Here is a 144179-nt window from a genome sequence, read left to right as displayed (position 1 = left end):
CTTCTTGTCGACATCAGCTCATTATCCAAGAAGTTGATCTAGGAATACCCCATTCAGTACTTTGAAGCTTGCATGCCTCAATGGCAAGTTTCTCACTTCTGGCGATAGGTTTACATCAATGGCCTTCGACCGAAAGATTTTGCGTGGTGTTCGACACCAAGTCCTTTATTCACACCACGTGAATTGTACTGCAGTACCTTGAGGGTCATTATCATTATCGGTGATTCCTCCCGCGCTTGTTAACAGTTTACATCATTGACTGGTAATTAAGCGATGTCTTTCCATGTTCGACTTCAGAACATTTCTCACATGGATCGACTTGTACTTCGAGTGAAGATCGGATGAGATTGAAGACACCGGATCTAGTTTCATCCATCCGGGCTGCGATATATATTCAGGGAAATAAAGACATTAAATGTACATCATTGCTACACAGATAATCATCCACTCAAAAGGATGATGGCTCTATCAGAATCATCAGTCTACACTGAGACGATTGTTTGTCCTATGTACATGAAAATGAATTTATAAAGCTGAGTATGGGAATGCCCGCCTCAGCTAGATCATGAAAATAGTATGAAGATAATGTATTGTATTGTATCTTATTACAGGTCTCCTCCCAGCATTGAAAGAACTTCGGATCCTCATAATAAAGCATTTCACCCGACACCAAAAGATTAACGACCTCATACTTTAGGGGGCAACTGTTATAGACATTTTTGGGCCCTACAAGACCAAGCATGAAATGTCCATAAACCAAGGGCTCCTAAGTCCCGAAAAGTGTTGTTATAACCCCAAAAGGAACAAGGTCAACAAATTACAGCTTCTCCCAGAAGTTCTCCATGAGAAACTGCTCAGAATTGGTCAAAACAGGATCATTGCAGCTGCTCCACTGGCTAAGTGCATTGCATCTCACCCAAATACACGGTAAGGGTGTGTTGCATTTCAAAAGTCCCTTCTATGGGGTGCGATGGGCGAGAAATGACAAATGGCGGTGTCATTTCGCGAGGTGGAGAGCCAATGGAAGCTTCCAGAATCTTCTCCTGTGACACTTGCCTCACTGGATTCGACCAAGGATGTGTAAGAGGCCATCAGTCTCCAAGTGGAAGCAAGAACTATCAGAGAGAAGACACTAATCAAATCACAAGATGACTCATCCCCCTTACAGATATCTATATATGGATCCCTCATCCCAGAGATCCAGAGGCTGGAATTTTGCATATTGTAAGGAATTGTTGTTGGTTTCGTGAGACAAACATCAGATTGTTGGGTGATCTAAGCTTTGTTTGAGGTGAAGAGGGGCTTCTTTGCTGGGAGGTTGATGCTGAGTCAGAACAACTGGTTGTAACTCCTCCTCGCTCTTTTCTTGTTTATCAATAGAAGCTATTTGAGTTTTCCTCCATGCTTTTGTGTCATTGATGCTTGTTACATTTGTATGGTTAATTTACATCTGATCCTAGATTGTTTATGATTATAGATCCATGTCTTTGTATAGTGCTATGCTTCTGTGATCTTACAGGTACTTTGTGAAGCTAGGCGTGCAAGGGAGCAGGTAGCTGAGGACTATCAAAGAAGAGAGGGATCAAATCAGGAGATTGGCACAAGACAGAGGTTGGTCTTTCTGTTCCTCTCTATCTATAATTCATAAAGGAAAAACAAAAGTAGCTTTTCTCTGTTTGTTTCTAAGGCAGTTGTCACACCTTAGTGGGATAGAGCAGTTCTAAATAGACACTTTTCCTTGTAACACTATGTAAACTACTTTAGTTATGGTCAATATACATTATGAAATGAATTCTTTAGTACCTTGATTTAGTTCATTGGAAATGTATCAACCCTTTGTAAGTTATTATTTCATTATAATATATATGGTTGATCTTTTACTTTTAAATTTTATTCAAATTGCTTTCAGGATTGATACAATGATTGTTATGGTCAACATCCTTTTTAACATAAGGATGTTTATTCACATTGTGGCATTTGTTTTCCCGTTGGGTTATTTTATTGCGAATAGTTATATATTTATGTTGGATAAAGGTTCCCTTTTGTGTATAAGGGATTATATTTTTATTAATGCTCAGTTGAAATTTTGGCTATAGCCATGGGTTCCATTGTTTATATTTTCCCCTCCATACAGGTCGCACCTATCCACCACCAAAACTTCTGGAATACACACTTGTCAACCCTACCGCACTCCTTATTTGAAACTTTATCAAACTTCCTTACTCCCGATGGATGGTCATGGATGCTTAGGGTTGATCTGATAGTGGGAATTGGAAGAGGGTGGTTACAGGGATAACCGCTTGCCTCACGATGCTCTTCCAACATCATTCGAGGCTCTGTAAAGATGGTCTGCAACTGGTTGAATCCTAAACTTTCCTTCGCCAAATCTTCACCCTCTCGCATTCTCCCTCCTTCTCTAATTGATTATTCACTATGTGAATTGTTCTAGATTCAAGTTCCGCGGTGATTCTGATTTTTCCTCTGCCCTAGATAACTAGCTGAATGCTTGGTCAACGACAATTTTTGTATGCTGAGGTAATTTTTCCTCATTTGCTTTTAGTCTTCAATATGGTTATTGTGATCATGAATTTTTAAAACCTAATTACAATTTTGAAGTATTTTCTAGCAAGGTTGGGTTGTGGCATGTGGTTATGGCCTTATCACTCACAGATGAAAATAATGGTTGTTTGTCTTCCCAATATAGGCCCTATTTCACCTCTCCCTCATAACCATCATGCATAGGGTTTCCTCTAAGGTCAAGGCATTGGTCTAGCTTCAAATTTCTTAGTGTGGCCAGACCCCAGTACAAGTAAGTGACCATTTATGTGTTATTTTTCTTTCACACTTTCATAATTGATGGTTACCAATACATTTCATAATTTTCCTTGATTTTTATTGTGATAGGATGGTTGGCGGGTTGATTTCTTGCCACAATGTTATTTAGGTAAAACACTTATTCCACTGTGAGTTTGAACCCTTCTCTAAAAAAATTTCTACTACTTATATTAACCGGTTGTTTAATTTTTCTTCTTCCTACACAAGTGAGGCCTCGCTTTCGACTGCAAAGGAGCTAGGGTTGTATGTACCAATAATTAAATCAAGTTTTAACTTCCCAATTCTCATTCCCTCCAGGTAGCTGCAATACTAATTTTTTCAACCTTCAACCTAAGGTTTCAACAATTGTGGTTTTGTACCTTTTAGAGTTGAGAACTGGATAATTTTATTGTTAAGGCCCCTCAGCTTATTTATTGTAGAAATTTCTTCGAATTTTTTCAACTAATTTTTATGTTATAAAGAGGTTTAAATGTTACAGCCTCTTCGACTCTAAGACTTTGACCATTCTATTTGTTGCCATAATTTATAATAACGTTAGATGGCTTTCAATCAGAATATTTTCCCTCTTTATTCTTTACTGTAACTATACCTTTATTAAAGGAGTTTGCAGATGAAGAAAAGCATTCTACCATCCATAACCATGTTATTATTTATGGGTCTATGGTTAATACAAATCTTTTTTGTGTTTATAATATTGTTTCCATGGAAGAGTAGGGTTTCAAGAAAACCCTTTTCGTTGTGTTCGAAAGATTTTGTACAGAGTGCGTGTGAAAATTTAAAATAATTTATGATTATTAACACTGTAGAAGTACTTTACACGCAATGTTCCTTTCGATTACTTGCCTTGCAAATATTTACTACTATTTAAATTTCAGTTTTGGATATTTGTTATTTTGCTTGCAACTGCACTCTTGTAGTGATAATTAGATGTTACAATTATTTTCTTTCTGTCTATGTAATTCTTAGTAATACATTGGAATTTTCTTGATGGGGCCTACTCTTAGGACCTTCCCTAACTAATTTCATTAGAAATAACCTACTTCACTAGTTATTTTATACAATAAATTATTTGACAAAAAATAAGTAACCATAGGTACCAGGTCAAATACAAAAAATAATTAATCATAGGTACAAGGTCAAATACTTATATTTTTTCAACTTCCTTATCTAGTAATTACACAATGATATGCATAGAGTTCAAACTCTACTAATTTTGAAAGAGTTCAATCAATCTCTTGTAAAAATATTCTACTTGTATCTAGAACAAGGTTTTGTAAGAATATTTCATTCATTATTCTTGTATACCTTAATTATTAAATGCATCAACTTCTTATGTTCTGAAGAAAATATAACAATACAAAGCACTTATCTCTTAGTTGAGTCTATTAGAAAAATATCACTCCTCCCAACCAAAGAGAATGGAAAATCCCCCCACCCCTGGAGCTAGTTTTCATTTCTGGAAAAGTTGATGGAAAATGACCTAGAAAAGTTTGTTTTCACCCATCAAGACTACACAAGTCCATCTAGGAACTTATAGACTTCCAAGTCTATATTAGGGTTTCCACTAGCCTACAATCCCACTCAAGAATATTGTGACTTGCACTATATTTCCCTTCCTCAAGAGGGCCATGTTTGATGAACCAAATATTTTCTCATCTCCCCTCTATATGCTTCAAGTATTTTCCTCTCATCCCCTCTTGGATGTTGTTCTCCAACTTAGATGATTTATCTCTAGGGGTGGGAAAAACTTTCCTCTAAACGCCACTTAAATTAAACTTTCACTTAATGACTTTTCCTCGTAATTTCCATGGCTTACTTAACCAACTTGTTAATAAAAATTATAAAATAAACTTTAAACATTACATTTCTCACTAGGCCTTCCACATACCTCTTATTCTGCCAAGTCACTACAGTAAAAGTAAACTAGATATCTACTTTTCACTAAGGAGTATTACAACTTCCCGCGAGCGAAACCATCATCCTCGACGTTTGCCTCTAGAGATTTAAACATGCTTGGATATGCTTCATGAGTGGTATTTTTCGTCTTCCGAGGTTTCCTTTCCTAGGCTAGGCTAAAGTGCCCGGGTGATAGCTTGTTTCTGCAACATAATTTCTTTACCATTGAGAATACAACCCTTGTTTGATTCTACCTACATCCATAGTCATTATGGTTGTCATTTGCTTTCAACAATCATTACTTAAGAGTAAGTATATATATATAATCATTTCATATTTTATTATAATGATTTTATTATAAACATCATTACTTATTATTTATGTACCCAGCAAGGGTTATTAGCATACCTCAAAATCCAACAAGGGTGACCAACCTAAACTCAATAAAACTTGACAACATCCTAGTAAGCTTATCAACCACAAAATTAAATTATTTTTACTTGCTCAATAACTATGTCAATTGGCGAAAACCCCACTATGTGGTTCTACTATAATTTGAGTCCATAGAAGTATCAACTCCATTTTCCCTATTTACATAAAGATAATAATATTTCAGAACCCACTTATTGTTCTTATCTTTATGGTAGATGGAAACTATAGTGTTGTTGTACATGGTAGCATTACTATGCCTTTTATTTTATTATTTAATTTCAAATGTTACATACGTATTATTCATGCATGACTAAAGTTTATGATTACTTCCCTTTTTTCCATGTTTAAGCTCACTATATTGTTGCGTACCTTGTCTAGGTGTACTTAGTTATGCCTAGCGTAGGCTACCTTTCTATTTTCCTTTAGCACAAACCGAGGAATTCACTTTGCCACTTTCCTTCAATTTTGGCCCTTTGTCATCCTACATTACAGGTGGTTGATGCAACTTGTACACAAATTTTATTTCATGTACAGCCATGGGGAGTTATTTTTTTTGCGTTCACAAACAAATTTAACTGTCTCACACTCACCATGTTAACATAGTATAGTTCCTTTTTTATACATCAATTTTTCAACATGTCATTCACTACATTCAATCAACAGTTTACTTCAATACATTTTACACATAAGATCTTATGGAATGTAATGTATATCAATCTTATCTCAATAGTGATAATGACTATTAGTTTTATAGTAATCATACTTGTTATCTCTTTTGTTTATTTGTTATTTTAAAGTTCAAGGAATACTTTCCTTTTCCTCCTGATGGCAAAAAAACAATGACTTGTCCTTAAGAACCATCTCAATTTCATGATATTGAGTATGTCAAAATATCTTACCACTTTGAGGGAAGATATTATCTTTTTCCTTGCCTATGTGAACCTAGTCATGTCCACTTTAGTTTTTTGTAGAAGTCTTAGTCAATATTTTATAATTCAATTCATTTCCTTGGTCCCATTCTTTTCCAATGCCATCAAGGCTAAAAACACAAGGTAATATTAAAAAGGATTAGTATGAAAACTCAAGATAACAAATTGGAGTAGCATATGCATACTTAAAATCGATGAAATATAACAAGAACTTCACATCACCAAATATTACAATAGTACTTTATGTGATTTGCTTCACCCGGGATTTTCTCTCAACTCTCTTCCTGGGTTTGTTCTGCAAACCACTCATTAAGATATTTAGGGAAATTTCATTTCTTGCATCACTCATGCATAACTGTAACACCCTCCTCCCACATTTACCTAAGTTAATCGTCCAATGGGGTAAGCATAGGATGAGAGGCCAATATGATGTGATTCAACTCATCATGTATAATGAAGGAAGTGGAACCCACAAAAAAAAACATTATGACCTTGCACACATGATACATAACCCTCAGGAGTGTTATGGGCAAATTTAGTGTCTTTTCAAATGACTAACCCCTAGACCTAGTAGCAAGTCTAGAACAATAGTTAAAGTAATTCCATTGCTTTTCCTATAGCTAATAGATAAAAGAAAGAGGAGCAAAAGTACCAACCTGTATCTCTCGCTCGATCCCTCTTCCCTTTGATCGCTTTCGCCACTCCCTTCCGTACTTAACTCGGTTGAAAGGTACTTGCACACAAGCCGAGACAGAAAACCATCAAAGCATACATATCGATCTATTAACTAAACAAATTGTAGAATAAAAAATACAATGTACATTTCATAACACATGAATGGCAAAAAGCATAGAAATATTTATTCATTAAAAGGAAGATTACAACCCATGTAGATGCATGTTCGATTCAGCATCATTCTCTAAGCTTCAAACCCTTCTCTGCTCATGGAAACAAAAATTTGACACGATAACATTACTCTCTCTACTAATCTCATCCAAGTATCATTTCCTTAGCTTAAGAAGTCTTAACCCTAGACCAGCCTTGAATGCCTCATCCTTTTATAACTGAAAAGAGGAGGTTAGGCCATTGATGGCTCTCATGAATGCTTTGCCATATTTGGGAAGTGGTTCCATGGAGGAAGGGATAATGGATTAAGGTTCATTCATCTCCTTCCTCATCCAAAAGCGAGTCCAATCCTCCTAGAAACCCCTAGAAGAATCCATTGGATGAGGAATCCAATGGATTCATTTGAAAAATTCATTTGATCTCACCCATCGCACGTGATACAAATGCCAGGCGTTAAGCATAGCACCTTGATAATGTAGTGCTTTCCATTCGTTGCAGTTAGATAGAAGGCCACCTGCGATGATCTCCTTAGGGACACTTTTTGGATGAATGGTGTCATGAAACTCTTGGGAAGCAAGAATGATGCAGGTTAACTTCATTGGGGAATGAAAACAACTAAAGTAGGGGTTGATGGACCCTAATAATACAAATTTGGAAGTTGGGGTTGATGTGCCAAAATTTTCCTGTAACAAGGAGCCAACCAACCTTTCCAGGTGACTAACCCCAGAGACAACTTCACATTTCACTCATCTAGACCCTCAGCCTCTCAAGCAATGCATGCAAAGGAGGCCTTCCATTCACTCCCACATCAAGGCATGTGAGTGACTGTGGATGTTTTTAGCTAATTCTGAGCTAGCGACCCCAAATTTTGTGCCACGTTTTCAGGGCCATGACTTAGGCCACTACCTAGAACTTCGCGTAAATAGAATAAACATAAATGGAATAAGGCTACTAATGCAATCATTGGTACAATTACTTGATCTTACCGCTACTAGCCATGATAGGAATTTCTTCAAAAATGTCTCCAATATGTAATCTACGGGTCATAACAACATATCTAAGCATAAGGGTCTCATGCCTATTTAAGATTCATAAAGAAGCATTGTTTCCATATCACAATAGTTGCATTATCATGTATTAGGTCATTTATTCATTATACATTCATTTCCAAATCAAAACATGATGAGAGCCATACATCAACTCTATCATTAAACATACTCATAACGAGTATATAAAAAACAAAAATAACAAGGATATAACAACCATAAGAATGACCTATGAACCAATATATTTGCACATGAAATACCAAGGAGAAGAATCTATTATTAATGAATGAGAAAGCCAACTAGGTATAGGACTTCCATGAACCACTCGACCATAGATTGGCTGAACCAAATCTTTCTTTCATCCAATCATCCTTGTGCCATATTCCAAGCATGAATGTGGGACTCAAAACCAAAACAAGCCAGGTTTCCTCAGGCTTTACCACAATCCCCATATCATGACTTGGCCCTAAAAAAGCATGGATTCCACAGGATTTTAACACCTGCATTGTGAGGAATTTCATGTCTCCTAGTCTCTAGGCTCTATTGGATATCCCACCATACAAGGTTGAGGATTCCTTGGCCTAATCAAGACTCCACCCTTGAGGTTTTACCAAAGAAAATTTTAGAGGCTAATATTCGTAGGTGGGCTAATATTTCATGCTTTTTCAAAAAAACATATTCACCAATTTCCATTTTTCTAAAAATGAATTCACCTACATTTTATAGTATAAAATTATTTTACCTTAAAAATTGCTAATATTATATATTATTTGATATAAAATAATTAGAAATATAAATGTTTTTACAAAATTATCATCAAAATTTTCAAAATTTGGATATTAGGGACTAGTAAGATTTGCCAAGGTTCTTAAACTTCAAGATAAACATCCATCCTTAAAATTTTCCCTGGGCTTTACCATATATTCTGTCATTCATCACTCGAGGATTGCTAGGCTTCATCGAGGGCACACACCTCTAGGATTTACTGTATATATATATCTATCTATATATATATATATATATATATATATCACCATTCACCGATCGAGGATTCCTAGGCCCACTGAGGCACACAAAATCTAGCTTTGCTGCAATCCCACCTTCTCTCATCTAGGGATTCATAGGCCTTATGTTATTTCTTTTAGATACTACCTCACTCAAATTCAAAACAATCCGGTAATCAAGCTCAACCGAATAAAATAGAACCCATCACACCATGCCTATTTGGAAACAACAAGGCCAGCTCAAGAATGTTGTCACCCCTGGCAAGACCCATGCCAATGACAACAAGAAAACCAAATACACGCATGGATGTACCATGCATGCAAAATCTAGTAAGGATATCACACATGAAAATCGATACCTACGAATAATCTCATTGTGGTTGCTAGATGTTTCTCTTCCTTTCCTGATTTTTCCTTTCCTTTTCCTTGTTGGTCCTTCCCTTGGTTTCCTTGATCCAATTCTAGAGTTCTCCCAAAAAACTCTAAGTGTCCAAGAGTGTTATAGAGAGAGCTCCCAAACTAAACTGACAAAAGGTACCAACTGATCCTCATAAACCTTTTTTATTAGTGAGGCCTCTATTTTCTTCAATTTTCCATTATTTTCCTCGTGACATGCAATTATCCAGGAGGATCTTATGTTCAGTTCAGTCGACAAGGAAGTCCAGCTCATCGTTAGCTTCTTCAACTTCACCAGTGTTCTTCAATGTTCGGTGTTGTTTACTTCTTCATGGTGGAAATGTGGTAAAAATTACGTCAAGGTGTGACAAAAGTTGTTTGTAATGGTTTTAAGGATAAGTTTAAAACACTAGCACTAAGTCTAAGTCCTAACTTAAGACCTAGCACTAAAGCTAAATTCCTAAGGCACAATATAAAATCATGGTGAAAAACCTATGTCATAAACGTAATGCAAAACCCACCTATCGGACTTTATATTAAAAATCAAATGCAAATGTTTTAATACAGGGAACTAACTGCGAGGAGGTCCTAACCGTGTCAGGTTCTTATGAAAACAGTCTTCACTATAGAATTGGGTGGTAACCATGTATTTTTGAGGCCATGTAACCAGTAGCAGTCAACATTAACCGCATCGAAACGACAGCCCTGAGTTGTCACATGCAGTAAGGTTTATGCAACTATTTGTTAGAACTATCAGAGATGACCGTGCAAGTGGCAACCAGTGGTTAGATCGCAGGTGGTTACATGCCATTGGTTTAGTTAGTTCCAAACCATCAGTAAACAGTCAACAAGATTGTTTATCCTAAGTTTATATTTGGATTTTTGTTATGTTTTTATTTTATTTTTAATTTAACCACCATGTAACCTATCCTAAGGTGTCCTCTTGTAACAAGATCGAGGAATTTCGCACCTAATGAAGCACATTCATGCATAAGTTTGGCATCAGGGGCTGGAATGAACCAAAAACACTATAAATTCAACCTTTTGTTCATGGAGAAAGGCATTGGAGAGATTTTGAGACTTGTATGCAGATGCCGAGCTAGAGAGGTAATTCTTGTTTTGAGTGTATCTTGGTCGTCTGGAAGTGGAATTGGGAACTGAGATAGGTGTTGGAGAGATAGGAGAGAGAGATTTATTTTGACATAGATCAAAGGTGCCTGCGAGCACATTCATTCTCGTATTTTTTCTGTGTAAATACTTCCTTGAAGTAATCCTTAATAAATCGGATTCCCATCTTCAAAGTGGACCCGGAGGCGCGGTCCATCAGGGATGAACTCCGTAGTCAATGTTTGTTGTCTTATATATCTATTTTTGCTGCAAATTCATGTTTAATTATGCTTATTAATTTATTTATTAACTCTTAAATAAACAAATTTCCTTCAGTCTTCCACATTCAATACTTAAAGTTAATGATCAATTCACTGTTGGCAAATAATCAATTATAGTTCAATCTAGTTTATGACCAATATCAGATCATATAATTTGGTATTAGAGTAGGTTCCGTCAGTAGAATGATTTCCAATGATCTGATGGAGGTGAAACTCTTGAAGTGAAGATGAGCAAGGAACAAGTGCAACAAATGTTTTTGAGCATGTAGTAGATGTTGCGAGAACTCTACAAGGATAAGAAGGCAAGCGATGCAGCCTCTTCTTCGAAGGCATTGAAAAATGACAAGGGAAAAGGAAAGGCTGATAAACCTCCTTATCCTCCATCATCTCCATCATCGACTTCTTCTTCTTATTCTTATTCTAGTTCTGATTCTGAAAGAGAAAAGAAACTTACAAAATCATCTCTTTTGAAGCATGATGTCAAATTTGAACTACCTATTTATGATGGCGAAATGAATCGTGAAAAGCTAGATAAATGGATTAAGCATTTTGAAGTGTATTGTCGCATTCAAAACATTTCTGATGAAAAAACGAAAATTGAGTTAGCTACATTTAGAATGGGCGGAACAACTTTAATCTGGTGGGATGGTAAAACTCAGGTAGATATGAAGCATAAAGGTAAAGTCATCTCTTCATGGTCTAAGTTTTTCAAAGCACTCGGAAAAGAATTCTATCCTTTAAGATACAGGAAGCAAGTTGTTGTTGATTGGAAGCATTTGAGGCAAGGCAAAGGGAAGGGTGTTTAGGAGTTTACTGAGGAGTTCAAAAAGAAAGCGTTGGTTCTTAGTATTTCATTGGATACATGTGAAACTTTATTAAATTACATTGCTAGTTTACATTCATATTTACAGCATACATTATTGATATTTAATCTTGATGACTTTGATGAAGTGTGTGTTCAAGCCATACATATTGAATTGGGTGGTAGACCATTCAAGTTTTCACCAAAAGCATCCAAGAAGTTGGAAATCAAGGATTCCAAAGACAATAAGAGCAAGAGCAATTCATATGGAATGAAATCAGCGAGAGCTCAGAAAGAAAGTGAAAGACCTACTTCTACTCATTGCCAATGGGTCAGACATGATGAAGCCAGACGTTGGAAACTTCACCCAGAACTCAGACCAAAGAAGTTCCAGTAGAAGAAAGGTGAAAATAAAGCTAACACAGCAATCCAACAAGATTTGGGCTCTAACTTAGGTGATGAAGGGAGAATAACTACAATGGTTTCGATAGGTAAAACGTCTTATACTAGTTCAAGTTCTAGTACTACTGCAGCTTCTTCAAACATAAATCATCTAAATGAGGATAAAAGGGTTGAACTATTTCACATAAGGATAACTTCTAAGCACAAAAAGATATATACATAATTTGACAGTGGATCAAAGGCAAATTTAATATCAGCATATTTAGTTAAGAAAATGGTTTTGAGGCACATGATCATCCAACACCATACCCATTATGTTGGCTAAAGAAATATACTCAGCTTAAAGTCACAAAGCAATGCCATTTAACATTTTCCACCACAACTAATTACATAGATGAAGTGGATTTAGATGTGATTCCAACCAACATATGTGGACTAGTGTTAGGGAGTCCTTATCTCTATGATCATGACGCAGTGTTTCATAGGAAAGAGCATAAATAACACATTAAGAAAGATGGGGTTGAATATATTGCTAGGGCACATAAAATCAAAACAAACTTGGATTTAGTTATACCTAGTCAAATTAAGCGATTAATAAGTTCAAGAAATAAATATGTACTCATGGTTGTAAAATAACAAAATAAGGATTTATAGGGTGATTTTTCATGTTGTGAGTCTCAGTTTAAAAATATTTGGTTAAAGTGGTAGAATCTTTTCCGAGTCTATTTAAAGAACCAAAACATCTTCCTCCTAAATAGGATATGCAATATGAGATATAGTTGATGTATGATTCCCCTCTTCCTAATGTCAGAATGTATACAATGTCAGTTATAGACAACGATGAAATCAAGAAACAAATCCAAGAGTTGATTGAGAAATGTATCATCTGACCTAGTTCATCTCCATGTGGTTCACCCATAATTTTGGTTCCTAAGAAAGATAGGACATGGAGAATGGTGTTGACTTTAGGACCTTAAATAAAATCACAATCAAGAACATGTATCCTCTTCCCAAGATAGATTATTTACTCGACCAATTGAAAAATGATGTCTATTTCACTAAGCTAGATTTATAAGTGGGTATCATCAAATTCACATTGCAGAAAAAGACATCTGGAAAACTGCATTCAAAACTAGGCAGGGACTATTTGAATGGTTAGTAATTCCTTTCGGTTTGTGTAACGCCCTAGCAACATTCATGCATGTTATGAGTGATGTATTATACCCATACATTGATGAATTTTTCATAATCTACTTATATGATATTCTGATTTTCAGTTTAAGTATGGAAGAGCAAGTTAAACATGTTAAACAGGTTTTTGAAATGTTGCACAGGGAAAAAGTGTACCTTAAACTTTCCAAATGTGAGTTTGGGAAAAAATAATTGAATCATCTTGGTTACATAGTTGGAGGTGGAAATTTGAAAATAGATCCAGCTAAAATCAATGCGATTGTTAAGTGGCTAAGACCACAGAATGTGACTGAAGTTATAAGTTTTATAGGTGAAATTCAGTATTGGAGGAAATTTATTGCTCAATTTTCTTTGATTGCATCACCATTACATGCTTTAACAGGTTCTAAAGTTTCCTTTCAGTGGGGAGGGAAACAACAAAAATATTTTGATACACTTAAGCGTAAACTTGTCACAACGCCAATTCTAGCATTACCTGATCTTCAACAACCATTCAAATCAGAAACAAATGCTAGTGGTCATGCAAATTATGGGTGCAGTTTTACTTCAAAAAGGGAAACCAATTTGTTTTCATTCTGAAACTTTTTCTATGGTAGTTTTAAATTATCAGACATGTGATAAATAATTGTTTCCTTTTGTTGAAAGTGTAAAGAAATGGAAATGTTACTTAATGAGTAAGGAAACATTGATTCACATAGATCATCAGTTGATTCAATACCTTCGATCTGAGACTAAGTTGCAACAATCTCTCCATTACAGATGAATTGGATTTCTTCACAATTTCACTTAGTAATTAAGTACAAGAAAGGTGTAACAAACAAAGTAGTTGATATGTTATCTAGACCATCTTTGAGTGTTTCAGTAGTGCTACAAAATAGTTCTTTAAAACATGAAAGTTATTTATAACAATATAGTACAGATGTTGATTTCAAATGTATATATGAATCACTAACTCATGGTACTCACGTGGAAGAAGTCAATTTTCATGTTCATGACAGGTTGTTATATCATCTAGGTAAGTTGTGCATACCAGAAACAGAAAGGGTGCATGTTATTCGTGAAGCACATTCTTCTCGCATTTTAGGACATTTTGGAGGAAGCAAGATAATGGCACAAATTCAAAGGTATTTTTATTGGCCTCACATGTATGAAATAGTTGTTAAGTACATTAAAGGATGTGTCATGTGTTCGACCAGCAAGCCAAGAAATCGAAAGATCAGTTTGTACATGCCACTTCTAGTTCCTTTGTGAACATGGGACAACATTTCCATGGATTTTGTTGGAGGACTTCCTATGTCCACGAGAGGTCATGATTACATGTATGCTGTGGTTGATAGATTCAACAAGACGTGCATTCTTGTTCTGCACAAAAAGCAAGTGACAACTGAACAAACTGCAAAGATGTTCTTCAAACATGTATGGGCTCATTTTGGGTTACCTAGTTCCATTATTTCTGATCGAGACACTCATTTTGAAGAGATTTTTGGTCCACTTTGTGGGGACTCATGGTCACAGAGATGAAGAAGGGCACATATTTTCATCCACAGACTAACATATAGATAGAAGTGGTGAACAAGACAGTCATACATATTCTCTGAGGTTAATGCAGTAAACAACGTAAGTTGTGGGATGAATCATTACCTTATGTACAACATGTTTATAATCGAGTTCCATTTAAAAAGTGTTTTGGGTATATACCAAAGTCACTGATGGATTTCATGTTTGGTGAAGAGGATAAAGTGGGTTAACATGATGATGCAAACAAGGTAGCTAATTTTATTCAACAGATATCGCAGATACATGAAGCAGTGAAGGATTACTTAGACAAGATTCAAGCCAAGTGAAAAATGCGCCATGACAAGCATCGAGTAGATCATCATTTCCAGTTTGGGGATCAGGTATGGTTGTATATCAATAAAGATGGGTTGAAAGGTGAAGGTAAGAAAATGAAACCCATCAGGTATGGACCTTTCAAGATTGTTGAAAAGATTGGAAATAATGCATTCCTATTAGATTTACCTCCTTACATGCATATTTATTCAGTTTTAAATGTGGAAAATATGAAGTTGTATGAACCTTTAATGATCATGGATCCAGAGGAAGATACACAAATTCCTACTATTTATGATTTGGCACCTGAATATATGAATGAGTTGTAGGAAGATACCATATTGGATAGGAATATTCATTCTTCAAGGCATCAATATGTTGAATATCTTTGGGTGGCACTCAAGGGCATGAATCCAACCATGGCAAGGTGGATGGAGATCAGAAGAGTAAGGGAGTTGTACCCTCACCTGATATCCACTTAAAATCAAACTTTTGTGCTCCCAAAGCTTTCAAGTGGAGAGGATTGATCCAGGAGGATCTTATGTTCAGTTCAGTCGACAAGGAAGTTTAGTTCATCGTTAGCTTCATCAACTTCACCAGTGTTCTTTAGTGTCCGGTGTTGGTTACTTATTCATGGTCAAAATGTGGTAAAAATTGTGTCATGGTGTGAAAAAAGTTGTTTGTAATGGTTTTAAGGCTAAGGTTAAAACCGTAGAACTAATCATGAGTCTAAATCCTAACCTAAGACCTAGCACTAAAGTTAAAATCATAAGGCACAACGTAAAATCATGGCGAAAAACCTATGTCATAAACCTAATGCAAAACCCGCCTATGAGACTTTATATTAAAAATCAAATGCAAATGTTGTAATATAGGGGACAAACGTTGCGGAGGTCCTAACCGCATCAGGTTCTTATGAACACAGTCTTCATCATAGCATCGGATGGTAACCGCGTAGTTTGGAGGCCACGTAACCAGCAACATTTAGCATTAACCACATTAGAACCATAGCACAGAGCTATCACATGCAGTAAGGTTTACGCAACTATTTTCCAGAATTGCCAGAGATGACTGCGCAGGTGGAAGCCAGCAGTTCGACCGCAGGTGGTCAAATGCCATTGAGTTAGTCAGTCCTAAACCGTCAGTAAACTATTAGTGGGATTGTTTATCCTAATTTTATATTTTGGTTTTTGTTATTTTTGTACTATTTTTAATTGAACTACCATGTAACTTACCCTCAAGTGTCCTCTTGTGACCAAACCAAAGTATTTCACACTTAATGAAGCACATTCATGCCTAAGTTTGGTATTAGGGTCTCAAATTAACCAAAAACACTATAAATTCAACCTTTTCTTCATGGAGAAAGGAATTGGAGAGATTTTGAGACTTGTATGCATATGTTTTCCTAAAGAGTCACTTCTTGTTTTGAGTATATCGTGGCCGTATGGAGGTGGAATTGGGAACCGAGATAGGCATTGAAAATCTAGGAGGGAGAGAATTTTGTTGACAGAGACTAGAGGTGCCTTTGAGTGCATTCAGTCTATTATTTTTTTGTGTAAATACTTCCTTGGATCAATCCTTAATAAATTTTGCGTCCGTCTTGAAAGTGGACCCGATGACATAGTCCATCATGGACAAACTCTATAATCAATGTTTGATGTATTCTATATCTGTTTTTGCTGAAAAGTCATGTTTAATTATGCTTCTTATGTTCTTTATTAAGTCTTAAATCAACCACTCTCCTTCAGTCTTCCACATTCAACACTTAAAGTTAACAATCAATTCACTATTGGAAAACTATCAATTCTACTTCAATTTCCTTTATGATCAATATAATATCATATAATTTGTTATCATAGGAGGTCGTGTTAGTAGAATTTTTGTCAGTGAATGTTAATCAAGTCAAGGTCATGAAGTGGAGAAGGAATGCTTGAACAGATCAATCCAGAAATTGGAAAGCAGAAAGTCGCTCATAAATCAACAATGACAGGATCTGATGTAGGTGAAACTCCCGATGTGAAGATGAGCAAGGAACAAGTGCAGCAAATGTTTTTGAGCATGCAGCATATGTTGGGAGAAATCTACAAAGATAATAGGGTGAGAGATGCAGCTTCTTCTCCAAAGGCATCGAAGAAGGACAAGGGAAAAGGCAAGGTTGATAAACCTCCTTCTCGTCCATCATCTCCATCGTCATCATCATCTTCTTCCTCTTCTTATTCTTCTTCTTCTTCTTCTTCTTCTTCTTCTTCTTCTTCTGCCAATTCTGATTCTGAAACAGAAAGAAACCGAAGAAATCATCTCTTTTGAAACTTGATGTCAAATTTTAACTACCTATTTATGATGGCGAAATGAATCCTGAAAATCTAGATAATTGAATTAAGAAGTTAGAAGTGTATTGTTGTATTCACAACATTTCTGATGAAAAAATGAAAATTCAGTTAGCTACACTTAGAATGGGGGGAATAGATTTAATCTTGTGGGAAAGTAAAACTCAAGTCAATTTGAAGCATAAAGGTAAAGTCATCTCTTCATGGTCTAAGTTTTTAAAATCTCTCAGAAAAATATTATATCCTTTAGGATACATGCAACAAGCTGTTAGTGATTGGCAACATTTGAGGCAAGGTAAAGGGAAGAGTGTTCAGGAGTTTACTCAGAAGTTCAGAAAGAAAGTGTTGGTGCTTGGTATTTCATTGGATAAACATGAAACTTTATCGCAGTACATCGGAAGTTTACATTCATATTTATAGTTTTATGTTTATTCCTAATGAGTTTGATGAAGTGTGTGTTCAAGCCATACATATTGAATCAGGTGATAGACTATTTAGTGAATTTAGTGTCCTAAATTTCTTGCATAAATTATCAACCAACGTTTGTAAGATGATGAAGTGTAGTGCATTATATGTGCTTAGTTAACCCTTCTTACTTTGTTGTTTTGTATTTTTATATTGTTTTGGGGGTTTCTGTTCTTTGATTCCTAATGATGTACAATCTGAACTATGAGAAACTGAATCTAAACTTCCTAAAGGTGAACCAAGAGCTGAAACTAGTCAAAATCTAATTTAAAGAAAGGAAAAATAGAGCATATGTCCTATCTCATCATTAATCCTAAGTCATGAATCTAATTCTTAAAATTAAGAGTTAAGTTGTAATGCATGTTGAAATAAATACAGAGAATGAAATAAACTGAAGTACTTCTAGTTACTCTAACCTTCAATTTTAAAAATAACCTTCTTGAGATGGGATACCAGCAACTTTCTGTACTTTATGATCTAGAGAACTAAATGAAACATGCAAAAGGTAACTGATTGATTTCAACCATTGTGTGAAGTGAATGTTTAACCATTTAGTTTAGGATGAGTATCAACTTGAAATGGTGATCAAAAACATTCATTAACGCAGTGGATTGACAAATCTGTCCTAGAAAATAAATAACAAAATAGTGAGTAAGCTAGACAACAGTGCATTCTCATTACTTCAACCTTACTCTGTTTAGAAACAAAATCGTTTCCTTTCATGAAATGTGTTGGAAGAACAAGACTGCACAATTGAGTTTTAACATTATGCTATTGATCAAAACTAAAATAAATCAACCTAAGTTAGAAATATTGCTAAAAGAAAATAATGAAATTAAAACTAAATAGAAAATGAATGGAAAGAAAACCTCCTTCAGTGCAGGGGCCCTCTGCAACTAACTGGGTTGAGATGTTAACTAATTGAAAATGCTCTCTTAAATGATCATTGGTCAACACATGACTTATATTATAGAAAAGAATGAAGTTCCAAAATACAGAGCTGGAGGTTTGAAATTGATACATAAAATTTTTTGAACCCCCTCTCGGTTCTGTACAACCAGTATTTAAAAAGAAATAATCATAAATGCCTTTGAGGAAAACTAGTTACAGGTGGCTCATACGTATTACAATAGAACTGTGTAAATGTCTCATCAGCTATAGGTGACTTGAATTCGAGCGAGATGTTTGCAATAGAAATGTTAACACAGGTACTTGATTTGAATTAATGCTTGCAATAGAACTATTAGATTTATTGATTAACCACGAAAGAGCAAACAAAGAATCCTATTGCTTCCAGATATCATATTTTTGACTCCACCTTTGACTACGATCTTGAGCTTGATTTCTTGTCGATCTAGGCTGAGTGAATAGGATAGAATCCATGTGGATATGATTCTAGAGTTGCCTATGTGGTCAGATTCTTCATTTGACACCTTGAACCTGCCAGACCATGGAAGTAGCTATGAAATACACAGTTAGCTGTAGAATAGGCTGCGTTTTGTAGCTAATTTGGAAAAATTTATTCAAATAGAAAAAACATAAAAATATAACATTTCAATCATTTAATGACTTCCTTAAGACAAAACTTATCATTTATCATCGATTGGGATCTGTAATCTTATGGAAAAGCAATGGAAAGAGGTGAGAAAAGTTGTCAAGGAGAGGGTAATTATGAGGTTCAACATACCCCCACTGTAAAATCATTGCATGTCCTCATGCAATTTGCCAAAAATGTGAATTCTTCTTTCCTATTGCATTTTCTCAGACACTTCTACTAGTACATCCAATTTTCTTCTTTTTCTCTTCTTTGAAGTGACTGCCATTCTGGGTTTCTTCATAAGAATCCTGTATTTATGGTTGATGATTGTTCAATTCGAGCTTCTATTCTTCCTCTTCAACTTCTTATTCTTCTTATACCATAGCCCTAGATGCATAATTGTATTATCATGAATAGCCTTGTCCAATTTACTTTGTTCCCTCAAAGTTTCATTTTCTTTCTTGATATGTCTGTTCAATATCTCTAACACATAGATTTCCTATTTGAGAGAGTTAATTAGAGGTTTTTGTGGATTGACAGAGGGTTCTGGATTGATAGAGGATTCTGGATCCATTGAGGCACTTTTCTTTTCCAGTGATTCTATATAGTCATATATTTGTTGCTGCACTGGGTCTATGTCTGAAGATCTTCTACTAGGGCTACCTTTGAAATACTGTTCACGATAATTTTGAGGATTGTGTGCAGATGGAACATTATTAAGAGATGGTACTGGGGTTTCTTCTTCTAAATTTATGAACTCTGTCCCCTTTTATGATATCTTCTTTACCATACCTCGGAGCCTAGAGCTCCTTCTAAGTTGTAAAGGACATATGTTCTCCTCCTTTGTACCCTTTTTCTCCTTTCTTATTTTTTCTTTTCTCTTGATTTGTTTCCTAATCTCTGTCAATTCTTCAGAGATTAATTTTTCATAATCTTTTTGTAATCAAGATTCAGATTTGTTTCTAGTAGTTTCACTAGCTTTCTTTTTCATCTTCCCTTTTTGCTTTATTTTTATCCTCATCTCTATCAATTTTTCAGAGACTAGCTCTTCATCATTTTTCTGCATTGAGGACACATGTTTGCTTTGAATGGTTATACCTGTCTTCTTTCTCTTACTCCTTTTGACATTTCCTTCTTCAGGTGACTTTGGTGCCTCTTGGAAATAGTTTATTATCAGGAAATTTTCCCAAGTATCTCCTATTCTTTTCAAATGAAACTCAACCAACATCTTTACCAACCCATGATGGTACACGGTTGTGTCTATGAATTCTATTTTCTTCTGTACATTTGAAGCCATCCTACTTAAAATTTTTAGCAGAAAGAAAGGAAGATTGATTTCTCCATTTTCTAGAAAGTTCATTAATAAATGTATATGCTAGACATACATGCACCCAAATCTCCCCTCACAGGTAATGAATTTATGTAATATCAAAAGCATGCTTCTCCATTTACTTTTAGGTGCTGAAATAGGAATTCCTCTTATAAACACAGAGACATCCATACCTGGGTTCCTGAGGATTACTTTCCATGATTCACTATGGAATTCTTTGTTTTTGAACCATATTTCACCATGTCTTTGAAGTTCTATAGCCTCTGTTATGAAGGATTTGTTACTGCAAACTTAAGGTCTCCAATTTCTACTTCTATACCATCAAATGATCTAGCAAAAGATTTTGTGATCTCTTTGTGAAAACCATCAAATTTTTCAATGAAGTTGAGCCATCTAGCGTTCTGCAGCATTTCCTTGAGTTGTCGGTATCCTTTCATATATTTTTCTCCTATTGGCTCTATCCTAACAATGAGTCCCATGGATTTTGTTTCGCAAAATTTCTTAACCTTCAAAATTACTCTCCTTGTCTATGAAATGGACTCACGACAAGTATGGCGAAAAAGAACTATGGGTTTGTGTGGAATACGTAGATGGTGAGGGTTTGGAGAGACGTGGATAAGTTGGTCACATCGTAGCCATGACCATTAACAGACATAATTATTAGGGACCATTTAGGTACAGAGTATGGAGATTGTAGCAGAGATGTGGTGTGATGAAGTTATTATGGACCGTTTAGGTACAAAGTATTGAGAGTGTATCGAAGATGTGGTATGATGAAGTTATTATGGACCGTTTGGTACCGAGTATGGAAGATGTGGCAGAGATGTGGTATGGTGAAGTGGCAATCAAATCAAATGATGACTCATTAAGGAGACATACGATTATCCATATTATAGATGCCTTATGTTTTTAACTTGCTATTTGAAATAAATTTTTCATTTTACCTCTAGAACTTAACCTTTCTTCTTAATAACTCTTTTGGTGTTGATCCGTAGGTACCTTTTAGCATGTTTGGTCTCCGAAATTGAATTCTTCAATTTCTTGCATTCATGATTTATTTGTGAGCTGTACAATTGTGCCAGAGCTGATAAGTAAGTTGTAGTTGTAGAATCATATTAGCTGCAGAATGGAATTAGCTAGAGAATGTGAAAAGAAGGAAAAGTGAAGTATGGCTATGGAATATGAGTGTAAAAATGAAATGGAAATGGGTTATGATAGTGAGATGGAATGAAATGCAAAATAAAATGGGAAATAGGGTGAGATGGAGTAAAACTGTAAAAATAATATACAAAAGAAATATGACAGTGAGATGAAATGGAATTGTAAAATAAAATGAAAATAGAATGAGATGGAATGAGACTATGAATTTGCAGATTATGAACTGCAAATGCATGTAGCTTTTTGTCACTACTTATTACAAAAAGGAAATGGAAAATATAGGATTTCAGAAATCTCTCATTTTCACCCTGTATTTTCTGTATATGTCAATCAATGATTGGTTTTCAAACTCATACAATTTATTTATTTTTATTATATATATATATATATATATATATATATATATATATATATATATATATATATATATATATATATTAGGAAAAATAAAGGCTAAGTTAGTGGAGAAGAAGAATTCTTCTTCACTAGCATCATTTGAGAGTTATTCTGGAAAATCTTAATGAACTCCTCCCTTGAAATTAGCTTCTGATATATCTTCAATTGATGAACATTAACAAGAAGAGGTATTTTTCTTTCATCTATTGTCCTTATCCTTACTACTCCATTATTAAAGACTTATTCAATCTTATATGGCCCAAGCCAATGAGTATAAAACTTCCCTTGAAAATCTTCGAATTTTGAATCGAACAAAAGTGCCCAATATCCTACTTGAAACTTCTTCTCCTTGATATATTTATCATGCCATTTAGCCCTTTGTTGTTGGATTATAGTGGTTCTTTAACCTGTATATTGCCTAATTTCATCAAGCTCATTGAGTTGCTCCAATCTATGTTTTTGTGCCTCTAATAAATCCAGCCCCAATTGGACTAGCATCTTGAAGGTTTTGATTTGAAAGTCTATAGGGAACAGGACTTGTTTCCCAGAAACAAGTTCATAGGGTGTATGTCCGTTTGTGTTCCTCCATGTATTTCTATAGGCCCATAAGGCTTCAGGAAGCCTTTCTGCCCAATCTCTTCTACGTAGATGCACAGTCTTAGTGAGAATTCCTTCAATCACCTTATTTGTAGATTCAACATGACCATTTGTGTGTGGATGATAGGGGGTAGATTTCCTGTGTTTGATCTTGTAATATTCCATGAGACTCTTCACCATTTTAGATGTAAATTGAGATCCCCGATCTGTCACAATTTCTCTTGAAACACCATAACGAGTGAAGATGTCCTCAAAAAGGAAATTAACTATAGATTTTTCATTAGCAAAAGGTAATGCTTTAGCCTCTACCCATTTAGTGACATAATCAGTGCACACCAATATATACATCTTTTGCTTAGATTGAGGATTAATTGGTCCAACAAAATCCAAGGCCCATTTTTCAAAAGGTTCAATGAGTACCTGAATTTGTCGTGGCATTTCATTTGAAGAAGTAGGTTTTCCTACCCTTTGTGAGTTGTCACACCTCTTGACATATTATTTGGCATCTTTGAAGATGGATGGCCAATAATATCCTAAATAAAGGATTTTATAGGCTATCCTCTTGTAGGTAAAGTGTCCACCACACAGTTCATCATGACATGCCTTAAGAATCTTAGGCATTTCATCTTCCCTAACATATCTTCGTATCATAAGATCTGGACCTGTTTTATACAATTCATTAGTGATCCATGAGTATATTGCACTTATTTCAATGATTTTTTATTTTCTCTCTAGAAAATAAATGTGAAGGCAATTTCCCTGTGACTAAGTAATTAGCAATATTTGCAAACCAAGGGGTCTGAGTAGTCACTGTGAAAAGATATTCATCGGGAAAATTATCTTCAACCGGAGTGTCATCTTTGATATTTTGAATTTTGGATAAGGAATCAGCAACTATGTTTTGTTTTCTAGGCCTATCTAGCACAATAATATTGAATTCTTACAAGATTAATAGCCATCTTGTAACTCTGCCATTAGTAATGGGTTTATTCATTAAGTATACAATTGCAGAGTGCTCTGTATGAACAAAGGTTTCATAGCCCGTTATATAATGTCTAAACTTATTGAAAGCATGAAAGAGCTAAAGATTCCTTTTTAGTTACAGTATAATTTAACTCGGTGTGAGTCAAATTCTTACTTGTATAGTAGATGACATAGGGAATCAAACCTTTTTGTCCTAATACAGCTCCCAGAGTTGTATTTGAAGCATCTATTGAAATGTGAAAAGGTAGTTTCCAATTTGGACCTCTCAAGATGGGTGCTTCAGAATTTTTTTCTTTTAAAGTCTCAAATGCTAACTAGAAATCAGGATTCCAATTGAATTCACAATCCTTGGCGAGTAATTTGAAGAGTTGGGATACTATTTTAGTGAAATTTTCTATAAATCTTCTACAGTATCCTATAGATCCTAGAAAATTTCTAACATCCTTTTGACAATTTAGAATTGATAATTTAGAGATGACTTCAACTTTAGATTTATCAACTTTAATTCCATCTGCTAAAATGTGATGTCCTAAAACAATCCCTTCTGTAAACATCATAAAACATTTTTTGTGGCTTAGTGAAAGGTTTGCTTCCTTACATATTTTAAGAAATTTTTCCAAATTTTCTAAAGCTTCTTCAAATGTATTCACATAGACTGTAAAGTCATCCATATATACCTCTACACAATCATGTATTAGATCAGAAAAAATTCCTAGTACTGCTCTTTGCAATGTTGCAGGTGCATTACATAATCCAAAAGGAAGTACTCGGTAGGCATAGGTTCCCCATGGACAAGTAAATGTGGTTTTATCTTGATCTTCAGGTGACACCTGAATTTGATTATAACCACTAAAACCATCCAAGAATGAGAAATACTTCTTGCCTGCTAATGTATCTAACACTTGATCAATAAAGGGCAAAGGAAAATGATCTTTAAGGGTAGCTTTATTCAAATCATGATAATCAATGCATACCCTCCATTTACCATTCTTTTTAGGCACAATCACTAAAAGGGAATCCCATTGGCTATGTGAAATTGGGTAAATGAAGTTTACATTCAATAGTTTTTGTAGCTCTTCTTTCATAATTTCCATAAGATTTGGATTCATCCTTCTTTGAGGTTATCTAATAGGTTTACAATTTTACTCATTGTAGATGAGATGCATACAAGTCTTAGGACTAATTCCTTTCATTTCAATATATCCCCATGCATATGCAGTAGAATGTTGTTGTAATGTTTTGATTAGCTTTTCCCATTTTAATTTCTCCAAGTTATTGTTTATGTTCAATGTTCTATATAGAATGATTTCAATTGTAGAGCTAACAAACTCTTCCATAGAATAAAGAGAAATCTTCCTAGATGACAAATATTCAATATTAGATTTTTATTGGAATTGATCATGTTCATATTATCAAGATGATTCAAAAATTTCCATTGTATTCAAGTGCTGACTATCTTCACTAATGTCTGAAACAGTAAAGAGAGGCTGAATGTCATTTTCATCATCAATCCATTATTTGTCATCTATTTCTATGATTGTTATTGTTGGAGGATATAGAATGAATTTCTTAGTTGAATTCCCATCAGAAATATACATGTCACTAGATCTACATCTAATTAAAGATTCAACTACGGCCAACCAAGGTCTTCTTAATATAAGTGGATGTCCTCCTAGATTGTTCTTAGGGGTTAAGATCATAAAATCAACAGGGTATTCCCAAGAATCTAAGGACACTGAAATATCTTCTAACACCCCATTTGGTTTGATTACAGATCTATCTTCTAATTGCAATAATGTAGGTGTGTAAAGAAGATTAGGAAGCTTGAGCTGCTCCATGGTTTGTTTGCTTATGATGTTTATTGTTGCTCCTAAATCAACCAATGTATTTGGAATTTTATCTCCATTGATATGTGTTTTCACAATTGGACTTCCTGGATCTACATATTTTTGTATGGAAATTTTTCCCATCATTATGTCTACTATTTTTCCTACGAGGTGAATTCTTTTTGTTTCTTTTTTTTTTCTTCCTGGTTTCCTTATGCTCAACTCCTTTATTGTTTTAGCTAGAATTGGAATCTCCTTAATAGATTGTAACAAAGGGATTTTGATACAACCATTTTTCAATTCATCTAGAAAATCATTTAGGCAACATAATTTGCTTTTCTACTCCTCTATCAACTTGTAATCTTTAAGGAAAACGAGGTGCAGAAGTAGATACTGGTTGCTCAATGATAAGAGTTGAGTTCATTGGCTCTTTCTATTTTTCATTTTCAGTATTTTGGTTTTGGAAAGATGTTCTTTAAAAACTTTTATTGGGCTATAGAGAATCTTCCTTAGAATGGTCTTCTTCCTAAATAGCAACAAAAAGCTTTTCCTTTTCTAATACCCTATCGGATATTTGTTGAACATCATTAAGATCTAGAGAAGTGATCATGTAAGTTGGAAATTGTTGTCCTTCCACCATGTAAGTATTCTGAGGATTTTTATTGTTGGGATTTGGTAATGGTTGGGCAGATAGCTGATTTGGTCTCTGCTGAAATGGTAGTAAGATTTGAGGATTTTGATTTTGAAGTTGAGATTGCTAGTTTTTTTGTGGAATTTTTTGTGGGAATCGTAGTGAAAGTTGAGGATTCTTATTTTGAAGTTGTGGCTACTTATTTTGTTGTGGAATTTGTGGGGGAGGATAATTTTGATATGATGGAGGATATTGATAGTATTGAGAAAATCTTCCATAAGGATTTTGTATTCCTTGAGCCCAAGGTTGAGATTGAGATTGAAATCAAGGTTTGGGTTGAGGCCAAGGTTGCTACCAAGAATCCCAATTTGGTGGTGGCTGAAGAAACATTTGATTGTTAAATCCCTGATTTTGTTGCCCCTGCCAAGGTCTTCTAGAGACAAATCAAAGAGATTATACTGAATTTGGAATTGTTTCTTCTTGAAAAATAACCTTAAGACCTAGAATTGAAGGACAACCCTTGGTCTCATGGTTTTCTGAGAAAATCACACAAGTCTCTATGATTTTTGCATCCAAAGGGAATTATATTAAAGCATGTTTTTTTTCTACATTTGGGACAGAAAATATCTAAAGAATCAGACTCAGTTTTCTACTTTTTTTGTAACTTAAGATTGTATATTTGCTCACTAAGGCTCCCTAGAATATCTGTTTTGAATTCATCAAACATATTCCAAATTTCTTCCCTACTCATTGGTCCAGTTGTATATTTATTCACTCTAACAAGAGAAGGATCTCTTGGACCTTTCCCAGTTTTGGATTTTCCTCTTAAGAGATGAACACATAATTCTCTTATGTCACATAGGGAGTTGAGAGATATCTCCCTTCCCCATCATGTTAAGGATATTTGTCCACTCATATCTAATGGATTTTAATAGAAGATCTTTTAAGGTATCTTCATCTAAGTTATCCATCTTTACTCTTTCCATGTTATAGTTGAATCTCTCAATTAAATCCTGTAAATTTTCATCCTCTCTTTGCATCATTTTGAACACTTCATCCTTGTGATTGGTAGGCATTCAATAATCCAAATGCATGTAAAAAAACACTTTCTTCATGTCATTCCATGTTCTAATGGATTGAGTGACCAACCCCATGAACCACTTCAAAGAAGATCCTTTCAATGTTGAAGGAAACAACTTAAGTTTTTGAGAGTCTTCTAAATAATCATAGGTTCTGCACAAGACTTCAAATTCAAATAAAAATGTTTCAGGATCTTCACTTTTTAACCCATGGAAATTTGGGAGGACATAAGGTGAGATATTTTTAATTGTGGCAATTGTTTCTTGATCAACTATAGGTAATCCAAAAGAATTATCAATTTCGCTATTTCCTATACCTCCTCCATTATTTCCTCTAACTTCTCCATTATTTCCTCTACCTTCTCCATTATTTCCTCTACCTCTTCCTACTCGAAACAGTGTGAATTCTCCATCATATCCTTCTTCTTCCATTATAGTTTCTTCGGAGTCAGTATAAGATTCCACCTACAAGGTTAATTTCTCTTCCTCTAGTTCCTCTGTTAATGGTATGTGGGAGAGAGGTTATACTGCTTCTTCCACACTAGGTATACTTAATTCTTCAACTAAAATATGCTCCTCTGTGGAGTTGAAAAAGGCTACTCCTTCTGTTGTAGATCCAAGATTTTCCTCCTCTAGACTCCCTCAGTAGATGAAGTAGGAGATCCTCTTGATTGAATTTCTGACCTTAGAACTTCAGGAGTTCTATGGCTAGGAGTATGAGCTTGAGATGGAGGTGTATCTCTTCTTAGTCTTGGTGGAGTAGGTGGTCTTGTAGGAATGGAACTCGTGCCTCTAACTATAAGTCAACCCCTAGAGTCTCTTTCTCTATGCATATCATTTTTTTTTTAATGTAAGAGATAAGGTTACCTAATTTACACTTCCCCGAAAATGACGCCAAAATGTTTAGACAATTTAGTGTCCTAAATTGCTTGCATAAATTATCAACTGAGGTTTGTAAGCTCATTAAGTGTAGTGCACTATATGTGCTTAGCTGACCCTTCTTACATTGTTGTTTTGTATTTTTATATTGTTTTGGGGGTTTCTGTTCTTTGATTCCTAATGATGTACAATCTGAACTATGAGAAACTAAATCTAAACTTCGTAAAGGTGAACCAAGATCTGAAACTAGTCAAAATTAATTTAAAGAAAGGAAAAACAAAGCATATATCCTATCTCGTCTTTAACCGTAAGTCATGAATCTAATTCTTAAAATTAAGGGTTAAGTTGTAATACATGTTGAAATAAATACAGAGAATGAAATCAACTAAAGTACTTATAGTTACTCTAACCTTCAATTTTGAAAGATAACCTTCTTGAGATGGGATACAAGCAACTTTCTGTACTTTATGATCTAGAGAACTAAAAGAAACATGCAAAAGGTAACCGTTTGATTTCAACCATTGTGTGAAGTGAATGTTTAACCATTTAGTTTAGGATGAGTATCAACTTGAAATGGTTATCAAAAACATTCATTAACGCAATGGATTGACAAATCTGTCCTAGAAAATAAATAACAAAACAGTGAGTAAGCTAGACAACAGTTCATTCTCATTACTTCAACCTTACTCTGTTTAGAAACAAAATCGTTTCCTTTCATGAAATGTGTTGGAAGAATAAGATTTCACAATTGAGTTTTAACATTATGCTATTGATCAAAACTAAAATAAATCAACCTAAGTTAGAAATATCACTAAAAGAAAATAATGAAACTAAAACTAAACAGAAAACGAATGGAAAGAAAACCTCCTTCAGTGCAGGGGCCATTTGCAACTGATTGGGTTGAGCTTCTAACTAATAAAATGTTTCCTTAGATGCTCATTGGTCAATGCACGAATTATATTATAGAAAAGAGTGAAGTCCCAAAATACAGAGCTGGAATTATGAACTTAATACATTAAATTCTCTGAACCCCCTCTCAGTTCTGTACAACCAGTATTTAAAAGGAAATAATCATAACTATCTTTGAGGAAAACTAGCTACAGGTGGCTCATATGTATTACAATAGAACTGTGTAAATGTCTCATCAGCTACAGGTGACTTAAATTCGAGCAAGATGCTTGCAACAGAACCGTTAACACAGGTGGATGATTTGAGTTAATGCTTGCAACATAACTATTAGATTTATTGATTAACCACGAAAGAGCAGACGAAGAGTCATATTGCGTCCAAGTATCATATGTTTGAATCCACCTTTGACTATGATCCTGAGCTTGCTTTCCTGTTGATCTGAGCTAAGTGAATATGATAGAATCCATGTGGAGATGATTCTAGAGATTCCCATGTGGTCGGATTTTTCATTTGACACCTAGAACCTGCCAAACCATTGAAGTAGCTATGGAATACACAGTTAGTTGCATAATAGGCTGTGTTCTGTATCTAATTTGAAAAAAAAAAATTAAAATAGCAAGAACGTAAAAAAGCTCCAGAACTCAGAGCAAAGAAGCTCCAGAAGAAGAAAGGTGAAAAAAAATATAACACAAAAATCCAACAAGATTTGGGATTTGACTCAGGAGATGAAGGGAAAATAACCGTAATGGTTTCAACAGGTAAAACTCCTAACACTGGTTGAAGTTCTAGTACTACTGCAACTTCTTCAAACATAAATCATCTAAATGAGGATAAAATGTTTGAATTATTTCACATAAGGATAACTTCTAAGCACAAAAATATAGATACATCATTTGACAGTGGATCATAGGCAAATTTAATATCATCAGATTTAGTTAAGAAAATGGGTTTGGAGACACATGATCATCCAACACCGTACCCATTAGGTTGGCTAAATAAATATACTTATCATAAAGTCACAAAGTAGTGTCATTTAAAATTTTCCATGAAAACTAATTACATAGATGAAGTGGATTTAGATGTCATTCCAATAGATATATGTGGACTAGTGCTAGGGATTCCTTCTCTATGATCATGACGCAATGTTTCATAGGAAAGAGCATAAATATCACCTTAAGAAAGATGGGGTTGAATATATTGTCATGGCATATAAAATCAAAACACACTTGGATTTAGTTACAGTTAATCATATGAAGCAATCAATAAGTTCAAGTAAGAAGTATGTACTCATGGTTGTAAAAGAACAACATAAGGATTTGCAGGATGCTTTTTCAGGTTGTGGGTCTTAGTTTAGAGATAGTTTGGTTAAAGTGGTAGAATGTTTTCCAAGTCTATTAAAAGAAGCAAAACATCTTCCTCATAAATAGGATATACAACATGAGATACAGTTGATGTCTGATGCCCCTCTTCCTAATATCAGAATGTATCAAATTTCAGTTATAGAGAACATGGAAATAGAGAAACAAATCCAAGAGTTGATTGAGAAACATTTCACCTGACCGAGTTCACCTCCATGTGGTTCACCCATAATTTTGGTTCCTAAGAAAGACAAGACATGGAGAATGTGTGTCGACTTTAGGGTCTTAAATAAAATCACAATCAGGAACAAGTATCCTCTATCCAGCATAGATGATTTACTCGACCAATTGAAAAATGTTCTCTATCTCACTATGTTAGATTTACAAAGTGGGTATCATCAAATTCGCATTGCAGAAAATGACATCTGGAAAACAACATTCAAAACTAGGCAGGGTCTATTTGAATGGTTAGTAATGTCTTTCGGTTTTTTTAATGATCCAACAACATTCATGCAGGTTATGAGTGATGTATTACACCCATACATTGATAAATTTTCCATAATCTACTTAGATGATATTCTGATTTTCAGTTCAAGTATGGAAGAGCATGTTAAACATGTTAAATAGGTTTTTGAAGTGTTGCACAGCAAAATATTGTACCTTAAACTTTCCAAATATGAGTTTGGGAAAACTTCATTGAATTATCTTAATTACATAGTTGGAGGTGGAATTTTGAAAATAGATCTGTAGAGCCTTGAACCTATACCTCCTTACACACCCTCTCAGCCTTCTTTTCCCATTCATTTCCTCCTTTTTCCCACTCATTTCATCCACCAAGTTGATTAAATCATTGTATTTTAGGACTTTTTACATGGTTTTCTAACTACGCTGATGACTGTTGTTTGGTTTAGAATTTTGGTTCAGAATGCTGCGTTTCCACAGCCAACACAGGTTTTCGCAGCTGATCCAGGTTTCTGCAGCTAGCACAGGATTCCGCAGCGGTTTTATTAAATGATATGTTACAGATGTCCTCCGAGAAGATGAGCCACATGGGCAAGTTCCAGGAGTCAAGGACATGGGACGTGTCCCTCCAGATCACCCAGAACAGCCATAAAAGCCTGCCGTCAACGAGGAGGCAAATACCGGTCAACAGAAGTGTTCAGCGGTGGCATGGCTCTGTGTTGCTCTGTTTTTGGGCACGTGAAGCTAGGTGGCATCATCCTCAGCCACAGAGACAATCTAGAAGCACGAATCCAACAACCATACTCTCCAGATTGAATGAACACGATGACAGTTACCTAGATCTGGGGACGCAGAGGATTCACGTGTTTTTAAACAGCTGGTTGAATAGCATAGATCTCGTTAAATTAGTTTGCTTTCTCCTTATAAATAAAGTGTCATTGAACGTTGTAGAGTTAATCGTTTTGTAATCGTTTTTAATGTAATTTTGAGCTCCCCACTGTACTTTTACATTTGCTGTCAATACATGAGAAGACTGTTTTGCATTTAAGCGTATAACTGCTCCTTGAACCGGCTGAAGTAGGCAGAGGGCCCCTGTTTGCTGAAGTCGTGTACAGTAACCTTTAATTTCTTGCATTTCTTTTTCTTGTTTCATGTATATTATCTGTACAGATGCCTTTTAAATTGCTGCGTTTTTATTTCTTTTCAACATGTATATTAGCTGTACATAAACTTTGATTTCTGTTGATTTACATTTCTGCACTTTTATGTTCATGACTGATCAGTGCGTTATGCAGGTTTCTTAGCCAAGCCCGGGACAGTTTTCCTTATTTTCTTTTCATAACTAGTGGCATGCGTGATCATCTTGTCTATGTTGCTGACCTTCATTGTTTTGTAGTTTTAATTTTCCTTACTGTTGATGAGCCCCAATTTTGGTACAATTTGGGCTCATTTTGGCCTATTCTACTTGCTCAAACCATTCATTTTTATTGCTTATGCATGCATTTCTTAGTTTATTCATGTTGTTTGTAGGAAGAAGGGTAGGCACTCTCTCTACGTGACTAATGCATTTTGATTCCAGGTTTTGGCATTAAAAGGGAGCAAAAGACAACGAAAAAGGAGTTAAGGAGACAACGAGGTGGCACTGCGGGTTTTGGGAGAGGATGTCCACGGTTCTAGGGACATCCCTCGTGATTCCCATCAAGAACTCCGAGCTCTAATCCATCTCCCCTCCGAGCTTAAAAAACGGCCAGCTGTTCTATAGGAACAGCAGTTATAAACTGCTCTACAGGAACAACAATTATGACCATCCTACAGGATCAGCAGTTAAACTCTAGTTGGACAGCCGAGCTCCTAAAATGTAGGACACTTGTTGGATCATCGTTTTTGTATAAGTATGAAGGCCTTAGCCTTAGATAGGTTGTTTAAACTCTCGTATTTCTATTGTAATTTTGGAGCACAGTTCAGTTTTCGTTCCTTTTTGTAAGCCAATTTGGCATGATATCAGTTATGAATAAAGAAGGCAGTTTGTGATCTAGTTCTGAGTTTTTCTTAAGGAGACTATAGCTCTCAGGTTAGGGCCCAACTTGAGAGCCATAGGTCCCCTCTACTGTAGTGTTGTTTCCATTTCATTTCAGCACTTTGAGCTTTTCATTTACACATGCAATTCGAATTACAGGTTGTTAAGTTGGTGTTTTTCATGAGTTAGATAGGAGTTGCTTATGTTGAATTTGCTTCCACTTGCTTAGTGTAGCAGAGGATAGATATAATCGATTGGAGCTCCAACAAAAAGGTTTTTAAGGCTCACTGCCGTCTCATCTGGGATTGGAGTGAAGTCCATGACTAACCACCAAAAACACGCATTTCTTTACTTGATGATTACTGCAATATAGTCACAGTCACGTTAGATGCTTCCTTGCCATTCACACCTGCACCACACACCTTCATCACAACTTCATGCACATTCTCCTTCGCGTTTAGATTGCTGTTCATTGAATTCACAAGCATAGGTAGTTTAGGTTGATGCATTTTTGGTTGAGTGACAATCATAAGCATTTGTTTCACTTACACTGCTCTCCCTCGTTCCATCACTTCGTCCTCCATCTTGATCATGCATGCAACCATATCTTTGACCCCTGCTCCGCTCTGTTATCTCCCAAAGTCTTTCACTCCTCACGTACTCCCATTCTCTAGCCCTTTCATTGACCTAGCCCTCTATCCTCCAACCTACTCCCTACATTCACTCCCTATCCTATTCCTCCACTTCTATAGCCATCACCAGCCTCATTCCTACCTTACACATCTCCCCCTACCATTCCATCACTCCTCCATCACTCCAAACACTCACGGTAGGTCATCCTGTAGCCATTTGTAGACATCCTGTAGAAAACAGAGTATCCTGTAGGATCCTCCACAGCCATCCTGTAGAAGGCCACTCTCTCGGTTGCTGAGCATCTGAATGCGAGGAACCTCTGTGGATGGATGCTAAGGATCCCTAGGGACCTCTCCTAGCCTTCCCAACCTGTCCCACGCTTTCCTTCCTTCTTCATCCCATCTGCACAACCAAACCCTAGTTAGCACAAGATCACCATCATTTCACACACTTAAAGGAAAAATACAAAAGCATATCTTTCATGATGCAAGTAGTTTAGATCCATGCATTTGCACCTATTAGAGGTAACAGCAGCATTGGTAGAAGTTTCATTCACATTTCTTGCATTGTAGAGGTTAGACTAGTTAAAATTAGGGTTTCCTAGGTTTACATGCTTTGATTTGATTTCAGTTCATTTTTGTCAAGTAGAGTAGCTTTCCTTTGAGATTAGCTTTCGTCCATCAATTAGCAAGCTTATTCTGAGAGCCTATAGAAGTTGGCTTGAGCCCTAACGGACTTGTGCCAGTTGACCAAGTGACAGCTGCGACAAGAGCTAGTACTTGTGCATATAGCACCGTCGCTTCCAAGTTTGTACGAACTACCAGGTTGATAAAATGAGAGACAGGAAGCCCCAGGAGTTGTAGCATTATTGCTACAATACTGGAGCTCACCATATTTTTGGCGCCGTTGCCGGGGAAGCGTCAGAGTATTAGTAATTGTTGCTTTTCTTCTACTTCCATACTCTTACTTCTGCTCAGTAGTTTACTTCATTTCCCTTTTTGCAAAAGTAGCTTAGCATTTCTTGCTTTCCTAGATTAGCATTTCCTGCTTTCCTAGATTAATATTTCCTACTTTCCTAGATTAATATTTCTTGCTTTCCTAGATTAGCTTTCCAATTTTGCAATTTCATTTGAGCAATATAGTTAGTTGTAGATCACTTTGTTTCAGTTTTGCAGGTACCAAAGAAAAAACAAAAGCACTCAAAACAAAAGAAAGAAAAGTCCTTTCCATTTCATGCCTCGTAGGAACCGTGATAGATCAGGCAAATTCCTACCAAACACCCCCACCACATCACTGAGTCACCCTTCTATCTTCTTTGGTGACCGTGACCCAGAGGAACCTATAGGTGAACATCCGAAGATATACCAAGACCCTATAGAAGAAGAAGAGTTAGAGACCACTCCATCTGTAGCCATGGCTGATAATAGGAGAGAATATGAGAGAATAGAAGGAGCTTTCCCCATCCGAGAGACCAATGGAGAGATGAAAATGAAAAACATTAGCCCCTCTGCTTTGCCTCACTTCCATGGACTGACTACTGAGGATCCTGATACCTTCTTGTTTGAGTTTGCTGTCCTTTGTAGAACCTATGACTATACTGAAGATGAGCAAAAGCTGAAGCTTTTCCCTTCCACCCTTAAGGATGCAGCCCTACGCTGGTTCATGGGATTACCTGGGAATAGCATAGCTACTTGGGCTCAGATGCAGCAAGCCTTCAATACCAAGTATAGGGATTATTGTAGGTCTAAGGAAACTAAGGGAGAGATCTTTCGAATGACCATGGGGAATGATGAGTCTTTAGAGGATTATGAGGAGAGGTTCCAACTTAGCTATAAACGGGCCAGGTGCACACTTGACCCTGAATCCCTCAAGTTGGTTCTACTCCGAGGAGTCCCTGAAGATCTCTTAGACACCCTTCACATGTTAGCTGGGGGGGACATTTACCAACTGCCTTATGAGGACATCAAGACTGTGTTCCGAAATCATTCTAGGGCAGCTAGGAAAAGAGGTAGAGGAAATCTCCTCTCCACTGGTGTCCCTTTCTCCAAACATGAGTTTTCAAACCAATTAGAAGATCTTAAGAGTGAGGTGAGACAGACCATTGCCATGCAGCTGGACACATTCAGGATCCAGCAGAAGAAAGAATAAGCTGAGAGAGCCTTGGCTATCTTCTGTCCTAGGTGCACTAGAAGACACCCTAAGAACGAATGTCCATTGCATTCGGTTGAAGTGTGTTTCGTTTGTGAGGAGGACCACCCAACAAATCAGTGTCCAACCTTACCTGGATTTAAAGCCATGTACCAAGGGACTGAAGCCCCCACTGAACCTCTCTACTTCATCAACCAACGGAGGCCTCAAGGATCTAGACCTTATCAGCAGGGGATGCAAGGGGCATCTCAAGCTTATTACAACCCCAACCAATCGACTCCTATGCCTTCCTGGGGTCCCCCTGCTCATCCTTCTTGGTCCATGCCTCCTCCATGGTCTTATCCACCTCAGTATCCTACTCAACCTCCCTCTCATCCATATCACTCACATACCCAGTCGCAGCCTCAATGGAGTGCTCCTCAGTCGGGGTGGAGGCCCCAATACAACACTCCTCCTGCCATTTTGCCTCCACCACCAGTTCAACCTCATCCTTTACCTCCTGCTCCTCCTAGGCAACCTCAGATGCCTGCTCAACCGAACCCGAACCCCAACAATAGACAGGCTTAGCAGGTATATACTGGGGAGACCGCATGCCCTACCTATGCTGTGGAGATCTAGGAGATCAATCTTAGATCTGGAAAGACTCTTCCCGATCGCCAACCTCCTCCCCCAGAGGATGAGGAAAACCATCAGGAGAGTGAACCAAAGCCTATTCCACCCTTTCCTGAGAGACTAACAGCCACCACACAACCTAACCCCGAAGAAGATGAGCTTGTGGGTGAGCTCAAGCAGTTGTGTGTAAAAATCCCACTTCTCCAAGCCATCAAGGATGTGCCTATATATAACAAGCTGGTTAAGGAGAAGTGTTTCAAACACCCAGGCAGACGGAAGAAAGATGCCTCAACTATCAATGTCATAGGACAACTGTCTGACCTTATGCTAGGACAAGTCATCTGCCCAAAGTACCTAGATCCTGGAAGCCCTGTAGTAGATGTTCACATCAATGGCACCATTATCCCCCACACCTTGATTGATCTGGGGGCAGCCATCAATGTGATGACCAGAGATACCATGCTTAAACTCAATCTTCAGGGTTCCTTGAGGAAGACCTCGACAGTACTGCAATTAGCAGATCGCTCCATCGTGACTCGCGAAGGGATTGTGGAGGATGTCTTGGTCTCTATTAATTCTTGGGAATACCCTGCAGACTTCCTGGTTCTGCAACCAAAGGCCAAGCTTACTGGATATCCTCTCATCTTGGGAAGGCCTTGGTTAGCTACTGCAGATGCTTACATAAGTTGTCGGGCAGGAAACATGACCATCAAGAATGGTCCCATGTCCAAGCAGCTAGTCCTATACCCTCCTTCCCAACCTTCTTTAGAGCATGATTTACCACTCTGGTTGGAGGAAGGAGAGGAAGACGAGGTGTACTCTGCACCTCTGTGCACCCTAGATACCAATAGAAGAGACCCTCCTACCGAGGATGATCTGATTGAGACCCTGATCCAGAATCCACCTTCCAGTGCACTATCTTTAGAGAAGTTGGTGGAGGATGCCCAAGCTAGCACCTCAGTGGACCTTTGTACAACCGGCCCTGTCACTCCCAGAGTCAAAAGTGTGGAGTTTGGCCCTGAGAGAGCATTAAAGATCAGCTCCTCCCTATCTCCTTCCCAGGAGAAGGAGTTGTGTAGCCTATTGGCCAGCCACTTAGATGCCTTTGCTTGGAGCTATAAGGAAATGAAAGGAGTCCATCCCTCGGTCTGTACCCATCATATATACATCAAAGAGGATTGTAAACCAGTTAGGCAACCCCAGAGGAGAATGAATCCAGCCCTTAAAGACATTGTCAAGGAAGAATTGCAAAAACTGTTGGATGCTGGATTCATCTACCCCATCTCAGATAGTGAATGGGTGTCCCCTCTAGTGTTGGTTCCCAAGAAGAATGGGAAGTGGAGGATCTGTGTAGATTACCGTGAGCTGAACAAAGCTACCAAGAAAGACCATTTCCCCCTACCTTTCATAGATCAAGTGTTGGATGGACTGGCAGGAAAGGAGTTCTTCTCTTTCCTGGATGGGTTTAGTGGGTACAATCAAATCCAAATCAGCCCGGAAGACCAAGATAAGACCACCTTCACCTGTCCTTGGGGTACCTTTGCCTACAGAGTCCTTCCCTTTGGGCTATGCAATGCTCCTGCTACTTTTCAGAGAGCTGTCTTGAGCATCTTCTTGTTGTTGGTCCATGATGCAGTGGAAATATACATGGATGACTTTACCCCTTATGGGACCAACTTCCAGGAAGCATTGTCCAACTTGGGAAAGGTCCTAACCAAGTGCACTGAGATGAACTTGTCCATTAGTCCTAAAAAATGTGAATTCCTAATGACTGAGGGGACCATGCTAGGCCATACTATTTCTTCCCAAGGATTGTAGGTGGATCCCAACAAAATTGCTCTCATCAAGAGGGTTCCACCTCCTCAAAAAGTAAGGGATGTCCGGAGTTTCTTGGGATTAGCAGGATACTACCGGAGATTCATTAAGGACTTCAGCAAGTTAGCCTCACCATTGTTTGGTCTCTTGGCAAAAGATGTGGAGTTTAAGTGGACTGACGATTGTCAGAGGAGTTTGAATGAGATAAAGGACAAGTTGGTGTCAGCACCAATCTTGAGAGGTCCAAACTGGGCCCTACCTTTCCACATCCACACTGATGCCTCAAACAAATCCATAGGTGCAGCCTTAGGACAAGTTGAGGAAAAACTTCCATATGCCATTTACTTCGTTAGCAAAAACTTGTCCAAAGCCGAGCTGAACTACACTGTAACCGAGAAGGAATTCTTAGCTGTGGTCCACGCACTGAACAAGTTCCGACATTATATTACCGGTTACCAGACTTTTGTACATACTGACCATGCTGCTATTAGATATTTGATGAATAAACCAGATGTGAATGCTCGTATTATTAGATGGTTACTTTTATTGCAGCAGTTTGATCTAACCATTGTTGATAAACCAGGGAGAGAAAATGTTGTTGCTGACTTCTTGTCTAGATTGGATTTGCCTGCAGGTGAAGATGGGACGGTGGATGACCAGATGCCTGATGAGCATCTGTTTGCTATCTCAGTACTCTCTCCATGGTTTGCTGATATAGCAAACTACCTTGTCTCAGCTCAGTTTCCTCCGCACCTCTCTTCAAAAGAGAAGAGCAAAATCATCAGAAAGAGTGCCTCATTTACTTGGATCGGGGGCAACCTGTTCAAGCTTGGCCCCGATCAGATCTTAAGGCGTTGTGTAAGGGAAGAGGAAGTCTTTGACATCCTCCTCACCTGTCACGATGGGCCTTGTGGAGGACATTTTGCAGCAAAGAGAACTGCCTTCAAGATTCTGCAGGCAGGCTACTATTGGCCCACACTGCATCAAGATGTCAGAAGATATGTCAGCCAGTGTGACCAATGCCAAAGAATGGGGAAACCGACCCAAAAGGATGAGATGCCTCTCCAACCTCAAGTGACTCTTGAGCCATTTGAGAAGTGGGGCATGGAATTTGTGGGTCCAATCAATCCCTCTTCGAGGCAAAGATCCTACATCATTGTGTGCACTGACTACCTGACGAAGTGGGCAGAGACCAAAGCCATGAAAGCAGCAATAGAAGAAAAAGTGGCCGAGTTCTTGAGAGAGAACATCTTCTATAAGTTTGGCTATCCAAGAGAGCTGGTCACCGATCAAGGGAGCCAGTTCACCTCCCACTTGGTTGAAGATCTCCTAGCTCATCACAAGATCAAGCACAGAACCTCCACTCCCTATCATCCTCAAGCAAATGGGCAGGTGGAGGTCACCAATAGAGCATTAGAGGGGATCTTGACCAAAGTGGTGAGCAGCAGCAGAAAGGACTGGGCAGCTCACCTGGTTGAAGCCACCTGGGCTTACAACACCACTTGGAAGACCACCACCGGCTTCACACCTTATGAGTTGGTCTATGGGAAGAAGGCTTTGCTGTCCATTGAGTTTGAGTATAACACTTTGAGGATGGCAGCTCAGCTGGACCTAGATCTCAGCCATGCACAGCAAGAAAGGTTATTGCAGCTGAATGGGCTGGATGAGCACCGCATGCAGGCCCTCCTTCACTCAGAAGTGGTTCAACTTCAGAGGAAGGTGTGGCATGACCAACATCTCCATGACAAGAAATTTCATCCGGGAGATTGGACTTTGTTGTATGACTCCAGATTCAAAGATTTCAAGGGGAAGTTGAGAACCAGATGGCTAGGACCATATGTAGTGGAGCAGTGCCATGACAATGGATCTGTCCTCATTCGAACCATTGATGAGGAAGCCATTCCCATGCTTGTCAATGGGCACCGATTGAAGATCTACAGGAAGCCTCCCTCAAGACAAGAGTTTATCAGCACTATGGAGAAATCTGTTTTGGTCATAGAGAAGGGTTCTGCCTCCACTTTGGGCATACCCTGAAGAGAAAAAAAAAAAAAAAGAGAGAAAAATAAAGATCCTTGGGTGAAAACCTCTCTGAGGTGCCCAAGGCAGGCAGTAGGGGTGAAAACCTCATTGAGGCGCTCCTATTGTCTTTCAAAAAAAAAAAAAAAAAAAAAAAAAAAGTTTAAAAAAGATCCTTGAGTGAAAACCTCTTTGAGGCGCTCAGGGCAGGTAGCAAGGGTGAAAACCTCTTTGGGGTGCCCCTGCTATCTTTTCAAAAAAAAAAAAGAAAAAAAGAGAGAAAAAAAAAAGAAAAAACAATAAGCACAATAAAAGTTTTGCATGCAGATGTTCTATGGAGGAGAAGAAGCCTCTCCACTCCAAGCCAGGGGCCTTCATCATGCTATCAAAGGATGTCATCAACACCACCTCCAAGAATAACAATGTTTTTCAAGGTATGTGCAATTTTTATGATTTGGATCTTCTACAGGAAGATACAGTTTTCTACAGGAACAGACAGTCTTCCTACAGGAAGACGCGGATCTTCTACAGGAAAGTGCAAAATTTCTACAGGAAGCTCTGTGTTCTACAGGAAACTTCCTGTAGAAGGTTGCGACGGCCGAAATGTGTTTCAAATGAAGATCTAGCGACTGAGGAGTGGATTGAATGCATGCATGCCATTGATGGCACCCCTGAACATTGCTATTATCTTGCTCCACCATCCTCGTCGCCATGCAACCAAGATCCCTGCAGCAGCACAACAAAGCAATGAGTTCTCGTGAAAAAACATCTCTCAAAGAAAAACCAAGCACCGAGAGCCATACCACATCCACGTTATGCATCAGAAGCGCTGGGATCGGGATCGAGAAGCCAGAACCGCCAGCATGCAGCATGCACCCAAGGAGGTGAGACTGTTGCAAGGCTCCCGCGGGAATCCTGTAGCAGTCAAACCTGCAGGAGTGGATGCCATTCATCGGCCAGCCATCTGCAAGCAAAACGCGGGCGCATGCAACCAGAACGTCCACCACAGCGCCAGCATCCCGTGACCACGAGCCTCCGGACTGTGTAAGCCACATGCAGCAGGTAGATCCGTCGTCCAAAAACCTGAAAATCATATGCAGACGCGCGCAGGTAAGTGTTCTAATCCTTCTCTCCATCAAATCGCATGGATATTACTTTGATTTGTTTTGCATGGCATAAAGGTGAATGGTTGAGCGGCCGTAAGGCCAGTTGACTGGCCACATCGGCTAGTGAAGGGATAGTAGGATGATGAGGTGGCAGCCACAACAAAGGACACACGCAGAACACACGTGAAGATTAGTCCCGTCAACCATGAAACGAGTTTAACCGAAAAGGGCGGCGGCAGATCTGTGGGAATGAATGCGGCAGCAAGCGAATGTGCAGGCGGATGATGGGTGACGTTACCCAACAGTCCGGCGGGGACAACTCACCCCCCGCGCCACGAGCTGCGCCGATTCAAAATCTAATCGGCTCGATTAATCACGTATATCCATCAACCTCACTTCAAGACTCGAGTAGCTCCTCTGATTACCTCTGCATGTTGATACGCCAAGCTCTCGGCTACCTGAACGCTGGTAAGGCACCTCTCGACCGCTGTCCAACTATAGCTCCCCCCGAAGTCTGCGCACTGCTCCTACAGGAACAGTTTCTACAGGAATGCAGTCCTACAGGAAAGCAGTATCTTCAGGAAGGTGAAGTCTTCACGTAAAAAAGGTGGCGGAAAAGAGGTAACCCTGAAACTCCTTCCGCAATTGGTTTTCAAAGGTGGCAAGGTCATTATTCATAGTCTGGTCATAAAAGATATTGGATTGCCGTGCCTATACTATCGCTTCTACAGGATAGCAGTATAATTAGACTATGGTCTGTGAATTCATTGCATGCTCTGTCTCTAAGACCAAATTTCCTTTGTATCTACCGCCTTTGGTCAAAACCACTGTGTTCGTCATGCCTGGTGGGTTTATCACGCGAGAGCCCACTGATTCAAATACATTAAGGAGAAACCCGGCAGTGGTTGAGCTCTTCACTAGAGCACAATGGATGCCTTTTTGTGATAAGCTACAGGGCTACGATGATGAAGTAGCCGAGGAATTCTTACAGGCCTTGAAGCCTAAATCCCTGACACTGGCCACGGTAAGCTTCAGAGGTCTCAGCCTCCAACTCACCCCAGAGCATATAAATCGAATCACAGAACTGCCCATGGGTCTGCCGTGGGATAAAGAAGAGCGGAAGCAGAGCCAGCAAGAAAAGAAGGAATTCTTCCCGCCTGAAGAATCATTCACAGAGGACAAAAATGGGGTGAAAAGGACAAGCCTGTTGCCACCGTTGAACGAAGTCAGTTTGCAGATTATGAAATATATCACCTGTGAGGGTCGTTACAGCATCATATATGCGTATCACTTCAGGCTGCTCAATGAACTAAGACACCAGATTGACCTCCCTGCAGCACAGAGGCTGAGCATTCCTTACTTTTTACTGCAGTCCTTGATGGAATGCTCTACAAAGCTCAAGGACGGAATCCCTGATCAGATAGCCCATCATGGGTTGATAAAATTGCTTGTGGAGGATGCTCTCCACTCATATAAAGTCCCCCTCACATGGGAATCATTTAGGAACTTAACAAGAGAAGGGGACATAAAGATGTTGCTTGAAGAAACGGGGTCCTCTAGCGGTGAAGAAGAAGAGCCCGTAGCCAAGAGTAAGAAAGGGAAAAGCAAAAAGGTCCCGACTCCAACACAGAAGAAAGAACGAAAGGAGAAGGAGAAGGGAAAGGATGACAGAGCAAAAGAGGACACCCCCATCCTGTCAGCAAGGGAACAGAGGTTGAAAAGCAGGTCAGTCAAGACTGAGGTGGTCCCTGCCAGCCCAAGCACTTCGTCAGCTCCTGCAGTCAAAGCCAGAAGCAAAATCCATGCAGCCAAGCAAGAAAAGGTGGCGAGAGTTGCATCTGTAGGAACACAAGCACAGGCTTCTACAGGAGGCCCGAAAACACAAAAACAGGCTTCTACAGGAAGCCCGGAAACAAAGACAAAGGCTTCTACAGGAAGCCCGAAGATCAGTAAGGAGCAGGCTTCTACAGGAAGCCCAAGAGCAACAACCAAGGCTTCTACAGGAAGCCCGAAAATCATTGGAGGACAGGCTTCTACAGGAGGCCCAAAAACGGAGAAAGAGGCTTCTACAGGAAGCCCGAAAGTGCAACCATAGGCTTCTACAGGAAGCCCGAAGACAGAGACAGGGGCTTCTACAAGAAGCCCGAGATTGGAAAGAGGGGCTTCTACAAGAGGCACGAAGGTCATTGAGAAACAGCCTCCTATAGAGAGTCCGAAGACAAAGAAAGAATCTTCTATAGGAAGCCCGAAATCTAAAAAGGAGAGGCCCTCTACAAGGAGCTCCGAGAGAGAAAAACGCAAGAAAGAGAAGGCTGACATTCTTGAGAAGGAGGTAGCAGTGGCACTGGCTGCCCTCAGCACACCTCCAAAACCGAAAGAGAAAAGGGACAGGGAGACCCCTCTACCACCTGAAGCCAGGAGAAGCAAGAGGATGACCACGGGCAAGCCACAGCCTCCACCCAGTAGCCAAACCACTTCAGGGGATGTCCCTACTTCACCCAGTACAAGGACCCCCTCTAAAACATCAGCCACCCCTGAAAAGGGGAGCCCAAAAATAACTTCCTGGACACGAAAGATAGGCCAGTCGCCTTCCGAAGCCCGACTCAAGGAAATAGAAAAGGGGAAGGAAACATCACCCTCATCACCACCAGGGGCAGAGAAGGCAGGGGCAGAGAAGGCAGGGCCATCAAAAGCAGAAAAGAAAGAGCCTGTTCCGGTCCCGAGTCCTCGGCCAAGGACAAGGAGCAGGAGCAAGGTTGCTCAAGGATGAGCAAATGGTTCAGCTGGGGGGTGATGATGAGCCCCAATTTTGGTACAATTTGGGCTCATTTTGGCCTATTCTACTTGCTCAAACCATTCATTTTTATTGCTTATGCATGCATTTCTTAGTTTATTCATGTTGTTTGTAGGAAGAAGGGTAGGCACTCTCTCTACGTGACTAATGCATTTTGATTCCAGGTTTTGGCATTAAAAGGGAGCAAAAGACAACGAAAAAGGAGTTAAGGAGACAATGAGGTGGCACTGCGGGTTTTGGGAGAGGATGTCCACGGTTCTAGGGACATCCCTCGTGATTCCCATCAAGAACTCCGAGCTCTAATCCATCTCCCCTCCGAGCTTAAAAAACGGCCAGCTGTTCTACAGGAACAACAGTTATAAACTGCTCTACAGGAACAGCAATTATGACCATCCTACAGGATCAGCAGTTAAACTCTAGTTGGACAGCCGAGCTCCTAAAATGTAGGACACTTGTTGGATCATCGTTTTTGTATAAGTATGAAGGCCTTAGCCTTAGATAGGTTGTTGAAACTCTCGTATTGCTATTGTAATTTTGGAGCACAGTTCAGTTTTCGTTCCTTTTTGTAAGCCAATTTGGCATGATATCAGTTATGAATAAAGAAGGCAGTTTGTGATCTAGTTCTGAGTTTTTCTTAAGGAGACTATAGCTCTCAGGTTAGGGCCCAACTTGAGAGCCATAGGTCCCCTCTGCTGTAGTGTTGTTTCCATTTCATTTCAGCACTTTGAGCTTTTCATTTACACATGCAATTCGAATTACAGGTTGTTAAGTTGGTCTTTTTCATGAGTTAGATAGGAGTTGCTTATGTTGAATTTGTTTCCACTTGCTTAGTGTAGCAGAGGATAGATATAATCGATTGGAGCTCCAACAAAAAGGTTGTTAAGGCTCACTGCCGTCTCATCTGGGATTGGAGTGAAGTCCATGACTAACCACCAAAAACATGCATTTCTTTACTTGATGATTGCTGCAATATAGTCACAGTCACGTTATATTCTTCCTTGCCATTCACACCTGCACCACACACCTTCATCACAACTTCATAAACATTCTCCTTTGCGTTTAGATTGCTGTTCATTGAATTCACAAGCATAGGTAGTTTAGGTTGATGCATTTTTGGTTGAGTGACAGTCATAAGAATTTGTTTCACTTACACTGCTCTCCCTCGTTCCATCACTTCGTCCTCCATCTTGATCACGCATGCAACCATATCTTTGACCCCTGCTCCGCTCTGTTATCTCCCAAAGTCTTTCACTCCTCACGTACTCCCATTCTCTAGCCCTTTCATTGACCTAGCCCTCTATCCTCCAACCTACTCCCTACATTCACTCCCTATCCTATTCCTCCACTTCTACAGCCATCACCAGCCTCATTCCTACCTTACACATCTCCCCCTACCATTCCATCACTCCTCCATCACTCCAAACACTCACGGTAGGTCATCCTGTAGCCATTTGTAGACATCCTGTAGAAAACAGAGTATCCTGTAGGATCCTCCACAGCCATCCTGTAGAAGGCCACTCTCTCGGTTGCTGAGCATCTGAATGCAAGGAACCTCTGTGGATGGATGCTAAGGATCCCTAGGGACCTCTCCTAGCCTTCCCAACCTGTCCCACGCTTTCCTTCCTTCTTCATCCCATCTGCACAACCAAACCCTAGTTAGCACAAGATCACCATCATTCCACACACTTAAAGGAAAAATAAAAAAGCATATCTTTCATGATGCAAGTAGTTTAGATCCATGCATTTGCACCTATTAGAGGTAACAGCAGCATTGGTAGAAGTTTCATTCACATTTCTTGCATTGTAGAGGTTAGACTAGTTAAAATTAGGGTTTCCTAGGTTTACATGCTTTGATTTGCTTTCAGTTCATTTTTGTCAAGTAGAGTAGCTTTCCTTTGAGATTAGCTTTCGTCCATCAATTAGCAAGCTTCTTCTGAGAGCCTATAGAAGTTGGCTTGAGCCCTAGCGGACTTGTGCCAGTTGACCAAGTGACAGCTGCGACAAGAGCTAGTACTTGTGCATATAGCACCGTCGCTTCCAAGTTTGTACGAACTACCGGGTTGATAAAATGAGAGACAGGAAGCCCCAGGAGTTGTAGCATTATTGCTACAATACTGGAGCTCACAAACTGTCATTTCTTTAACTTGCATATTTACTTTCTACTCTTAGATATCAAGTTGTTCATCTATTTATGGTTCCTTTTCCATAATCAAATAACTTTATTGGGAGCCAAAATATCACTTAGTATAGCTTGATTTAGTTGCTTTAGAACTCACATTACTTGACTTATTCATAACTGTTTCTTACATGATAAATTCAGCTTAAAGGCAAAAGGTTAAGAGAAAGTTAAAGTATTGTGACTAGTCTCTTTTATGTAGTTTCACTTAGATTTCACATTGCTTAACATTTCATGATATCTTTTCATAGAGAAGATTAAGTTGAAGAGTTGAAATAGTGTGAGATAGTTGTTCTTAATTTTAGTTGGATTTAATATAGATTTCATTTTCATTTTCATTCAGCAGCAGAGATACTGGGCCGATGTCATTAGTCCTTTATTTGATGTCTTTATTTTCCTTTAAGAGTTGATTTTATTGCAGTTGTTGTTCAAGCTTTCTTGTAGAATACTTTTTAAGTTTTGAGAAATCACTTAGAGATCACCACAATCATCCACATTTCACTTGCTTTATTACATTTCCATCACATCACAGTAGGAAAGATACATTCGAAAACAAACTTAAAAAAGCTAAAAACGACAAAAGACTAAGAAAACGATTACCTAAGTACATATAGTACACCTCACTTCATCAGCTTACGAGCCCCGGGTTGACATTTAAAAGTTGCAATTTAGACATCACTAAATTGACCAAACATTTTGGCGCCGTTGCCGGGGAAGTGAAATTAGGTAGCCAATTTCTAAAAAAAAAATTAAGAAAATTTCAAGGAAGGAAAATTGATAACCTCTCAAAGTATGCTCTCCTCTTGCACCTAGAGTGATCTGGAGGATCAGAAAAGAGAAAGTTATTGGTTTAATAGTTTCTTGAGTATGCTCTCTTCTTGCACCTAGAGTGACCTGGAAGATTAGAAAGAGAATTATTAGCCCAACTTGAAGAAAGAAAAAAAAAATGACATGCATAGAGCAAGAGATTCTAGGGGAAGGTTTTTAGCTAGAGCCAAGAGTTCGATTTTTACAAGTCCATCTACTTCAAGGAATAGACAAGAGACACCTCCATCATCTCCAACTTTCACTCCTAGCCCTAGGATTCCTGGAATTCAAGAGGCAGGAGTCGACTCTCCCACACCTTCCATCGAATCTGAATTAGGAAGAGATCCTTTCCTTCCTTCTATAGAGAGACAAATTGTAATTGAAGAAGTAGAGTCATCTGAAGAAGAAGAGGGAGAAATTCCTTCTCGTTCACCCTTAGTAGAAGAACCATAAGACTCTGAAATCTCTAGGGAAACTACCATGATGGAGGAAGGAGCAACTGGATTTGGTAGAGGTAGAGGTAGAGGAGGAGGAGGAGGAAACAATGGAGGAGGTAGAGGTAACATTGGGGGAAATAGGGATGGAGATAACTCATTTGGATTTCCTATAGTCGATGAGGACTCCCGAGCCACCATGAAAAACATCTCACCATCTGTCCTCCCAAACTTCCATGGGTTAAGGAATGAGGACCCTGAAACATTTCTATTTGAGTTTGAAGTCGCGTGTCGAACTTATGATTATCTGGAAAACTCTCAAAAACTCAAACTGTTTCCTTCAACATTGAAAGGAGCAGCCTTGAAATGGTTCATGGGATTACTCACTCAATCCATTAGGCCTTGGAATGATATGAAACAAACATTTTTGGATAGGTACCTGGACTATTGTATGCCCACCAATCACAAGGATGAGGTATTCAAAATGGTGCAAAGAGAAGATGAAAACTTGGAGGATTTACTTGAAAGATTTCAATACAACCTGAAAAGAGCAAAAATGAGTAACTTAGATGAGGAGACCTTGAAAGCCCTTCTATTAAAAGCCATTAGAGATGAATGGATAGATATTTTGAACATTATGGGGAAGGGAGATATATCTCAACTTTCACTCAATGATATAGCAGAGCTATGTGTCCATCTCTCAAGGGGGAAATCTAAAACTCAAAAAGGGCCTAGAGATCCTTCTCTCATCAGAGCAAACAAATATGCAATTGGATCAGTAAGTAGGGCTAAGATTGGCAACATGCTTGATGAATTCAAAACTGACATCTTAGGGAGTCTTAGTGAACAACTAGACACCCTTAAGATTCACAATAAATAGAAAGCAGAAACTGAGGCTTTGGCCATCTTTTGCCCAAAATGTAGGAAGAAACATGCTCTAAGGGAATGTCCCTTGGATGCAAAAGTTGTAGAAACATGTGTAATTTGTTCAGAGAATCATGAGAGAAAGGATTTTCCTTCAATTCCCGGGCTCAAAGCTGTCTTTCAAGAAGATCCAAATACAATCGAATCTCTCTGTTTTGTTGCAAGGAGACCTTGGCAGGGGCAACAAAATCAAGGGTTTAGCAACTCTATGAATTTTCAACCCCCACCAAATTGGAATCCTTGGCAACAACCTTGGTCCCAACCTCAAAATCCTTTTCAATCATGGGTACAAGGTATGCAAAATCCTTATAGGAGATTTGCTCAATTTTACCAGTATCCTCCATCTTTTCAAAACCAACAAGCTCCACAACTTCCAAATCAAAATCCACAACTATCATTGCCATTTCCACAACAACAACCTTCTCAACAGAATCCAAATTCTCAACTCTTGCTTCCATTCCAACAGAAGTCAAATCAACTTCCTTCTCAGCCATTGCCAAACCCTAATAATAAAAACCCTCAAAATGCTTACATGATGGAAGGTCAACAATTTCCTACCTATATGATTGTTCCTCTCAATGAAGTACAACTCAGATCAGGTAGAGTCCTAGATAAACCTTCTATAAATGCTCAAAAGCAAAGCATTTTTGAGGAAGAGTCTCTTGAAGCCAATAAGGGTTCTGAAGCATCTCCTCAAAACCCAAACACTCAAAAAGAAAAAGAAAAAGAATTAACCCCCACAACTCCCATAGTTGAGCAACCTGCATCTTTATCCACACCTCCTTTTCCTGAAAGATTACAAATTGACAAAGGAGTGGAAAAACAAATTTGGTTGCCTGACTATAATTTTCTAGATGAATTGAAGAATGTCTATATCAATATTCCCTTGTTACAAGCCATTAAAGAGATTCCTATTCTAGCAAAAACAATAAAGGAGTTAAGTCTTAAAAGACCAGGAAGGAAACCAAGAGATACCAGAAGGATCCACCTGGTAGGGAAAATTGCAGGTATCATGATGGGAAAAATTACTATGCAGAAATATGTAGATCTCGATAGCCCAATTGTTAAAACACATATCAATGGGGTAGAAATACCAAATACTTTGATTGATTTAGGGGCTGCTATCAACACCATGAGTAGACAGACTATGGAACAGCTAAAACTTCCTAATCTTCTTTTTACACCTACCTTATTGCAACTTGCAGATCGATCAATTATTAAACCAGATGGTGTATTAGAAGACATTCCAGTCTCCTTAGACTCTTGGGAATATCCAGTGGATTTCATGATTTTAACTCCCAAGAGTAATCTAGGAGGACATCCTCTTATTTTAGGAAGACCTTGGCTAGCCACAGTTGATGCTTTCATAAGTTGTAGGTCTGGGGATATGTACATTTCTGATGGTAATTCAACAAAGAAGTTCAATCTGTATCCTCCAGCAAAAGCAATTACAGAAATAGGAGATAATGAGTGGGTTGATGATGAAGATACTATACAACCTATCTTTACCATTTCTGAGATTAGTGAAGATAGTCAAATTCTGAACACATTAGAAAACTTTGAACCATCTTCAGAATATGATCACACACAATTTCAGTTGGATTCTGACATTGAGTGTCTATCATCTAGACAAATGTCTCTTTTCTCTCTGGAAGAGTTTGGTAGTTCTGCCATTGAGATTTTTCCAGGAAAAACATTGAATATCAACAGAAACTTGGAAAAATCACAACAGGGGGAGCTAACCAAAATCTTGCAAAAACATTCTACTGCATTTGCATGGGAGTATACTGATATGAAAGGTATTGACCCTAAGACTTGCATTCATCACATCTACATTGAGGAAAATAGTAGACCAATCAGACAACCTCAAAGAAGGATGAATCCAAACCTTAGGGAGATAGTGAAAGAAGAGCTCCAAAAGTTACTTAATGTAAACTTCATTTACCCCATTTCAGATAGCCGGTGGGTTTCTCCTTTGGTTATAGTACCTAAAAAGAATGGTAAATGGAGGGTTTGCATTGATTACAGGGAATTGAACAAAGCAACTTTGAAGGATCACTTTCCTTTGCCCTTTATTGATCAAGTATTAGATACTTTAGCAGGCAAAAAGTATTTCTCATTTTTGGATGGTTTTAGTGGTTACAATCAGATTCAGGTAGCACCTGAAGATCAGGACAAGACCACATTTACCTGTCCATGGGGAACTTTTGCTTACCGAGTACTTCCTTTTGGATTATGTAATGCACCCACAACATTTCAAAGGGCAGTACTAGGAATCTTTTCTGATCTAATTCATGATTGTGTAGAGGTCTATATGGATGATTTTACAGTTTACGGTAATTCATTTGAAGAGGCATTAGAAAATTTGGAAAAAGTCCTTATAAGATGTAAAGAAACAAACCTTTCATTAAGTCATGAAAAATGTTTTATGATGTTTACTGAAGGGATTGTTTTAGGACATCATATTTCAAGAGATGGAATTAAAGTTGATAGATCAAAAGTTGAAGTCATCTCCAAGTTACCTATTCCAAATTGTCAAAAAGATGTTAGAAGTTTTCTTGGATTTACTGGATATTATAGAAGATTTATTGAAAACTTCACCAAGATAACATCTCCACTCTTCAAATTACTTACAAAAGACTGTGAATTCAATTGGGATCCTGACTGTCAATCTCCATTTGAAACTTTGAAAACAAGAATATCTGAAGCACCCATTTTGAGAGGGCCAAATTGGAAACTTCCTTTCCATATTTCTACAAATGCTTCAGATACAGCTCTAGGAGCTGTGTTGGGTCAAAAGGATTTAGTTCCTTATGCCATTTACTACACCAGTAAAAATTGGACTCCTACTGAGTTAAATTATACTGTGACTGAAAAAGAGTTCTTAGTCGTTGTTCATGCAATCAACAAGTTTAGACACTATATAACTGGCTATGAAACTTTTGTCCATACTGATCATTCTGCAATTAGATATCTCATGAACAAACCTGTTACTAATGGTAGAGTTACAAGATGACTTTTACTTTTACAAGAATTCAATATTACTGTGTTAGATAGACCAGGGAAACAGAATATAGTAGCTGATTTCTTGTCTAGAATCCAAAATACTAATGAAGATTCTCCTATAGAGGATAAGTTTCCAAATGAATATTTGTTTGCAGTAACTACTAAAACTCCTTGGTATGCAGATATTGCTAACTATTTGGTTACAGGGAAGCTACCTCCACACTTATTTCCTAATGAGAAAAGGAAAATCATTCAGGAGAGTTCAAAGTATTCATGGATTTCTAATGAATTGTTTAAAACAGGGCTAGATTGTGTGATCAGAAGATGTGTTCGGGAAGATGAAATGCCTGACATCGTTAAGGCATGTCATGATGAACCGTGCGGTGGACACTTTGCTGACAAGAGGACGGCCTATAAAATCCTTTCTTTAGGATATTATTGGTCTTCTCTCTTCAAAGATGCAAAACAATATGTTAGAAGGTGTGACAGCTGCCAAAGAGTTTGGAGACCAACTCCTTCAAATGAAATGCCATTACAGCCATAGGTACTCATCGAACCCTTTGAAAAATGGGCTTTAGATTTCATTGGACCCATTAATCCACCATCTAAACAAAAGAAGTATATATTGGTTTGCCATGATTATGTTACTAAATGGGTAGAAGCCAAGGCATTGACTTCTGCCACTGAAAATTCAGTTGTTCAATTTCTTTTTGAGGATATTTTTACTCGTTTTGGTGTCCCAAGAGAAATTGTGACAAATCAGGGAAGTCAATTTACATCTATCTTGATGGAGAAGCTGATGGAAGAATACAAAATCAAGCACAGAAAATCTACTACATACCATCCGCAAGCAAATGGTCAAGTGGAATCTACAAACAAAGTTTTTGAGAGCATCATCACCAAAACTGTTCATCTCCACAGAAGAGATTGGGCAAAAAGGCTTCCTGAAGCCTTATGGGCCTATAGAACTACATGGAGGAACACAACATGACATTCTCCCTATGAACTTGTTTATGGGAAAGAAGTCCTGCTCCCCATTGAGTTTCAAGTCAAGCCCTTCAAGATGGCAGTTCAGTTGGGGATGAATCTATTAGAAGCCCAAAAGCACAGAATGGAGCAGCTGAGTGAGCTAGATGAAATAAGACAAGATGCAATTTTAAGGACTGATCTAGTTCAGCACCAAAGAACTAAGTGGCATGATAGATATATCAAAGAGAGAAAGTTTCAAAAGGGAGATTGGGCGTTACTGTTTGATTCCAAGTTTAAAGACTTCAAAGGAAAATTTCAGACTCATTGGCTTGGACCATATGAGATTGATGAAGTCTTTAGCAATGGAGCAGTTCGAGTCAAGAATATTGATGAGTTTCAAACTCCTCTCATTGTGAATGGCCACCGATTGAAAATTTATCATAAGCCACTCTCAAAAGAGGACTTTGTCAAAGTGTTTCAAGAAAATTCTGCAATGAGGCTGGTGGAGAGGAATCCTTCTCCTCCATCAGCCTAGTCTTTGTTTCTTTCAGTGGAAAAAAAAAAAAAAAAAAAAAAATCTTTTGTATAAGCCTGAAAACCAATCATGGATTGGCAGTCTTATACAGAAAATATAGAGTGAAAATCAGGGGCACCTGACACTCTATATTTTCCAAAAAAAATCTCTCTCCCCTTCCATCTTCACTCCACTTCACTTGTCATTTCATTTCACCTCCATCTCATTTTCATCTCCATTCCACTTCACTCCACTCCATTTCCATCTCATTCCACTCATTTCATCTCATTCCATCAATAAAAGTCCCTCTCGGGACTATTTTATTCAGTTGGTTCTTTTCTAATTATCTTTGTGCAGTTAAAGGGGTGTTGTCTTAGTTTCTGCAGCTGGAAACGGTTTCCGCAGCTAGAACCAGTTTCCGCAGCCAGAAACAATTTCCGCAGCTAGCATCACTCTGTCTCTACATCCAGCAGCACTCTGTTTTCAAAAAAATCACAGTCAAAGCTTAGCATCATCATCACCAAAGGCAGCAAAGATATGAGGCATCTGCAAGATCAAAGAGTAATAATGGGCCAGAAGCCTTAATCAACAAATGGCAAACTTCCAAAGGTATGATCAAAATCTCTACCAAATAACAATTTAATGTCATTGTATGCATAGTTATTAGATCATGGAAATTCCACGAAATACAATGATTTGATACGGCAAGATCCATATCACTCCTCTTCCATGATGATAATCCATCCACCTCATTCCTTTCTAACAGTCCCATAATCACTATTAATTCAAACTCAAAATGGGATTGCTCTTCCATTTATTGGCCGTACTTTGAGACATGACCTACTGTACTACGGCTCTCCTCCACCATAATTTCCGCAGCCAACGTTGAGACGTGGCATAAGTCATTCGATACCAAAAGGATTCAGCCATTATTCTGCCATTATCACTCCACTCCCGCATGCATTGAACTCGTTTCTGTTATTTATCCTTTACTCCCTCGTACTCATACTATTTCCTACTCTCCATTTCCGCTGCAACCTCCATAGCTTTGCTCTAAACCCTGATTACAGTCACTGCATACGCTTTGCATTTCGATTACGGTCACTCCACTTACCTTAAGAATCCTGTAATCAGCTCATTTTTCCCTTGAACATCCACACACAGTAAAATTTTCAGCCGGGGTTGAAAGCCGAGAATGGGAAAGTTACTCAGAGCTGAACCTGAGGGCCCAAAATACCTGGAGGGGTATCCGCAAACGAAGGAGTCATTGAAGAAAGCAAAGTGGCTGAAATTTATTCAAAAGTTCAGAGGTTATAATAAGGAAGTGACTAAATCTTTTGCCACGTCCTTTAATGGACACGTAGTGGAGGTAGGGGATTTGAAATTTACAATAACAAAGGCCACAATAGCAGCAACAACAAGTTTACCACAAGAAGGAGACAGATGGCTTAAAAACAGAGGTTTGGATGATCAAGGATGGAAGGCCATGCCCTTAATTTACCTTACTTTCTGTTAGCAAGCCTGAAGAAAATGAGCTCTACTGTTCAGAAACATGTAGGCCATATTGAATCTGACCTTTACCATCACGGGCTCATCAGAATTCTCATTGAATATCAATTGAAAAATAATAACGATACTTGGGAAAAGTTTTTGATCAGAAATCACTTCCAAGAAGTGACTAAAGCCTCTGCCAGCAGTTCCCCAAAAATCCCAAAAAGAAGTAGGAGGAAAGAAAGAAATGTTACATCCTAGGACCTTCCTACAGTAGACACTCAGGAAACTGTTCAGGAGGAAGAAGAGGAGGGAGCTAGAAACAAAAAGCAGAAAAAGGACAAAGGTAAAATAACTATTCAAGAGACATATCCATCCCCTGAACCATCTGTAGAAGAAGAGTCTCAAACTCTAGCCGATAGATTAGCACATCTTCATGTTGCTGCCATCAAAAAGAGAAAACAAAAAGAAAAACAGAGTGCCCAGAAAGAGAGCACTAGTCCATACCTGAGAAGGAGCACTAGGCTAAAAGGGAAGGGGAATAAAACCAAAGAAAAACAGTCTCATTTTATTGATTTGGATAAAGAGACACTTGAGAAATCTCCAACTCAGCCAATCATTGAGCCAAGTCCTCCACGTGAGGAAAGCCCTTTTCAGCAGGAAAGAGAAAACAGTCCTCCTTCACCAGAATTTGAGTTCAGGCCGAGAAAAACACCTGAGGTAGATTCCAACCAGCAAGAAGCATATAACTACCTAGAGTCCTTGGAACAATCAGCTGCAGGACCAAGCACCATCTTGCCACTTGATGCACAAGTGCAGTCTTTAAAACAGGAAGTGTTTGAGCTAGAAGTCCTAAACAGGCATATTAAACAAGAAAACGAAGCATTAAAAGAACAAAGTAAGGTAGACAAGATTGTCCATGACAATACTATGCTCCACTTAGGACTGTGGCAAAAGAAGAATAGAAAGCTGAAGAAAAAGTGTAAGAAGCTGAGCAGGGCATTGATTAATTTGAAGTTCAGATGTCTAGTCAAGAAACCAAGGACCATTTTGGCATCAAGGAGAAAGAGAAGAAGGCTGGATGTTCTTGCAGAAGCATCAGAGTACATGGATTGAGGAAAAGAACTAAGTTTTGGTTGCATGAGAACATGCAACACCTTCACAGTGGGGGTATGTAGAGACTTGAACCTGTACCTTCTTACACACCCTCTCAACCTTCTTTTCCCATTCATTTCCTCCTTTTTCCCACTCATTTCATCAACCAAGTTGATTAAATCATTATATTTTAGGACTTTTTACATGGTTTTCTAACTACGCTGATGACTGTTGTTTGGTTTAGAATTTTGGTTCAGAGTGCTGCGTTTCCGCAGCCAACACAGGTTTCCGCAGCTGATCCAGGTTTCTGCAGCCAGCACAGGATTCCGCAGCTGTTTTATTAAATGGTATGTTACAGGTGTCCTCCGAGAAGATGAGCCACATGGGCAAGTTCCAGGAGTCAACGACATGGGACGTGTCCCTCCAGATCACCCAGAACAGCCATAAAAGCCCGCGGTTAACGAGGAGGCAAATACCGGTCAACAGAAGTGTTCAGCGATGGCACGGCTCTGCGTTGCTCTGTTTTTGGACACGTGAAGCTAGGTGGCATCATCCTCAGCCACGAAGACAATCTAGAAGCACGAATCCAACAACCATACTCTCGAGATTGAATGAACACGATGACAGTTACCTAGATCTGGGGACGCAGAGGATTCACGTGTTTTTAAACAGCTGGTTGAATAGCATAGATCTCGTTAAAGTAGTTTGCTTTCTCCTTATAAATAAAGCGTCCTTGAACGTTGTAGAGTTAATCGTTTTGTAATCGTTTTTAATGTAATTTTGAGCTCCCCACTGTACTTTTACATTTGTTGTCAATACATGAGAAGACTGTTTTGCATTTAAGCGTATAACTGCTCCTTGAACCGGCTGAAGTAGGCAGAGGGCCCCTGTTTGCTGAAGCCCTGTACAGTAACCTTTAATTTCTTGCATTTCTTTTTCTTGTTTCATGTATATTAGCTGTACAGATGTCTTTTAAATTGTTGCGTTTTTATTTCTTTTCAACATGTATATTAGCTGTACATAAACTTTGATTTCTGTTGATTTACATTTCTGCACTTTTATGTTCATGACTGATCAATGTGTTATGCAGGTTTCTTAGCCAAGCCCAGGACAGTTTTCCTTCTTTTCTTTTCATAACTAGTGGCATGCGTGATCATCTTGTCTATGTTGCTGACCTTCATTGTTTTGTAGTTTTGATTTTCCTTACTGTCATTTCTTTAACTTGCATATTTACTTTCTGCTCTTAGATATCAAGTTGTTCATTTATTGATGGTTCCTTTTCCGTAATCAAATAACTTTATTGGGAGCCAAAATATCACTTAGTATAGCTTGATTTAGTTGCTTTAGAACTCACATTACTTGACTTATTCATAACTGTTTCTTACATGATAAATTCAGCTGAAAGGCAAAAGGTTAAGAGAAAGTTAAAGTATTGTGACTAGTCTCTTTTATGTAGTTTCACTTAGATTTCACATTGCTTAACATTTCATGATATCTTTTCATAGAGAAGATTAAGTTGAAGAGTTGAAATAGTGTGAGATAGTTGTTCTTAATTTTAGTTGGATTTAATATAGATTTCATTTTCATTTTCATTCAGCAGCAGAGATACTGGGCCGATGTCATTAGTCCTTTATTTGATGTCTTTATTTTCCTTTAAGAGTTGATTTTATTGCAGTTGTTGTTCAAGCTTTCTTGTAGAATACTTTTTATGTTTTGAGAAATCACTTAGAGATCACCACAATCATCCACATTTCACTTGCTTTATTACATTTCGATCACACCACAGTAGGAAAGATACATTCGAAAACAAACTTAAAAAAGCTAAAGACGACAAAAGACTAAGAAAACGATTACCTAAGTACATATAGTACACCTCACTTCATCAGCTTACGAGCCCCGGGTTGACATTTAAAAGTTGCAATTTAGACATCACTAAATTGACCAAACAAGATCCAGCTAAAATGGATGTGATTGTTACATGGCCAAGACCACATAATGTGACTGAAGTTAGAAGTTTTATAGGTGCAGTTTAGTATTGGAGGAAATTTATTGCTCTGTTTTCTTTGATTGCATCGTTGTTACATGCTTTAACAGGTTCTAAATTTCCCTTTCAATGGGGAGGAAAACAAGAAAAATCTTTTCATGCACTTAAGCATAAATTTGTCACAACACCAATATTAGCTTTACCTCATATTCAAAAACTATTCGAAATAGAAACAGATGCTAGTGGTTATGCAATGGGCGAAGTTTTACTTGAAAAAGGGAAACCAATTTGTTTTAATTCTGAAACTTTTTCTAAGGCAGTTCTAAATTATCCAAAATATGATAAAGAACTGTTTGCTTTGGTTTAAAGTGTAAATAAATGGAAACATTACTTAATGGGTAAGGAAACAATGATTCACATAGATCATCAGGTGCTTTAGTACCTTCAATCTTAGACAAAGTTGCAACAATCTCGCCATTACAGATGGATGGGATTTCTTCAGAAATTTCACTTTGTAATTAAGTACAAGAAAGGTGTACCAAACAAAGTAGTTGATATGTTGTCTAGACCATCTTTGAAAGCTTCAATAGTTCTGCATAATAGTTATTTAAGACATGAAATTTATTTAGAACAATATAGTATGGATGGTGATTTCAAATATATATGAATCACTAACTCATGCTACTCAGGTGAAAGAAGTCAATTTTCATGTTCATGAGAGGTTGTTATATCATCTAGATAAGTTGTGCATACCACATACAGAAAGAGTTCATGTTATTCAGGAAGCACATTTCTCTCACATTTTAGGACATTTTGGAATAAGAAAGACAATGGCATGAATTCAAAGGTATTGTTACTGGCTTTACATGTATCAAACAATTGTTAAGTACATTAAAGGATGTGTTAAGTACTTCCAGTTCCTTTGTAACCATGAGACAAAATTTCCATGGATTTTGTTGGAGTACTTCCTATGTCCAGGAGAGGGCATGATTACATGTATGTTGTGGTTGATAGATTTAGCACGATGTGCATTCTTGTTCCATGCAAAAAGAAAGTGAAAACTGAAAAGATTGCAAACATGTTCTTCGAATAGGTATGGGTTCATTTTGGGTTACCTACTTCCATTATTTTTGATCGAGACACTCATTTTGTAGGAGAGTTCTGGTCCACTTTTTGGGGACTCATGGACACAAAGCTAAAGAAGAGCACAACTCTTCATCCATAGACCGACGAAAAAACAAGAGTGGTTAACAAGATAGTAATACATATTGTCTAAGGTTACTACAGTAAACATCCTAAGCTGTGGGATGAATCATTACCTTATGTGCATCATGCTTACAATCAAGCCTTACATTCTTCGACTAATCGATGAGCATTTAAAACATGTTTTGGGTATCTACCAAAGTCATTGATGGATTTCATGTTTGGTGAATAGGATAAAGTGGGTTAACATGTTATGCAAACAAAGTAGTTAATTTTATTCAACAAATACAACACGTACATGAAGCAGTGCAAGATCAGATAGAGAAGAGTCAAGCTAAGTAAAAAATGCACCATGACAAGCATCAAGTAGATCATCATTTTCAGGTCAGTGAACATGTATGTTTGTATATCAGTAATGATAGGTTGAAAGGTGAAGGTAAGAAACTAAAACCCATTAGGTATGGACCTTTCAAGATTGTTGAAAATATTTGAATTAATTCATTCTGGTTAGATTTACCTCCTTATATGTGTATTTATTCAGTTATAAATGTGGAAATTCTGAAGTTGTATGAACCTCCGATGATCATGGATCCAAAGGAAGATACAAAGATTCCTACTATTGATGATTCTGCACCTAAATATATGAATGATTTGCAGGAATATTCATTCTTCAAGGCGTGGATATTTTGAATATATTTGAGTGGGACTCAAGGGCATGAATCCGAGCAAGGCAAGGTTGGAAGAGTGAGGAAGCTGTACCCTCACCTGATATCTGCTTAAAATCAAACTTTTGTGGTCCAAAGCTTTCAGGTGGAGAGGATTTATCTAAGAGGATCTTATGTTGAGTTCAGTTAACAAGGAAGTCCATCTCATCATTAGCTTCGTCAGCTTCACCAGTGTTCTTCAGTGTCTGGTGTTGGTTACTTCTTCATGGTGGAGATGTGGTAAAAATTATGTCATGGTGTGGAAAATCTTGTTTGAAATGGTTTTAAGGCTAAGGTTAAAACCCTAGCACTAAGCCCAAGTCTAAGTCCTAACCTAAGACCTAGCACTAAAGCTAAAGTCCTAAAGCACAACGTAAAATCATGGTGAAAAACCTATGTCATAATCCTAATGCAAAACACACCTATCGGATTTTATATTAAAAATCAAATGCAAATGTTGTAATATAGGGAACTAACTGGACAGAGTTCCTAACCATGTTAGGTTCTTGTGAACATAGTCTTCAATATATCATCGGGTGGTAACCACACAGTTTGGAGGCCACATAACCAACATCAGTTAGCATTAACTGCATCAGAATGACAACTCAGAGTTATCACATGCAATAAGGTTTATGCAACTGTTTGTTGGAACTACCAGGGATGATTGCGTAGGTGGAAACCAGCGGTTAGAATGCAGGTGGTCACATGCCAGCGAGTCAGTTAGTTCTGAACCGTCAGTAAACCATCAACAGGATTGTTGATCCTAAGTTTATATTTAGGTTTTTGTTATGTGTGTTATATTTTTAATTGAACCACCATGTAACTTATCTTAAGGTGTCCTCTTGTGACAAGATTGAGGCATTTCACACTTAATGAAGCACATTCATGCATAAGTTTGGCATCAGGGGCTCGAATGAACCAAAAACACTATAAATTCAACCTTTTTTCATGGAGAAAGGCATTGGAGAGAGTTTGAGACTTTTATGCAAATGTTGAGCTAGAGTGGTAGTTCTTTTTTTCAGTGTATCCTAGTTGTTCGAAGGTGGAATTAGGAACCGAGATAGGCACTGGAAAGCTAGGAGAGAGAGCTTTCTGTTGATAGATACCGAACGTGCCTGCGAGAACATTCAATTTGGTATTTTTTTTGTGTAAAGACTGCCTTGGATCAATCCTTAATAAATCGGACGCCCATCTTGAAAGCAGACCTAGAGACATAGTCCACCAGGGACGAAATCCATAATCAATGTTTGTTGTCTTCTACCTCTGTTTTTGCTACAAATTCATGTTTAATTATGCTTCTTAAGTTCTTATTAAGTCTTAAATCAACTGCTTCCCTTCAGTCTTCCACATTCATCAGTTAAATTTAACGATCAATTTAATGTTGGAAAATAATCAATTCTACTTCAGTTTAGTTTATGATGAATATCAGATCATGTAAACTGTTACCTGTCACCTTCATTTTCTTCCAATTTCCATTATTTTCATAAATAAATTTCCAAAAAATCCATTTTTCCTTTCAAAATCGTTTGTCATTTCCTTTTCCAATTTCCTTAGCCATAGTAAACCAAATGAACACCCACACTAGGATGTTTCACCCAACACCCATCTTGGAATACGTGTCCCATGACCTTGGTTATTATTTTTCCTTTATTAACTTTATTTACATGGAATTTTTACCAGGGTTGTTACAGAACCTTCCCCCTTGGGGGAACACCATCGTCATTGTTCAATGACACCTACAACTAGCAAAACCTGTTGAAAAGAAAAAAAAAAACATATCGCCCATGGAGCTTTATAACTTAGCTTGATGCAGTATTTACAATGATCAACCTACTGAGAAGCAACCATCATAACAACCATAATGACATGACACCCATACCACTTGTTAGAGATTTATAATACAACCCATGGAAATATTTATATCCATATACATATGTACATATACCAAAAAAATCACACCAAAACATATACCAAAAACATTCACTCAACGAGTGAATATAGAAGGATACATAGCCCGCATCTGATCTACCATCTCCCATGTAGCTTCATTGGGCCCAAAGTTCCTCCACTACACTTTAACATGCTCAATTTCTCTGTTCTAGAGCATGAGCATATTTCTATGAAATATACATTGAGGTTACGGTTGGAATTCTCCATCTAGCTCCACCTGCAATACAAACTAGTTAATCGCATGATAAACATCTTTAACATACTTCTTATGAAACGACCCATGGAAAACATCATGGAATTTCATTTTTGGAGGCAATGCAAGTAGATAGGCTAATGGTCCAATCCTCTCAAGGATCTTGAAAGGTCCACAAAACTTAGGTGCTAGCTTGGCACATGATCCAATCCTCAAGTAGCTCTTCTTGGGCTTGATGTGAAGATACACGTGTTCCCCAACCTGAAATTACTTAAACAACATGTTATTATCTACATAATTTTTATTCTGGTCATGTGTTTCCTTTAGATTCCTCTTGATAACCTGCATTTCATGTTCCATCTCTGCCAACATGTTCAATCCTATCAATACCCTATTCACTAGATCACTCCAACTGCTGGGAGTATTACTAATCTGCCCATGTAGTGCCTCGAATGGATTGATGCTTTGTGACACTTCATACCCATTTTTGGAAAAGGCCTCAACCAAAAAAAATTACTCCTCCCACCTCCTTTTTTGCTACATTAGATACATTTTCAACATGTCCTCCAATATCCTGCTGACCCTCTCTTTCTTTCCATCCTTTTGTGGATGATAAGTTGTGTTGAAGGTCAACTATGTTAAGTTGTGTTGAAGGCCAACTATTTCCCTAAACCCACAAATAGCTCCTTCCAAGACTTGGAGGTGAACTTGGCATCCCTATCTGACACATTCTACTGTGGAACACCATGCAGCCTCACTATATCTATGATGAATACCTGTGGCACATCACTAGTTGAATAAGTGCACTTCCTTGGAATGAAGTGCACTACTTTAGTCAACTCGTCCACCACAACCATGATGGAATCATTTTGTTTATATTTCCTTGGAAAACCTTTGATGAAATCCATGGAAATGACATCCCACATCCACTCTGGAATCGTAATTGACTGTAGTAGTCCACTTGGATGCTTACATTATGTTTTCACTTGTTGGCAGTCCAAACATATAGCAAAAAGCTCTACCATGTCCTTCTTCATATTCGGTCAATGATGAAACTTATTCACTATTGTTAATGTCTTTTGGTATCCTGGGTGACCTGAATATGGTTTTGCATGAAAGATAGACTTCTTCATCTCACTGTTGTCTGGCACATATATCATGTCCCTAAATTGTCCACATACTGACCACCTATACCCTGTTGTAACCTGTGCATAAGATCCATGTACCTGTCATCATGTTGTCTTGCTTGTAATATCTGACCCTGTAAGTTTGTCCCATAAGAAATCATAGTTTCTATATGATTCACCTTTATTATCCTACTAAGATCATCTATAACCCTATTCTCCTTACCCTTTATGTACCTAATCTCAAACTCAAACTCAGTAATTGTGGCCAACCATATAGCTATTCTGGCATTTAGATTTAGTTGGTCAAACAAGTATCTCAATCCACTGTGATCACTCATCAAAACAAACCTCCTACCAAGAAGATAGTGCCTCCACATCTTCAATGCATGGATGATCATTGCCAACTCAAGATCATGTGTCGAATCATTTTTCTCATGCGCATTCATTTTCTATGACTCAAAACATACTATCCTTGCTTACTGCATAGGGATTCCACCAAGTCTTCTCTTGTAAGTCTTTGTACGCAACACAAAATATTTCTCTAAATCTGCAATCTTTAACACTAGAGAATTTTTCAACCACTACTTCAATATCTCAAAATTGGTTGCATATTCCTCTATTCATTCAAATTTCTTACCTTGCCTCTGTAGTGTTGTAATAGGATATGCAATGTGAGATAAGTTCCTGATGAACCTCCTGTAATAAACTACAAGCTCCATGAATGATCTTACCTCATCAACATTTCTAAGAGTTGTCGACTCCATGATAGCCCTTATCTTCTCTAGACCCACTACTATGCATTCCTTGGAAATAACATGTCCCAAGTAACGTACCTTTTTCTGAAAGAAACTGAATTTTCTAGGCTTGGTATACAACTGATGCTCTCTGAGTAACCTCAGCATTGTTACTAACTGCTCAACATGCTCTGAATCCTCACTTTTGGAATATATCAAGATGTTTTCAATCAATACAATAACAAACTTGTCTATATAAGGACACAATATATTATTCATAAAGCACATAAATGTATTTGGAGCAGTAGTCAAACCAAATGGCACTACAACAAACTCATAATGCCCATACCTGGTCTAGAAAATTGTCTTGTAAATGTACTCTTCCTTCAAGCATACCTGGTGATATTTGAATCTTAGATTGATATTTGAGAACATTGGTGCTCCCTTCAACTAATAAAACAAGTCATCAATCCTTAGTGACAGATACATGTCCTTAATGGTTAGCTTGCTCAACTACCTATAATCGATGCATAGCCTGAGAGTACCATCCTTCTTCTTCAGAAACAATATTGCTACAGCCCACGCTGATAAACTTGGCCTAATGTATCCTTTATCGTGCATTTCCTTCAACTACAACTTCACCTCTACTAACTCTGGAGTGCTCATCCTGTATGGTTCCTTCAATGCTGGTGCTACCCTTTATACCAACTCAATGGAGAAGTCCACTTCCGTGTGAGGCGGTAACTATGGAATCTATACTCGAAACACATCCTAAAATTATTGCAAGATCAGGTTCATGCTCAATACCTATGCACATGGAAAATTTTAGGGTGAATTTTTGCCCTTGGGTGAAATTAAGGGGTTTTAAATTTTTAGTAGGTGAATATTTTATATCATAGTACATTTTTACAAATCCCCTCAAATTTATTTTATAAAAAAATTAGGTATGGAGGTTAGCCCACCTTATTTTAAGGGAGAGGGTAAAAAAGGTAAATTTAGCCATTGAAATTAGGAGTTACAACCTTCCATTCTCCCTAATTTTCAAGAATAGGTATTTATGATAGTTATCTAGCCCTCCGCATTCTGTGCAAAAAAGGTTTTTGTTTCATTTGCCGGTATTTCATGGTATTGGGATTAATTTCAAGAAAATGACCCTTATTTTTTGGAACAAATGGTAATAAAAGAATAATTCATTTTTATTTAAAAATTAAAGTCTCTTATTGTCATATCTATTTAAACATTGAATAGTTCTCTTTCCATCTTCCAAGTTTGCATATGTTTAGTCATAATCTTATACGAGGGTTGTTCGCAAAGTTGTAGAATTTGAATTAAGAAGTCGAGATTGAGAATAGTGGTACATGGTTGATCGCGAAGTAGTGAAATTTGAATTGTACAGTGGTACAAGTAAGTCTGCGTTTTAATGACTTTTTGGTATATATAATTATTAATTTTCTGATATATATTTGTGATTTTCAAATATTAATTAGATAGTAGATTTTTTGAATTTTCAATCTCGTTAAAATAATTGATGTTTGATTCTTTCTTTTCAGCTTCCACCCATCGTTAAGTCTCATCTGTGAAAATTTTTAAAATCTCTATTCCAAAAAAGTAATTCCTTCCATTCCAAAATCAATACAACCCAAATTCCATCATTTATTTTGTTACTTACCCTTTATCTTCAATGTACACTCTATGTAAATTACATTTCTACAAAGAAATGATAAAGTGTTTGTTACTATTTGAATACCAAGGTGCTGGTAGTTTGAAAAACTACCATAAGCCGGTTTGTTTGAAGAAACCATATTAAAAATACAATTTCGCTAAAATTGTTTAAATTTTATCAATTACTTTTCTCCTAGGAATTGATAAAGTAGTTGTTGTTATTCTTGGAATAGTAAGGTGTTGAACGTTTGAAAAAATCGGCTGTAACACAATTGAATGGATGTCTGAAGACATCTTATTAAAAAAAATAACTAGATATATTTAAAATATAGGTATTATCAAAACAACAATTGACATCCAAACTTTCAAGATTGAAACGGAAAAGGTTATATTAAAATCAGAATTTAAGAAAGTGAATAATGAAATAGAAACTGTTTACTTTAAATAAATTCCATTAGCAAGATGAAGATGGAGGAGATATTTTGAGTGATTTTACATGCAGAGATGTAGTGCAATTTTTATTTATTGGGTGCCCATAAACATAAAAATCATTGACATCCTATTCATATATATGGTAGCCATGAAAAGGAGAGAGATTTAACATTTTGAAGACATTAAAAAAAATTACATATTGTGTGTGTGTGTATATTAGTTACAAATCTATTAGGTTTCTTGAGGGATTAAATATGTTCTATGCAAATGTTTTAGCCATTTTTTTACTGTAAATTTTGAAGAAATTGAATCCATTTTATTCATTCAAAAATCTAATTAAAAAATGAAAAATTACACATGGTATATATATAGGTTTCTAGAGGGATTAAATATGTTCTATGCAAATGTTTTAGCCATTTTTTTACTGTAAATTTTGAAGACATTGAATCCATTTTTTTCATTCAAAATTCTAATTTAAACAATGAAAAATTACACATGGTATATATATATATATATATATATATATATATATATATATATATATATATATATATATATATATATATATATGTTGTGTTTAAATTTTTTAGTCAACTTTTTCATTGTAAATAAAAAATGTGGGCTATAAAAAAAATGAATATACTTGTTATACTCTTACCAACCATAAATAAAATATTTCAATGTCTGTATGAAGAGGAATATAGTAACTAAAAATAAAAAATGTTATACTTTTGAGTACAACAAATTGTATAATTCTTATACTTATAAAAATATTTCAGTACACTTAAAAAAAAAAGAAAAATTAAAGTATTTTAGTACATGACTCAAATAATGTTTTTAAATATGCATGTCCAATAATTTATTTCAATCTCAACTTCATGCATATGTATATGGAGAGAGCGTAAATGACTAATTATTTCAATGTTGATCATAATCAAATATTTCAATGATGTAAGATGAGTAATTAAAAGTAAAAATGTTCTAGGAGATATGTATTTTATTTAGTTATTAATATAAAATTAAATTACAACATTTAAAAATATATAATTAATAATAAAATATTCAATGTAACTAATCAATAAAATATTTTAATATGGAGGGTTAATTAGGATTGAAATTTATTAAAAAAAAAAATTAATAATAGTAAATTAATTTTAATGTGGAAAATATATTCCATTGATAAAATATTTCAAGAAAAATATTTAAATGTGTATATATTAGATATGATTTAAAAAATATATCCATTATATAAAGCAATTGAAATAAATATTTTTTTATAGCTAAAACATTTAAGTAGTGGCATTGTGGCCCCTTTTTAAGAATATTTTTTGGTCAATTTTGTTTGAAATCAACCAAAGATGTGTTAGAATTGCAAGTTTAAGCTATGTAATTTACACAACCGAAGTTATCAAGTAATGTTTAAAGACATTGACTCATTTTTCACATTAAAGAATATAATTTAAACAATACAGTGGGTCTATATATATATATATATAGGAAATCTATTAGGCTTCCAAAGTGTTGCTGTGTAAATTTTCACTGTAAAAGAGGTTTTCTTTAGAGCTACAAGATTGTCTTGCTCCCTCGAAAAAATCCTGTATACTCTCTCTCCAAGTGAAATCCAATCTAAACCAACAAAAACATGTGAGTGTACATTGATTTGATCATGTGTGCACAAATTTGTCGTTTGTACCAACTACTACAGTTAATTTTCTAATTAAATAGTTGATCCTCATATCTCACGGATGAAAACATACATGCAAACAAAAAAATCACCATGATGGCTCTCAATAAGAATTTTAGGCATTATGTATCTAAAATGCTCAAGAAGCACTTGGAGAAAGAAAAATCTTCGTGGATAGTCTGGTTTTCAAAACCCTAGGGTATAAAGAAACTATTTCTTTTGGAATTTTCCATGACACAATTATATTTTATATCTAAATTTTTGTTACAATAATTTTAATCAAAAAAATTATTGAAAATGGTCTATATTTCTTTTACCTCTAGTTTGGTGCATAACAAGTGAGTTTTTTATTTTAATAAAAAAAAATTACAAGGTAAATGAGTATGATTAAGTACCTCTATTTTCATGCATAACATTAGCAAAGAAAGCATATTTTCAATCTACAGTTCGTTATTCCCGGTAGCATGTTCATCACAAGTTATAACATTACGGATGTTTACTGACACACTCATATCCAAAAATAAATAGAGATAATGATACTTCTTAAAAATGTTGTACAATCAAATAAAATTCCATTTGCAAGAATTACATTGGCACATATAATATTGATTTCCCATTATAAAGAAATAGTAAACCTATAGCAATATTCAACATTCAACATTCAACATTCAAATACTAAATATTCTAGCAAAGTGCATTGTATTAATCAATTGAATAAACGAACTAAAGGAAAAACTTATCTATTTGAAAGTTAGAACGCCAAAATTAACTTAGGTAGATAAATGTTTCACCCAACCATACACTCTATTGTGCTTATTCTTTTTATACTAGGCCACACCAATTGAGGCTATGATACCACTATAGAAAATTAGAACATTCTTATGGAAAACATTCTATATTAGGAAAAAAAATTACCTATCCCATTGTCTCACCACTAATTTTTTTTCTTGGAACAACACAACTATTTTGGTGGCACATTGCTTTCCTTACATAGAAAAAGGAGAATACCTTCCTTATCTACTCAATATTTCCTCAAAAGTCTCTGAGCTCTCCCTCTATGAGTGCATAGAGGATCTAGATACTATTAGTAACTCCAACAACATTTACTTCTTGACCTTTTTCAAGTTTTAAAGGCTTCCTTTCTTGGTCATTCAACCCACACTATGATTTCCTCCTTAGATTCTATCCATGGCTTCTCCATCACCTAGCTTGATATCTTTCCTAGATCCCTTTCCAACCCAATTTTTGAGTCTCTCTATGTTCTCCCTCTCTAGAATTCGCTTCTTTTCCAAGGAATTACCTTCTAACCATTTTATTATCTTCCTTATCTATTTTCATAACCTATACATATTTCTGTAGTTCTCATCACATGAATTCAAAATGGTCTCTGCCATTCATTGATCAACCTCCTAGTATGAATCAATACCTCTAAAACTCTTTCATGGATGTTAGCATCAACCAAGAGAGAATGAATTTACCTCTCCCTCCATTCTTTCTCTCATATAATGTACTTCTCTTCCATATGATTTTCCTTCTCTATTATGTCTATCCCCATGCATCTCTCTTCAATATTATTTGCATGAATTCATAATGGTCACACACCATTCATGTGAATGTGAAATGGCCTCCACCATTCACCTCAGAACCGAAATTAATTCACCAAAAGTAATTATTTCATTTAGGTGATCATTGTATTGTACTATGTTGCTTGTCTTAGTCCAATAATGACCAATAATGAATCATTCCTTCTTCCCTACAACTATTCACATACATTCCTCTAATACTACATGAATCATTGCCTCTCTACAGTCAATTTCCTACATCCAATCGTGATTTTGTTCCCTCCCCATCAACCACATGTGTGGGGGGTATAATGATGAATGAATAAATCAAAAAACAACCTCATCCCCAACACCCCATGAGACCTCATTTTCCTGCTTATTGTGGAGACATGATTTTTTTCAAAGAAAATGTGAGAAAATCTAGGTTTTACCACTCCTCTCACAATTCCCATGATGAAGGTACTTATTGCCTTGATTTCATAATTGTGGAAGGTGTACATCTCCACAACCACCACATTCATTCCATGATTGGTAGTTAAGGTTTCTAGATTTTCATTAAGGAACATGGTGATGAAGGAAACAAAGTAAAGTTAATGGAAAACTAAGGATTATTCAACATGTATAACCCACTAGTACCCTCTCACCTTTCCCATCTCCTGCTATTATAACCCCTTTTTTATGTGCTCCTATCTCACGTAGCTCTATTATTTTATTAAATTCAAGGAAGATAATACTTAGATTATTCAATCTACCATAAAATTTCTTCCCCGTGTTGTAAATAAAAGATGGTAATTAAACCATATTTGCTAAACAAAATTGAACATTTAATCATAATTAAGTATAGTTAATCAATGGGATTCAATACTAGGACATTCAATCATATCCCCCTTCGAATAACACAATCATAAATATTCTCTTCTCATTAACAACACTTCTTTTCCTCATTCTTGAGTTGTATTTTCAATGCCATCCTATTCACTATCTTGGTATACCACGGAACTTCAACATTCCAACATATGCCTACATTAGTAATAAAGTAAGCATACATATTATTGAAATTATCAAGAAACACTTATCTTATGCACAAGATTTCTCAATTCCATGATATAAGCATCCATTCAAATATATGTATGTATTTTTTATTTAATACTTATCTCTATGGATATGCATCTATCCCATATAATGGCTTCCATAGGAAATAATTAATTTCATTATCCTTTCTAACTCACCCACAAGATTCTAGCCACCATCCCACATGAACTTTTAAGTTTCCTCCTCGATACACTCACTCTCTAGGCTTAGATGTCCCCTTCTCTACTAAACAATCCCTTACGTGATCCATCTTGTCATGGATTTCTCATGTAAGGAGAGCACTAACTTACTACTAGACATCCACTAGTAGTATATAACATGTGGCAATCACAGGGTTCCTTTGTCCTAACAATGACATTTCTTTGAGGGTTTCCATCTTCAATAGCCATCATCTACCATGTATCATACACATATAGTTACCATAGATATATTCATAATAATACAACTTATAAATTCCAAGTCTAATTCATAAAGAATATCATATTTTATAAGTATGAGATTCCTTCTCATAGTGTTTGGCTCTTATGTGTTGTAGCACCTAATATTTGTTACAAAATTACAATCATTTTCATATTTGAGACCATTCTACCTACAACCTAAAATTTTCAATCAACCAAATAAAAGTGAGTATCTATGCATATAATTATTTCCTTCAATATTTACTACCATCCATGAGGTGTTCTCAGAATAATATTAACAAACTAATAATTCAATCATTTTTAGTTGTTAATGATACTCAATCAAATGGAACTATGATTCAGTGTACATGGGTTACTTAACATACCTACCATTACAAGATGAAACTAAGTATTTATTCCAATAAACCAATGTGCCAATACTCATGATCACATCTACTCAATCTATCTTTGTCACTTGATATCAAAATACTACATTTCTATACCATGTATTTCACCATCATCAGTTGGAAGTTCTAGCCAACACCTCAACACATCATCTAGTCACCTCCCATCTATACCTTAGTAATACTAAAAGGAAATTTCCTTCTCTACTCTATTTTACCTTTGGAACCCTCTCCTTTATACGTACTCCTCACTACTTGCAAGAAGGTTAAAGTCTACAACACCAATATAAGCAGGGAGACAATTGGACTCTTTTGCAGTATTATATCCTTCCATATCCATCAAAAATATGGTCTCACACATTAGCTCTATTGGCATTCACTTTCATGTGTTATACAAATTCATAACATGATTATGTTACCCATTCACTCATTGTCATGTGACTCAATCATGAGATAGTAATTCATGGTTGAATCAAACGGATTATAACAATCTTGCCATACAAAAATCTTCTTCCTTAGTTATATCCCACCTAGGTATCATTATCATACATGCATTCCATCATAAAAAAATAAATGAATATATAAAGTATGCCTAAAGTAATCCTTACTCCAATCATTTGAAGTCATATATGTTGGCATGATTAATTTTCATACTTGGATAGTTTCCTTTAGCATTGCTGACATTACTTGATCAGTTGATGTCTCGTGGAAACTCACGTGGTCCCTTAATCAACCTATTGACAAGAACCATATCATCTTTATCCTTCATCATCAACATTTTCAACCATTGTTGATATTTTTTTTGCAATAAACTGTGTGTCAATATTTGAAATGCCCAATATTCGAGTGGACACTCCAACCATCATCAAGGAAAATGAAAGAAATAAAATATGAAGTGAGTTTAGTAATGAAAATAGAATATAAAGGTAACGAAAAGGAGTTAACCATGAAATAATAAAATGGGTTCCAAGGAATGGAAAAGATCATTAAATCATATAAATAATAATGTAGACATTATGAGAAATTTAAGCCATAAAAGATAAATTATTTTCTTTATATATATGATTATTTAAGGAAAGTTTTTTTTTCCTTTCACTTTGTGGTGTCACAAAAGAATCTTCGCCTTTTAGAATCTACTATGTTTATTTTATATTTTCTTTGAAAATACTAATTGTTTGTTAAGAAAGGAAAATGAGATCTGCATAGTTAACTGAAGAGAAAAATGTTCTATGCACTAGGATCCTATGTGTTCATCATCGAAGTCTTATTATCATTTGACTGACATTCATCTAATGCAATTATACTTTGATTCCAATATAAAAAAAAAAACATTGCATGTTACTAGAAGAGAACAATAGACTATTTAGTGCACTACCATTCTTGAAGTGAAAAATCCCTTGATGATGATTGTTTTGTGATATATTTTTTGAAGTAATGAACATGCAGAGACTATTGTTTATATTTGTGTTATATTTTTAAACTCACCAACTATAGTATTTTAATGATTTTGTGTTATTACCTTCTTTCCTTTTTCATCGTGTAGGAAATTAAGTTTCAATACATATTTATCTTCCATTCATTTTCATTTTTCATTTTGTGCAATTTCAAATAATTGTTTACCAATTCAACATTATTAGAGTTGTCAACTGTAGAATAAAGTGCAACAACTACTACAATAGTTATGATCCAAAAATTAGGTGAAAACCCTACATATGATGAGGAAGCACCATATTTTAAATTTGTTGGTTTATTTGAACTCGAGGAATTGGAGAAGTATCTACCTTTTAGAAAAGCGATGTATGAGAAAACAAAAGAATTTGATGTAAATATTCATGATTTTGATATAGCTATCCATAAACCTTATTTTCATGTGAAGACTATAGAATATGAATTACATTAAATATGATTGAGTTATCTAGATGTATCAAGAACAAGTTTGAGAAAAATAATTTCTTTAGTTCAAAATCATGCGCCTTTGGGGGTGCTTTTCCAACTAGTTTCCCCTTGGGGTGTGATAAGGCCTTTGTGGTAAAACATGATAAAAACATGCAAAAAGATTTGCAATAGTGTATAATAAAAACCTAGAGCAACATTACTCGTGATTTTTCTTTTCCAAAACATGGAAAATTAGTATATTATAATTTAACTAAATAATTTTCTTATTATTATATATATTTTTATACATTACCAAGGAATCACCAATATTTTACAATGATTTCTAATTTTTTTGAAGATAAGCGAAGAATTTGCAATACCATATAACCTAGTGAAAAAATTGCCAAGATTTAACAAAATTTTCTAATTCAGTGAAAGATTCGCAAAAAAATTATATATGTATATTATATCAATGAAGAAATAGCCTATACATTTTTCCATATAACATGGTGATTAACCCATTTATTATACATATAAATTTGGGGGGTTACTTAAAATTTTCCCTCCCTATGCATCCTCAACATCCTTATGTTTATCACTAAAAATATGTACTGCAAATAACACAAACCATTTTCTATGTCTACACTTTGCCTACATAGTTGTCACCATTCTAACTGATATTTCCTTCTTCTTACCTTACAAGACTCTTTTTTCTCCATTGTCGTCCAAGCACTCAATGGCTTTATCATAGAAGTCCACTTTGGTCCTATGAATATACAACCAGTTCATACCCAAAAGAATATTATATGATCCCAATGACAATGCATTCAATTGTGATGAGGTAGGAATACCATTCAAGTTGAATGCACAAGCTCTTAGCTAGTGATGCACTCTCTTATTTGTACTCGTAGCCAACTGCACTAACCAGGATCTGGCATGCACTTCTTTATTCAAACCAAACATATCCACTAGGTCAGGACTAACATAACCATAATTAGATCCAAGTTCAATCAAAATATAAACAACTCAACCATGGAGCTTACATTCAATGTCAATAATAGCTGCCTAGTGATCTTCCTGCTTGTTATCCAATGCTGCATAGATATGAGGAATGCTCTGCCCAACATCCCCAACAATTTTCGCTTCCCGTGCACTACAAATCTAAGGCCTACCACCCTGATTCTATAGACAATCTCTCTTAAGATGTTCCTTACCACATGTCCAACACTGCAACCATCCTCTACCATCACCTTTATTCTACTACCCTCCATTCTTTGACCCATGAAACTTCTTGTAAGGTGAAAATTTTTCTTCCTCACCTGCATCCTAAGGCCTTGTTCTTTTCGTTTTCCATTTACATTTATCTTTATCTTTCCCTTTCCAACCTTATTGAGACTTTGTCTTACGCTTTGACTACTTATAATAATGCTTCATTTTTCCAATAACTTCCTCAAGTGGCTGAGGCTCATCATACTCAATCCAATCTATAAATGCTAACAACAATCCACTGACAAATATCTGAACTTTATCTTTTTCATCCTTAAGATACAATACATACCTCAATAACTCTAGGAACTTAGTCATGTACTCCTCATCTGTCATCAACTCTATCTTTAGCTCATAGAATTCCTTAGTTTTGTTGTCATAGAATCGCTTTGAAAAATACTTCTTCTTAAAAATTCTCTTAAATTCATGCCAAGTCAACTCCTTTGTCCTAATGTCTTTAACCCACTTCACATCTTTCCACCAGATGTCTACTTTCCATTTAAGGCTAAAGATAGCTATTCTAGCCTTCATATTCTCTTTGTATTCAAGCAACTCAAAGAACTTCTTCATCCCAATTAGCCATACATCTTCATCCTCTGGCTTCTTCAAATCCCCATCAAATATAGGTGCCTTTGCTTTCTTGAACTCATTTGGAAGATATCCTTTGTCACTCCTCGTGTAAGGATGATAACGATGACAATAATATTGCCTGTCGAAATCGAAACTAAAATAGAACCTTTGTCCATCACCTCTCCTATCCAGAGTATCCAAGAGCCTGCCATATTTGAATATTTCATCTCTATCTGACCTATGCCCACCATGAGATCTACTACCATATGCCCCATTAGTTATTTCCTCCTAGCCATGGTTGATCCTTAGTGTTCCCTATCTCTACAACTCTGAAAAACTCTGAAGGATGATTGCATTAAGTTCTACTTGTTTCTAATGTGCCTGCATGGTTCTTCCATTATCTTCCTTGCAACTTCTTATTTCTTCCTTCAAGCTTCTCAATGTGTCTACTAAATCAAAAAAATATCCAACACCACACTGCTCATTTGACCCATATGGAGAATCTCATGAACTGTAGTCAACCATCATGCTAGTCATATTTGATCTCTTTCCTGCAAGTACACCATGTCAACTAAAACCAAAACATAACGTAATCAAGATATCTCAGTACAGTTCATGGGACAGTATCTCATTTGCAAGATCAACCAGATTGGTGCAATACATGTATAATCATAATCATAACAAAATATAATCATCACTCAACCATTATCCAATAATAAATGCATGACCATACCGACCACATACCATGACCTCATGCATGACAACTATCACCATGCTAATGTATGTATAACAATACATAAGCAATGACATGCATAACCATTGCATAACTGAAAAACACTCATGATGACCACATCCAATAACACACCATCCACTTTCACATGGCGACAGCATTGCAACCACAACTACCACCATGCATACATAACAAGTACATATACCACAAGCATAAAGAACACATATGCAATTGACATGTATGATGTCCAACACATATTTCCCATCTAGTCCAAGGGGCAAACAATGCTCTGATACCACTTAGTAACACCCTCCTCCCACATTTACCCAAGTTAACCGCTCCGATGGGGTAAAAATGTGACAAGAGGCTAATATGATGTGATTCAACTCCCCATGTATAATTAAGGAAATGGAACCCACAAAAAAAACCATTATGACATTCCCCCACATGTTGTAGAATGTTTAGGAGCCAACCAACCTTTCCAGGTGACCAACCCCTGATACAACTTGACATTTCACTTATCTATACCCTCAACTTCTCTCATGAAAATCCATGCATGCGACTAAGTCCTTCAAGTTGCTCCCACAAAAAGGAATGCCAATGACTTTGGACTTTTTCAACTAGTTCTAAGCCAATGACCTTGGATTTTGTGCCACTTTCCTAGGGCCGTGACTCAAGCCACTTCCTAGAACTTCATGAAACTTTTAGAGATGATAAATAAAAATACAATAAGGATACTAATGCAATCATGGGTAAAAGTACTTGATCTAATCCTTACTGTCCATGATAGGAATTTCATCAAAAATGTCACCAATATGTAATCTATAGGTCATAAAAACATATCTAAGCATAGGGTTCATACTTATTTGAGATTCGTAAAGAAGTATTGTTTCCATATCACAATAAATACAATATCATCTATTATTTCATATATTCATTGTAAATTCTTTTGCAAATCAAAACATGATGAGAGCCATACATCTAGTCTGTCATAAAGCATACTCATAACCAACATATAACAAATAGAAATAACAAGGATATAACAGCCATAAGAATCACATATCAACCAATATTTTTACACATGAAATACCAAGGAGAAGAAGCTTTTATTAATGAATTCAAAATCCAACTAGGTATGGGACTTCCATGAACTACCTGACCATAGATTGGCTAAATCAAATATTTTTTTCAACCAATCACACCCATGCCATATTACAATCATAAATGTGGGACTCAAAACCAAAGCAAACGAGGTTTCCTCAGGCTTTACAACAATCCCCAATGGATCGCTAGTCCCTAAACAAGTATGGATTCCACATGATTTCTCAACCTACAATGTGAGAAATTTTCATGTCTCCGAGTCTCTAGGATTTACCATATATCCCGCCATACAACGGTCAAGGATTCCTAGGCCTAGTCAAGAATCCACCCTCCAGGATTTACCGTATATCCCACCATTCACCGGTCCAGTATTCCTAAGCCTGATCGAGGTAACATACCTCTAGGATTTACCGTATATCCCACCATTCACCAGTCTAGGATTCCTAGGCCCACTGAGGCACACCTGGAAATATGCATGCCAATGATAGCGATAGAAAAAAATACACACGTGCATGTACCATGCATGCCAAATCTAGTAAGGAAACCACACATGCAAATTGATACACGCAAATAATCCTATTGTAGCTGCTAGATGTTGCTCTTCCTTGCTTGATATTTTCTTTCCTTTTCCTTCTTAGTCCTTCCTTTTCTTTCCTTGATCCAATGCTAGAGTGCTCCAAGAAAATTCTAAGTGTCCAAGAGTGTAAGAGATAGAGAGCTCCAAAACTGAACTCACAAAAGATAACTTATCCTCAGAAGCCTTTTTATTAATGAGGCCTCAAATTTCTTCAATTTTCCATTATTTTCCTTCATTTTCCTCCTCGCATATGACCTGTGACCTTTCACCTTCATTTTCTCCTTATTTCCATTATTTTCATCAATAAGTTGCCGAAAATTCCATTTTTCCTTTCCAAAGCCTTTGTCATTTCCTTTTCCATGTCCTTTATCCATAATAAACAAAATGAACACCCATGCTAGGATGTACCCAACACTCAGCTTGGAATACATGTCCCATGACCTTGTTATCATTTTTCCTTTATTAGCTTTATTTACATGGAATTTTGACTAGGGTTGTTACACTATTAGCTTCCTCAACATATCATGTGAGTGTGGTTATCTTGACATATTGGTTTTTATAAGCATAAATTCATTATGATCAATAATTTGACCATAATTAATTTGTTTTTAGAGAATTCATATTGAAATTCCTTAGGGTAATTATCTGGCGTAGAATTGACTGGTGCATGTTGTCCTTTCCGTGTTAGTAAGTACAAGCGATTGTTCTGCCAAAATGCTACCAGCATTCACTTTACTTCAACTTTAAATTTTTTTAGATTATGTGCTACATTTTCTTAGTTACCTAATGTAGAAAATCCTATTGATTCACAACCTCATGAAATGTACTCAAGCACAGAACAAGAATCTAGTCCTACTTCAACAAGAGGAAGTGAATAGATTGATGAAAACGATATGAACAAGAAGAAGATATATCAATGACACATAACACAAGATGTATCTGGGGAAATCCATTGCTCAAAACCCAGCTATCTGTATTGCATATATCAGAAATATAAGTGAAGATACAGAGCTTATTCTTGCTAGAACAATTCCGCACAAGTATTCTCAACTCTCTCAGCTCACAATCAAGATCTTGGCCAACACTTAGCCAATTATGTAGCTATCTAAGCTCTTGATCTCTTGCATCATTCCTAGGATGAAAAGGTCATATTTAAAGGGAATTCATGCTTCCAAAACTGCAAAATCCAAACATAGGATCAATCTCTGATGCATGCATGATAGTTACACTCCAGTAAATAATACCACTGATAGTACACTATCCCTACACTCCACTCTCAAATGGGTCTTTCTCTGAACTAACATGCATGAGCTTCTGATGAGGGAGTCTTCAGTTAACTGGAGTAGCACTAGTGGATGCACTAGAACCAACTGACTATTAGTCTTTTATTAGTTCCAAAAACAATTTAGAACTAATTTAACTAAACTTAACTCATTAAACTGAGTTATTTCCAACTCAATTTAAACTCATATTAGACCCATAAAAGTTAGGGAGAACTTATACATGACTGCAGAAAGACTTCCAACTTGAAATTCCTAAGATAATTAAGTTAATTAAACTTAATTAATTATTTACAAGTTGCTATGAGAATAGAATTCAATTGTAATTCTCAGTTTAATTCAAGGGAAAATTAAACTGGAATTTCTTATTTCCATTTCTTAACACTCCCTCTCAAGAAGAAAGGGATTATGAGCTAGCCCAAATTTGTCTTTGTGAAACTTGAATTTACTTCTTCACAATTCCTTTGTCAAAATTATATCATCTTGCTCCTCCATGGGAATGTACTCTAACAACATAATCTGCCTCAATACACAATCTTTGAGATGATGATATCAAATATCAATATGCTTGGAATTATCATGAAAACCTGGATTTTCAAAGAGTTTGATACAATGGTCATTATCACAGTAAATCACACTTGGATCCATTTTCTCACCAAACAAAACAACTAGGATTTTCCTCATCTAGATGGCCTCACATGCTTCCTCACGCATAGGCATGTACTTTTCCAAGCTATCGAATTGAGTCCATATGATCTTTATTTCCCACTATACCAAGAAACTACCATTGACCCACTACTGAAGATCCCTCTTGATGTTCTCTTCCTGTTGGATGGACTCCCTACCCAATTTGCATCGGTGAGCCATTGAAGCTTCACTCCCTTTCTCTATCTGTACCATAATCCATACTGAGAAGTGCCCCTTAGGTATCTCAACACATGCTTTTCCACCTTCGAATATAGCCCGATAGGCCTAATCATCACTTGACTAATATGGTTAATTGCATAGCACATATCCAGTCATGTGTTGAGTAAGTACATGAGTGAAACCATAAGCTACATGTAAACAATAGCTTCCACTACTTCTCTTGAAGTAGCATCCTCCTTCCTCTATTTACTTGCTAAAGGAGTCTCCATGGGTTTCTTTCTCTCCATGTAGAACCACTAAGTATCTCATTGGAATACTTTCCCTGAGACACAAAGAACTCCCCATCTCCCTACCATACTTCCATGTCAAGAAAGTGATGCATTAGCCCCATGTCCTTCATCTCAAACTCTCTTTCAAGGTCCTCCTTGCAAGACCTGGTCAACTAATCATCACCTGTCACTATGAGATCATCAACATAAAGTACAATGATCAATAGTTTACTTTCCACCCCTATGTGGTACAGGTTTGCATCCACTTCACTCTCAGTGAATCCCAACCCGGTGGAGTAGCTATCTATCCTAGTGTACCAAGAACGAGGTGCTTTCTTCAGGTCATACAATGCTCTCTTAAGCCGGAACACATGTGAGTCATAGTCAAAGGTTTCAAAACCTTTAGGCTGCTCTATGTACACCTCTTCCTCAATCTTTCCATTAATGAAAGCTCTCTTCACATCCATCTGATGTATCTTCCAACCCATTTGTGCTAAGAGTGCCAATATAGATCTGATTGATGAGTACCTTGTAAAAGTTGCAAAGGCTTCATCATAGGAAATCCCCTCTTCCTTTGAAAGGCCACAAGCTATAAATCTAGCCTTATGCTTCTCCACACTACCATCTGCAGCTTGCTTTACCTTGTAAATCCAATGGGAGCTTACCATTGACTTGTCCTCTGGTATTAGGACCACATCCCAAACTTTGTTACGAACTATGGAGACATACTCCTCCACCATGGCATCAACCCAAACTAGCTACTGCACTGCTTCCTTAAACGAATATGGCTCTATTACAAAAAATTCACCCATAAGAGCCATGTATCCAGTGTATTTGTCAAGTGACCTCCTTTTCCTGTGTTGAGAAGTGTGTGCTCCCACATTCTCTCATGCATCATTCAACAATATGTCATCCTCTCTGGTGCACTTTCTTCCCTCTCTCGAAGACTCTGCCTAAGTGGATGTCTCCACTCCCGGATCCTTTGTATGTGGCTTCTCCACATCAATCTGAGGCTCCTCAACCTTAGGAGATAAAATCTCCTCATCCACATGTAGCTCAAGCTTGCTCTCAAGGGAAACTCGCATGGCCTTCTCCTCATCAAATCTGACATCCCTACGGACCACTATCATCTTGCTAGTCAAAAGGTACAGCTGATAGTTGTGAGTTGTATCAGTGTACCCCACAAATATCCCCAACTCTACTATAGGCTCAAGATTCTCCCATGCATCTTTGGCCACATGGCAATATACTGATGACCCAAAAATCCTAAAGTGACCAACATCTGGCCTCTTACCGAAATAAGCCTCTTCTGGTGACTTCATCTCAAGTATCTAATGTGGGCTATGGTTCTAAACATAAACCATTGTGTTGCATGGCTCAGCTCATAAGTGTAGTGGTAGGCCCTAATCATGAAACATCTTCCTCACTTCCCAAACTATGCTTTTGTTCTTCCTCTCGTCCACCCCATTTTGTTGAGGGTTGTGGGGTGTCGTCAACTCTCGTTTAATCCCTTCTGCTACACATAAGTTGTTAAACTTTCTTGAGACATACTCACCACCATTATCACTCGATAGAGATTTAGCCTTCTTACCCCACACTTTCTCCACCAATCCTTTAAACTCACAAAACTTTGTGAAAGTTTGATCCTTTTTTTTATGAAAAATATCCAACATTTATGAGAATAGCCATCAACAAATATAACATAATACCTGTGTTTGGCCATGGATTCTATCTAGAATGGTCCCCACACATCTGAATGGACTCGCTCTCGAATAGCCTCTGCTCCAATGTCTATGTCGTGAAAGGAAGACTTCGTATATTTCCCCAAAGTACACCCCTTACATGTATCAACTTTCTCAAGCATACCTTTGGGAAGACCAATAGAGATCTGCAACAATATTTTCAAAGCACCATGATGCAAGTGGCCCAATCACCTGCTCCACAACTCCCCAATGTCTCAGCTTTGCACCCTTTATGCTTTTTTGCTCAAAGAAGCACACTCCTCTACCTCCAGCTTATAGATATTCTTCACCCGCATATTTATCTTCTTTAGTTGACCCATGGCTATGTGTCAAAGGAATGCCTTTCCTTTCCAGAAGATCACATCATAGCCTCTATCCTCAAGGATGGAAAGAAATACCAAGTTCTTCTTTATCCCGGGAACATACACAACATTCTTCAAGGTGAGTGGATCCCCATGCTCCCTCTAAAAGTAATCATGCCCAATCGAGTAACACTATACTTCCCGTCATCACCCATCTCGATATGCATCTCGAGATCTTCCTCCTGCAAGTCACTGAATAAATATTTGTCTCGAGTCATGTGGAATGGATCTCCATTGTCTAAGTACCATACACTTCCCATCATTTATGAAACCATTTATGCAATGAGGGAAAATTCCAATTTGAATTGATAGGCCAAAGCCTCACCCGTCGTTCCTCCTGAGGACTTCTTCTTGGACTTCTCGAGTGGAAAATTTGTAGCAAAATGGCCTAGCTCCTCACAATAAAAGCACTTAACTTTCTTCATGTCTTTCTCCTTACCTACATGATAAGAATCCAATTTGGAATGGGAAGCTTTCCATTTCCCCTTCTTCCCTTAATTGCTAAGGCATAATTCTCTTCATCATCAATCTTTGATGAATATCCATCACTTATGTTCCTCGTGATCTCCTCCTGCATCAAATATTACCACAGCCATTCCCAATCTCGCAACTTCTCTCGACCATTAATAGATTCTTGATAACTATCCTAACCCTTTAGGAGTCCTAGAAGAGAAAGACTCGCCATATCATCCTCGGCAACCATGATTCCAACACTTCCAAGTCATCACGACATTGAGTGAAATTGGTCAAGTATTTTGGAATAGGCTCACCTTTCTCCATTTTGATTTTTTGAAGTTTCACCTTCAGTGCCAATTTCCTTTGGTCACTGTTGTTCGGATACAAGTTTGTTAATGTTTTCCACATAGCATACGAAATTTCCTTGCCATGGAGACTCAAGACAATGTGGTCTCAAACTCCCTCAAGGATTATTCACCTTGTCTTCACCACACATTTCTTCTATTCAGCGAGATTATGTGCATATGATGTTGTTGCCTTAGGAATTTCTTGAGAAATGAATTCTTTCAAGCCATTATCCTCTATCACAACCTACATTTTTTCCCTCCAGGCTATAAAATTTGAGTTTCCTTCCAAGGCATACTCGAGCCGCAAACCGTAGAATGCCATTTGCTGATCTTGAAGTATGTATTGCAAATTCAAATTTTTCCTATAACCCAAAACTCAAAACTTCGAAATCTCCTCTAGTTTATTGTTCTGAGCTCTGATACCATGTAGAAACTACTGTAGATTCACAAGCTCGTCCAAGGTACTAAAGCACAAGACAAGAATCTACTTCTACTTTCAACGAGTAGAAGCCAATAGATAGATGAAAATAATATGAAGAAAACGAAGATAAATCAATGGAACATAAAACAAGATGTATATGGGGAAATCCACTCCTCAAAACCCCGTTACCCATATTGCATATATCAAAAATATCAGTGAAGATACAAAGCTTGTTCTCACTAGAACAGTTCCATACAATTATGCTCAACTCTCTCAGCTCACAGGTAAGCTGTTTGCCAACACTTAGCCAATTATGTAGCTCTCCAAGCTCTTGATCTCTTGCATCATTCCTAGCATGAATATGATGTATTTAAAGGGAATTCATGCTTCCAAAATTGTGTAATCCAAGCATAGGATCAATCTTTGATACATGCATCATATTTACACTCCAATAAATAATACCATTGATAGTACATTGTCCCTGCACTCTCCTGTCAACTGGGTCTTTCTTTGAACCGATATGCATGAGTTTCTGATGAGTGAATATTCAGGTAAATGGAGTAGCGCTAGAGGATGCACTAGTGCACCAACTGATGGTTATTCCTCTATTAGTTCCAAAAACAATTTAGAACTAATTTAACTAAACTTAACTCAGTAAATTGAGTGATCTAATTTCCAACTCAATTTAAACTCATAATGGACCCCTAAAACTTAGGGAGAACATATACATGACTATACAAAGACTTCCAACTCGAAATTCCTAAGCTAATTAAGTTAATTAAACTTAATTAACTATTTACAAGTTGCTATGAGAATAGAATTCAATTTTAATTCTCAGTGTAATTAAAGGAAAAACTAAATTGGAATTTCTTGTTGCCATTTCTCAACACCTTACTTGGCTATTTACTACACATTCGTTTAATCATCTATCTCCATCATCAATTCTACAATTCATATTAGGATGAGAAAATCCCAAAGTTTTGAATATACACAATCATTGTCATGTATATCTTTTATATATATATATATATATATATATATATATATATATATATATATATATATATATATCCTATGTTGTTTTTATTTTTGGCTCACACTATCTTGAAGAACTTTTAAAGAGAAAGAATTATACCAAAATCAACGAGGTTAATCTTTTTCCTTATGTAATTTATGGTTGTAACCTTTGGCCATATATATCTATACACACACACACATTCTACAGTTCTGCTAGATTTCTCATGGAATCTAACGTGTATCTACTCATATTTTATCCTCCTATACCAACTCAGAAAATATTGAAATTACCATTGAGAGCCATAACCAAAATTATCTTGTCATCTTGATCTAGATGAAACTTAAACTTTTCAATGGTGAGGCATTTATAAAATAGAAAAAAATAGTGAATGATTCCATAATTTGGTATAGAAGTTGCCTAAATGATTTTTTAGAAGATTTCCCTACTCTTGGGTATGACTCTAATCTTTCACACTTAATCCTTCCTAAATTTGGTGTAAAACATATATCTTTCTGAATATCAACAACATTGTTACTAAATTCTTTTATGCTTATCTAATGCCTTGAAGTAACCCATATACCATTATTCTATCACTTCCAACTTAATAGTCTCAAATATATGGCTCACTACACTATTTAGAGACTATTCTCATTTCCCATCACTATTTCTTATGTTAGTTTATCACAACTTACCTTTATTACCTTGTACTTTTTTTTTAAACAAGAATCAATTCTTAATTTCTTGACATTTACAAACTTTATGTTGGTGGTTTGTGCTAATTATAATTTTTTTGTGACCCATGTTTTTGTGACTCCCTTCATGAAGATGATTTTGAGCGAGAAAGTTCATTAATTCCTTTACTTTTATTTCTCATCAATCATGGGATTTGTATCAGCCTATTTTATCTGCATTGGATATATTATGCCTAAGTCATATTGTTAACATGTAAGGTTTTATCTTTTCTAATCATTAGTATTGGTGTCTTCCATGTCATTTACTAATGATTAATTAGTGAAAGGGTTCCAACCACTCTCACCAACTACCCAAGATAATTCCATTTGACTCATATTTATACATACATTTTGTAATCATAAGGGTCCTATATCTCTAGTTAACTTTGACAAAGGTCATCCTTAGGTATGCTCAAATGGTTTTCTAATGTATGTCAGTATACCATTTATTTTACTTTATATATTACCAAGTTTTTTATTCCTCTTTATTCTCTTTTCTAGTTTCTATATACACTTATTCTATGTATATTCCTCTTGTTTTAGAAAACATCGAATGCATTTATCATTATGAGTGTTTTACAATGTTACCATTGCTCATGTCTCTTTACCACTTCCTTACCATACAATGATAAGGTTTAAAAACAATTAATTTACCATCATTGATTTTCTTCACTCATTTTTTTCAACAAAGTTCTTGGTTAGATTCGAGTATATGTGCAAGGAAGTAGTTTATATCATTACATAATTACTTTCCCAATATATTTGGCGTTACAATTAAATGTTACTTACGTGAGTAGTACCTTTAACTCATTTTTCAACGAAATCTTTATGAATATTGATCTTATACATTATGTATCGTATTGATCTTTTGTGCAAGTTAAAAAAAAGGACTTACAACTATTAACACACAGTGAGTATACAAATAATTCCAACTTTTTCAGGTTGATTTCACATGCAACACCCTCTTCCCCCCAACCTTCCTTCTCAACATATGTATAATATAGGAAATGTCACTTTTCCTTGTTTATATATATATAATTAGTAATATAAATGTCAATTAATAATTGGACAATGTGACATGTATTTATATTTTGTGAAATTTAGAGGAAATTTAGGTCAAATTTGTTTAATTAGTATAGTATAATTATTTTTTTTTTAATTTTTGTTTTTAAATTATTTAATTTAAATGTTTTAGAAAAATTTTAACATATTAAATTTATTTGTGTATTTAAAATTTAATTTAAAAAACAATTGTCAATTTATAATGAAAATATATATTTAACCATATTTTATATTTACTTAAATTAATAAACAAACGAAATCATTTTTATCGTTTATAAAAAAAAAAAAAATTAAGCTCGTACAAAATTTTATATTAATAAATCGATTCTACATTGAAAACATGCTTATCCAAAAAAACACTAATCTCAGAGTGAAAAAATCTAATCTGATATCTTTGAATCACATCAAAGCTTCCAAAAAAAAGACTAATTTAATAATCATTTACCACTGGTTTTACAGGACATCACAATCGTGATAAGAATATATGTTTTACATAAAACTATGGCAAGATTCTCAGTGCCAAAATGAAAAACTATAATAGGAAAATTTCCGATGAGTACAATGAAACAAGAGACCAGAAAACCCTAATTGATGCCATGAAGCCCGTCAAAACCATTAATGTTTAAACTGTGCTTAGGAAAAGTGCCAAAGAGATGCTTTGTAGCCAAAACACTGACCTTAGTATGAAATGACAACTGGAGAGATGGGGGCTCAATTAGCTGGTCGAGTAATGTTGATCCGTGGAGAATACATCACATGAGGAGTGTTAGTGATATCTTAAGAGCCATAATCAAAATCTGACACTGCATATTTTTTCACCCTTTGCAAATGTGTGAGTATGTGATCCAAACATAGGTGAGCATTACTTAGGAGGTGCTTTATGTCCGCCTGGCCCAAAAAACCTTGTGATGATCCACATGTTTTTTTGGGAGCACCAAAAGAAATACGGTGTCGAGTTGTTGATGTACTAGGATGGAATGCAAGAAATTTAGTGTTTTTCTTCTAAATTTCCCACCATGAAGAATCCATTTAAGATATTGGTTGCCCATCTTTGAATCAGAGAGGTATTCCTCATTGTCAAATTCTTTCTCCTTTCTAATCTCCGGAAGAACCATGTCAAATAAATTCCGTAGAAATAAACACTTGTATTGAGAAATAAAATTTCTATTGACACCTCCCCGTAGAATTTCCATTCTTTGATGAAGTGGCATAGTGAGAGAGAGCTACGTAATATTGACACTAACTTCACTGACCCCATTACTTGTAAACTAAATCACAGAGCAATTAATTGGAAATCATCCAAACAAGATTATGTCATCCCCAAAACTCATAGAACAATGTATTGGACAACCCTGAAACATGATTAATCCAAGCAAGGTTATACCTTCCCTAAAGCACAAAGACTTTGAAATATACAGTCTCAAAACCTTGGAGAGCCAGAATTCTTTAACTCTATGGAGACAAATCGATATAACATGACTACCCACATAATACAATAGCAATAAATCCTCACCTAAAAAACCAAATTTTGTTGTGAGACTCGAACAACTGAGACTCATTAGCTTTATGGCAACATTTCGACACAAACAAACTGCCCACAAAATACAAAGGCAGAAAATCCTAGACTATTTACCGAATTTTTTTAACAGAGACCAATGTCAAATAATGAAACCCAAAATTAAGCATAGTAAACCATAAAATTCTCAATTGTGTCTTTGATTATGAGGAAACATCGTCAATTACCATCACAAATTTATGAGGAAGCGTTATCGATTGTTGCTGCTCCTCCCTCATATCATTGTGCTTCCACGTATAGAGCTCATGTGGATACCTATCAATAACAATAAAAATTTCAATATAGATTGCATTATGAGATCATTCCTACCTCATTAAGGAATATTTTATAAAATCCTTATTCATTTTAAAATATTTTGAATATTTTAAATTATTAAAAACATTTTAAAATATTTATATTATATAAATTTTACAAGAATAAAACCCTTTAAATTAGGGAAATTCTTTCCTATTAATATAATTAATGCTTTGTTTTCAAAAGCAAGGAAAATAATGTATTGATATTAAATCATTTCATTTTGTGATGATGATGGTTAACGTCCACTAAGACCAAACTTTGGTCTATAAGACCCAAAGAATCAAATTATTTAGTTCGATTAAAGGTTTTATTCCTATGCTCAAAAAGCTTGGAGAGCTTGGAGAGAAGGCTCCCAAGGTCACTGTAATTTTGACAACTTAAAAGGCTAGGAACGTTGCGTTTTGAAATTGAGATCTAATGTGGTTGTATGCGGGGCACTCTAAGAGGAAGTGTTCTTCATCCTCGATGTTCGTATTCTCACATAGATGGGAGAACCTTTCCATCCATGGTGTTTTAGGAACTACCCAACAACCTGTTTCACTATGGAGCTCATGAGAGTTTGTTCTAATCTTATTAATTTTCTTCTTTGAGCTAGTTAAAATAGAGAGATACTTTTGATCTTCTAGGGTGGGGTTGATGACCTCCTATCTTTCTCATACCACATTTTTTCTTTGAACTTAGAAGTAACAATATTTTTAATGTTATTAATGTTTTGCAATGCAACATTCTGGTCGATCTCCCAATGATTTAACGAGGCCCTCGTGTCTTTATACCAACATCGTTTGAGCTTTAGGTGGTTTTGGCTTGAATTTAAAGCTAGGTTAGGAAGGCTATGGTCTCCTATGTTATTGAGTTTGTTCTTGTACAATAGAATCCTAGTCATAGCTAGGCTCTCGATAGGGGAAAGACCCACTTCTATAAGGAGAATAGGATAGGGTTGTTGCTTTTAATTTTGAGGTTATACGTTATAAAATGATTCTCGATTTGCTAAATCTTTCTCCACGATTATCTAGAGATGCTACAACCCCAAACCTCACATCCATATAAGATAAACGGAGTGACTAAAGTTTCAAAGAGGAACTTCTTTCTATCCCACATTACGAGGTTTGTTGTTTTACAATTATTTTCAAGACCAAAATAAGTTTTCCATCCCCCATTAATCCTTTTCTCAATGATATAGTTCTAGTTGAGCTTGTGATCAATATCAATTCATAGGTACTTGTAGGAAGACACTTCCTCCAAGTTACTATTGTCATACATAAAACTAATGTAAGTGTCCTTCTTGGATTTGATAATCATAAATTTTGTTTTGTGAGTGTTAACAATCATACCCATGGTATAACAGAAATCCTTAAGAAGTATAAGTTTCTTGTCAAGATCACATGGACGCCTTGCGAGAAGAACAATATCGTGAGCATAGAGAAGAAGGATGATGACTATCCCAGCTAAGATCATGCGAGCACATCCTTCTTCCTCTAAACAACCTTCTAGCTTGTTGATGTAAATGCCAAATAGGGTTGAGGAGAGGGGGAAACCATATTACACTTAATATTTTTCGACCACCCCTCATTGCTCTTTAACTTGGAAATTACATTCTTGTATAACCTTATAGCAGTAGCTCTCAACTCAAAAGGAACCTTTAGCTCTTCTAATCTATTCCAAAGGTTGTTTCTAGGAACCATATCGAAAGCCTTTCCAAAGTCGACAAAGCAACAAAAGAGATTGGCTTTATCATTGCAGCATTCCTACACAATGATCCTAAGTGTAACAAGGTGGTCTCTTATTGAGTGTTGCTTTCTAAAACCCGCTTTGCCTTTAGCCCACTTACGTTCACGTTCAAGCCATATGCTCAACTTCCTTTCCAAAATAATACCATGTAATAGAATTTTTATGATGCTTTTAATCATATTTTGTTTTGGAAAATTAGAAATTAGGTATAATTTATAATAAAAAATTGTTAAATTAAGTTTATATAGATAATTGTATTTAATGTTAAAATATATTCACAATTAATAATAGATTTATTTTAAATTTATTAAATTATACTATTTTTTATTTAAAAAATAAATTGATTATATTTAAAGAAAGCTAGTTATAAATTTATTTATAGCTTATTTTTAAAATTAAATTTATTTTAAATTTAATCATCTATATTATTTTGTATGTATTTAAAAATATTTTTAGATATAATTTGTATTTTATTTTTTAATTATTAATACGAAATAGGTTTTTATACTTATTTCATATGGGATATAATATATATTAATTAATTTTCTTTTGACTTCATGTTTTAACCAAATGTTTTTTTTGCCAGTTAAATTTTACATTTTTATAAACAAGATTTTATATGAAAAGGATAAGATTTTGTGTTGGTGTGCTTTTAAGGAAACTAGATCAAGCACAAAATTTTAGTTTTCATGATAACTATATGAGTAATTTGCTAAGCTCAAACCAAAACATAAGAAAAATAGTAAAGCTTTGTTACTCAAGCCATTCTTGACCAAAAAAACTAAGAAACTAAGTTTGAGAAATGAAAAATAAGTTAATTGAGAAACCTTTTAGGACTTATCAGATTCAGAGGCTTCACATCGGGTGGGGTCCTTGTGGCCTTTTAGAGAGCAACCTGCAACCTGAGTTAGGCCAAGGCAAGCTTCAATTTTGTTGATTTTGCAATCCATGGAGTGCAAGAGCACCTAAATTTCATGTAAGTAATGAAGGATTTATTCCCAATCCTCTTTCATGTTGATCAACACCTTGCATAGTATTGTTTTTAAATCCCAATAGAAGTCAATAATGTGTATGCAGTGGTGGAATTAGCCTCAAGAGTGTCCCATATCACGAACCCAATTTTCCACCTCAACTAACACTTCAAAATTCATCAGACACCAGCATTCATTTACAATTTCTAGCTTAACATGAGAAATCGCTTCTTGAGTGTGCATTGGAGTATGGGAATGAAATCAAAAAGTAAGGCCCTCTGCTCTCTCTCTCGCATGGGAGCCACCCAACTCTTGATATTAGGTTGCACCTCACCTCACTCTAGCATGTTTGTAGGGCATTTTGAAAGTCAACCAAAGGAGAAATACAAGGCTAGGGTAGGGGGAGTTAGAAATCGACGAAGGCTAGAAAGTAGGGGTTGGAGAAGGAGAAACTGCAGTGGGGGGACGTGAGGCAAGGAAGGGTGGGGTAAAAAGAAAACAAAAATGGGTTCATAAGAGAAGAAACAACCAGGTCAAAGATGGGACATAGAGGAGGGGAAAAGGGAGTTTGGAACCAAAAGAGGAAGTGAGCATTAAAACAAGGAGAGAACTAGCAACTGAAATAAGAAACAACCGAGGAGTCTAGAGTCTTCGTCGTGATGGATGAGTGAGGAAATGGAACTGAAAAGTAAGCAACAAACCAAGAGAACTCAAGCCATATAAATACCTATAGCGAGATGAGCCAATCTATGCACAATTCTTCCATTATTAACCACAAACAATGAAATGACCTTGGGTGCGAAAAGAAACCAATGTAACTAATGTATAGGAAGGTGATTTTGAGCATTATAAGAGTGCTCCACTTCCATGAATGACCAATATATTCCATGAGATCATATTGATTGTGGTAACCAACCAACAAGGATTAAAAAAAAAAAATTAGCGAACCAAATCCCTTGGTGTGATAAGGGGAGTTGTAGCTATGTTCACCATCTATATTAACCAAAAATGCCTCCCCTCACTTGTCTTGCACAAATCACCCCATTTGGGTCTTGAGATGTTTTGCACAACTTTTCATTTTTGTGTTTTGTAATGGGTTTGTTAATAGGAAATCTTATGATTTTTCAGTTATCTTATTTGTCATTTTTTATTATGTTTTTTACAATCTCCAATATACTTAGTGTAACTCAAATGTAATAACCCTTTAATTCTCTCCACCAATAAAATAATAAAAAATCAAATTTTAATATATCACAAAAACAAAAATAAAAATTATTTACCTAATATTTTAAGTTAACAACTAAATAACTATTTAGTTATTTAATATATTTCTTTTATCTTTTAAATTAATTTTAAGTCTTTTTATATTTTTTATTTCAATTATTTTGAAGTTTTTTTTAATTACCACTCTATTTTAAAAAATAATTAGAAATTACGAACTTAAATTTTTAATCTCAATAAGTGTTATTCTTCATCGTTACAAAACTTTCTATAAATGATAATAAATATTCTGTTTATAAATATTATGATAGTCGGTAAGTATACAATTTAATCCAAACTTATGGAAGAATTATTTATAGTAAGTTTTGTAATACCCTATTTCCCATCAATTCATAAAATTGAAAACATCCCCATCTCCCCACCACACAAAAAACCGGGAGCAGCAACACTCGTAGATATTCTCGAAAAATAGTTTAACCATCTTGAATCGATGTTGCTCGACTCACCAACCATGACGTCAAGTGAATGAAAGATCGCTGATAGAAGGGGACCCTCTCTACCTCAAGTCTGTCTGCCATTTTGTATCTCGTTTAATAAAAAGATGTTCTCTGATTGGTTCGCATTTGTTCTTCACTAAGTTGAGTTGTAATGACCTCAACTCTTACCTTAAATTTCAATATCTTTCTATGCATATAGCAATATACACGAAAGTAGCGCAACATTTTAGGTTTACGTGCGTTCGTGCACGAAATGGAGTAATGCGCTCATTATGAATTGACTGCTTATTTTCAGGGAAGTTTTAACGTTAATAATGCATTCCCATGTTTTTTTATTCTGTACTGAGTATCGATACGTTAAGTTGGCCGCACAGATATTAGATTATGATTGATGAAACCAGAACATTTCATGTCACCGATTTTATATTTAATGTTTCATACCCGATCATGGTTGGCAACTGATTTTGATGCGACAGTTCAGACTGTAGTAGTCTAAAGAGATGGTTTTTTTTATTGAAAATTAAGAGATGGTTTTTTTTATTGAAAATTATAGAAATTTATGCAATATTTTGGTTTTTTCTATTGAAAATTAAGAGATGGTTTTTTTTATTGAAAATTATAGAAATTTAGGCAATATTTTGATAAAATTTTGTAGGGATTTTTGTAAATCTAAGTTATAGTTGTCAAACTTTAAGATTTCCAATGACTAGAAAATTTTTATGATGCTGAATGAATTTTCACTATCAAAAATATAATTCAAACATTGCTATTACAAGACACTGCTAATACAAGATGTCTTGAATTTTTTTTTGTCCCAATTCAAATCACTTTTAACTTTCCTAACAATTCCTCCAATGGAAAAACACCGTTCATTGTAAACAAGACCGCCATCAAATCATTTGGTCTGTGCCCCAGGCATGTAAGCCACGACAACAGAATCAGAAAGGACTCAATAGATATTGGCATATCTCTTTTGTTGGTATCATATAATTCACAAGGATCCACGTCAACCTGTACAACTGAAGGTGCAGTCTGTTAGAAGTCGGTTCTGCAATCGTTTGGTAGATCTGACAATTGTACAATAAGAGCGTTTAGATTGAGGACGTAGTGATTGTTGGCGGGCATTAGAACCCTACTTCTTAGCATTGAGCTAGGGAGCAAAAGTACATGATTTTATTAAAGCCGCTTAATTTATGTGTGAAAGTTTTTTAGGTATATTTTTCAGTTTAATTTAGTTAGGAATTTGTTGGTATCAAAGTTTAAGTTGTAAACTTGGTACAATACTAGTGTAAGAATGTCATTTTAAACTACACAAATCAAAATTTGACTAAGGAAAATTTACAATTGGTTTTTTAAAAATATTATTTAAATAAAAATTATGGTTCAAACTATGATTTAATTTTATTTTGAAGGACTTAGATCTGCATGCCTATGACCCAAACATATCCCATGAGTGAAAGTATGCCCCTTTATTAAATACCTGTAGGTTTATTCAAAACAGTGTGGTTTTCTTTTGAATAACAATGATGACTCAACCTACATAGGCATAAACTAGCCAGTAATTGTTGTCTTTACTCTTTATTATGTTAACTAAGAAGTTATGATGAGTTTAAAAAGAAGAAAAAAAGAAAAATATTGGTTTCTCATCTACAAGAAGTTATACAAACTAATGGTTGTCTTCCCTATCTATTGACAGCTAATTATGATGGGTTTTTTCCACCTATGGAAGAAAATAAAGTGGAAAAAAGAAGAGAGATTCCCTATCCACAAATGGTTAAAATGCAGGTAAAAGTGGTATCAATTTTCATATATGGGACAAAAGTTAGATGTTACTAGAGGTCACATGAACCCATTGGAAATAGCCTCAATAGAATCTAATAATTTTCTTTCAAGTATTATCTATTTGAAACCACCTTTATGTCATTTATCTAAGTCATAAAAGTGTTTATAATTGACTGAGAGATACATTTTCTTATACATAAGAAAACAAAATTCACTAACAACAAATTATTTCAGATGGCATGGTCTTTTTTGTATAATAGTAAGAAAACAAAATAGACTACCAAAAAATTATTTAATGACATGGTCTTTTCTCAATAACACTAAAACATAAGATAAACCACCCTAAATTATTCCAACTAATTGTATATTTAAAATTTATATATACAAAATCTAAATAAGAATACTTATTATTAAATAATATTTATAAATATAAATAGATTCATATCATATTATTTTTTAAAAATTAATAAATTAATTTAACCCAAAAAAACATTATAAAAATTATACACTATAATACTAAATCAATAAATCAATATGGATTGATTTCATGCATAGAATTATATACCATTCTCACTTAATGACTTAATAATTTTACCTAACTCATGAAGGACAACTTGCATTTGCTTATATATTAATTACTGGTCTTTGTTGGTCTCTGTATGTCTCTATGTCTCATGATCCTGTTGAACATGGTTCCTCATTTCAATAGACTGGGCCCAATTGTCATCCATATTCTTGATGGTCTGCTTTTTTGGTACAGTTTTGTAAAAGTTTCTAGGTCTCAAATCTGGGAGAAGTTCCGTTTCTTCTCATAGTCATTTATGTCGCTGTCCTGATCTCAATCTAGGTCATTCTGATAAGGATGCTTAAGCACTAGTCATGAAGGTAAAGAATTGTCATACAACAATATGAATGAGGGCTTGTCGTAACAGTCTCTTACAGTTTTTTGTATCTAGACCTTTATATATCCTTAATATAAATCTACGATGTTTTTTTTCTTCTGAAAAAAAAAAATTTCTCCTAGGTTGATTTCCTAGATTGAAATATATACCAGTCTTGCTTAATGACTAAATCATTTTATCAAACGCATAGGTAACAACTTAATCATCTTTTCATATAGATGGAGTGTCTCACATTAGGAGATAGAACTATCTAACAAGCCGACCTGTCAGAAAGACCATGCTCAAGATTCATATATTGTCAATTCATGATTAGCCTCTTTTATCATCTTAAACATGTTTTAAGAAAGGCCATGCTACAGATTCATAGTTTGAGAAGAAACGTTCATCTTTTCGTGAAAATAATTATTATGATGTCTTGTTAAACTAGTAGTGATATGTATTACCTTCATGATTTGATTTATTGTCAGAAGATTTTCCGTGTGTTTCTCTTTGTCGTTCTCTATTTAGCCATGAAGATCCCTCGACCATAGTTTGTTCTTCATTTAAAAAAAAACATGTTGAAAAAAATCATGTAAAAGGATATGTCAGCGTCGTAAGATACCTGTAATTGCTAAAATAAAATATAAGTTTATTTAGTTGCACTTTCAACCATCGTAGGTAAGTATATATAATTGAGAAAGTTGTACATAATTTTTTGAGTTGTGTGTTTTTACAGATGAGCATCTACTGGGTAACTGGTTATCGTTTTACAATGCCATGTGCTCAGAGAATTACATTTATACATTTATGTTTCGATGTTTTGACAGTATGACCATTTATAATAATTGGATAATAATGGCAGCCTTGCATTTTAAATATATTTAAAAAGTTATATATCAAATTATGGAAAAATAATTCCCCTGTTCTGAATTTTACTTTGCAGCTGTTTTAATAAAGGGGAAGTAAGTGTGACGAAATCTTGCATGCTATTATAATTATTTCATTGTTTGAGAGTAAACTGCTAGAGTTCAGTAATGAGTAAAGTAAACCGCAAGAGCTGAATAATGGCAAATGTGCATTTTTAAATATATCAAAATAGATTTCTTATCCGGTCATGGTTATTCCATACTACAATTGATTGAATCTTACATGTCATAATTAATTAGCTGTTTGAGAGTAAAGTATAGTCTGATAATCTGTATTTTTAAATATATCAAAGTAGATTCTTTATTAAAACATGGTCAATCTAAATTATAATCAATAATGGATCAAATTTAGTGATGGGAAGTTTACTAATTAATGGAAAGAGGAATATTTATCATTTCTTTTATGTTGATAAAATATTAAGTTATTTTATCCATTATGAAGGATGGTCATATGTGGCTAAGCCTAGAGAAAAATGGCATGTAGATGACAAATTATATTCCTCCTTGGGTCAATATAGTCTAGGAATTGGAATTTTCTTGTTCTTTGTGTTCTTGTGACAATGAGGTTTGGGAGGAAGTACAAACTGGTTCAAATTTCTCTAGATACGAGGTCACCCTTCTCCTTCCATGTGGAAGAAGATTGAGGGCATAAGCACAAGATCTTAGTTCATTCAATTCTTTATGAAATATAGAGATTGTTAAGGTTAGAGGGCATCATATCAAGGGTATGAAGGAGATCAAAATTAGTTAATCATCTAGTAAAGTGTGGGAGCTATGAAGATGCTAGGAATGGTGGTTGTAGTTTGCACTATCATTATGAATTTAGATAGACGTAGTATAACTTGGGTGTTTAGATGGTACTCATCTTCTTGTGTAATTGAAATGATGGGAATATAGGTTTCTATGTGCTATGTATGATGAGTGAGGTGCAACCTTTTATTCTAATCCATATTTTAATGCAACATATCTAGGGAGTGTTCTATTTGCAACATTTTGTTTGGGAATGGAATGCTCTTCTTTGTGCCTCACTAATAGTTTGGATTATTTCTTTGGGTAAAGGTTTTGGGTTTAGAAACTACAATTTGATTAGTTTGGAGAAAGCTTTGCTTAGCTTGTAATCCTTCATAGAGGGTCTTCTATTTGTTGGGGTGAAGTCTATTATGGTTGGAGAGGTGTAATGACCAAGGCATAGGACTCTAATGGCATAGACCTCAGACAAATTAAGGAGAAACTACAGGAGTTGCAGACAAATATTAATGAAGTGCAACTAAAATATAACTGGATGGTATCCAACCCCACTACATCCATGGCCATACTAATTCATCAAAGGACACTCATGTAGTGAATAGAGGATTAGTGAATAGAGGATGAGCTTTCTAGCTTGTGTAGGAAACTCAAGGAATTTCACTCATTATTGATCTAGAACAAATTTAGTTCTCCTCCTACTAGAAGCTTCATAAGTCATTAGAAGCATGGCATTAGTGATCTCAATGTATTAGTGTTAATCTAGGAGAAGTATAGAAATCATGAAGTTCCAAATTCCAACAGCCATGCCTCTATGTTATAATATGTTTACTAAATCATATAAATTTGTGTTTTTTGGAAAACTTATACAACTAACTACTATCATCATCCAATCAAATTAGTCTAGCTCTTTTTTTGGAAACTAGGGTTAACTAAAGACTATACTTTCCAATATCTTAAAATTTTCATGTAAGGTTCCACCCCAAATACATAGATTATGTTGAATGGATTTTTTTAGTTTATGATGAATGAATTTTTTAGTTATGAATAAAAAAATGGCATGGAAGCTTTGTGTTACCTCATTTTTGCATTGAAAATTATAGACCATTGAGAGTTACAATTTATGTGGGAACTAAAGTTTTTAATTTAGTTGTTGTAATGCACCTCCAAATTACACATAAATTTTCTTCTTCTTTTTTTGTTACTTCTACTTAATCCATTATTGTCATGTTAAATTCTATGTATGTTCTTAAGTGGTTTCCAAACAAAACTTACTAATAATAATTACATGTTTAGAAACAAAACTTTCCTCATAATAGAATGACTAAAATATTATTTTTACTTATCTAGACATTTGTAACTATAGTAAGAACCAACATGTTCCTCCCAACCAATGAATTGCAACCATAGAAATCCCCTTGATCCCCATGCTTCTCTACTACTAGTAATCTTGTCTTCATCTGTTGGCATTTTTTCCTCCTCCCCACATAGACTCTGGAAGTTGCTTCCTTCTTTTCCCATGTCTACTCACTCTTTTCTTTAGGTGAGATTTTTAAAGGAGTCTTTCTTCCTTTTCTCTCCAACCATATGATATTTCCCCCCACCTAACATAACATCTATCTTCAGTTGCATTATCTCTTGGTAGTGATCATTCCTCCTTGAATCATGGGGAATCATGGGAGGTTATAACTATGACATCTTCCACCTTTACTTTTCCACTACTTAGGACTTCAACTACTCATGTACTCGCTCCCATAATATTTCCAAGGAAAACATGCTATTTATTATTACACATAAATATATACATCTATCATTCAAATTTTCAAATTTAATATTGGTCCTATGGTGAGTGTTTCTCACTTAAATAATTACAAGTAAGCATCAAATCATAAGGTCTTGTAACAGTAATTGCAATTGGGCTATTACATTTCCCCTTGCCTTAAATTGAACATCTTGATATTTTCTTTGCACTCTTCACTTGTAGAAGAGTAAAAAAAGGCTTCTCACAATTTCTCTTCCATCTCCTAGGTGGCCTCCTCACTAACAAAGTGATTCCATTGAGATGATAGCTCGATTATAGAATAAAGTTTCCCTCTTGTATAAAATTTGCAGATGTTTGACGAGAAACTCTTCTTCTAGTTCAGCCTGTATCACATTCTAATCAATGGTTTGAGTTGGATAAGGTCCCATTAGCATGTATCACATTCCAATCAATGGTTTGAGTTGGATAAGGTCCCAAAACCAATATGTGCTTTGGTTGACTCCAACTCAATGGAGTATGAAATTTTCATCCATAGAGGCTTCAAAGTGACTCATTTTAAGACGTGCCTCATAATTATTATTATATGCCAATTCAACTAGATGTAAGTAATCTTCCCATTTAGTTGGTTGTTCCATTAAATACATACAAAGCATGACTTTAAGGCTGAGGTTGGTTCTCTCAATCTGTCCATCAGTTTGGCGATGCTAATCAGTAATGAAATCTAATTGTGTAGCTAATCCTATGAAAAGTTCCTTCCAAAAATTTGATGTGAATTTGGAATCTCTATCATAGATCATTTTTTTGGTACACCATGAAGTTTGAATATCTCTTTCATAAAAATATCAACTATGTGAACAACTTTATGTTGATTGCACCAATATAAAATGGGTTTTCTTACTGAGTTTATCAATTAGAACCATGATAAAATCATGTTGTATTCTAGCTTTGGGTAACCCTATAATAAAACCTAATGAGATCATTTCCCCTTTCCACTTAGGAATGGGTAAGGATTTTAATAATCCAACAAGATGTTGTTTCTCCACCTTAACATTTTGACATTGTAGACACTTTTTAAGGGCTCATTATTATTTCATCCATGGCTAATAAGACCCTTTTATAAGTGAAATAATAAGTTTTTGATAGCCTAGATTAGCTGCAAAAGGCTTCTCATGATGTTCATCTAAAATCAGTTGTTTAATTTTATGAACATTTGGGACATAAAATTGATTTTTGAAAGTCAACCAACCATCACTATTCAAAGCATAATATGATATTTTTATTGGGCTAGTTCCATTTAAAATTTTCTCTCACAGTTTTGATTTAAGCTTCTACTCAATGCATTTCAATTTTGGTTTACTTTTCCATTGATGTATTTGATTTTGAAATTGAATTCACTAAGGAAATCCACCCACCTTGCTCACCTTACATTTAAATATGGTTCACAATAAATATCTCAAGTTGATATGATCGATTACTAATGTGAATTTATTACCCAAAAAGTAGTATTTCCGCATTTTAGAAGCATGAATTATTGTAGTTAATTCTAAGTCATACACAACATAACGCCTTTCATGCTCCTTTAGCTTCTTAGATTCATAGGTCATAGCATGGTTATATTGTATTGACACTTCACCTAATCCTTTGAAACAAGCATCTATACACACTATATAATTTTTATTAAGATGAACAACGTGAAGTATGGGAGCTACACCTAGAAAATATTTCAACGGTTCAAAGCTTTCAACGGTTCAAAGCTTTCTTGAGACTTTTGGGTCCACATAAATTTAACTCCTTTCTTTTGTAAAGATGTTATATGGTAGCAGTTACAGCTAGAAAATATTTCAACAATTCAAAGCTTTCTTGACACTTTTGGGTCCAAATAAAGTTAACTCCTTTCTTTTGTAAAAGATGTTATATGGTAGCCCAGCTTAGATAAACCATCAATTAATCTATGGTAATAACCTGTACTTTCCATAAAATATCTAATGTTAGCTACATTCTTAGAAACAAGTCAATTAAGGATTACATTGACCTTTTCAAGATATATCAAGGTTCCCTCTTTGAATATTACATGACCTAAATATTTAATCTGATATTGGTAAAACTCACATTTAATAAATTTGGCATATAGTTGATGCTCTCGGAATGTTATCAGTACTATTCTTAAGTGTTTTTCATGCTCTTCTGGTGTCTTGAATAAATCAGAATCTCATTAATAAAAATCAATATAAATTTGTTTAAGCACTTGTTGAAAACTTTTTTCATTAAAGCCATAAAGGAAGCACAACATACTCATAATGGCCATGTCTGGTTCTTTAATTCTGGTTTGTTGGCAACCAGATCTGAATTCTATCTTAGAGAATATTGTTCCTCCCATTACCTAATCAAACAGATCATCAGTTCTAAGTAATGGATATTTATTTTTTATTCTCAACTTGTTTAGTTGTTTATAATCAATACATAAACTAAGAGTAAAATCCTTCTTCCTTATAAAGAGTATTGGTACTCCCTAAGGTGAGACACTTGGTTTGATATATCCTTTGTCCAACAATTCTTGAAGATGTATCTTTAACTCAGTCAATTTTGGAACACTTATCCTATAAGGTGCCCTTGAAACTGGTATTTCCCCAAGCACCAACTCAATATATCAATGTCTTTTTTTGGTGGCAACCCATGAATTTCATCTAGGAAAAAATACTTGAACTCATGCACCAGTGAAAATTCAAACAAAGTCTTTGCTTTGTTTTACTTCCACCTATATTACAAAGAGTTTACACCTCTTTGCTGCACATATTTATAATTGCAAGGTTGATATATGTCTTATTAAGATTGGATTGGGTATACCTCTAATGATCTATACTACTCCATCATTGGTAGAAGTAACATTTTTTTTCCAAGTTGTTAATCACTACTCTATGATTTTTTAACCAATCCAAACCCACCAATGCATCATATGATCCTAGAGGTAGGATATTCAAATTCATTTATAATTTCATCCCATTCAAATGGATAGGACAATCCCTAAGAAAACTAGTAATCTTCCTTTTGGTACAAGTTGCTAGTTGTACTAGCCAATTGTTTTTGTGTTTTTCTATTTTAAACTTGAATTTTTCCACTATATTTGGATTAACATAACTTGAAATAGCTCATGGGTCTAAGAATTGACATAGCTTGGTTCATAATATTATCTTCTATCTTGACAAATTGACGTTCAATTTGTTGATCCTCCAACTCTGCATTAATTCTAGGTGGAATCTTCTTGTACATTGTGTAATATTTGATTGGACTTAAGATTATTTGGAATATTTTGAAGTAGATGAGGCTCCCCACAACCCCAATACTTCAAGGGTTCCATTTCTGTCTAAATGGTTCTTTAACCATTTAGATCAATCTGTCTAGACCATGTTTGTGACTGAGTCTTTTGGTGGTTATTATTCCTATTGAAATTCTTGTTTTGATGATTTTTGAAATAATTGCTAAAAAAGAAGATTTGAACCCTTTATTCCCTTGGATGAATCTATCATTTTTCTTATTTTCCCAAGGCTTTGAGTTATCCTTTTTCTTGAACTACTGGTAACATATTCAGGCCTTCTAAACAGTTTCATCCATTGTACTCAATCTTCTCTTTAAATGAAAGGGGTAGACAATTGATGAATCACTAATATTTATCTTTCTCCTCCTGAGTGTAATACCTCCACTTATTGGAAACATTAGTATTTTTCCATTGTGTGTTAAAAATAAACAGTGATGTCAGAAAAGGCATATAGAATGATGATGTAATTCTATATATAAATTTTTTATAGATAAATAAGTAATAAATTGGAATTTCTTGGAAATTGAAAACTGGAAGATGAGATTATATTATGATAATATGGAATATTATCATAATATTTCCATGATCAAAATCTAGAAGAATTGTGGATAAACTTAATGGATGGGAGAGAAAGATACATTAAGAACTTAGCTGGACATAAATGCTAAGTTGAGGTTAGCATAAAGCTTAGCTAAATATGAAAAGTGAGATTGTGGAAAAAAGGGAAAAGTCCCATAAAGTGGGAGGCTTTAAGAAAAAATTCTCACACGGAAGGAAGGCATAAAAATTCCTATTGCAATGATCAATAGGTTGTTGATGTCTTGGACATGAAATCTATGCTAGGGGGGAACAAGGAAGAAACCATTCTATGGTTGGAAGGAAAACAATGTTCTTTTCGGAAGTGGATTCTATCAGCAACTTTCTATTAGATTATGATTTCTTGCTTAGAATTTATGGTTAGTATATATCTATGGATTTTTGTATTTCAAATATAATGTTAGAATGGCATGCTAGTTAGGACTTGTGTAATAGGAAATGATGATCTGAATGATAGTGAATGAAGAAATGAATTTCAGTTTTTTTTGTTTAATAATAGTTTATTCATGCTATAAATGATGTGCACTAGGGGAGATTATGTTCAAGTTACTTTGTACAAGTTACTCTGTTATGGATGCAGAAGAGTATTATGAATATTACAGTGGATAGAGTATTATGAATATTACAGTGGATAGGGGTGATTAGCAGCTACCAGTTCTATACAGTAAAGTAGTATTTTATTTAGGTTGGAAGGACCTACATGAATTTCTGGGTGTTACTAGTTGGATAAACATAATACTAAAAGCATCAAAATCAGGGATCAAATTTAGTAATCTTGTACCATAAAGTATCAATTTGTATATAAATTTCGTAGCATAATTATATTAATACATGAAAATGGAATGGTATGTAATCAGGTGATTTCATGCATCAGTCATGCATCTATACATCATCTTGATAACCAAATTCTGCACTAAATAATGCGAGAAAGAAAACTAGTCATTTGAAGAGCATTTTATGTCAAAGATAATGATCATCTCATAGGCATGCACACTAGATTATACAAGGACCATAAACTATGTAAGGGAAAATAAATTATATGCATAAGAAACGAGGGTGTATGGCTAGCATTCATTAATCGTAGATCATTACAGTAACACTAAATTATCTCATTCTTTCTATCCATTAGAAGAGAATTATTAATGCAAGTGAAGGGTATGGGAACCCTCAAACCAAACATGGTAACAAGTGAAGGGTCTCATAAATTGAATTAAAAGGAAGTCAAATAAGCATGTAGTTGTAGCGTTCCCGAGGAAGGGCTCTTAGCTGGTGCGGAGGCTCACTAATTTGATACAAAATGTTAAGAAAACAAGAACTAATTGCATCCCTACAACACTCTATACACAGAAGAGTTGTATTCGCAAATGACTTTACAGATAAACCATAAATATAATTTAAATTAGATTAATAATGTTTCTCTGTTCTGAGAACTCAAAGAAAAAATAAACTAGCGACAACATACACAGAAGCGGGTCACAGGTTGAAACGAAAACCATTATCCATATTAAAGGAGAACATTGAGAGCTGATCTCTACACAAGTTATAATGAGTGCTCCTTGAGGGCCTATAAATGTCCATTAGTATAAATTCTAACTGTAAGAACTGATTACACAATAGGGAGACACTCGGTGGAAAAATGATGATGCCTACATCGTAAGAACTGATTACAAAATAGGGAGACACTCGGTGGAAAAATGCTGATGCCTACATCATAACCATTGGCATCAATCCATCCTTGGACAAAAGCGGGTCAGGAATATAAGTTAAGGAATTACGTCTGGATAGCAGAGGACAGTGCCATTCATAGTATTAACAAGAAGAAACTTTATTGTCACACCTAGGATACACAGTCATAGTGTTTCCATCATCCATATTCCAACAAAATGAATGTGCAACTAACCTGCTAGGAAACAATAAGGAGATAACCCTTGAATGATAAAGTGCGTGAGATGTGGAGTAAGCCACACAAGAAGTAAATCAAAAGTATGTTGGAGTACCTGTGCATGACATTATCAAAAGAAAATGAGATTAGGAAGCCTTGAAATCATAAACCTGTGTGAAAGAGTGTGCTAAACCTCCAACAATGAAATTATTATTATTCTTAAGACTTTCGGAGACTGTAAAAAGAAAATTGGTCTTAAGGCTTTGATCAAAGCATGAAGGGTTTACCTGTGAGATTGGGAAAGTAGTGTTGGGGCTGGAAATGCACCCGAATCTAACCCCAAATAGAAAGAAAATAGAACTGGACTAGTTTCGAATTATATAGTAAGTAGAGAGAAACCCTCAAGGGTTTAGCAAATGGAACATAAAGAAATTAAAACACCACCCTCTTTACATTAAGGGGCCCTGAAGCGAACCCATGGTCCATTGTTGCATCTGATGCAACAAATGCTTGGAGAGGGGATGTAAAGTGAAATATCTACTATATTCTCGCCCTCGATAAGGAAATTACTCTGTAACGTGAGAAGCCCATATCAATTAGCTGAGAAATACACTAATAATTTAAGAAACTATTAATTGAGAGACTTGAAAAGAGTAATAGAAAAACCCTCTTACATGTTCCACCAACCTTGATGAAATTTCTGCCTTGGAGCAGAGCCGCAAGGTCATCAAAAATAATTTGTTGTATTTGTATGGCTAGAGCCTATTCGGCTATGGAGGCATAACTTAGAACAAAACATCTCTTCACTGGAAATAAGTTCGAGAGACGAGCAACGAACCACAATGACAGATAGAGGCAACTACATAGAATCACAGACGAGGAAGGACTGAGCATGGAGATGGTGCACTACTCTGAATGGAGGGAAGGGTGAGCCTTCATCGGTGACAGAGAGAAGAATTCAGTAGGGTTTCCTCACAAGTAGTGGTTACAACAATGAACAAAAAGAGGGGCAGGTAAGGGTAAATATAGGTTGGGGTTTCATAGTTAACCTCCATGTCAATCTCAACGAGGATAGATCTACACCATCACACATAAACACAATCCCAACTCACTCCCTACGTGATCGAGTTGAGGTGGCAAGTGGAGAGTAGAACTCCTTGTACCCTAAACCCTGTGGCACCCAACATAAATATTGGCAAGGGCAATCAAACCCCTACTAATACCTAAGGTGATGTGAAAAATGGTTTCCCTTTTGAAATATGACCATGGGAGAGTAAATAAATTAAGATTAAACACATGTCTCACCATTATGGATTACATACTTTAAAATAAAATGGTTAAGTATAGAAAAAAAATTATGTTAATAGTGAGAGGAGATCTCACATATGGTATTAGAGCCTGTATTCTCTACTAGGCCTTAACACACCACCACAATATAAAATTATATACATAGGAAAAGTACATTAAACTAATAAATGATTCATTGTGCTATGTGGATAGTAGGTTGATTAAGCTAAAAGATATATTCAGTAAGATGGTTGAGGATGCACCTGCGAGATATGGGTTGTATGTGGAACTGGGAGGAGGAGCCACTCCCACTATAAACCCATTCATGGAGGTCATACAAAATATACAATGGGAGTTAGCACATCTAAGGGACACTAATGAATTGTTGTTACACGTGAGTGAGGAGCAAGAAAGAATGATCAGAACTTTAACAGAGAAATCAAGCGAGAAAACAGTGGAACCAGAGATAATCAAAGGAGAATAGTTGGATCCTAAAAAATCTGAGAGTGAAGGGGAATCAGAAAAAACCTATTTCTAGAAGTCTAAGCAGAAAATGAAGCCATAACTCCAAAGAGAATTCTAAAAGATCAAAGCCCCCACTTTTGATGGGGAAAAGGAAGATGATGCAAAGGCATAGTTATTGAATATGACTAAGTATTTTCAAGTTTACGATTATGAGAGTAACTTGAAAGCCAGGTTAGATGTTTATCATCTACAAGGAAAACTTTCCTTGTGATGGGAAGAGGCAAATAATGTACAGGGAATGGAGGAGAAAAAGATATTGTGGGAGGAATTATGTAAACACTTTAAAGATCACTACTTGAGTGAGTGATATTATGATGACCATGCCAAAGAGTTTAATGATCTAATGCTAGGACAACTCACCATAGATGATTTTGTATCCAAATTTACTAACTTACTAAGATATATTCCATATCTCAAGGAGGAAAAAGCTAAAGTGTAGTGGTTCATGAACTACTTGCCTACAGTGTATAAGGAGTGAATCGAATTCGATAACCCAAAAACCATGGATGTAGTGGTGAGAAAGTTAAGGTTATGCCACCAACAGTAAAAAAAAAGGGGGGGAAGGATCTAAGACTTGGCCAAATAGGGATAACACCAAGGTTAATATGGGAGGAAGATGATCAAAACCAGGGTACATCAAGAATTTTGGTCAGGATCATCAACGGAAAAAGTTTGACAAGGTGACTGTAAATAAGCAAACAACTTCCCGAGTAGGGTCCAAAGTCATTGATTTGAATGTTAGGAAAGGAAATGGAGATAGGGATAAGGGAGCACTGAAACGTTGGGGATGTGGTGAGCCTCATTTACTAAGATACTTCCCGCATAATCCTAGGTCAGTGAAAAATATACAAGTCATTCATGAAGCTTCTATAGTAAATGACATGGCCACGAGCATTCTAAGGATAAGTGTAGCCCTAGAGAACAAACAAATAGAATATTAGTCCACCATGATTGAGCTAGAAGGTATTCTTGCTAACTAACCTTTCTCTATTTTAATTTACCTAGGAGCTAGTTTAAGCTATGTGGGATCACAAATAGTAGAAAGTTGTAAATTAAAAACAGAAAAATATAAAACATCTTGGTCGATACAATTGGCCACTGGTACGAAGAGAAGAGTCACTAGTTAGGTGAAGCAATCTCCATTAAATTTAAATGGATACATGACCATGGTATATCTAAATGTGCATCTCGTCGGGTCTTATGATATCCTAATTGCAATGGATTGGCTAGAGCGACAGAGAGTACTGATAAAATGCTTGGCAAAAACGGTAACCTATGTAGATCATACCATTCAATGTATGGCAAAACCAATCTTAGTTAGGAAAACTAATGCTCTATAAATGAAGAGGAGTGCCTAGAAAGGATGCCAAATATTTATGGTTCAGGTAGAAGAAACTACACAGTGAAGTGAGGAGCTCGAAATAAATTTTGTTGCAGTCATAATGAATTTTTGGATGTCTTTCCCAAAGAGATTCCCAATTTACCACCCCATCGAGATATATACTTCTCCAGAGACCTAGTACCACAAGCCTTGGTGTCCAGAGCACCTTGCTAGATGAGCTCACCAGAATTAGTGGTGATGAAAATGCAGTTGTAGGAGCTGCTAGATAAAGGGTATATTAGGCTCAGCGTGTCACCCTGGGAGCACTAGTACTCTTTTTTAAGAAAAAGGATGTTACTTTTAGGATGTGTATTTATTATCGTCAGTGAAACAAACTAACGATTAAAAATAAATACCCCCTACCTCGCATTGATGATCTATTTGATCAGGTAATGAGAGCCACCATTTTCTCATATGTTGATTTGAGGTAAGGTTACCATCAATTCAAGATCAAGAATGAAGATATTTATAAGACAACATTTATAACTCAATACGAACACTACGAGTTTGTAGTGTTAGCATTTTTCCTCAGTAATGCTCTTGCAACTTTCATTTGTATAATGAATAGTGTACTCAACAAATATTTGGATAAGTTCGCATTGGTATTTATTGATGATATTTTTGTCTATTCTAGGAATGAGGAGGAGCACAAGGAACACTTAATTTTGGTGTTGCAAACCTAAAGAGAAAACAAACTATATGCCAAATTTAGTAAGTGTGAATTCTATAAAACTAGAATCCAATATCTTGGCCATATCATCTTGAAAGAGGGATTAGCAGTGGATCCCGATAAAGTAAAGACCATGGTTAACTGGCCTATACCCAAAGATATAGATGTTGTCTAGTTATTTATGGAACATGCGAGGTATTATCATAGGTTTATTAAAGTCTTTTCAAAAATATCCCATCCCATCACATCTCTATAGAAAAGGGGGTAAAATTTGAATGGACAGTTGACTCCCAGTTTAGTTTTGATAAACTAAAGCATTTATTGACCACAACTCCTATCCTGAAACTGGCAGATTTAAGAAAAGAATTTACCATGTGTACACATGCATGTATGGAGGGACTAGTAGAAGTTCTTCTCCAAGATAATTTTTGTAATAGCATATGAGTCAAGAAAATTGAAAGGACGTGAGAAAAATTATGTTGTATATGATCTAGAATTAGCAGTTGTTATACATGCCCTAAAAATGTGGAGGCATTATTTGTTGGGCAAGAAATTCACATTGTTAACAGATCATTTTAGCTTAAAGTATCTATTCAGTCAGCCTAATCTTAATGTCAGACAGGCTCGATGGATGGCATTCCTTAGTGAATTTGAATTTGATATTAAGCATATGAAAGGGAAGGAAAATAAGGTAGTTGATGCTCTAAGCAGACACACTCACACTCTAACAACAATAGTTGTTAGTAGTGTTAAAACAAACATTTTAGAACAAATTAAAAACTCTATGCATAAGGATCCAAAGTATTTAGAAATGCAAATAAAATTGTAGCAAGCTCATATACCAGGATATGCAGAAAATGAGGAAAAATTATTGACTTATAGGGGAAATTTATACACCCAACATTCCAGAATTGAAAGAAATGATACTAGATGAGCATCATAAAAATCCATTTGCAGGACATTTGGGATACCAGAAGATGGTCACAGCATTGAGGAAATGTCACTTTTGTTCGGGAATGAAAAAAGTGGTAGTCAAGTATTTATCAAAGTGTATAGAATGCCAACATGTTAAGGAATAACATCAGCACCCTGCTTCATTATTGAATCCACTACCTGTTCCTGAACGGAAATGGGAGATAGTGTCGCTAGATTTTATCATTGGGTTACCACGGAAAAAAAATACAACATGACTCCATCCTGGTGGTAGTAGACATGCTTAGCAAAGTCACCCATTTCATACCAGTACAATCTACTTATGACGTTGCTCAAACTGGTTTGTATTTATGAAGGAAAACTTCTAATTGCATGGTGTCCCTAAGATGATAGTATCAGATCAAGATCCCAAGTTTACCTCATCCTTTTGGAGGGGACTATTCAAAAGCATGGGTACTAAGTTAAATTTCAGCACAACCAAGAGTTAATCAGATTCTGGAGGATATTCTCAGAACGTATGTGATGGATAAGCCTACCGAGTGGGAGGAATTTTTACATTTAGTTGAATTTGTGTATAATAAAAGCTACTAAAGCTCTATTAAAATGAGCCCCTTTGAGGCTCTGCATGGCAGGAAATGACATGCAACCCTCAGTTGGAGTCAATGAGAGGATAGATTGATTTTGTGACCAGAATTATTGTAGGAAATGGAACAAAGAATGCGCAGAATTCGATAGAATGGTGAAGTAGCACAGGACTGCCAAAAGAGTTATGCATATAAAAAAAAGGACTCATAAGGAATTTAATATTGGGGATCATGTTTATTTGAGTGTGAAGCTCCAGAAGAGCACTTTGTGTGTAGGGACTTTTTCAAAACTATCTCCACGATTTTGTGGACCATTTGTAGCTTTGGATCGCGTCAACCTTGTAGCTTATCAATTAGCTTTTCCTAGTCAAATTAAAGTTCATAATTTCTTTCATTTATATTTATTAAAATAATATTTATATCATAGTGCTCATATAATTGATTGGAAAATGCTACAAGTGTAACCCACAAATATTTCCTGCCAAAACCACTCTGCATTCTATACAGTAAGGAGAAGTGGCATTGAAATTGAGTCGTCACTGAGGTTAAGGTGTAGTGGAGGCATTTTACTCATGATCAGGTCACGTGGGAGTTGGAAAGTGAAATGCAAAAGAAGTGCCCAACATTATTTAAGCTTAGAGAAACGGAAATTTAAACACTGAGGATGGTGTAAATAAAAGGGAGGGAGAATGTAACACATCCTCCTATTGGAAACCTTAGTATTTTTCCATTGTGTGTTAAAAATAAACAATGATGTGAGAAAATGAATATAGAATGATGATGTAATTCTGTTTATAAATGTTTTAAAAATAAATAAGTAATAAACTGGAGTGTCTTAGAAATTGAACAGTCGTGGATGAGATTATATTATTATAATCTTTCCATGATTAGAATCGAGAAGAATTATAGATAAACTTAATGGATGGGAGAGAAATATAAATTAAGAACTTAGCTGGACATAAACTCTAAGTTGAGATTGGCATAAAGTCTCACTAAAGATAAAGTGAGCTTTGGGCAAAAAGGGAAAAATCCCATAAAGCAGGATGCCACTTTAAGAAAAAAAATCTCACATGGAAAGAAGGCATAAAAATGCCTATTGCAAGAACCAATTTGTTTTTGATGTATTGGATAGGAAATCTTTGCTTGTGGGTGAACTAGGAAGAAACAATTCTAGGGTTGCGAGGGAAATAATGTTTTGTTTCGAAGTGGATTCTATCAACAACTTTCTTATTAGACTATGATTGCTTGCATAGAATTTATGGTTAGTATATATCTAAGAATTTCTGTATTTCAAATAGAAGGTTAGATTGGCATGCTGGTTAGGACTTATGTAATAGGAAATGATGATTGGAATGATAGTGAATGAAGAAATGAATTTTGGTATTTATTAGTTTACTAATAGCTGATTCTTGTTATAAATGATGTGTACTAGGGGAGATTAAGTTAAAGTTACTTTGTACTGGTTACTATGTTATGGATGCAGAAGAGTTTGATGAATATTATAGTGGAGAGGGTTGATTAGTAGCTAACAGTGCTAGATAGTGAACTAGTATTTTATTTAGGTTGGATGGAATTCCATGAATTTTTGGGTGTTACTAGTCACAGAAAAATAATACTAAAAGCATAAGAATTAGGGATCAAATTTAGTAAACCTATAGCGTAAAGTATCAATTTGTATATAGATATAACAACATAATTATATTAATACATGAAAATGGAATGGTATGTAAGCATGTGATTTCTTGCATCATCCTTGCATCTATACATCATCTACAAGATAATAACTGCTAACCAAACTCTGGACTAATTAATGCCAGAAATAAAACTATTCATTTTACGAGTGTTTTACTTCAGAGATAACAATTAGCTCAAAGGCATGTAGACTAAATTATATTATTACCCTTAACTGTGTAAGGGAAAAAAAAAATAGATGCATAACAAACCAGGGTGTATGGCTACCAATCATTAATCGCAGATCATTACAGTGATACTAAATTATCTCATTCTTTTTGTCTAGTGGAAAGAATTATGAATGCAAGTGAAGGGTATGGGAACCCTCAAACCGAAAAGGGTAACAACTAAAGTCAAGGGTCACAGAAATTGAATCAAAATTGAAGGCAAATAAGCATGTAGTTGTAGCATTACCCAAGCATGGCTCTCATCTGGTGCAGAGGCGCACTAAAGCCTCAATAATTTAATACAAAATGTTAAGAAAACAAGAACTAATTGCATCCCTACAATACTCTATACACATAAGAGTCGTATTTGCAAATGACTTTACAGATAAACCATCAATATAATTTAAATTAGATTTTTAAGGAGTCTATGTCCTGGGAACTCAAAGAAAAAATAAACCAGCGATGACATACAAAGAAGTGGTTCATAGATTTAAAGGAAAACCACTATCTAGATAAAAGGAGGACATTGAGGGATGAGCTCTACACAAATTACAAACAATGCTCCTTGAGGGCCTATAAATTTCCATTAGTATAAATTCTAACTATAAGAATTGATTACAAAATAGGGAGTCACTCAGTGACAAAATGACAATGTCTGCATCATAACCATTGGCATGAAGCCATCCTTCGAAAAGAATGATAAGGAATATGACTTAAGGAAATTAAAATGGATACCAGAGGATGGTGTGATTCATAGTATTAACAAGAATAAACTTTAATGTCACACCTAGAATCCACAGTCATAGCATTTCCATTATCTAGATTCTAGAAAAATGAAAATGTGTCCGACCTTGTAAGAAGCAGCAAGGAGATAACCCATGAAAGATAGAGTGAGTGAGATTACTGTAAGCCACACAAGAAGTAAATCAAAGTATGTTTGAGTACCTATGCACGACATTATCAAAATAAAACGATATTACGAAGCCTTGAAATCATAAACCTGTGTAAAAGAGTTTTCTAAGCCCCCAAAATTGAAATTATGATTATGCTTAACACTTTTAGATACTTTAAAATGAAAATTATGCTTAAGGCTTTGATCATAGCATGAAGGGTTTACCTGTGAGATTGGGAAACTAGTGTTGGTGCTAGAAATGCACATAAATTGAACCCAAAAGAGAAAGAAAACAAAACTCAGTTAGCATTGAATTATATAGTAGGCAGAGAGATACCCTTCACGGTTTAGGAAATGGAACATAAAGAACGTAAAATGTCACCCTTTTTACCTGAAGGGGACCTTAAGCAAACCCTTGTTCCATTGACGCAGTTGATGAAACAAATGCTTGGAGAGGGGATGTAAAGCAAAATATCTACTAGATTCTTGCCCTAGAGAAGGAAATTACTCTCCAAACCAAGAAAGCCATAACAATTAGCTGAGAAATACACTAATAATTTTGTAAACTGTCATTTAAGAGACTTGAAAAGAGTAATAGAAAAACATGCTTACCTGTTGCAGCAACCTTGATGAAATTTATGCCTTAGAGGTGAGCCACAAGGTCAGCAAAAATAATTTGGTGTATTGTATGGCTAGAGCAGAGAGGGCCAGGGAGGCATAACTTAGAACAAAACCTCTCTGCACTGGAAATAAGGTCAAGACACGAGAACCAAACCATAATGATAGAACGAGGTGACTGCATAGCCTTAGTGACAAGGAAGGACTGAGCATGGAGATGGCGTGTCATACTGAATGGACGTGATCTGAATTGGATCCTTAAACATTTATATGACTGTTTCAATTATGTTAGGCTTCAAAATCTCATGAATAACGAGCTTATCAGAAATGACCTCTAGACAATGGCAATTTGTGGCCAACACAGAACAACAAGGACCCTCGGTGAAAGCACGCTAACCCTTGGCCCATTGAGACTACACATGGATGCAAATTGAAAATCAGAAGCCCAGATCCAAAAACCGAGGCAGTTTCTGATACACGATTAACACAAATCGCGTATCGCAGGGAAAAACTCTCAGTGAAGGAAAGCCCTGAGCACTTGGTCACAAGGAAAAGCATAGAACCGCACGGAAATCACAGAAATCGTCAGAAGGCGGGTCCTATGCCCAAAACCAGTATGATATCACATGCACTTCGAGCAGTAAGTGGATTTGGTTGAGTTCAGCACGATGCCACACACTAGGCGATGCGTGTCCAATGGATGAGAGATAAAATCGCTTACATCGCGTGAGTAACGGTCGAGCAACTTACCCGTGGGATATAGATGGAGACCCTAGGATCTAGAGGCTCCAGATCAACAACAGAGAATTAACCTGATTGATGATCGGATTCGATGGGGAAATAGACTAAGGAAGATAAAGATTTGAGTTCCGACATGACCGATGAGCTGGCAAAAGAATCAGTTTCGCGGGAAAATCCTGGAGTACCGGAAATAATGACTGCCTAAAGAAAACTTACACTCAGTTCGTAAGGCGACAAGTGGCCACCTCTCTGTGTAGCATTACACAGCGATGATGACACAAAGTAAGGGAATTCCAGCGAACCGAGGCAGGTGATCCAAAGAGCCGATAAGAGGAAACGAATAGTCAGAGAGCATATTGGCTTTAAGCTACAAATTGACAAAGAGCAGAGAAAATAGAATTAGATAAAAAGAAGTGAATTGTAGAGAGCAAGGAAGCCGAGCTGACCTGCAGAGCAAAGGCAACATCGAGCAGGACAGAACACAGAGATTCTGAGAGCGTGTGAACTTCAGAGAAGGCTTGAGAGGTTCAAGCAACTCCTCTGTGTAGACCTATCAGGTATTGAGTACCAAATTGGACTCATACCATAGAGACCAATCGAGGTTGAGATTCAGTAAGGGGAGTTTGTGTACTCTAGAGACTTGGGGGATCCAAGCACAATCCTACTGATCATTCTCTATTAAGTGAGACTCAAATTGAGCTCCTTATTGTAAAATCTCTACTTTAAGACACAATAGAAAAGGCCACCACTGAAGGCTGGACCAGGAGACGTAGCCCAGGAGGATTGGGTGAACTCCTTATTAAATTTGTTGTGTTTTTTTTGTATTTGCTTACTGTGTTTCTCTTACTATTCCAAGTGCCTGTGTATTTCGTAATCTTATTGATCCATTGCTTAAAATAACATAGGCACACCCCAACACATGGGTTTGTAATACCTTCATTAATTAACTGAGATCATTCACGAGTGATTTCCAGATCAAGTGGTATCAGAGCTCTAGGTTGTTTAAGGTTAGACAAGCTTGTGCTAGATTTTGTTGTTGAATGCTAACTAGATCAAAGCTTAAATTAGGAGGAGAGTTGGTTAAGACTAACACAGAAATTGGAAGAGTTTATCCTCAGAAGAAAAAGTCAGAGGAAAGTCCCTTGGGGCTAGACCCTCAATTCATAGATAGTTTCCTAGCCATGAGGTCCATGGTAGAGGAAATGTATAGGGACTTTAGGAAACATAAAGATGGGGACTCATCAGGCCCCAAGCAAGATAAAGGAGAAGAAGAGTCTCTCCTCCATGACCACTCAAAAGGCAAATGGAAAGAAGAAAGCTTTCTCACACCTCCCAATAGCCTTGAACATAAAAAGAAGACATATTTGATCAAATTAGATGTTAAATTTGATTTACCAATATATGATGGAGAGTTGAATGCAGAGAAGCTGGATAATTGGATCAGAAAAATTGATGTTTATTGCAGAGTGCAGAGTATCGACTCAAACAAGAGTAAGATTCAGCTGGCCAACCTACGCCTCAAAGGCATTGCCTTGGTATGGTGGGAAGGAATGACACAAGCTGACATGAAGAAACATGGTAATACTGTTTCTGTCTAGAGTGAATTTGTTTCTGCACTCAAAAAGTAGTTCTATCCACTAGCTGACATGCGGCAAGCCATGATGAGCTGGAAAACTCTTCTCCAATTGAAAGGACAAAGTGTACAAGGTTACACCCAAGAATTTAGGAAGAGAGATTTGATTCTATGAATTTCATTAGACTCACTTGAGACTCTGTTGAAGTACATAGGTGGTCTACATAGCTACGTGAGGCACACTATCCTCATGTTTAATCCCACTAGTATAGATGAGGTATCTATCCAAGCTACACATCTAGAAGATAGAGGAAAGAATGGGAACCCAGAAGTTGGAGGATCATCCAACCCCATTGCAAGCAAGAATAAGGAGAAGAAAAAGCAGAAATGGAAAGAGAGGAAGGCCAACACTGCACAGAAAAGAAATTCTTCATGCACTCACTGTAAAAAGGATGGGCATGATGATGAGCACTGTTGGATTTTGCATCTGGAGCTGAGGCCTAAGAAGTTCGCGGGCAAGAAGAAGAAGACTGTTGTAGCTATTCAGAAAGATTTGGGGTCGGACTCAGGAGATGAAACAACAATTGCAGCCACAGGTATAAAAGGTAGAAACTCTGAAGCATCTACTAGTAATTCTCCACAATCTATTAATGATGAGGAAAATGAGAGAAAAAGACATGAGCTTTTCCATATTCAAGTTATTTCCAAGCATCAAAAGATCGATAGCTTGTTTGATAGTGGCTCACAAGTAAATTTAATTTCTGAAGCAAATGTAAAGAAGTTGGGATTACTGACTACACCTCACAAGAAACCATACCCATTAGGTTGGTTAAGCGATAAATCACAACTACAAGTGGCTAGACAATGTAAACTTCAATTTTCTTTCAGATCAACATTTGTGGATGAGGTTGAGTTATATATAGTTCCTATGGATATATGTGGAATTGTTTTAGGAAGTCCTTAATTGTATGATACAAAAGCTATTTTCTATAGAGGAGAGAATAGGTATCTACTTGTTAAATATGGAATCAAATACTTTGTACGAGCTCATAAGCTCAAGAATAATTATACTCTCATAAAATCAGGGCAGATGAAACGAATTGTAAATTCATGCAAACAACTTTTACTGATGGTTGAAAAGGAATAATAAAACCAATGTATTTGAGTGTTGTGATGCTACACAACAAGCTGGTTTAGAAAAATTTGTTTTAGAATAAGATATCATGTTTCAAGAACCTAAAGGTCTACCACCCAAAAAGGAAATAGTGCATCATATTAATTTGCAGCAAGATGCTCCACTGCTTAACATCAGAATGTATAGGTTGTTCAATTTAGAGAATGCAGAAATCAAGAAGCAGGTGTAGGAGTTGCTCGGGAAGGGATTCATTCGACCTAGCACATCACCATGTGGGTCTCCAGTCATTTTGGTGGGAAAGAAATATGGCTCGTGGAGAATGTGCATTGATTATTGAGCACTAAATAAGATAACGATAAAAAATCGTGCCCCCCTTCCTCGCATAGATGACCTATTAGATCAATTGAAAGAAGCTGTTTATTTTTCCAAGTTAGACTTGCATAGTGGATATCATTAGGTTAGAGTTGTAGAACAAGATGCATGGAAGACTGCTTTTAAAACAAAGTAGGGATTGTATGAGTGTCTAGTTATGCCTTTTGGCTTAAGTAATGCTCCTGCTACTTTCATCAGAATAATGAATGATGTACTAAGACCTTTTCTTGATTATTTTTTTATTGTATATCAGGATGACATTCTTATATTTAGCAGAACATGGGAAGAACATTTAAAGCGTGTTAAGTAGACACTAGATGTTTTGAAAAGAGAAAAAATTGATGTTAAACTCTCAAAATGCAAATTTGGAAAAACATCTTTGAATTATCGGGGTCATATAGTAGGGGGTGGTGAATTGAAGATAGATCCCTCTAAGGTGGCAGTCATTAAACTGGCCTAAACCCAAATCTGCTACAGAAGTTAGAAGCTTCTTAGGAGCAGCACAATATTGGAGAAATTTCATTTCTAACTTTTCCTTAATTGCAACTCCCTTACATGTTTTAAAAGGATTGAAAAAAGTGTTTCAGTGGGGAGGAAAATATAGAAAGCTTTTGACACCTTGAAAGAAAATATTAGTACAGCACTAGTACTAGCACTACTTGATCTTCAAAGACCATTTGAGATCCAAATAGATGCCAGTGACTATGCCATGGGAGCAGTGTTGATACAACACAGTAAACCCATATGTTATCATTATGAGGCATTTAATTCTGCAGTAGTTAACTATCCAACATATGATAAAGAATTGTATGCATTAGTACAGAGTGTGAAAAAGTGGAAACATTACTTAATGGGCAAAGAGACAGTCATACCTATCGATCATCAACCACTTCAATATCTACACTCCCAAACTAAGTTGCAGCAATCAAAACACTATAAGTAGATGGGTTTTCTACAACAATTTCATTTAGTCATCAGGTATAAAAAGGGCATACACAATAAAGTTGTAGATATGTTGTCTAGACCTATTATAAATGCATCCACTATACTTAAGCATAATTCAGTACTGCATGAGAGCTACATTGAACAATATTCTTAAGATATAGATTTCAAAGATGTATATGCAAATTTAAGTCAAGGCAAACGAGTAAGAGAATTGGTTTATCACATTAAGGACAAACTTTTGTATCATTGTGGGAAGCTATGCATTCTGCAAACTGAAAGAGTAAAGATAATTCAGGAAGCACACACTTCTCTAATGCCAGGTCACTTTGGTGTAAGTAAAACAGTTGCACAACTGCGAAGATTTTGTTATTAGCCAAAAATGAATGCGACAGTTTCTAGATATGTAAGAGGGTGTACCATGTGAGCTAAAAGCAAGCCTAGCAATACAAAACTAGGCTTGTACACTCCACTTCCAGTTCCTTCTCATCCTTGCGAAAGTGTTTCCATGGACTTTGTTGGAGGACTACCTAAATCTAGGAAAGGTCATGACTATTTATATGTTGTTGTGGATAGGTTCAGCAAAATGTGTATTTTGATACCCTGTAATAAACAAATTACATCTGAAAAAACTGCAAAGTTGTTCTTTCAGCATGTATGGGTTCATTTTGGATTACCCACTTCCATTGTATCTGATAGAGACACCGGATTTGTTGCTAAGTTTTGGTCGAGTCTATGGGAACAGATGGATACCAAACTGAAGAAAAGCACAGCCTTTCATCCACAGACAGATGGCCAGACAGAAGTAGTCAACAAGATAGTGATCCAATTGCTCAGAGGCTATTGCAGTAAGCATCCCAAACTTTGGGATGAACATTTGTGTTATGTGCAGCATGCTTACAACCGAGCCAAACATTCTTCTACACAGAGATCTCCTTTTGAGACCTGTTTCGGTTTCACACCAACGTATCCCTTGGATTTTGTCTTTGGTAAAGATATAGCAGTTGGTGGACACAGTGATGTGGACAAGGCAACCAAGTTCATTGAACAAATCCAAGAGATTCACCAGGAAGTACAAGAACAGCTGGAAGAAAGCCAAGCCAAATACAAGGCAAGGCATGACAAGCATCGGATGGAGCATAGTTCCCAAGTTGGTGATCAAGTCTAGTTGTATATTAGCAAAGAAAAAATGAAAAGTGAAGGTAAGAAGCTAAAGCAAATAAGGTATGGACCTTTCAAGATACTTGAGAAAATTGGTGAGAATGATTTTCGCCTTGATTTACCAACTTACATGCACATCTACTTAGTCGTTAACGCAGACAGCTTGAGACTATTTGAACCTTTGTTAATTGAAGATCCCAAGGAGTAGAGTCAATTGCCTTCTATTGATGATCTATTACTTGAATATCTCACTGAATTCCAGGAAGACATAGTTCTGGACAGGAAGGTGAGTAGGACGCGCAGGGGGGATGTTGAGTACCTCAGGATTGGACTCAAGGGTTTAAAGTGAAGCAGTGCAAAATGGATAGAGATTGCACAAGTGAGACAGTTATACCCTCACTTAGTCGACACTTGAAAACTAACTTTTGGTGGTCCAAAAGATTTTTTAGTGGTAAGGCTGTGATCCAAAATGGACCCTTAAACATTTCCATGACTGTTTCAAATTATGTCAGGCTTCAAAATCTCATCAATAATGAGCTTATCAGAAATGACCTCTCGACAATGGCAATTTATGGTCAGCACGGAACAACGAGGACCCTCGGTCAAAGCACGTTGACCATTGGCCCATGGAGACCACGCATGGATGCAAATTGGCAATTGGAAGCCTAGATCTAGAAACATAGGTAGTTTTTGATACACAATTAGCGTTAATCACATATTGCGCGGAAAAACTCTCAATGGAGGAAAGCCCCAAGCACTTGGACATGGGAAAAAGCATGGAACCGCATGGAAATCACCGAAACTATTAGAAGACGGGTCCCACACCCAAAACTGGTAGGGTATCACATGCACTTTGAGAAGTAAGTGGGTTTGGCTGAGTTCAGCATGATGCCACACACAGGGTGATGCATGTCCAACATATGAGAGAGAAAACCACTTACATCGCGTGAGTAATGGTCGAGCAACTTACCCGCGCCATATAGACGGAGACCATAGGATCTAGAGGCTCCAAATCAATGGCAGAGAATTAACCGAATGGATGACCGGATTTGACGGGGAAATAGACTAAGGCACAAAAAGATTTGAGGTCTAGCATGACCGATGAGCTAGAAGAAGAATCAGTTTCACGGGAAAATCCTGGAGTAACAGAAATAATGACTGTTTAAGGAAAACTGGCACTCAATTTGTAAGGTGACAAGTGGTCACCTCTCTGTGCAGCATTACACAGTGATGATGACGTAGATCAGGGGAATTCTAGTGGACCGAGGCAGGCGATCCAGGGAGCCAGGAAGAGGAAGCAAACAATTAGAGAGCATATTGGCTTTAAGCCACGAACCGACAAAGAGCAGAGAAAACAAACGTCTAGAAAAAGAAGTGAACTGCAGAGAACAGGGAAGCCGAGCTGACCTGTAGAGCAAAGGTAGCATCAAGTGGGACAGAACAGAGAGAGTCTGAGAGCCTGTGAACTCCAGATAATGCTTGAGAGGTTCAAGCAACTCCTCTATGTAGACTTGTCAGGTATTGAGTACCAAATTGGACTCATAACATAGAGACCAGTCAAGTTCGAGCTTCAGTAAGGGGAGTCTGTGTACGCTAGAGACTTGGGGGATCCAAGCATAATCATACTGATCATTCTCTGTTAAGTTAGACTCAAATTGAGCTCCTTATTTCAAAATCTCTGCTTTAAGACACAATAGAAAAGGCCACCACTGAAGGCTAGACTAGGAGACGTAGCCCAAGACGACTGGGTGAACTCCTTATTAAATTTGTTGTGTTTTCTTTTGTATTTGCTTACTGTGTTTCTCTTACTATTCCAAGTGCCTGTGTATTTCATAATCTTATCGATCCATTGCTTAAAATAACATAGGCAGACTCCAACACATGGGTCTATAAAACCTTCATTAATTAACTGAGATCATTCACAAGTGATTTTCAGATCAAGAAGAAATGGTGAGCCTTCACTGGCGACTAGGGATCAAAGTGTTGCAAGGTTTCCTCACGAAGAGTGGTGAAAACAATGAACAAGAGGGGTAGGTAAGGGTAAATATATCTTAGTGTTTCAAATTTAACCTCCACTATCAATATCAACCTAGGTAGATATACACCATCACACATAAACCCAATCCCAACTAACTACCCATGTGATCAAGCTAAGGTGGTGATTTAAGAGTAGAACTCCTCGTACCCTAACCCCACTAGGAGCCAATCGAAGAGGGACTTAGTACCAGGGGTTAAAAACAAAGAAAAACTCCACCCCATACATCTTATATTGAATAAATTAACCATTCTCACCATAACATTAGACCTGGAATAATAAGTAATAGTCAAATGTATTAAACCAAGTTGTGGCACCAAACATAAATATTGGGAAGGGCAATCAAATCCCTACTAATACCTAAGGTGATGTGAAAAAATGTTTCCCTTTTGAAATATGACTATGGGAAAGTAAATAAATTATGATTTAATACATGTCTCACCATGATGGATTACATAATTTAAAAGGAAATGGTTAAGTATAGAAAAAAATAATTATGTTAGTATTTGTAGGAGATGTGACAGTGAATGTATGCTACATATCGTACAATATGGGTGAATTTAGTAACCAATTCATCCATGGTCATTGAACCAATCTTCAATTCATGAAACGCTGTAGCTATATCACTATAATACCTTTTTGAAAAATATTTTCATTTGAAGTCTTTTTGAAAACCCCCCCAACTTATAGTCGTAACTTTTGTATTATGCATAATCATAACTTCATCTCACCACATGGATTTCTTACCTTGTAGTTAGTAAGTAGTTAATTTGGCTTTCATAATAATGGGATAGTTTTATGCCTATAAGTATTTATTCAAGTTTAACAGCCATGCTTCACCTATCATGGCTTTAGTTTCCTCCTCTGAGTCAGTTTCAAATACCAGAGGCTTAATCTTCTTAAATTATCCTTGCAATTCTAGTTTATTATTCTTCACATGATTAGGTGCCATCAATGCAATTTGGGTTGAGATATGTTCAATTCCTTCTTCATATATTTCCTTTTTAGTTTAAGGATTGAGAGGCTCACTCTTGTTTGTATTGTCCTGATCTTTTCTCTTCTGGGATTCGTCTTTATCTCCATTATCTGAGGTTTGTCCTAAAGTTTTCTTATTTGTATCTTTTATTATACCATTTATAATTTTTCCTTGATCGACACTAGATCTCAATATTTTTTCATTATCTTTTCTAATACTTGTTAATTCCACTTTCAGACCTCTCAAAATATTTAACAACTCTATTATATGTGATGATTCCTCACCACATAGTTGCACAAAAAATTCTTCTCCATAAGGAGGTATTGAATATGGTTCCATCATGACTATTCTTGTAACATCCCTCCAATTTTTAGATAGAAAAATATGCTAATTTACCAAGAGATTACACAATGAAAAAAAAAATCATTAGCTAACACATGGGGATACTTGAACTCTAAATGTCAAGTAACATAACACTTCATTGTCAAGGTGACCACCAATTAAACGTGTATTAGCTCCTATTTACAAAATAATTTTCGAAACTTCTATTCCTCATAGATACATTAACATGTAGAAATTTCTGCTCAATTTGTATTCCTTTTTTTTGCACCAGTGACACTATATTCTCTTTGTATTTTCTTTATAAATTCTTGGGTATAACACCCAACATTGTTCAATCGTGGTTTAAATATAATTTTTTTTTCTTATAGCACAACTTATGACTATAGAATGACGGATTATTGTTCCCACACCCCTTACCGTAATATTAATGGGCATGCATATCTTTAACATACTTTTATGTTCTCACAAAAACACACACACCTTGTTTCATTTTTAATGATGAGGTGTAACATTGATGTATCATCAGTGACATTGGACCCTACAAATTCAAAGTTGTGCAATCTAACTATATGTATATATGCATTGATCATAATGTTTATGTTTATACTTGCTATCATCTACCAACATTATTTCATGGCTAATGCCACAAATGTTTAAGTGTGTCTCTCATGGCTACACATTCCATTGTGGCTACCTTGTGAATCTTAGTTCATGTGATTACTAAATGTGGATAGTAGTGCCAACAACACTAGTTGTAACATTAGTCAGTTGTCTTATTAAATGATGACGATTGTCCAGACTGTTGTTGTTGCTACAACACCCTCCAAAATTTTGTCTTACTCTCAATTTCAGGGCCTTCCCACGTCTTGTACATTTCTGTCGCAAACTTTGAAGCTCATTCCATGTGTTTTCTTGAGGAGTTTTTGTCCCCTTCGCAAGATAGGAAAAATGTCATATTTTCGCATGTTGGTTCTCGTATCATGTATATAAGCCCATTCTTGTGGTTTCAAGAGGTCACATTCATGTAAATTATTTTTTATAACCATGTAAACACCTGTCACACTCATTTACAAAGTTTAAAGCACGGTCGCACAAGTGTCGGTGCGGTCATCACAAAGTGTATCTTAAGTGTTGCACTTATAGTAAAGTTGTCATAAAGTCGTCACACAGAGGTAAATGCATTGTCATGTGTCTTGGATGATAAATGTTTTAATTTCTTCAAGTATTGTAAGTGTGTGATCACAGTCGAAGTTTTATCATTGTTCACATCATCCTCACTCATCTCGCACTTAGCCATTTTTCTCAAACTTCCCAACTAAGAAACCTAGCTTCACCCAACATCCCTAAACTGTGCATTACATAGCCTCAGTACTCTACTATGACCTTACCTCTTGGAACTTCTCAATGCGCAATTCCTACCTCCCATGACTACTGCACTGCATATTTTCCTCAGCTCAAGCCCTGGCCTTGACTCCTTAATTTCGCAATTCCTTATCCCACCTTGACCTTAACTACAGACTGTGCACTCTATAGCCTCATGCGCATCCTTGAGCTCCTGAACTATGCAACTACATAATGGCCTAGCCTCTCTTCTCTCCCATAACTACGCAATGTTTTCACCTAATGCTGATCCCATCTGCCTGACACGCTGACCCTTAGAACTGTGCAGTTGGTCCCATCATCCCAACCTGACCTACACACTACGGAGTCTCAAGGCTCAAGGATCCCCTTGATTACCTGAATTTCTCAATGACATAGTCATTGATCCCTTTTCCCATCCTTTCATCTGGTTTAGGCTCAATCAATGGATCAATATGCATAATCGTAGACTAGGGGATTTCAGACTAATTTTGTCTCATCAAAGAGATGAAGGAGCACAAAATGTTGAAATACCATATTGTTGTTGAGTACGCAAGATTAACAATCAAGAGAAATCAAAGGGACACTAGTTTAAAATCACCATTCAAGACTTGAGATCATTGAGGATCCTTTATCAGCAAGCCATAAGGAGGAGAAAATAAGAGCATTCTCTAGAAGACCTACAACACACAATAGCAATAGTGGCTCGACATTTCCACATCATCAATCAGTCTATGTCAGCAGTGTCATGTCATGTCACATGCCACACCATTGTGGTTAATGATGTAAATTATGTTCCAAAAATGTATTGTAAAGTGGAATTCCGAAGGACATGTATGGACTGTGAAGATTCATGTAAAGTTGAAAATTCATAGGAAGTAAAATAGTCATGAGGGTAGATGAAGAGTCATGGGGAATATCAAGCATCACTTCCTCATTGCTATATGTACACCCTCATTGTTAGAGCAAAGGACTATTCACCATGGCTCCTCCCACAAGGGCCATCACGCGCTTGATGCATGGATTATGGATATTTATAAGACTATTTTATGAATGTTTGTTATTCGTGTTTGCTTTCATCGTGCTAAAGTAGCTGAAATATTTTGGTTATTTTGGTATTTATCATAATAAGAATGTGTTGTAATTACTATTATCATTGTTGTGTCCTTGTGGACTACTCCGTTGAATATTAGAGAGTTCTTCCTCATTACATTCGCTTCAAAGACTGTCACATCTCTGTGGACTATTTCACTTGATGTTATATGTCTCTCTCTTGTTGATGTGTGTCTCTACTAGAGTGGTACTACTACCTCTCTCTTAGAGGCTCACTTTTCCTCCCCTCTGTAGTGAAAGAAATTTGGCAGAAATATGATTGAACACTCTCCATGCACAACCCCTTGCTTTTTGACAATGCATTCACACTCCTCTCTCTTTCTAATAGTTAGAACCAAGGCATATATTTAAGATAACTGACACAGGGAAATATTCTGAATGGGTCATATTGGGGAGACCAATTGAACGTTGGTGGGTCTAGCACTATCAACATTTATGGCACTAGAAATATGGTAGCCAGATTTTTATGGTTGATAACTTCACCAACCCCATATCATCAAGGAAGTAACATTCCAACAACTCCCCTATTGTTACAGGGAAAAGTGTCTATATAGAACTGCTCTATCCCACTAAGGTGTGACAGTTGCCTTAGAAACAAATAGAGAAAAGCTACTTTCGTTTTTCCTTTATGAATTATGGATAGAGAGGAACAGAAAGACCAACCTCTGTCTTGCGCTAATCTCCTGATTTGATCCCTCTCTTCTTTGATAGTCCTCAACTACCTGCTCCCTTGCACTCCCAGCTTCACAAAGTACCTGTAAGATCACGGAAGCATATCACTATACAAAGACATGGATCTATAACCATAAACAATCTAGGATCAGATGTAAATTGACCATACAAATGCAGCAAGCATCAATGACACAAAAGCATGGAGGAAAACTTGAATAGCTTTTATTGATAAACAAGAAAAGAGCCAAGAGGAGTTACAACCAGTGGTTCTGACCCAGTATCAACCTCCCAGCAAAGAAGCCCCTCTTCACCTCAAACAAATCTTAGATCACCCAACAATTTGATGTTTATCTCAAGAAACCAATAGCAATTCCTTACAATATGCAAAATTCCAGCCTCTGGATCTCTAGGATGAGGGATCCATATATAGATATCTATAAGGGGAATGAGTCAGCTTGTGATTTGATTAGTGTCTTCTCTCTGATAGTTCTTGCTTCCACTTGGAGACTGATGGCCTCTTACTCATCCTTTGTCGAATTCAGTGAGGCAACTGTCACAGGAGAAGATTCTGGAAGCTTCCATTGCCTCTCCACCTCGTGGAATGACACTACCATTTGTCATTTCTCGCCCATCGCACCCCAATGAAGGGATTTTTGAAATGAAATGCACTCTCACAGTGTATTTAGGTGAGATGCAACGCACTTAGCCAGTGGAGCAGCTGAAATGATCCTGTTTTGACCAATTCTGAGCAGTTTTTCATGGAGAAATTCTGGGAGAAGCTGTAATCTGTTGACCTTGTTCCTTTAGGGGTTAGAACAACACTTTTAGGTACTTAGGAGCCCTTGATTTATGGACATTTCATGCTTGGGGTTGTAGGGCCCAAAAATGTCTATAACAGTTGCCCCCTAAAGCATGAGGTCGTTAATATTTTGATGTCGGGTGAAATGCTTTATTATGAGGATCCGAAATTCTTTCAATGTTGAGAGGAGACCTGTAATAAGATACAATACAATACATTATCTTCATAATATCTTCATGATCTAGCTGAGGCGGGCATTCCCATGCTCAGCTTTATAAATTCATTTTAATGTACATAGGACAGACAATCGTCTGAGTGTAGACTGATGATTCTGATAGAGTCATCATCCTTTTGAGTGGATGATTATCTGTGCAGCAATGATGTACATTTAATGTCTTTATTTCCCTGAATATATATCGCAGCCCAGATGGATGAAACTAGATCCGGGGTCTTCAATCTCGTCCGATCTTCACTCAAAGTACAATTCGATCCATGTGAGAAATGTTCTGAAGTCTAACATGGAAAGACATCGCTTGATTACCAATCAATGACGTAAACTGTTAACAAGCGCGAGAGGAATCACCGATAATGATAATGACCCTCAAGGTACTGCAGTACAATTCATGTGGTGTGAATAAAGGACTTGGCATCGAACACCACGCAAAATCTTTCAGTCGAAGGCCATTGATGTAAACCTGTCGCCGGAAGTGAGAAACTTGCCATTGAGGTATGCAAACTTCAAAGTACTGAATGGGGTGTTCCTAGATCAACTTCTTGGATAATGAGTTGATGTCGACAAGAAGTGATCCGTCACAGGAGGGCCTTAATGAATCCCACATCAATGACACGGAACGGAGCAAATGATTTTAATGGAGGTGAAAACGATCTGGTGATATAAGGTTCAGGGTGGCGGTCATGAAAGAATGGAGTATAATGTATGGTAGTGGGTGGGACACAGGTGAATTCTCTGAATGACTTCTCTTCAACATATCGGCGACACTGATGTGATGGATCGGTAGCATTAACCCCAAATGTGGATGGTATGGCGTGACCATGGTGATGTGACCAGTGAATGAAACAACCCAACCCGACTCAGACACAGAGTGGAAGTGTCATGTTCAAGAGCGACTTGCTACCAACAAATTTTCTTCAAGTTTTCTTCCCAATTTTCCCCAGTCATTGCTAACCAGTACCTCTTTATTTTTGTCAAGCTTGAGGATGATAACATATGTGTGTTCTATAATTTTCCCTTCAGGCAAACCCATCGCTATGTTTTAACGAGCCTAGCGATAGTGAAACTTGTTCTCGTCTATAGACAAGTTTGTCACTATTATACTTTTAACGAGTTTAACGACAAAGATAACTCGGTCCTTTTCAATTTTAGAGAGTCTGAAAAGGAACGTAAAGGTAACTCCAAAATTCCTTTTTCGTCATCTAATCCCTTAAGTCTCAAAAAGTATAAAACAATACAGAAGGGATGAATTTTCGATACTTTTAACGAGCCGAGCAAAACAGGCGCTCGATCTTTTTGTGTAATAATCCATCAGGTCCAAAAAGATTAAAATCTAGAGGAGGGATAGCACTTCCTATCTCTTTAACGAGCTGGAGAGGCCAATGGCTCGGCAATCTTTTCATATTTTACGAGTAAGTTGAAAATAGCTTAAAGGAGACTCGTCTTTTGAGGAACGAGTGATAAAATGGGTAGCAACTAATTCCAGGTAAGGTTTGGAATTTTCCAATCACGGCAGTGTCACAAGGATGGCTAGTGAAATCACTCTTCGCAGCTGTTCCTCAAAATGGGTAAACAATCAAATGGGGGTGAATGATCGGCCAATGTAAAAGTGGAAGTGACGGTGCAAACATGACCAAGGCTTTAATGGCTGAAGTACTACATTCACGATGATTATTTACGGGGAATAGTTCATTTTTTAACGAGCTTAAACGCGGGAGGAAACATTTGCTCATGGCTTATGTTTATTTTTTAACCAGCTTGAACTATGTGCTAAAACTACTCGAGAGGAAACATTTGCTCATGGCTTATGTTTACTTTTTAACGAGCTTGAACTATGTGCTAAAACTGCTCGATTAATCCAGTTGTGTGATAAGAATGTCTCATATAAAACGACAACTTTTAGAGATTTGCCCCACATCCTTTATTTATGCAAGTTAGGAAACGACTAATCCTACGAGTTTAAAGGGTTAGAGGAAGGACTGGAGATTGAAACATTTCTTGCGTGAAAAGACCATTCAGGGATGGTATATGACTATTTGCTCTGTATGATCCGGGAAATGTAAGCTAGTCTACGAGCTTGACCACTCTTCGTTCGTGCAGAAAACACATTACTCTAAAGAGTGAGGAGACAATTGCTCCCATGCAATAAATATAGTCTCGTCCAAGGAGTAGATTGTAACCTAGGGGTCCTTGAACTACCATTACGTTCATGTGAACAGTTTTCCCTCTCAATGTTATGGGCACATGGGAAGGATCCCTAACGGTCGATTGGTTCCTTTGTCAAAGCCTGTTAGATTTCTCATCTCAGGCAAAAGCGATGGCGAACCAAGCGTTTTCCAAGTAGTTGAGGAAAGGATACTCACAGAAGCCCCCTCATCTATGATGGTACCAGCCATAACCATTCTATATATTTGAACAATAATTTAGAATGGTACACTAGCTGGTAAACGGGGTCTGCCTAGTTGATTCCAGTCGAAGGAGACAACTAGGTTGCTTGGAGGTGGGACCAAATAGACGACCGGGTACGACTCTGACGAACTTCCTTCCTGTGGTAAAGGAACGGGTAAATTGCCCCCATGTTCGTTGGAGTTTGTGCTTATGAAAAGAATTTGGACGGTGTCATCCTTGTTCTCTTCAGTGGCTGTATCATCTGAAGATGGAACCTCTGAAGGCAAGACCGGGTCAACTGCTGCCTCGACCTTTCGACTTTCGTCTGGTATGGGATCAGATGGTTTATCTTCAATGATAGATGCTTCGGCCGACCACCTGAGCGGGCCAGCCAGATTTTCAACTAGTGATGGACTCGGCAAGAGTTTTTTATATCTAGGAGGAAGTTGTGATGGTGAAACCAGACGATCATCCAAAACTCTTTTAGCTTCGTCTAAGAAAAGAAAATGGTGGACAAGGAAATGTATATTTTCCTTTTTGTCCTGCGGCTTCACTTTCACTAGTTGACGGTGTGTTTTCAACATGACTATTAGAGGTTGACAACACCGGGTTGTGCAAACGAGGAGACCAGTCCCTTAAGATCCGAGGGATGCAAGGACAATCTCTGTGATAGTGGTCTCCTTTGCAAATGAAACATGGCGATTTAGGCTTGGTCGGTGCAGTGTGTGGATTTTCGTTAGACGACACTCGTTTGCCCCCATTCGCTTTTGGCTCCTTCTTCTTCTTCTCTTTCTTCTTCTTTTCCTTCTTCTCTTTAGGTACTTGACTTTTGGCTTTACCAGCCCCATCAAGTGAAGAGGAAGGAGGAGAGGAAGAATTAGAGGAAGTAGAAGGCTGGTGGGTAACTTTGGACTCGTCTAGTTGTTGATTCGATTGTTCAGGAATAGTGGTGTTCTAAACGACAGAGGTTGAGAAGAGCCATACAAGAAAACCAATTGTCAGTCCTGGAAGCGACAATGTGGCCATATGGGGTGCACCAACATCTCCCCAAGAGGAGAAGGGACTAGGATTTCCTCCAAGGGGAATTCCTTGGTTGGTGGATTCCATTTTCTCAACCCAAGATCAACGTAGGAAAGGGTAATGAATATTCCATTTAAAATAAATTTTAGAAGCTTTGACACACCTTGTTTTTCAATTTTTAAGAGTTGAGAAAAAACAAAATATGACTCTAGTCTCCTTCGATTTTTAATGAGCCTGAAGTGACAAGTGCTCAGATGGACCTTTTCCGTTAAGGAGTCTGAAAAGGAACGAAAGGGACTGCTCTGGAAATCTAGGTAGAGGGATTACCAAACCAATCGCAAAACTGCAGAATACTTTTTATGGTACGGCAGTCAATCTTCCCGAATGCTGTGTTCAGTGCTTTGTGATCGATAGGGTGGTAGGCACGGCTTCCTATGAATAAAGGATTAAGCCTATTGGGGTCTCCCAAAATATACTCGAAGGTACGTGGGAGCACAAGTCTATACTGGCACTTATCGTCTCAAAGTGGAGGAATCACCCAACCATCAGTGAGAACAACAGTTACCAGGCTTTACGACGCCAGAATACGTCTCTAGGCTAGACTTCTAAATGTTCTGCGTTAAGTTCCAAAGCGTTGTTAGATTCATTGAATTTATTTTAATTTGATCTTGTTTATGAAGTTTGCCTTTCGGGTTCACCACAAGATGTAGATGTAATTCCTAAAATGCAATCTAAGATGATAAACAAACTTTTTATCTCCTTTATGCAATGAAAATCCTAGCTACTAGGGAAAAGAAAGACAGAATCTTTTCACAAAGAGCAAAGAGCACACTCTAAAATGCACATTCCTAAATCAAGCCAATCAGACTGTCTATATCCAAATGCACATGCATGTATTTGTTTTCGACTTTCTTAGTATATGAATGCTAAAAAGAAAGTTGATGCACAAATCTGAATTTCTTTTCAAGCGACAAATATCAACAAGTTTCTTTTCGAAATCAAAAAATGGAGATGATCACAACACTTTACGATTTTGAACTGAATACTTGTTCTCGACACTAGAAAATTACAAATTCAGACCAAAAGCAATAGTAATAGGATAATCAACCATCAATAGCAATCAAACTCTTTCCTACGATTGAAATCGACACTTGCGAGAATTTCAAATCAAAGGACGACAGTACGATTACGCTACTTTTGCAAAGGAGAACTGTAAATGATTCAACAAACACAAAAAAACATCTACAGTTATTTTGTACAAAGGAGGTGGAATAACAACAAGGAAAAGGAGTTTCAAATAGACATATACTGATGACAGGCAGCAAAATTCAGGAATAGAACTGGAAATAATGAACCACAGAAGCCATAACTACACAGAGCTAGTCTAATCAGCGCACCTGTAACACAAAGAATCTGAAATGCAGCGCAGGTTGTCCACTCAGGAAGTGCGTTGAAATTAAGAATCTCCAAACAGTACCTGTGCTGGGCCAGAAACGAGACTCTGTTCGGGTTCTGGGTCATAGTTTGCAGTTCAGTTCTTCGGTTTTGGCTGAGCAAAAAGCAATCAGTAATGCAACAATCAGGGGTAGATCTAAGGAGGATCTAAGAGCTATCACAAGGGTAATTAGATAGTTTGTGAATCATTTGTTTAAATCATAAACAGGTCCAGTAGATGGATTGAAGTAGCAGTTATCTACTTTGCATTTTTTATGGAAAATGCAGTTCGAACGCTACTTGTAAGTTTATGAAACAAACAACAAAGAATGATAAACAAAGAAACTAATTAGGTCCCCAGCGGAGTCGCCATTTTGTTACAGGGAAAAGTGTCTATATAGAACTGCTCTATCCCACTAAGGTGTGACAGCTACCTTAGAAACAAATAGAGAAAAGCTACTTTCGTTTTTCCTTTATGAATTATGGATAGAGAGGAACAGAAAGACCAACCTCTGTCTTACGCTAATCTCCTGATTTGATCCCTCTCTTCTTTGATAGTCCTCAGCTACCTGCTCCCTTGCATGCCCAGCTTCACAAAGTACCTGTAAGATCACGGAAGCATAGCACTATACAAAGACATGGATCTATAACCATAAACAATCTAGGATCAGATGTAAATTGACCATACAAATGTAGCAAGCATCAATGACACAAAAGCATGGAGGAAAACTTGAATAGCTTTTATTGATAAACAAGAAAAGAGCCAAGAGGAGTTACAACCAGTGGTTCTGACCCAGCATCAACCTCCCAGCAAAGAAGCCCCTCTTCACCTCAAACAAAGCTTAGATCACCCAACAATCTGATGTTTATCTCAAAAAACCAACAACAATTCCTTACAATATGCAAAATTCCAGCCTCTGGATCTCTGGGATGAGGGATCCATATATAGATATCTGTAAGGGGAATGAGTCAGCTTGTGATTTGATTAGTGTATTCTCTCTGATAGTTCTTGCTTCCACTTGGAGACTGATGGCCTCTTACTCATCCTTGGTCGAATTCAGTGAGGCAAGTGTCAGAGGAGAAGATTCTGGAAGCTTCCATTGCCTCTCCACCTCGCGAAATGACACTGCCATTTGTCATTTCTCACCCATCGCACCCCACATAAGGGATTTTTGAAATGCAACGCATCCTCACAGTGTATTTAGGTGAGATGCAACACACTTAGCCAGTGGAGCAGCTGAAATGATCCTGTTTTGACCAATTCTGAGCAGTTTTTCATGGAGAACTTCTGGGAGAAGCTGTAATCTATTGACCTTGTTCCTTTAGGGGTTATAACAACACTTTTAGGGACTTAGGAGCCCTTGATTTATGGACATTTCACGCTTGGGGTTGTAGGGCCCAAAAATTTCTATAACACCTATGCACATTCTTGAAGTTGGTGATTCTTCTCAACCCAGAATTGTGCAAACTTACGAAGTCTCTTACGATCAAATTTGAGCCATCTACCCCATCACTCGAAAGTTTTTGATTGTTACCGGGAGTAGAAAATATTCCATATTTTTCAAATAACCAAACCAACCCCACTGGGATAGTGGACTCAATAGTTAAATAATTAGTTCTCACCACCCTTGAAGAGTCAGAAAATTCTGAAGAAAATGTAGAAAAACTAGAAAAACCTCCAACCTTCAATGGTTGTGATGGTGATAACGTAGTTCTCTCGGATGATGCTTTCAGTGGGTTGGGCGAAAGAAATAAGAAGAAGAAAAACAATCATATTATGATAAATAAGGGGAAAACAACGATGAAGACATGGTAGAACAAGATCTGGACTAGATGAATTAGGGCCCACTTGCACTATTATGTGTGTTACATAAAATGCCAGGGCACCTGAAGAAGCTACTAACGAAGTATGACCCCGACGAAGAAATGAAGGTGGAAGACCATCTAATCAAATTCTACCTACATATGCAAACACTTGAGGTATATTATTATGATGTTCTGTGTAAGTTGTTTTCATATACCTTAGATGGGAGGGAAATTGTATTGTATCATAACCTTGCTTCGAATTCAATCCAAAATTCTACGGGTCTTAAGAAATTATTTATTAAGAAATTTGCTGATGATAAAACCCTCGCCATGCTTTTGAAAGAGCTGGGAAATCTCATGATGGGGGACAAATAAAAGGTGAAATATTTAAATCATAGGTTTAACTATATCTTGAACAAATTTCCACCAAACACAAAACCTCACGACTCCATTATAATTGAGTATTTCACATCTGCCTTACCATCAAGCATCGCACAGTTTGTGAAAATAACTGTAAAACCAACTTTTTCTGAAACTTTGGAAGAGGTGATCATAGCTGAGAAGGACCCCAATGTGATTGGAATCATCATAGATGAGAAAGTAACAAAAGACTCCAAATACACAGGGAAATGGTCTCGGGACCCCACAAGCAAGGCCAAAGAAAAGGAAGTAATTGATCTTGATAACTTGACCCGTACTATCAAGTATTTGTCCAATGAGTTGGAAAAATTGAAACAAAGGTCAAGCGATACCACTGTGAACAGCAGGCCTCCCAAGCTCAACTTTTTGAGAAGGACTTCTAACTCCAAAAGAAACAACAATCAGTCAGCCAAGTCTGTGCAAAGCTCGAATGTTGTGTTGAATATCGAAAGTATGGGCATGGATCAGTATTGATCATTTCATCAAGAATACCATTCAGAGGAAACATACCCATAGTGGAACCACAACATGAATTATTTGGTTGCGCATTTTATTGAAACATTGCTTACTAACGAGCAAATTGAGCATGCGAAAGAAAAGGAGGAAACTACTGTGGCCTAAGAGACCCCAACCATGGTACATGCAGTTAACTCTTTTAGTTGCATACTGATGTCTAGAAAAAGTAGTTTCGAAGAGAAACCACTGAGTGATGACCCAGTCTAGAAGCAGATTGCGTGATATAGCTTAATAAGACAAGGGCCATCTCCCACACAAGAGTTGATGAAGCAGAAATTGTAGGAACATTTGTTGAGGAAGATCAGTCCACCCTCCAACTCAACACAAAATACTCAGAACAATTATGGAAATGAAGTTACAGTGAGAAGCACTTCTGCAAGAAGTAAAAGTAAGCCCATTATTCTAGAAGTAGCAGACAAGCCAACTCCCCCAAGCACTTTAGCAGTCTCTTCCACACTAGATTACAACAGTGTTGATGAAATGAAGAAGGCTCGTGTAAATATCTCACTGTTCGAATTAACAAAGGTCGCGATCCAGTGGGACATACGGCTATGCGCACTTGGAGGGTCTATCTTAGGTAATGATGTTTCTTCACAAAAGGGAGTTGAATCTAGTAAGTCCTTTAGTTCCCTAGAGTTTGTACTTAATGCTTTAACTTTTTATGTAAACACACTCTTCCCTCCATTTCTATTGACATTTTAAATTTTCAATTATAATGTACACAATTACTTAGTTGATTCTATTGCATCAATAAACATAATGCCCCTATCTGTCACAAAGAAAATCAATGCAAAATGGGATAAAACAGATGCATAAATCATTCATCTAGACAGGACACCTATCCATGCAATCGGTGAACTCAAAAATGTACTTATTTATTTATCATCTCATCACCAAGTTCACTAATGTATAAGCATAGTAATTGTGGACACTCTAGAATCATATGGTGTATTATTAAGTAGGGACTGGTCTAGCAAGTTGCAAGCGTACTTTCCAATGGACTGGTCACATTTATGGCTTCCATATAAGGGGAAAAATGATTATATCTAGGTGAACTTGGAGTGGTACATGAAACACATGGTAACTCCCTTAGAGGGCGAGAATGAGCCAATGGCTTTCACATACCTTATCTTTGGCAACTTCTTTTTGGAAAGTGAACTAGGGTGTTATCTTTCTCAACAATCCCTAGAACCAACAGATACATAATTGGAGCTCCTTCCTAGTCCAACTGGTGAAAATGACATTTGTATAGTTAGTAGTAGTAATAATAATAGTACTAGTGTAGTATGTAGCCCTTGAACATATGATATGTGGAATTTCTATTTTGATGGTTCCAAAATGCAGGAGGTATCTGGAGCTAGTTCTATTTTAATAGACCCACAAGAGAGAAAACATTTGATCTCTAGTTGCTTGGAATTTGAGTGCACGAACAACATGCCATAATACAAAGCACTCATCCTGGGTTTACAAAGATCCATCGAACTCAACATTGCGGTTCTCAAAGTAATGGGTGACTCAAAAATTGTTGTACATGTACGTGATACCATATGTTGTAACATTTTTTGGTTTTGGTAAGTTAGTATTAATTAGTCAAAAATTGAAAATATATTTTAGAAAATGTTAAGTTGGGATATGGACAAAAAGAATATTAAATAAAAAATGTTAGGGATAATTAATGAATAACTCCATAGCAAATAAAATGTTAGAATAGATGCCCTAAAAAATGAAGGAAAAGATAAAATGTTAGGTTAGAAAGAAAAGAAAAAATAATAAACTCTGAAAGTGTTGCAAATCCAAATGCCACTACTATTAGTCTAGTTTAGTTTTGGCAATAAAAGTTTTGAGCAGATGGTTTAAATTCCACACAGTTTATACAATCCAATTGTACAGTTTAATCATAATTGGATTTTATTTAAATTATTTGTCAATAGGCAGAAAATAAAATTGGCTCAACAATTTAATCTAAGCCAATGGAGGAAATAAGGGATAGAAGTAGATTAGTCATTAAAAGGAAAATATTGAGTATCTAGTCTAAATGCACTTGGATAAATAAGTGAAAATGTTAGGAGAGTAAAGGTTAGGTGGACATATGAGATATAATTAGAGCATGAAAGGATTTTATCCTAAGTTGTAACATTCGAAATGTGTGCATACGGTGATGGGTTTTAATTAACCATAAATTCTAAGCACCAATGTTATTTTGTAAATATCCTAACTTCATTCATCCATTTATTTTCCCATAACCCACAATTTTCACATCCGCCACAAATCTTGAACCCACCATCGCTTTCCACCTAACGTTGTTAAATCCCTTTTATATTTCCTTACATCCCACACACTCCCTCGAGATCCGATGACCCACATCGCTCCTCAGCCCTCATTTTCCATCTGAAATTTATCGACGGTGGAGGGGGTTCTAAGTGGGCAGTTTTGGAAGCCTCCCTCTTAAACTACTTCTTCCTCATTCTAGTCTTTGGAGACATAAAATCCCAAAACAACTTACCACCTAAAGTTTCTCTTGAACATGGTTTACATTTGATTATTTACTGTCACTCCAATGTCACTGTCCATGTCCGCTCCATGTCACTTCATTTGTCCAATCAGCTACCACCTATCCGTTATTCATTTATTTCTCAACTCCTGCGAATTTATGCCCCATAAACTCATTTATCAGTCCCATTGGATAATTAATGAGGATTTAGTCGTTCATTTAATAGCCCCGCTCCATTTTTTTTCATTATAAGCCATGTTCCTTTATGAAAAATGTTACATATTCTGAAAGTAATTTCATCACTACAAATTTCATTCTTATAGCCTAAACCACAGACTCATCATTCAACTGAATTCATCATTCTATTCAGAACCAAGCCGACATCCAAGTCCACCTATCTACTTTTAGTTATACTACTTTTTCTATTATCACTGTGTTTCAGACTGATTTCTTCCATTTCTGTCACTTTAAACCTGTAATTCACTTAACAAGATGCCACCTAATGGAAAAGAATTGTAGAAATCCAAAATCCTCTTATTCATCCACAAGTTGACATCCATCACACTCCCCTGGTCGATAGAGATTGTAAAATCATTGAGTCTTCCTCTCAATTTGAATTATATGAAATTTACTGCTAGATGGATCATCCAAAATGGGTTCAGCTTTGCCTCAATATCAAAGTCTTAAAATTCAGTTGAAAGTGGGATCAAGTCAAAGTGCTCGACAAGATAATTCCAATGGTGTTAACGGCATGAAAATATGAGTTCGGATGAAGAATTTAAGGCCAGTCAAAGTTTCAGGCAAACTAGGGCAAAAAAGGTCAAAAATTCAAAGTCAAAGAAAGTCAAAGTCAAACTAGCCAACAGTCAATAGTCAACACTTAGTTAGTAGGACATGTGTCATCCCGGGAATGCACCACATGTTTTTGATGATGTCAGCAAGGACAGTGACATGACGGTTTGTGATTGGTGCATATGGGCCAATCTGGTGCTGACACGTGGCAACCTAGATTTGCCCAATATTGGCATGCAAATCCCAGAGTTTGGGGGTCAGGGAGGATTAAACCCCTAACCTCCCATAGTAGCAATGACTTTGCAAGATTACGCGCACCGATTGGGCTATAGTTTGGATCTCATTAACTGAAGAGATGATATGATATTTAATGTTGCAAGTTGGGTACGCCAGAAAAAAGGGTCAAACGGTCAGGGTCAACCCCAGACCGTTAGTCCCTTGGCATCAAATGTTTGTTATGTAACCACCGGAATAGGAACCATGTTAAATACATGGTAAAGTTTCAAGCCATACACGATATAGCATTTCGTAACTATATCATATGATATAACAAACCATATCCAAACATTAAACCATATCGAATATGTAATAACATGTGCCATATGATATCCATATAAAAGGCCGGAAGAGTCGGGTGGAGGTTTCGACCTGCCGAACTCCCATTACAAATACCAACAACTTCACACCATTCCGCGGACCAAGATATCAAGTGTTCGGTCTTGGTATAAAGCAAAACCACCTTTTATTTAATCCAATTGCAGGTACAGTCGACGGAGAAGCACATGGCTTCCAAAAGCAGGTCTCCACATGAAGAAGTGGTTTCCTCAGTACAGAAGAGGTTTTTCGTAGCTGAGAAGTGGTTTTTCGATAGGAAAAGGTGGTTTTTGACTTTCTAGGGGGTCTGGATGTCACAGTGGTCAAATATGGTCAAGTTTATACTCGCTTGACTCGAAATTTCAAGCTAAACGTAGTGGTGAGGTTCATCTTCTCATCTGAGACTCTGTTTTTGAGCTCATGCATGTAACAACATTTTTGCAGACAAAATAAAGAGTTCACCACTGGAGGCGAAAGGACTAGGAGACGTAGTCAGGAAGTCTGGTGAACTCCTTTATTAAATTATATTTGTGTTGATGTGTTTGAACATGTTTTCAAATGAGTTAATTGCTTATGTTATTCGCAATATTTTTGATCCATTGCATTAAGTAACATAAGCGAATTCACCCATAGTCTATAATACCTTTTTCATTAACAGATCAAGTGGTATTCGAGCAGCAAGGTTTCTAAGGTTTGACAAGTTTGTGTGAATATTTGAATGCTTACTAGGTTGAGGCTCAAACAAGGTGAAGGAGAGCTTGTTGAAGCAAATTCATAAATTGGAAGGGTCTCTTCTCAAAGAAGGATAGCGGGCGAAACTCCACTTGGGTCAAAATCCCAATTCTTGGGTAGTTTCATGATGATACGTGCCATGGTGGAAAAGATGTATTTTATATGAGTTCAAAAAGGGTAAAGTTGAAGGCACTTCATCACCTAAACCAAACAAAGGAACAGAGGAACCATTTCTTTTTACTCCTCCAGATAAAGAATATAAGGGAAAGGGAGAAAATCCTCCTCCATCTCCTCCACCATCACCATCATCATCATCATCCTCTTCTTCTCATAAATCTAGTCCTTCTATGAAGAAGAAAAAGAAGTCCTCTTTGATCAAATTAGATGTAAAATTTGATTTTCCCATTTATGATGGAGAAACTAACGTTGAAAAGCTTGATAGTTGGATAAGATAAATTGATGTATATTGTAGGGTGCAGAAAGTTGATTCAGAAAGAAAGAAGATCAATCTTGCTAGCCTTCAACTTGGAGGAACCGCACTTGTATGATGGGAAGGCAAGACACAAGTATATCCTCAAAAGCATGTTAAAATCATTTCAACTTGGAATGAATTTGTTTCTCCTATTAAAAAGAAATTTTATTGATTGGCTTATATGCAACAAGCAATGGTGAGTTGGAAAACACTACGTCAATTGAAAGGTCAAAGTGTTCAAAGTTATACTCAGGAATTCTGTAACAGAGCTTTAACATTAGGCATTTCATTGGACTCACCAGAATTTTTTTTGAAATACATAGGTGGTCTTCATAGTTATTTGAGGCATATCATACTTATGTTTAATCCCACTAGCTCAGATGATGTATCTGTTCAAGCAACTCATCTAGAAGCTAGAGGTGAAAATGTAACCCAAGATATTGGGAAATCATCCAAACCTATTGAAGGCGAGAATAAAGGTAACAAGAAACTTAAGTGGAAGGAGAAGAAAATGAACACTGTGAACAAGGATAAGCCTCCATGCACTCGTTGTAAGAAGGAAGGACACGATGAGGCACACTGCTAGTCTTTGCATCCAGAATTGAAGCCTAAGAAGTTTGGGGGCAAAGAGCAAAAGAATGTTACTGCTTTTCAAAAGGACATGGGATCAGATTCAGGTGATGAGACAACAGTTACAACTACAAGTATAAAAGGTAAATATTCTAAAGCATCTACAAGTACTTCTTCAAATTCTGTTGATAATGATAATGATGAGAGGAAAAGAAATGAGTTATTTCACATAAGAGTCATTTCCAAGAATACTAAAATTGATACTTTATTTGATACTGGGTCACAAGTTAATTTGAATTCCGAAACAATTGTAAAGAAGTTGGGTCTAGAAACAAAACCTCATAAAAAGCCATATCCATTAGGTTGGGCATGTGATAAAGCTAAACTATAAGTTACGAAACAATGTAAACTTCATTTTTCTATTGGATCAAAGTTTGTAGATGAGGTTGAGTTATACATAGTCCCATTGGACATATGTGGAATTGCATTAGGAAGTTCGTACTTATACAATAGAAATGCTATATTCTATCGAACTGAAAATAAGTATCAAATCACTAAGGATGGACTTGAATATATTGTGAGGGCTCATAAACTCAAAGATAAATTCTCTCATTAATTCTGGATAGATAAAAAGAATTGTAAATGCAAGTAAACAATTTTTACTCATGATTGTAAAACAAAAGGATATTGATAAATCTGATGCATTCAAAGGTTGTAATCCTAAACAGAAAACAAATCTAGTTAAAGTTGTTTCTGATTATGATATTCTATTTCAAGAGCCTAAAGGGATTCCACCTAAGCGAGAGATAGAACATGAGATTTATTTGCAGCAAGATGCTCCACTACCTAACATTGGAATGTACAGGTTATCAGTGCTAGAGAATGCAGAAATAAGGAAGCAGGTACAAGAGTTTCTCGATCAAGGGTTTATTCGAGCAAGCACATCACTATGCAGATCACCTATTGTGTTAGTGCAAAAGAAAGGAAGTTCATGGAGAATGTGCATTGATTTTCGAGCATTAAATAAAATCACAATAAAGAATCGTTATCCTCTTCCTCATATTGATGATTTGTTAGATCAGTCAAAGGATGCAATTTACTTCTCTAAATTGGACTTGCAAAGTAGCTACCATCAGACCAGAGTTGCAAAACAAGATGTGTGGAAGATTGCTTTCAAAATGAAGCAAGGACTCTATGAATGGATGGTTATGCCTTTTGGCTTAACTAATGCTCCAGCTACATTCGTGCGAGTCATGAATGATGTATTTACGCCATCCATTGATGATTTTGTAATAGTCTATTTAGATGATATTCTTGTTTTCAGTAGAACATGGGATGAACATGTTAAGCATGTAAAGAAGATTTTAGATGTTTTGAAAAGAGAAAATCTCTATGTAAAACTATCAAAATGTGAATTTGGTAGAACATCTTTGAATTATTTGGGTTATATTATAGGGGTGGTGAAATGAAGATAGCTCCCTCTAACATTGAAGTCATTGTAAATTGGCCAAAGCCTAGTACTGCTATAGAAGTTAGAAGTTTCTTTCTAGCAGCGTAATATTGGAGAAATTTTATTGCTAACTTTTCATTGATTGTAGCCCCTTTACATGCTTTGATAAGTGTGAAACAGGTGGTTCAATGGGGATGAAAATAGTAGAAATCCTTTGACACATTGAAAGAAAGGATATGTACAACACCAGCACTAGCACTGCCAGATCTTCAACATCCATTCGAGATCGAGATAGATGCAAGTGAGTATGTCATGGGGTCAGCATTGATACAACACGAAAAGCCTATATGCTTTCGTTACGAGACATTTACATCAGCATTAGTTAAATATCCCACATATGATAAGGAATTATATGCATTAGTTCAGAGTGTTAAAAAGTGGAAACATTACATAATGGGTAAAGAAACAATCATGCACACATATCATCGACCACTACAATACTTACACTCACAAACTAAATTGCAACAATCAAGACATTACAGGTGGATGGGTTTCCTATAGCAATTTCATCTTGTTATCAGATATAAGAAGGGCATACATAATAAGGCTACATATATGTTATCAAGACCAATTATAATTGCATCCAAAATACTTAAGCATAATTCAGTAAATCATGAAAGTTACATAGAACAATATGCTCAAGCCACATATTTTAAGGATGTACATGCAAGTCATCGAAAACTGGTACAAGAATTGGATTATTACATAAAGGACAAACTCTTATATCATTTGGGAAAGTTATACATTCAAAAAAATGAAAGAGTTAACATAATTCGATAAGCACATACTTCTCTCATATCAGGTCATTTCGGTGTAAGTAAAACAGTTTCACAATTACAAAGATTCCATTATTGGCTATGGATAAATGAGACAGTTTCTAGATATATTAAAGGATGTACTATGTGTGCTACAAGCAAGCCAAGTAATAGAAACTTATCCTTTTACACTCCATTGCCAATTCCTTCTCGTCCTTGGGAAAGTGTTTCCATGGATTTTGTTGGGGCATTGCCAAAGTCTAGAAATGGTCATGATTATTTCTATGTAGTTGTGGATAGGTCTAGTAAAATGTGTATTTTGACACCAAGTACTAAACAAGTCACAGTTGAACAAACTGTAAAGTTGTTCTTTCAAAATCTATGGGTTCATTTTGGGTTACCCACTTCTATTGTATCTAATTGAGATTCTTGATTTGTTGGGAAATTTTGGTCAAGTTTATGGGAGTTAATGGACACAAGGTTGAAGAAGAGCACGACACTTCATCTGCAAAAATATGGTCAGACAAAAGTGGTTAACAGGATAGTGATACAGTTGCTTCAAGGATATTGTAGCAAGCATCCAAAACTTTGGGATCAGCATTTGTGTTATGTGCAACATGCTTACAACCATGCGAAACATTCTTCTATTCAGAGATCTCCTTTTGAGACTTGTTTTGGTTTCACACCAAAGTCTCCCTTGGATTTTGTCGTTGGTAAATACATAGCAGCTGATCAACATAGTGATGTTGACAGAGTGACCAAGTTCATTGAACAAATCCAGGAAATTCACCAGGCAATACAGGAACAGTTTGAAAGAAGCCAAGCAAAATATAAATCCCGACATGACAAGCATCAAGCTGAGCATAGTTTTCAAGTTGGTGACCAATTCTAGTTGTACATCAGCAAAGAAAGATTGCAAGGGGAAGGTAAAAATTTAAAACCAATTAGATATGCTCCTTTCAAAATACTTGATAAAATTGGTGAAAATGATTTCCACCTAGATCTATCAGCTTATATGAAAATCTATTATGTTGTAAATGTTAAAAACTTGTGATTGTATGAACCTTAATTGATTGAAGATACTGAAGAGAAAGGTCATCTACCTTCCATTGACGATCTTTTGCCTCAATATCTCAATGAGCTATAGGAGGACACAGTTCTTGATAGGAGGATAAGGACATCGTGACGAGGAAATGTTGAGTAACTTCGAGTTGGACTCAAAGGTACAAATCCAAGTAAGGCATGATGGATAGAAATTGGAAAAGTGACGGAACTTTATCCTCACTTACTCAATAACTAAAACAAACTTTTGGTGATCCAAAAGCTTCCAGTGGGGAGGAGTGATCCAAAATGGATTCAGCTTTTCCTCTAGATCAAAGTCTTCAAATTCAGTTGAAAGTGGGATCAAGTCGAAGTGCTCAACGAGATGATTCCAATGGTGTGAATGATTCAAAAATCGAAGTTCGGATAAATAAGTTAAGGCTAGTCAAAGTTTCAGGAAAACTAGGTGTTTTGGGAAGTTTTAGTGTCTATGGATAAACGCTTAAACCCCTAGACTAGTAGTTAAGTCTAGAACAACAGTTTAAATAGTTCTCTACTTTTCCTATGATCAATAGATTAAATACAAGGCAAAGAAGCCTACCTGTAGCCTTCGCTTTCTCTTTATCTCCCTTGATTGATTCTGTTGCTCCTCTTCATACTGAATCTGCTTGAAGAGTACCTGCACACAGACAGAATACAACAACCAATGAAAGCATATGATAATGATATATTGATTAAACATAGAATGGAATCAAGTACATGATATACATATGAAATCATAAATGAATAACACAAGCATATGGAAAAAAACTTTGAACACTTTATTAGTAAAAGGAAGAGTTACAACCCATTTCTCGATTCAACGTCACTCCTCCAGTTGAATCCTATCCTCCCCTCATATCAAGCAAGACAATTTTACATCATTACAATACTTGAAATCAACTCAAGTCTCATACTAACAGCATCTCCCTTGAGTGGTCATTTTATAGGTGAATGAAGGAAGTTATGCCATAAATGGTGATAATGAATTCCCTCCCAAACTTAGAATTTGGTTCCATGGACGAAGGGTTAAGGGATTGATGTCCCTTAACTCCATTCCTCATCTAAATACGAGCTCAAAGGAGTAGATAGGTTTCAGAAACTTCTAGAGGCATCCAATGGATAAGGAATATTTCAAACCCCAATGGAAATTTTCTCAAATTTGCCCATCCTTGATGTATCCCACATCAATGAAACGAAATGAGGTAAATGATTTTGGAGATGAAAAATCGACTAATGATACAAATTTTAGGAATGGCGGTCATGAAAATGAAGGTTTACGGTATTGCAAAGGATGAAGTTTGAACTGAATAACTTCTCTTGAACATGTTGGAAACACTAAGATGAATTGGTAGCATTGACCCAAAACAAAGTAATGGATGGTATGATAAACCAACGATGTGATAACCATCATGCTGAATGACCCAACCCACATAGTCATGGTGATGAGGTGAAAGTGTTACGTTCAAGAGCGACTTGCTACCATAAAGTGTTTTCCCCTTTTTCCAATTTTCCCTAGTCATTGCTGACCAGTACCTTTTTACTTCTTCTCAAGCTTGAGGAGGTTAACATATGCTTGTTGTATAATTTCACCCTTCGGGTGAATCCATCGCTATTTGATGTTTTTAACGAGCTTAACGGAAATGGTAACTTGGTCCTTTTCATGTTTAGGGAGTTTGAAAAGGGACAAAAAGGAAACTCCACAAGTTCTTTTTCGTAAGTTAATCTTTGATGTCTAAAAAAGTGTAAAATAATACAAGAAATATATCATTTCCAATCCTTTAACGAGCTTGAAAAGACAAGCGCTCAACAATATTTTCATATTTAGAGAGTTTGAAAAGAGCTTAAAAGAGGAGTCCAAGGGGGTTCCTTTTTCTGTTTTTACAA

The sequence above is a fragment of the Pinus tabuliformis genome, chromosome Q (assembly GCF_031772625.1).
Source record: "Pinus tabuliformis cultivar Carrire ecotype Pingquan chromosome Q, CPIR1, whole genome shotgun sequence".
Taxonomy (NCBI): domain Eukaryota; kingdom Viridiplantae; phylum Streptophyta; class Pinopsida; order Pinales; family Pinaceae; genus Pinus; species Pinus tabuliformis.
Note: the sequence above shows the minus strand (reverse complement) of the source record.